Raw genomic sequence first — 144,179 nt, 5'->3', positions numbered from 1 at the left:
TTGTTTTAACGTTCCATCAAATCTTTCAACAAGACCATCAGTTTCAGGATGGTAAGGAGTGGTTCTTATTCCTTTAACTCCAAGCTGGATATATAGGCCTTTCATCAGGTGAGACATGAAGTTTGTGCCTTGGTCTGTTAATATTTCCTTAGGAATGCCTGTAATATGGATAGCCCAAGCGCTAATGTAGCATAGCAAAAACGGACGGAAAATCATTCTTAATATTGCATATTTCCAATGCTAGAACTGAAACAACGGTTTGGTAGACATCATGAAAGTGCAGTCTGAACAGGGTTCAACTTACAGACGATGCTTTCCAAGGCATATACTCAAGAAGAAAATAAGAAATGACGACAACAGCTAGCACGAAACCATGCGGTCTTCACTGGACTAGGTACTTCCGTTTTGTTTTGCCAAAATTAAAGTCCCCTCGAATCTAACTACAAACGGAACATGACAGCCATGCATGTGCAATTCTTAGAGATTTTCTGGACAACATGGTCCAATATAGGTAAGTCATCTCCCAAAACAACATCATAATATACCTGTAAATTCTTCAATACACCAACCTTAAGTGTGAAAAATTGGCCCTCAATCCCAAAAGTCATATTGGTCGTGGGATAATCCTGACTGTCACCATGAACACAAGTGATATTTACAACCTTCTCATAATTGAGCAAGTCACTGCTGACTAAACTAGCTTTAACTAGTGTTTTATTGCTGCCTGTGTCAGCCAGTGCTTTTACCACTTGCCCATTTACAGTTACAGAGGTTGGATGTCTATGTCTACAATGATTTCCTTCTTGAAATATTTCTTGCCCCGCTCTAGGTACTGAACAAAATTCTACAGGTTTGGGTTTTCGTACAGGACACTTGGAAGCCTTATGGCCAGGTTGTTGACAGTTGAAACAAATAAAGTCACCTTTTGGTTGTAACTTTATTATTATTGTAACTAACTACAAACTGTCTCCAAGCCCCAATGTCAGCATTACCCTAGTCTGCCGGTTGAATGGGTCGGTGTCCTTCGTACTTGACCTTAACAGTTGGCCCCTTCTTCCTGTAGGGCTCCCGGTGTGCTGCCATGTAGTGCTCTGCCAACTCCGCTGCTTCCTCCCCAGTCTTAGGATTGCGCTCCTTTACCCAAATGCGGACCTCAGGTTGAAGAACTCTCAAGTACTGCTCCAGAAAGACAACTTCTCCAATCTGGTCCTTGCTGCGATGGTCTGGGCGCATCCACCTCCTGTACAGTCCTTTTAGTCGGTTATAACTTTCTCTGACAGTCTCTCCCAAGGGAACGATGGTGCTGTGAAACCTCTGCCGATATGTTTCTTCAGTTACATTGTATTTGAGTAACACTGCCGCTTTAATAGCTTCATAGGACTCTGCCTGCTCTTCATCCATGCCAGCATATGCTTCTAGTGCCCTTCCAGTCAATAAGGTCACTCCTCTGGCAGCCCACTCATCATGCCTCCACCCCCAGGTTTTAGCTATTCTTTCAAACCTAACAAAATAACTTTCTGCATCCTCACCCTCTTTAAGATCTGGAATTCTGGGTTCTGATACCCTGGGAATTGCAGTTTGACTTACAGTGGAGAATGAGCATATGGTAGGTAACCCTGAGTTGGAGTTCCTTGTGCCGGAGGAAGGTTTGTCAGCCTAAACATTCGAGGGTCAGGGGTTTGGGCCTGTGGTTTTGGAGGAGGATAATGTTGACTTGTTTGTCCATCGAATGTCCGGTCTTGCTTCCTGGTGCGCATCTGATCTCTTAACTCATTGATCTGTTCAATTAACATTTCCTCTCTACATTTAGAATATTGCATACATACTCTTATCTCTTTAACAATTCCCTCATCTAGTGGATCTCTGGTCGTACTCACTGTCACGGTCTTAGGCCGAAACACTGGTTCCATGTCACGTGGCTCAGCTTCACCCTGGGCTTGGGAACTGTCTGATGCATCAGGGGAAAAAGGCAACAGCTTCTTTTCGGGGTAACTCAAGCTCCAGGCTTGCCCCAGCCTCTTCAGTGCTCTCCTGTTGAGTCTGGTTTGGCTCTGCTGCTGCACGGCTTTTTCCTCTTCCGACACTCCTCATCTTGGCTTCCTCTTTTCTCTTCAGCAAGGCGTACCAATCCCACCACTGCCACCAATTTTTATGCGGCGAAACAGCAGGCCAGGTGAAAATAAAATAAAAAGGCAATTCAGCCAGGATTCAGGAAGGAGATTTTCCAGTTTTCTTTATTTTCAGGAGTGACAGTCGACCAGTTTTGAGCAGCCCACGTGTAGCACTGCTCTCCAAGTTGTCCGGCTGCAGTGACTTCCTCATTCATCTTTTAAAGGGAGTTCACTTGAGCTTCAGGCCAATCAGGTCCAAGAAACAATTGGCCCTTCCCAGGTGGTTGCAATTACCTTATCTGAAACAATTAGTGTGCTACAAAGTGCATTAAGTACAACAGTTTTGGATGGAAAGAAATGTGCACCTTTCTTCCATCCAAAATCCACAAAGAAACAGAATTTTTAATATATGTCTTTCGTCATCATGACACTGAGGCTCGACTTCCTGACGGACCCTCCTCTCCAGCACCCCTGAATAGACCTTACCAGGGAGGCTGAGGAGTGTGATCCCTCTGTAGTTGGAACACACCCTCCGGTCCCCCTTTTTAAAAAGAGGGACCACCACCCTGGTCTGCCAATCCAGAGGCACTCTCCCCGCTGACCATGCGATGTTGCAGAGGCGTATCAAAAAGGACAGCCCCACAACATCCAGAGCCTTGAGGAACTCCGGGCGGATCTCATCCACCCCTGGGGCCTTGCCACCGAGGAGCTTTTTAACCACATCGGTGACTTCAACCACAGAGATAGGAGCGCCCACCTCAGGATCCGCAGACTCTGCTTCCTCCAAGGAAGGTGTGTTGGTGGAGTTGAGGAGGTCTTCGAAGTACTCTGCCCGCCGGTTCACAACGTCCCGAGTCGAAGTCAGCAGCGCCCCATCCCCACTGTACACAGTGTTAGTGGTGCACCGGCTTCCCCTTCCTGAGACATCGGACAGTGGACCAGAATTTCCTCGAAGCCGTCCGGAAGTCGGCTTCCATGGCCATACCGAACTCTTCCAACGCCCGGGTTTTTGCCACGGCGACCACCGAAGCTGCGTTCTGCTTAGCCAGTCGATACCCGTCAGCTGCCTCTGGGGTCCCACAGGCCATCAAGGCCCGATAGGACTCCTTCTTCAGCTTGACGGCATCCCTTACTGCTGGTGTCCACCAGTGAGTACGGGGGTTGCCGCCACAACAGGCACCAACCACCTTACGTCCACAACTCAGATTGGCCGCCTCAACAATAGAGGCACGGAACATGGTCCAATCTGACTCAATGTCCCCCGCATCCCCCGGGACATGGGAAAAGCTCTGCCGGAGGTGGGAGTTGAAACTCTTTCTGACAGGGGATTCCGCCAGACGCTCCCAACAAACCCTCACAATACGTTTGGGTCTGCCAGGACGGACCGGCATCTTCCCTCACCATCGGAGCCTACTCACCACCAGGTGGTGATCAGTTGACAGCTCCGCCCTTCTCTTCACCCGAGTGTCCAAAACATGCGGCCGCAAATCCGATGATACAACCACAAAGTCAATCATCGAACTGCGGCCTTGGGTGTCCTGGTGCCAAGTGCACATATGGACACCCTTATGTTTGAACAAGGTGTTCGTTATGGGCAATCCGTGACGAGCACAGAAGTCCAATAACAAAACACCACTTGAGTTCTGATCGGGGGGGGGCCGTTCCTCCCAATCATGCCCTTCCAGGTCTCACTGTCATTGCCCACGTGAGCATTGAAGTCCCCCAGCAGAACAAGGGAGTCCCCAGCAGGAGTACTCTCCAGCACTCCCTCCAAGGACTCCAAAAAGGGTGGGTACGCTGAGCTGCTGTTTGGTGCATATGCACAAACAACAGTCAAGACCCGTCCCCCCAACCCAAGGCGGAGGGAGGCAACCCTCTCGTCTACCGGTGTGAACCCCAATGTACAGGCACTGAGCCGGGGGGCAATGAGTATGCCCACACCTGCTCTGCGCCTCTCACCATGAGCAACTCCAGAGTGGAAGAGAGTCCAACCTCTCTCGAGAGAACTGGTACCAGAACCCAGGCTGTGTGTGGAGGCAAGTCAGACGATATCCAGTCGGAACTTCTCTGCCTCACACACCAGCTCGGGCTCCATCCCTGCCAGAGAGGTGACATTCCATGTCCCAATAGCTAGCTTCTGCAGCCGAGGATCGGACCGCCAGGGTACCTGCCTTTGGCTGCCGCCCAGCTCACATTGCACCCGACCCCTTTGGCCCCTCCCATGGGTGGTGAGCCCATGAGAAGGGGGACCCACGTTGCCTCTTCAGCTGAGCCCGGCCGGGCCCCATGGGTGTAGCCCCGGACACCAGGCGCTCGCCAACGAGCCCCACCTCCAGGCCTGACTCCAGGCGCGTCCGGGCAAGGGAAACTGAGTGCTATTTGTTTTATTCATCATCAGGGGTTCTTGAGCCGTGCTTTGTCTGGTCCGTCACCTAGGACCTGTTTGCCATGGGTGACCCTACCAGGGGCATTGGGAAACTGAGTGCTATTTGTTTTATTCATCATCAGGGGTTCTTGAGCCGTGCTTTGTCTGGTCCGCCACCTAGGACCTGTTTGCCATGGGTGACCCTACCAGGGGCATAAAGTCCCAGACAACTTAGCTCCTAGGATCATTGGGACACACAAACCCCTCCACCACGGTAAGGTGACGGCTCACGGAGAGGCTGTCTATCAACAACAGTGAAAAAATATATTTTGCCACACAACAGCTCTTTTTAGGGAATCAAAACAGAGCAATATAAAATTATAAAGTGCACATCTAAGGTAAACTAGTACTCATCCTGTAGTGGATTTAAGCCATGGTTGCATATTTCGTTTTTCACAAGTTTGCTTTGAACACAGCAGTCAGGCTATGTTGATTCTGTTAGTCCTTCTTGCGCAGAAGTTCCAAACAAGTAACAATTGCGTCAGTGGCATACATCGTACTCAACAGGCTACCTGCTCTTTATTCACCAGAGGCTCATCAATCTCGTCTCTTATTTCTCTCCCGAAACAGTGTCTTCTCTCGCTTGGTGTACCTTAGCCTTCTCCGCTACGTACAATCTCTGTACACCGCTTGTAATGGAGGCTCTCACTGGCAATCCGTAGTGGAGTCGTTAGAAGCAATGCGAATGATTTCAGCCTGAGTTGAGCTGTGGACAATGTTGACAGGCTTGCATGCAGTAGCCATACATTGAGCTCTGGCTTCAGCAAATTTGTTCTTCGTCGTGTCATCCATTTTCTTCGCTTTGAAATGATCCATAGTTGTCTGTTTTAGACGAGGGGGCGGAGTACTCACATCAGCTGTGTGCTTGGCCATTAAGTGGTATTTCAGACTCGACGTGCTATGATGATAGCTCAGTTTACGACTGCAAAACATCCAGGTAACTTTGGTCTTGTCAGTGGAACAATCTGGCAACTTTTTAAAAATAACTTTCCATTCATAAACTCTTTAAATATCCGTTTTCGGTGTCTCGCGCTGCCATGGCTGGCAAAACAGACATGGGTGTGGACTTCTGCAGTGCGCTTGTTGTTTTGTTTCCGGTTTATTTATAGAGCAACGTAAAATCCGCTGTGACGTGTGCCGCGTTAATCTCGCGAGAAAAAATTTAATCACGTTAAAATTACCGTATTTTCACGACTATAAGGCGCCATTAAAAGTCTAAATTTTTCTCCAAAATGGACAGGACGCCTTATGATGCGGAGCGTCTTGTCTATGCGCTGAGTTCCAAAACCTGACTGACAGCCGACACGCTGTTTATATAGAGAAAAGGCGGAAGTGACTGTGGACAGGCATGCGGCAAAGAAGTCGGCCAATCAGTGAAGGGTGGGCGTGTATATATACATATATGGAGAGAAAGAGAGAGAAAAGGCAGACGTGAGTGACAGGCATGCGGGGAAGAAGTCCGCCAATGAGTGAAGGGTGGGCGTGTAAGTGGACGCTAAAGGGACGCTACAAGCAGGTACCAACACCTGTATAGAGTGTGGCTATGTGCATTGTTGCAAAACAACTTCGGTTTTGGTTTCTAAGAACCCCCGAAAATAAATTCTACAAAGAGACACGCCTACGAAGCTCAGTTCAAACTTCAAGCCATCGGTTATGCTTTTGGCATGCGTGCCCATCTCACAGCAGCGGTGAAAAACCAAGTCAAGCAAATGAACTCTGAGCTTGCCGTTATTCCCGCAGGCTTGACTAAAGAACTCCAACCGCTGGACATCGGCATCAACCGGGCGTTCAAAGTAAAGTTGCGAACGGCATGGGAACAATGAATGATCGATGGCAAACACAACTTTACAAAGAGTGAGAGGCAGCGCCAGGCGAGTTACGCCACAATTTGCGAATGGATAGTGGCTGCTTGGACGAACGTGTCTGCTTGCACTGTTGTTCGAGTTTTTGGCAAAGCCGGCATCATTTCTGTGGAGCCACATGGCAATGAGAGTGACTGACAACGAGAGGGAACACGGCGTTTTTGATGGATTACCGGTACTTGCACGATTGTTCAATTCTGATACAGAAGATGAGGACTTTGATGGATTTCTGGGTGATGATTGATCGAAAAACGTGAGTACATTGTACGATGGCTAAATAAAATACAACGGAACTCAGTTTTCCGTTGCCTTTTTAAAAACGTGTTTTTAGCTTGTATCTGTATGTCTTGGCATGCTACCGTATGCTACAAGCTAACGTGTTTTTAGCATGCACGCATGCATGCCGTATGTTTAAGCTGGCGTATGTTTTACCACTTTAAATAAAATAAGCACCCTCTCTGCATTCTGAGCTAATTCATTGTAATGCCCCGAGAGACGGTTCAACAATTGAATAGCAATGTACATTTAAGTCCAGCTTCGGTCTTCCTGTGTGAAGTTTGCACGTTCTCCCCGTGCCTGTATGGGTTATCTTCGGGTACTCCAGTTTCCTAAAGTTAGTTTGTTCTAAAAACATGTGTGCCCAAACTTTTTTGACAGAAGATCTACTTTTCGATTGACCAACCTCCCGCGATCTACCCATTAGGGCACGCGCGCATGTACACACGCATGCCATGATGAGCAATAGCCTGACGCTGAGGCATGCGACGCACTTTGGCAGCCTGTTCACGATCGTAGCTCACGCGTACCGTTTTAAAATGCTTCTCTCGGCCCTCCAGATTCCCCTTCTTTGCCCGTCTCCTCCTTGAATTGTACAAAACAAACTCTGAATGAGAATAATGCTAAAAGATATAGCACAACAACTCTGATCACAAGCTGCAACTGCTGAGCGCTAACAACTTCCGGTGACGCAGTCACGCGTCACCGTAGGTTAAAGATGGCCTGTTTTATTTTATTTTCTTTTTAAATACTTTTTGTGAAAGTGAAACTGATAGAATGATTAGGGTGCAGTGTGCATTAACACAAAAATATATGACTAACATGCACAGAGACACAAATCTTTTGTTTTTTTCCCCTCTACACCCCTCGGATCGACTCGGGACCGGTTCGTGATCTACTGGTCGATCGCGATCGACATAATGGGCACCCCTGTTCTAAATTGTCCCTCGGTGTGGGTGTTAGCGTGGATGGTTGTTCGTCTATGTGTGCCCTGTGACTGGCTGGCAACCAAATCAGGGTGTCCCTCGCCTACTGATTGGCTCCAGCATGGCCGCGACCTTTGTGAGGATAAGCGGATCACAGAATGGATGGATGGATGGATGCACATTTAAGGTTGCATCTGACTGGACCATGTCTAACAAAAGCCTAGAATTTCATTTGAAAATGATTGCACGCCTTCACGATATGCACATTGCATGGGTGATGAATAATTTTTTGATATATTGTGCAGCCCTAGTCACCAATCGGACCCCGCCTGATCATCACATGTTGTCGTCAAGAGCATGGACCGAGGGCAAAAGTCTGCAGGGGAGGTGGGACAAGCAGCTGTCAATCCGTCATGGCAATATGGTTGCTGTGGAGCAAAACAAAAGAAAAAAATTTGACTCAAGACTTTTTCATGGATGGGTGGGAGAGGTTAGAATAGGCTATCTATTGTCCAAACAGAACTCGAAGTAACAAAAGTGTTAACACCTTTAAGTTTGTCAATAGCTATTGTGTAACATTTGCTTCCAGCTTTGCTATAAACAGTCGAGGAAAATGGCGCAGTTTTGGCAACGAGATGTATAGAATGTTTAAGCATGCCACAGAACACTCTTCGGTCAGTGCAGCGGACTCTGCATTCCTATTGGTCAGTGTCCAAGAAGAAATCATAAGACTAGTGTAGTAAATGTCACAAAATGCAGAAAAACAAATAAAAATTCTGACATGCCACACTTTCTGTGTCGTGGTTGTCAAAAGTTTCCGAGATGCCAGATCTTTGATTTTGTTAGACACCGTTGGGTAACATTAGATGTTCTGCCGTAAAGACAACTCAATCAGCCATGAGAGGGAATAATTGTCTGCAATGCCTCTGTGGGGTCAAAATTGAGCTAAATTCATATGTCAATTATGAGTGAGGTTTGACTAGCATATTGTTGTTCAGCATGAGCTGACATCAGTTCCAGTCCCTTTGCCATCAGTTCACGAAAGGGTTGACTCAAAATTCCATAGTGGCACTGAGCAAATGTTTGCCGATTTAGCAAATCCCTGTATGAGAGTATTACTGTATTGATTGTTGTAGCATTAGCTCTTTACATATTAGCATAACCATCGTTGATCAATATTCCACAACACTAGACAGTACTGAAGGACTTTCTGCATCATTGCACATTCAAAGTTCTCTTGCAATTACTGTGCTACTTGTCACGTTAAATAGTGCAACGATTATCGACATCATCTACACAACTGTCATTGGTGTTGTAATTCCCGCAGTTTTACTCAGCTCACCTCTCATTCGGTTTGTATGATACTGTATTTAAAGTTATTTACTTGTTTCATAACGTGCGTTGAGCATTTGACAAGTTAAGAGTGGTCAACGGCTGATGTTGCATTGGTACTGCCTGTTTTTTGTTCCCATCAGGTTCCTTCTGATTTGTCTGGTGATATAAAGTCAGTTGGAAAAAACAAACTCTCTCACACACACCTTAATCAACATTGTTTCACTTTGTGTGGAGGAAAAAAAATCCAAAAGTTGTGTTGAGTATGACAACTCTTGCATGTTTCATAATTTCCTACTGCATGTGTTGCATTCATTCATTCACTTGAAAATGTTCACCTTTTAACTAAAAAAGATATACTTATTCTGTAAAGAGTTCCTTTACTAATGTACTGACAAAACTCAGTTCTGTTCTGAAAATACAGTATACATTTGTAAGCTTGTTATATTATTAATTATCATTTTATGTTTGAGCATCATATTATTTCATGTAAAGCATTCCTAAATTATATTCTGTTGTTTAATGATTGCTTAGACATGTTTTTATATTGATAGGTTCTGATTGGCTGTTAAAGTAAGAGAAGCAGGAAGTGATTTTTGTTACAAGAGTTGTGTTCTCGAACGTGCTGCGGTGCAGATGCTTCCCCCCCCTCTTTTAATAAACTTTATTAAAGGATTCCATCTCTCCTTTTGTCATTCGTAAAGTGGAGCTATCCACTGAAGAACAACGAACCCCTCAACTTACATTGGTGGCAACGGTGTTGGTATGTTTTGTGTCTTTTTGACTATTTTTATGCAACAATTTTTTTCTTGCCAATTGTCATCTTGCTAGCCACGTGGATTTTTGCGCTCTACTGAATGGCTGCTAGTCAGTACTTTGGATGAGATTTTGAGGTTTCCTGCAGTTTGATTTTTTTCCCCCTACCTTCTTTTAGGACATTATTACCATCGTTATTCAACCTTTTTGAGCTCACGATGCCTGATACTGCGACGTCCATGAGTCTGCTGAAATGGTTCATTCTACTGCGACTGATATGGCTGCTGTGAATGTTACACCACCAGGATGCCTCAACATTGATTTACCACCAGTTTCTGAAGGTGATGGGACTGTGTCCTTTACCAGCTGGTCTCGACGCTTTGAGGTGTCTATGCAAGCCATGTACAACCAACCATCTGCTGACCTGTCATCTGTGCTGGCTTCAGTTTTACAAACAAGGTTAGCTGAGGCTGCATTTCTGTACTGGGATAGCCTTTCCCCCACAGTCAAGGAGGACTACGGGGCTGTCAAGAAGTGGCTCCAGGATGTTTTTGGTCTTGACCACTCCCTGACGTTTTTCCAAACCCATGTCAATGCTCGTCCCCGCAAGCCCGGTGAAAGTCTTGAGGTGTACAGTGCTGACATCACGCGCCTCGTTATGGAAGCCCTCATTTCCACGGCTGTGTAGCGCAGGAAGGAGAGAAGTTTCGTCGCTTCGTGGCTGTTTTGGACCCTGCCCTGCAAGAAAAGATTCACGAGATGGGAGCGGCAGACCTTGATGAAGCCCTCGTTGTTGCTGGACGCTGTGAAAGAGCACGTGCAGCACTGGACCTTCATGCTTATACCCACCTATGCAGACTATGGACCAGGTGTCAATAACATGTTCTGATGCTGCTTCTGATAAACTTCTAAAAGCAATCGAACAACTGACACTTAAACTGAGTAACCTACAGAGTGACGTCCGCCAGCTACAGGAGGAGAACACCTACCTCAGTCAGCGCTTTGACCACTGGGCCAGTCACCATTTTCCATCCGACCATCGTGATGAATGCCAAACCAGATCCTACTACTCACCTGACAGACGCTACGGTCAAACTCCAGAGTTCCATCGCGGGCACCATCCAGACTCACCTGAGGTCCGACAAAGCAGACGTGATTGGATCTCTGATGATGACCGCCACCACTGCCATTCCCCAAGTAGATGCAGCGGGAAGTCCTTTGAATGCCTTGTGCTGAACCACCTAAAGAACGTCACCGGACCCCTGCTGGACCCTCTTCAGTTTGCCTACCGGGCAAACAGGTCTGTGGAGGACGCAGTCAACATAGGCCTGCACTACATCCTCGAGCACCTCGACAGCACAGGGACCTACACAAGGATCCTGTTTGTGGATTTCAGCTCTGTGTTCAACACCATCATCCCGGAACTCCTCACCCCCAAACTTCTCCACCTCGGTGTGTCCCCTACGATCTGCCAGTGGACCCTCAGCTTCCTGACGGGACGGACACAACAGGTGAGACTGGGAGCAACAACATCATCAACACGGACCACTAGCACTGGAGCCCCACAGGGATGTGTCCTCTCTCCACTGCTCTTCTCCCTCTACACAAACGATTCTACCTCAACAAGTCCAGCTGTCAAACTCATAAAGTTCGCAGACTGCACCACGGTCATCGGTCTCATCAAAGACGGCGACGAGTCTGCGTACCGACAATAATTGGAGCAGCTGGAGCTCTGGTGCAACCGACACAACCTCGGGCTGAACACGCTCAAGACTGTAGAGATGATCGTGGACTTCAGGAAACATCCTTCTCCACAGTTGCCCCTCACACTATCCAACTGCCCTGTGTCAACCGTCAAGACCTTCAAGTTCCTGGGAATCACAGTCTCCCAGGACATGAAGTGGGAAGTCAACACCACTTCCATCCTGAAAAGGGCCCAGCAGAGGATGTACTTCCTGAGGCTGCTGAAGAAGCATGGCCTGCCACAGGAGGTGCTACGACAGTTCTACACGGCAGTCATCGAATCAATCCTATGTTCTTCCATCACGGTTTGGGGCCACCACAAAAAAGGACAAAATCCGACTTCAACGGACAGTTAGGACGGCGGAAAAAATCATTGGCACCGCCCTACCCACTCTTGAGGACTTGCACACTGCAAGAATCAAGACAAGGGCACGGAAAATCCTCCTGGATCCCCCGCACCCTGTCCACCACCTTTTCCAGCTACTCCCCTCAGGCAGGCGCTACAGATCCATGCGCACCAAATCCAGCAGACACTTAAACAGCTTCTTTCCTCTAGCCATTAACTCCCTAAACAGTCACTGACGTAGTCACTCTTCTTGTACAACAAATACTGCTACTGGTCACTCTAAAATGGTTCAATGATTTTCTGCACCAACTGTACAAACTGTCATCGTATTGTACTCTACCACTGATCACTTTAGCTCTGCTTGATACTTTGCACATTGTCTCACAGTTGTCATTGGGTGGTACCACCGCACTATGGTTCACTTACATTACGAAATGTCCTTCCACACCTATTTGTCATGTCCTTGTTTACGATGATACTTATGCAGCGTGTTATACCGGAGACAAAGTCCTTGTGTGTTCTACATACTTGGCCAATAAAGATGATTCTGATTCTGATTCTGATGTCGTTACGAGGCCCATTAATGTGAACCACAGCAAACCCAGCTATGTGTGCAGTGCCGATCTTCAGCCGGAACCACAACCAAAACCCCATCAGCCGGTTCCAAAACAGTCCAAAGGATCCTCCTCACCTACTTTCCAGCTTTCCACCAGTGGATTGGAACTGCAGGAGAAACAGGAGCAGGACCCGATCATGGCAGAGGTCATGAGGTGGAAGACCAAAGGCTTCAAACCCCCTCACTGGAGGATGAAAAACAGACCCGCTGCAGAGAAGTCACTCTGGCATGAATACACAAGGCTCACCTTTCACCAAGAGCTACTCTGTCAGAAAATCCATAACCCGAAATCCAAGTCAGCAGTCTACCAGGTTATCATACCCCAAGAGTTACAGGAAGATGTCTTCAAGCTGCTCCATGGAAATCCTGTGGCAGGGCATTTGTCAGCAGAGGTTCTGCAACGTACTCAGGTACTGTGCTTCTGGCTATTCTTGTCTCGAGATATTCGTGAGTGGAGCAAGCAATTTGTGCCATGTGATGCTTGACGCAATCCTGCTCCACATCAGAGATCACCCATGAAGACAGTGACTGCAACCTCATCATTCCAGAAGATTTGCTGTTGTGGACCAAATGTCTACAGCTCTGCCTGCAGCCCTGGGCTTAAGTTCCATTTCCTTCACACGCCCAGGCCGCCGTGAAGTTAAGCTTCCGTCTTGTTTCAAACACTTTGTTCTGTCATGATTACCAGTATATGTTCCTGATGCCTTTTTTTACCACCCCCCCCTCCCCTCCCGTGCACTGTAACCTGGATTCTACAGTTAAGTGATCAAAGTAGAAATGAGGACATTTCTCTGGTGGGAGGGGCAAGAATGTAAGCTTATGTGATATTATTATCATTTTATGTTTGAGCATCATATTATTTAATGTTAAGCATTCCTAAATTATATTCTATTGTTTAATGATTGTTTAGACATGTTTTTATATTGATAGGTTCTGATGGGCTGTTAAAGTAAAAGAAGCAGGAAGTGATTTTTGTTACGAGAGTTGTGTTCTCGAACGTGCTGCGGTGCAGACGCTTCCCCCCACCCCCTTTTAATAAACTGCATTAAAGGATTCCATCTCTCCTTTTGTCATTCGTAAAGGGGAGCTATCCACTGAAGAACGACGAACCCCTCAACCTACACATTCATACAGTGAGGAAGATTCATTGTTAAAAAAAAAGTCATAAAAACGTGAAGTTAGTGATTCTTTTATTTTATGTGATTAAAAATCCGAATCTCAATTTTGAGGCTGTTCTCTTTTTCAAATAAAATATAACACCTATAAAACTCCATGTATATGTAAAAAAAAAAAAAAAGTGTTTTTTTTTTTAATGTTTGAAAAAATCCTTTATATTATGATCACAATATGTGAGTATAAAAAGTGGTTGAAAAGGTAAACGAAATGTTGTATAATGAGTCAAAGTGTGTAGAAACCTTCACTTGTGAGATCATAAACCTCAGGAAGGATGATAAGTAAATAGGATAGTTTTCTAAAATGTACAGTATATTGATACTTTTTAAATGATGCGAAACATTAATATTCAAGATCTTTGGTGGGGCAGCCTGGAAGGAACGGTTAGCATGTCCGCCTCACAGTGCAGAGGTGCAGGGTTCGATTCCGGCTTTGGTCTTCCTGTGTGGAGTTTGCATGTTCTCCCTGTGCCTGTGTTGGTTTTCTCCAGGTACTCCAGTTTCCTCCCACATTCCATAAACATCGACAATTCATCGATGGAACGGGCAAAGAATGGGAATCTGGCGGGCCGAGAGAAGCATTTCAAAACGGTACGCGGGTGCTACGATAGTTAACAGGCTGCAAAAGTGCGTCGCATGCCCCTGCCTCAGCCTGTTGCTCATCATGGCATGCGTGTGTAAGTGTGTAAGTGTGTGCGTGTGTGCGAGACAATAAAAATATTAAGAATCACTGAGATGATTTTTGTTTTGACTGCGGCCAGTCTTATCTGCAAAAGCCACTCAAGGACTGATTGAAAATACAGTAATGTTAGGTTTATGCTAAATGAATATACATAGGCTTATGCAAAAAGAATAAATCAATGTTTGCGTCCCAGAGTTCTGAAAAGTTTTCAAAGTGAAGATGCAATTTTTTTGTTTTTTTTCTGTGTGTGTATGTGTGGCATTACAAAATGTGGCAAGATATGTCTGTAAAATGTACAAGTACTTATTAGTAAATAACGAGAGCCGAGGACACTGCAGTAGAATCACATTTGGAGCAGCAGTCTAAAACTCAACCTAAGTGCAAAAAAATGCCAACCTATATGCCAGAAAACCCTAATACTGTATTATGTTCACATTTCAAAGTCCTGATTTCACACAATTAATTTTCCATTTGCCAATTTTGCTGACAACGAACACCATTATAATATAAACCAGATTTTGCCCACAAAATAGTGAAAGGGCCATCGTTACAACGAACCATGGGAAACTCAACGCGGCCGCGACCTTGCTAAGGAACACAATGTACAATGCGGGATTCCCCTCCGTTGCTGAGCAACGCTCCTGTTTGACTCGGTTCATTGTTGTACTTCCTGTCGTAACTCACAGAGGCATGGCACCGTCCTGAGGACATGGTCTGAAAAATAATCTCACTGTCTGTGAAGGCTAAATTTGTCTCTCGCTTTCGAAAGGGAGTCTCCCAGACGTCAGCGGCACTGGCAGTTGCCTTTGGAGGGTAACATTTGCTGACTGAATGTTTTCAGAGATGAAGTAGGAATGCTACAGTTGCTTGTTTCATGACTTCGATCCATCCATCCATTTTCCGATCCACTTTATCCTCACAAGGGTGTGCTGGAGCCTATCCCAGCTTGTCTTCGGGTGCAAGGCAGGGAACACCCTGAACCGGTTGGCAGCCAATCGCAGGGCACACAGAGATGAACAACCATCCGCGCTCACATTCACACTTAGGGATAATTCAGAGTGTTCAATCAGCCTGCCATGCATGTTTTTAGAATGTGAGAGGAAACCGGAGTGCCCGGAGAAAAGCCACGCAGAGAACATGCAAACTCCACACAGGTAGGCCGGAGCTGGAATTGAACCTCGCACCTTTGCACTGTGAGATCGATGTGCTAGCCACCGGACCACCCTAGTTTCATGACTTACAAAATCTTTTTTTTTTTTTTATTCATATGCACGTAACTGTAATTGACATTGTTATACTGTATTACATGTTCATACTGCATTTTACGTCGTAGTTGGCAGCCATTTTATTGGAGATGGTTCCAACGAAATATAACATAGCATACAGATTCATTATGGCCCTCAAGGTATGTTGTAACAAGGTTCGACTGTGTGTGTGTGTGTATATATATAGATAGATAGAGAGAGAGAGAGAGAGATTTCGATAGATAGATAGATAGATAGATAGATAGATAGATAGATAGATAGATAGATAGATAGATATATATGTTAGGTATTATGCAATATTATTAAAATGGAAAACAAGGAAAAACATTTGTTTTTTGTTTTTCTTTTGCATCTACCAGGCATGTTACACATAGAGCATATTTGACAATAAAAGCGGACTTGACGTGACTTGATAAATTAATCAAAGCACATGCTTCAGCCACTGTTTTTCATTCCCTTGGAGATTGGACCTCGAAAGGAGGACACTTCCGACTACCCAACAGTCACCAATGCCACCAACCATGCGTCGGAGTAATAGTAATAACAGAATGTTAAATTCATTCTGCAATTAGAGAGGAGCATTATATATTTGTAAAAGCAGATTTTTTTCATTCAACTCTTGTATTGGATCTCATTCGATGGTGCAGGTTGTTCTAATGGTGTGATATTTGGTGAGTGTACAGTGGATGGTAAGATTTATTAATGAAGCTGGCTCAACTAATATGCATTCACTTTTGCATGTTATGAGCAAAATAACATTCTGGGCACTGATGTAAAATACAAAGCATTAAACAGTATTGAGCATCATAACCACACATTACTTTGCGCAACTTTTCATGATTTTTTACTCTCACAAAAGCAGCTTTTGTTTGCTACATGACCCAATATAAGAACGGCTTTTTTTTTAAACCCTACAAAGGAACATTTCACCAGATGAGGCTTACCTTACAGATTGCATCCAGCTACTGTTTACAGTGTGTGGTTGATGTGTGTGGTCTCTCCTTCAAACAGTGAAAGCCAGAATACATAAGAGCAGACTTCCAATATGTGAAAAGAAAACATGGAATGGACTTGCCATATTGTGCAAACACAATATTGCCTGGAATTTGTAGCGCTTCCTGCTGTACTTTCAGAATGGGAAGTCCCATGTTCAATGTAGAGCTTTTTTCCCACCATATTGTGCTTCCCTAACAGTAACAACCATGGGTGCACAGAATGTCATGGCAGAAAAAAGGTAAGAGTTAGACAAGGTAAAAAATATAGGTAATGTAAAAGTAAAAGCAAGGGTCAGCTGAAGAAAAAGAAAAGGGCCAAGACAATAAATGCAAAGGTCAAAGTAGAAGTAAGGGAGACGTAAAGAGAAAGAAAAAGGGAAGGCAAGCGATAGGTAAAGTAAGGCATTGGCAGGGTAAGTGCAGAGTAAACAGGAAAGGGAAAGCTAAAAGCAATGGTTAGATTATAGGAAAAGTGTGGGAAAGGAAAATGAGAACTAAAGCATAAGGTGAGGAGGGGGAAAGTAATGGAAATGAAATGTAAAGGGCAAAAGAAACAGAAAGTGTCAAAGCATAATCTATACCACGAAAAAAGTAATTGCCAAAAGAAAAATCTATTTACTGAGAGCAGTATTTGGACTTCATTACTTTCCATCAGTGTTGTGTCCAAGGACCGGCAACCCGAGGCCAAGGCCAAGGCCAAGGACTTGACTCCGAGGCCAAGGCCAAGGCCAAGGACTTGGAAAATTTTCCGAGGCAAGGCCAAGGCCAAGGACCAAGGACTTGCCTCCGAGGCCAAGACCAAGGACTGATTTTGAAGCTGAGGCCTAGCCGAGGACATGTATAAAACAATGCTATCATACCACTTGGGGCAGGTCTTCATCATTTGCAACACCCCTCCATCATAACCCCTTGCACTCCCTAACGGCTTGAATGAAGTGTTTTTATTCAAAGAGTAGAACAGTCAGGGTACGTGTTATTTATACTGAGAAAAACAAAAATAAAAGCATATGATATACATTTATGAATTTCTGTTTTAGTGCAGTAGTTTCTTAATATGAAGTAAATCAACACTCAACAGGCATGACATGGCACCGAAGACAAGTTGAGAAATGACTTTGCATAGAAGTCAATCACTGACTGCAGAAAAAGCGGTAATCTCTGCAGTGATAATTTTACAGTTTACCGGCAGCGAGTCCCAGGGACTCGCTGATCAGAAAAGTATGAGTGCCATTATGGATTGAGAGAGTCCCAAATTTCGAATTCTGAAATGGTCTACTTATTCAATTGCATATGATAATAACAAACAACAACATATACATACAATTATAAACAAATGCTGCAAAAATTTAAATAATTCAGGAGCAGGCCTGAGGATTTCGGAAATTCATGGTAACCGTTTTTCGGTTTCGTCGGATTACCCAATAGGAAACCACGGTAACTAATGTTGGGTTCCGTAAACGTTCATCATGGGAACCCATTTTTCTATTTTGACTGATATTCATAATCAAGAATTCTGACACTCAAAAGTATAATGTTTCAAGGGTAAATGTTTGAAAACGATGCATTAACAATGAACATTACATCAGTCGCTGTGTACTCCAGGTTTATTCCAAAAAATAAATGGATCAAAAACTGGTGTACTCATCTGGCATCATCAGAGTATTTTTTCCAATCTCACACTGCAAAGATTAATTGACTGGTAATCATTAAGACAGGTAAGTATTGATGTGGCTTGACATCCTCTTCCCAAGACGATGCATGTGTAATCTACGATCAATTTGACGAAAGAATTTAACACACGTCATCATGAGTTCTACCAACAGTTAACATTAGCATGACTACACCTTGTGACAAATGTTTTATTCATAAAGTTACCATGCTACAACCAGTAAATTATAGAATAACCAATACTGTTTCATAATATTTTTCATGACGATTAGTCTACAAATCTAATGACCAACTTGCCTCGTAATCGTGCCTCTCGTCGTGTCTCGCTCTCGTGTTCTGTGCATACATTCCAGGTGAGTTTAGTGATACGCCCTTTGGACGATTCATACGAAAAATCAGACTGGCATTCCCATTTCTTAAATGTCGTAATTAGTTGACCTTTGTGAGGTTTTTTTTTCGCCACCATCTCAAACTTTCATCCGCGCGTTTCCTCAGTTTGCGGACTAAAATAGCAACCCGCATGCGCACATAAATCTGTTGCACCCCCCCCCCCAACACTGAAAACAAAACAAAACGAAAGTAAATTAGAAGAAAGACACTCACACACCACACCACACCACAAACACACATACAGGCACAGTGAAATCGCGTTGATCACACAGTCAACTCGTGTGCGGTGACTTTTATGGTTAAATTATTTTTCGGTGCCATTAAAATGACGCCACGGAAACGACACGCTACCGGTAACGATTGTTACCGTGAAATCCTCAGGCTTGCCGTAGTTTTTTTTGTTTGTTTATTTGTTTTGACTGAGAAATTTCCTTGCGTCCCAAAAACGCACATTATTTGGAACTGTGCGTCCCATGGGAAAATTATGCATCTCGGACGCGGGATGCAGAGGTAACGAGATGGCTGAATCTCTGAACATTCTCTGGGTACGACTATTATTACCACTACCACTAATACTACATTAATTAATACCTTCAACTTCACAATAATAATAATAAATAATTAAATCAACCACGATTTTAAACTATGTATTATCAATATTCATTATTCCAAACATGAGAAAGCATTCAGCAAACATAACTGGAATCGAGCAAAAGGACTCCAAATCCCAACGGCCAAACCCGGAAGTGAAGTGCCGACATTATTGACTCCAGCTGTAACGCAAATTACTTGGTTCAAACAAACATTCTAGTGCGACTGCACAAACGTGACGACTGTGCAAAAATAACTAAATAGAAGACACCACAGTTACAGAAAGGCTTTACACCAGGGGTGCCCAAACTGTTTGGATCGAAGATCTACTTTTCGATCAACGAACCTCCCGGGATCTACCCTTACCGGCACACACACACATACACACACACGTGCGCACGCCATGATGAGAAACAGCCTGAAACTGAGGCATGCGACGCACTTTTGCAGCCTGTTAACTATCGTAGCTCACACGTACCGTTTTAAAGTGCTTCCCTGGGCCCTCCTCTGTTCCTATTCTTTGCCCGTGCCCTCGGTGAATTGTACATGAAGCAAACTCTGAATGAGAATCATGACGATAAAAGATAGAGCGCAACAGCTCTTATCACAAGCTGCAATTGCAAACTGCTGAGCGCTAACAACTTCCGGTGACGTAATCACACGCCACCGTAAATTTAAGATTTACCTGCTTTATTTTATTTTTTAAATATTTTTTAGTGAAAATGAGACTGATAAGATGATTAGGGTGCAGTGTATATTAACACAAAAAATATATTACTAACATGTACAAAGACACACAAATGGTTGTTTGTTTTTTTTCTCCTCGACACTCCTCGGATCTACTTGGGACCTGTCTTAGATCTACCGGTAGATCAGGATCGACCTAATGGGCACCCCTGCTTTACACGCTATTTAAACTGCCGATCGCGAACGGAATGAACCGTGATTGAAATTAACTGTGATGCCGCTCTTTACACGTTGTACTGACTGTCTTAAAGGGCCAGAGAAAGTCATCAATGTGGGTTTTCCTGGATGAGTTTGTTTGATTTCTTTATGATTTTTGCGGTCCTCTGGCCCACTTTATACCTGTGGACAAAGGATTTTGTTGTGTAATCCCTCGTTGTGTCCGAGGACCGGCAACCCAAGGCCAAGGCCAAGGACTTGACTCAGAGGCCAAGGCCAAGGACCAAGGACTTGACTCCGAGGCCAAGGCCAAGGCCGAGGACCAAGGACCGCCCTTCGGTCCTCAAGCCGGTCCTCGAGGCCAAAGACCGGCTCGAGGAACACATCACTGCTTTCCATACACTTTTAAAATATCGACTGTTAAACTACACACCCCATATCCTGCTGTCACGGCAAACATTTCTTTACACAGACTTTGTCCTATTGACTTGTCCGTACAGTTTATACAAACAAGTGATTTAAAAAATAAATTAAAAAACAGGAATAAAATGCCAAAATGAAGAAAGAAGAAAGTATGTGTCCTGTGTTAAATTTCAAACCCACCACTTACACATCCATATCTTACTAGGACCTCCAAAGGTGGAATATTGGCAACACATACTCGTCATATGCCTCTCCATACTCGCAGATGCCCCCAGGCTGACCAGCAGGAACAGGAACAGCCAAAGGTGAAATTTGTATCCCCATTCAGTCTTTGTGCTATTCAGAACAACATTCAGAAAGTATGACTGAATAGCAGAACAGGTAGTGTAAAATGTTGAATACACAATCAGAGTACACGGAACTTTTTGAAATAACAGTTTCATTCAAATGTTCTCACAATCAAGGACGCGGACCGAGATGGAGTCGCTCACCATACCGGGCATGTTTGTTGGCAAACCTCACCTCAAGACTATTGATGGCGCTCATATTCAGGTGGTCGCGCCCACCCCGTTGCTGACATCCACTTTGAGGGAGGGACGCTAATTGAGTATGGCGAGAATTGCTACATGAAAGTATTGCTCAAACGCAGCAAGGAACATTTATGTGGCAGAGGATAAAGAAGCATTGTCTGATGATGTCAGACAAATCCTCTGGGAGACCAAACATGCCGGGGTTGGCCCCGCCTGTGACACCTATGACCTTTTAAGGCAGCATTTCCCAACCTTCGAAATCCACATGAGCTGACAAGCCCCGTTTAAACTGTGCATTCAAGATGTAGAAGGCTACTTTCAATGGTATACAGCAGGGGTGCCCAACCTTATTTGACCGAGATCGACTTTTCAAGCAACCGACCTCCCGCGATCGACTCCGCGATCTACCGCACGTACACGCACACACACACACACACACACACACACACACACACACACACACACACACACACACACACACACACACACACACACACACACACACGCCATGATGAGCAACAGCCATAACGGCCCAGAACATGAACAAAACAGAAAAATAGATACAAGAGCTTGTAAGTTTGTAAAAGGGAATCACTGACTACCTGAGTCGAGACCTGATTTGGCGGCATGGGACGCACTTTGGCAGCGTCTTCAGTGAAACAACATCACATAGCCCACATGTATCGCTTTAAATTTTTTCTCCTGGTACTTCAGATTCCCATTCTTTGTCAGTGTCATCGGTGAATTGTACATGAAACAAACCTTGAATGAGAATAATAAAAATGAAAAACAGATTTAGCAGCAGCTCTAATCGCAAGCTGCAAGTGCAGTCTGCTGACCGCGAATAACTTCTGCTGATTCAGGTCACAGGCCCCCATAGGTTAAAGGTGACCTACTTTGTTATATTATTTTATTTTTAAATACTTTTTGATGAAAGTGAAACTGCAAGGATACTTGGGGTGCAGTGTGCACTAACACAAAATATATAATATTCATAACACACACAGAGACACATTTTCTTTAAAAAATCTATTTTCTCTGAGACCAACCCGCGATCGACTTGGGACCAGTTCGCGGGCTACCGGTCGATCGCGATCAACTGGTTGGACACCCCTGGCATATAGTTTTCAGCATTTTTGGCCACAACATTTGTCAAAGAAGAAGAATCTGTGCTTGGTGGTTGCGCCTTCTCGGCTGCACACGTGTACAAGCACTGATTTTTTTGATTGGGAGGAATGTCGGCGCCATTTGACTGTCGTTGCTGAACATTCCCGGGGCGTACTTGTGTCTTGCGCCTGAAGTAGGCAGCATTTTCACAGACCTGGTTTGTTCAGCGAAAAGGTCGGTGTTGATGGAAAGTCTGCGGCTGGATGGATGCATGGATTGAGGAGCCGACGATGAGAAGAAAGGAGCGTCAGCACATAGCGCTGATGCGTATGTGGAACTGGGAGTCACGGCTTGGAATTGAAGCGGATTTTCATGGGACAGGAGAAGAGAGCCAATCTCTCTTTTTCGTTAATGGATGCTACAGCTTCTTTTTGCTTTCAAGCTTAGCCTGTAGCAGACGTGTGCACATTGCAGCATGGCGTCTTTGATCCACTGGTGAAAAGGACACTTTGATTCGCTCCTCTCTCATTTTTAACTGCTTCAGACAACAAAGTGTATGCAGGAAAGTGGTTAAGATTGCACGACTGTCTGTGTCTCATGTGTTGTCTTGTATTATTTGATCATTTTTTGTTAACTTTTTTTTTTTGCGGACACCCGCAGCGGCTCCTCTTGTTTTATGTTGAGAGGGAAGAAATTTCATCTGTGCTGTATAACATTTGACAATAAAGTTGTATCCAATCCAATCCAATATAGTATAATACTTACTACTACGTTGCTGGTCTCAAAAAGGAATTAAATATCTGTTGAGTAATTTAAATGAAGACTGACAGCATGACCAACTGTCAACACTGAATATTATATTGTTGCACTGAATTGAGTATTTTTGCATTTTTAGGGCGACATTTTAGTGAGACACTTAGGCTTGACGTTCTTGAAAGGAAACTACTCTAAGCTCATGTTTTGTCCATCCCATTTGAGAACCACTGCCATAGATCAGTGTTTCCCAACCAAGTGTACATTTACCCCTTGGGCAGGGGTGGCCAACCAGTCAGAGACTAAGACACATTTTTTTTACTGTTACTGCAAAGAGCCACATCATACACATGGGCACACAAAAACATCACCGCATCCCTTCCACACACACACACACACAGAGACCTATGCTCAGCCACATTTATTGTAAATGCCAAATGTAAATGCCAAAAATTGACTCTTACAGTACTAAGACCACAGGCCAGTCATTTTCAACAATGAATATTGTGTGCACTGTCTCACACACACAAACTCTCAGTTCACCCAAGTCCACAAATAAAAATATAATCACGTTTTTCTCTTACTATTGTTTAGCGCCTTAGTGCAGGGACTTTTGGTATTCCTTCTCTTGAAGAAACCTCTTCAAATCTGGTTTGTATTCCTTTTTTGCCACTCAAAACAGGGCACTGTCTGCATGCGAGCGACAGTCGTTACTTACTTGGGTCAGCTTGCTACATATTTGACCGAAGATCGACTTTTGAAGCAACAAACCTCCCGCGATCAACCCGATCGCGCACGTGCAAGCATATACAGTAAATATTCCCATCTACGGACTTCTTTCAAACGGAAATTACCTCACCCGGAATAATAACTTATGCATTAAAATTTCGACTACGATATTACACTAACGATCGATTCATGACAACGGAAGTTCCAGTATCCGGAACCCAGAAGCCATACGGAAGCCCGCAGTGGGGCAAATACAAGCAAATCCCGCTCGATACTATGGAATAACTCTGTCGGCAACATCTAAGTGACTCTACAGTACTAGCATAAGTTTTACTGGAATAGCGAACAATTATTTTTTCATTCATTTACATTTACGTCCTGTTGATTGTGCCATCCAAACGAAGAAGAACAATAATGACCGTGGAAGAATGCATTCGATTAGCTGCTCAGAGTAAATTGCTTGTGGCGCGACAGACAGTTGAGAAAACTAACGTTTCCTGGAATGCTTTTCCTGTTACCATGCTAAAAGCCTTCCGCTAACAGTTAGCAGTCCAGTTAGCCGCTAACCGGAGTGCTAATTACAGAGAAGACGAGTTCCATCGTGCTAACTATGGACATTGAGGACTTTGAAGCGTCCCGTGCAGCCACGGGAGGCTTCAAAGTCCTAGTCGTAGCTTGCACACTTCCTTTCTGCTCTCTCGCAGGGTGTTTTGATGCAAACGTAGCATGGCGTGTGTCAAAGTGCCGCTTTACATTCGACCGCTTCATCTATGGTATTTTGTCATTGCAAAGTAGACACACTGCAGAACCTGTTCTCTCCACAAAGGCGAATTCTTCAGTCCATTCGTCCTGAAGTGTACCATACACGTCATCTTTTTTTTCTTTTCGCCATCTTATTGGTTGAAGGATTAGCTTTGAGCTAATGACTGAGCGGGCTGATTCAAAAGGGGGTGTTGACCTGTTTCCACAGCAACGGCCGACATAGGCCAGTATAATCCAATTAACTAAATTTTACACTCAATCTCAAGTACCTGGAGAATACAAAATACCTGTTCTATACAACATTATGAAGGTCTTGACAATCTGATGAGATCTGATACAAAATCAATCCAAAATTCTGCCTTTGCAAAAATAAGAGTGCTCAGTGGATTTACATAAAAATGGAAATGCCAGCAGTGCACGTCAGTTTGTTGAATAATAGATTTAAATGGAGCGGCATTGTGGAGAAACAGCGGCTGCACTTAAAGGTTCTCAGCTGGTGTCTATTTATCGCCATAAAGATGATGGATGGACATCTTGTTGGTTGTCAGCTTGACAGTCAAATCTGACACCCTGACATCCAACGGCAGTAAAATAAGAACACCTCATATGGATGTCAAGGTAAGGGAAACATTAGACCAATAGCATCAATTCATTTTCTACCGCTTAACCCAGCAGTGCCCAAGTCCGGTCCTCGAGAGACCCTATCCAGCTTTTTTTTAATATCTCAGTCCTCCCACACACCTGATTCAATTGTTCACCTCATTAGCAAGATTTGCAGAAGATGGATGAGATCTGACCGTACTTGTTAAAGACTCTGGATGGTGTGGGGCTGTTCTTGCCTCTACAACACTACGTTGCCATCGGGGACGGTACCTCGGGATTGGCAGATCAGGGTGGCGAACCCTCTTTTTAAGAAGGGGGACTGTAGGGGGTGTTTCAACTACACGCGCTGCAGCACATATGTTACGGCAGATTATAGACCTTCATACAACACACAGGGAGCAGTTCAGGGTGGTGTATACATATCTTCTTCCATGAAAACTATTAACGAAGACAAGAGCACGTCTGTGTAAATGTGAAGCTCTCTTCAGACTGCTAACCGACGGCTCGCAACGATCGCAACAGTTTAGCTCGCTGTGATCGATCACTTTTCTTTAGGCTGGGCGTGAAATCCTTGGTTTGTAATGATTTTCAGGAATCTGAAGAAACATTTTCTGCCCTTTTCTTTTTTAATCTTAAAATGGCATTCTTTTAACTACAACGCCTCATTGCAGTGCAGAAAGATACAATCCTGGTTGATTAATGAGTCTTTTAAATCCTTCTGACTGTGCAAACCAAAAGTGAGTTGCCATGACTGCTGTTGCTTCTTCTTTGTTTCCTTCTTCACCACAAGTATGAAAGGAATCATGGTAACTAACATTTGCTTTGCACAACAACAAGGATTTACAAGGTGCAATAATCTACGAGTATTGTGCTTTTGGCTACAATGCGAGGCGGCATTTAAGTTAAAGTGAGCCATTTTAAGATAAATAGGAAAACTTAAATGTAGTTATTCGCCGACATTTACTCTGCCGGTGTGCAGAGCGTGCACCACTGAAATTAGTTTGCAGTTGTTTACTTTTCTTGTACTGTCTGCACTCGGCAAGGTTTCTTGGGGCACCCTAAATAACTGAACAGCACATTTGAACAACATTCCAAATTTCCAAACGGTCAGAGTGCAACAGTGCACTCGGAGCATATTTCCGAACACACCTACAATTAGGGAACAGGGATTTTGGGGGTCGACGAGCTCCAGTGCTCCATTCGGAAATATATTCCAAGTGTGCACTGTTTCACACACACACACACACACACACACACACACACACACACACACACACACACACACACACACACACACACACACACACACACACACGCGCACGCACACACACATAAACCAAAGTTTAAAAAAAAACAAGCAATTAAAACGCAAGATGCATCATTTATTTTAAATCACAGTTGCTTCTGCACATTGGTTGTCTTGATGAATGTGATGCAATTAGGCTGGCATGCGGCTCGATGCATACGATTTAAATTGTAGAAGAAGAATAGGGATGGGGGGGGTGCAAAGCATTCCATAGTTGAGATAAATTCTGTTTATTGTGAGTTTTTTCTTGTTTAGACAAACTAGAATTAGCATTGTATAACATCTCAACTCTAAATTAATCTTAAGCACTGCAAACCCGTCCAGTTCCTGTCTACAGCCCGAAAACTTGAGTGCACTCTGTAAAAATTGTTATCCTAAAAAATTCGGTATTTTATGGGCAGCAGTCATCCAGTAGAATACTGTGAGTTTTGACTATGTCAGTGCACTTAGAAATTATCTATGGAGTTAACTACAGTATTTTTGGATGACTGATTACAGTATTTTACTGGATCACTGCTGCCAGTAAAATACTCTAAGTTTTGATGATCCAGTCAAATGCAGTTCATTTTAAAATGTAAAATAAATTCTTCAATAAACTAGACAAAAGTTTTAATAAAATAGAATAATAACCTAGCATTTCATATTTCATCCATTTTTATTCGGGTGGCACGTCGGCCTCACAGTGCAGAGGTGCAAAGGTTCAATTCTGGCTCCAGACTTCCTGCGTGGAGTTTGCATGTTCTCCCTGTGCCTGTGTGGGTTTTCTCCAGGTTCTCTGGTTTCCTCCCACATTCCAAAGACATGCATGGCAGGTTCATGGAACACTCTAAATTGTCGCTAGATGTGACCGTGAGTGCGAATGTTTGTTCGTCTATATGTGCCCTGTGATTGGCTGGCAACCAGTTCAGGGTGTACACTGCTGACTGCTCCAGCATGTCTGTGACCCTTGTGAGTATAAGTGGATCAGAAAACGGATGAATGGATGGGTGGGTATTTTTATTGTTATTGTTGATGGTAATAATAATTGACATATTATTTTTATCACATTATTATGATGATAATCACCACCCTTAACAATAAAAAAAAAAGACAAAATACATGTTCTTTTTCAAACTCTTGTGACATTAATAATAATGGTCGAGATTAACAGTGACTTTGGCTCTGTAAAGTGAATTAGTAACAGAGATTCAATAAACATGACGAACTCCTGTGTGTGTGTGTGTGTGTGTGTGTGTGTGTGTGTGTGTGTGTGTGTGTGTGTGTGTGCGTGCGTGCATGCATGTGTCTGTGTGTAAAATCACATAGTCCCACTAGAAATTACAAAGCTTAATAATGCACAGACATGGATTTACCGATGTTGTCTTCTTTTGCACCAAAGTGCCACTCCTCTTAATTGGTGCCCTTTCATTTCCAGTTTATCGTTCCTCTTTCTGGGTTGATAATAATGCAGTTGCTGAAAAAAGGGAAGTAAAACAACATCAACTTTCATGTGCTAAAAAAAAAATCTTGATATAAAACATCATAAACAAAACAAAACTGCCATAAAACAGTAACGTATCACGTGTTCCCTGTTCCCCTTATTTTTTTCTATTTCCCCTCCCCTGGGTCAACAATACTTCAGCAAATTTTGTCTGTTTTTCAGGGATGATCAACTGTGTCCGGCTTGAACAAAGGCACTTCTTTTTGGAGAACATTGGCGGTCACAACCTGCTCTAGGGTTTGCCACCTCTGGTGGCTGTGTGGCAGTTTGTGAGCTCTTGGTTTGTGGATGGATGTCTACACAATTTATCCTAAGAGCTATTCCACGGTCTGTGTTGATGATGTAAGTTCAGGGTGTGACTTACAGCAGTGTGAGAAATACTATGTATACCAGAGGCGAATGCTCTAAGACTGCAAGGGAAGCTCCGCTTTCCCTAAAATGTCAAAAAATAAGTGATCAAATATATGTGTGTACATACAATTGTGTGTACATGTCATTGACTAAATATGCTAACGCTCAACTTTGTTCCGAATCAGCTTCTTATTACTGGTTACGGCATTCGCAAAAGATCTGCGATCCCTAGGCTCAAAGGTGCGGATCAAACCGTCGCCAATTCCTAGTGGATCGCAGTGAAGTCCGTGAGGGAGCCTCCACGCCGAATTGACGGGACTTTCCATCACTGGAGAGTTGGTGCGAAGTGGTAATAACCTTCGGGTCAGCAAAATCCCGCGGGACCGCGTCCGGCGGTATACAAATCCACCGCAGTCCTGGCGTTAAGCGCCTAGCAAGGTGGCGGACCGGATCCCCAAGCCGACCATCCCCATGGGTTATGAAGGAATGCCCACCCTTCAAAATAAAACACCGGGCCCGGCGCACCCACGGTCCAACCTCGGGTGCTGCAGGCCCCCTGGACCACCACCGTCGGCCACCGCGCTGCCGTGGACCCTGGCCACGGGGTCGAAGTGCGGGGGCGGGGTTGCGACCCGTCCCCCTCCCTCACGCTACATAGCCCCCAGGATGGCGATTCTCCCCCCCCCCCCCCACTCCTGCCCCCTCAACCCGTTTCCCCCCTCTCCCGATCCCCTCAACCTCAAGAAGTCCGGCGGCGATGGCGCGGGGCGTCGGGGACAGGCTCAGATGAGGGCCCACGTCCCTAGCTCCACAACCACACGTCGGCGGCCGTGGCACGATGGTCGCTCCCCTTGTGAACTGGTGATGGTGCAGGGGAGAGGCAGCGACCACGGTGGCGGAGCAGGACTCTCTAGTCGCAGCGCTGCTCCCCTCAATCCGAGGAAGGGCCAATAAAAGGCGGCCTAAACACGCCCATCACCGCCATCGATCGGCTGGAGACCCGCCTCCAGCAGATTCATCCTTTATGCGGGCGAAACAAATACAAATACAAAAACCGGACTGCTTTCCTGGAAATCGGCGCTTGGAATGTACGAACCCTGATGGACAATGCAAGAGCAAAGAGACCGGAGCGCAGGACTGCCCTCATCGCCCTTGAGATTCAGAAGCTCGGCCTGGACATTGTGGCCCTCTCCGAGACCCGTCTCCCTGGTGCCGGGCAGATCGAGGAGCCTCGGCACGGGTACACCTTCTTCTGGACCGGACGAGCTGTGGAGGAGAGAAGAATTCACGGTGTAGGGTTCTGCGTTAAGTCACGTCTGGTTAGGGATCACAACATCATCCCCGTAAGAACTTCTGAGAGACTCATGTCCATCACCCTACCTCTGTGTCAATCCCAATCCCAATCCCTTGTCATCATCAGCGCCTACGCACCTACCCTGGACGCCTCGGAGGAGGCGAAGGAGTCCTTCTATGCCGCGCTGCGTGGCCTGATCCTCCGCGTCAACCCCCGGGATAAGCTCTTGGTTCTGGGGCATTTCAATGCGCGGGTGGGCCGGGACCATCAGCTTTGGGGAGGGACTCTGGGGAAGGAAGGCGTTGGCAACTGCAACGAAAAGGGAGAACTACTCCTTGGTCTCTGCGCAGAGACGGAGATGGTAATAACCAACACACTGTTTCGGATGGCCAACAAGCACAAGACCACCTGGCAACATCCAAGATCCGGCCACTGGCACCTGATCGATTACGTCCTTACCCGAATCTGCGACCGATCCGACGTCATGGTTCGAGGGCCATCCGCTCCATGGATGACGGATGGTCCGATCACAGGCTGGTAGCCTCAAGACTTAGGCTGAAGATCGCGCCTGCGAAAAGAAGGAAGAAGATCCCCAAGAGGATACGTTTCAATGTTGGGCTGCTGAGGAATCCCCAAGTCCTCGAACAGTACCAGACGTCCCTCGCGGACAAACTGGACACTCAACCTCGGACCCTTCCTGCCACTGTCCACTCAGACTGGGAGCACTTGAAAACTGCGCTCACCAAATCCGCGGAAGAGGTCCTCGGTGTCCAGAAGAGGAGAAATCCCGACTGGTTTGCCGAAAACCTGGAAGAAATTGAGCCACTGATTTCAAGAAAGAGAGAGGCTCGCATTGCATGGCAGAACTGCGTTTCCTCCAAGAGACTTGAAGAAGCCTACCGGGCGGCCAAGAGTGAAGCACAGAGAGAGATCCGGAGGATCCAAAATCAATGGTGGGTCAACTTTGCCCACCAAATGCAGAGTTTCGCTGATCGTCACGATACCAGATCCTTCTTCGAAGCAACGAGGAGGATCATCGGTCCGGCTCACAGTCCTCCAATGGCTGTGAAGGCAAAGGACGGCACCATCCTGCAGGAAAAGGAGGATACTCACCAGCGATGGAAGGAGCATTTCATGGAGCTCCTGAACCGTCCGACATGCGCAATAGACGGCTTCCTCGATCCTGTCCCCCAGCTCCCCGTGCAACACTGGATGACGGAGCTGCCGACTCTCCGGGAGATCTCCGGAGCCCTGAGGAGGATGAAGAAGAACAAAGCTGCTGGAGTCGACGACATCCCCGTAGAACTTTTACAAGCTGGGGGTGCACATCTCCTCACCCGCCTCCACACCTTCATCCTTCAATGCTGGGTCGAGGAGACGGTGCCTGGGGAACTGAAGGACTCCGTCATCGTCACGATATTCAAGAAGGGCGACAAACTCGACTGTGGAAACTATCGTGGAATTTCGCTGCTGTCAATTGCTGGAAAACTCATCTGTCGTATACTGGCCGACCGACTCACCTGTCTCGCTGAGCGGGTTCTTCCGGAGTCCCAGGCGGGCTTCCATCCAGGAAGGGGAACCGCGGACATGGTGTTCTGCGCCAGACAGCTCCTGGAGAAGTGCCGGGAGCAGCGGAGGGAGTTCCACGTCATCTTTTATGATCTGGCCAAAGCGTTTGATTCTGTGCCCCGAGCAGCACTCTGGAAAGTGCTGGAACGTCAAGGCTGCCCCCCCAAATTCATATCCCTCATCCGGATGTTTCACGACGGCATGAAGGGTTGCGTCCTGACTCAGGGCGAAATGACTCCCCCATTCCCGGTTCGGACCGGAGTCAAACAGGGCTGCACGGTGGCGCCGACGTTGTTCTGCCTCTACATCGCCGCACTCATCCACCACGTCACCCCTGTCCAGGAGCACGGAATCACTCTACGCTACCAAACTGAAGGGTCGCTCTTCAACCTCAGCCGTTTGAGGAGCAGGCGGGGGACCATGGTCACGACCGTCAGCGAACTCCAGTACGCTGATGACAATGCTGCGGTCTCCAACTCCTCCGGGGGCCTCCAGCTCATCGCGGACGGCTTCGCCGCGGCGTACAGGACCTTTGGCCTCTCCGTCAACACCAAAAAGACAAAGACCCTCCACCTGAACCATCGTCCACCCCAAATCACCATAGACGACGAACCCATCGAGCAGGTCTCGGCGTTCCCTTACCTGGGCAGCATTATCCAGAAGGACGCCGGCCTCACGGAGGACCTCACTTACCGTATCCAGGCAGCCCACACAGCCTTTGGACGCCTCGGTCGTCGGGTCTTCAGGAATCACGCCATTTCCACCAACACGAAGATCATGGTGTATAAGTCTGTCGTCCTCCCAACCCTTCTCTATGGCGCCGAATGTTGGACCCTCTATCGGAGCAGCATCAAGAGGCTCGAGAGGTTCCACCAAGGACGACTCCGATCTCTCCTCAACGTTTCCTGGGAGGAGAGAGTGACTAATAATGAGATCCTCACCCGGGCTGGCCTCACGAGTATCGAGGCCATGATCACCCTGGCCCAACTGCGGTGGGCCGGCCACGTGCAGCGGATTAGCGACGACCGTCTCCCGAAGCAGCTCCTCTACGCGGAGTTGCTGGAGGGCACCCGTCCCCGCGGTGGCCCGAAAAGACGATTCAAAGACCAGCTAAAGGGTCATCTTCAGCGGTGCCGGATTCCCCCGGCACAGTGGGCTGACCTGGCCACGGATCGGGCGGCCTGGCGTGGGGCTGTGCGGGGCGGGGTCCAGGTCCTCGAGACTCGACGCGTCGCTGCGGAGGAGGACCGGCGAGCGCGGAGGATGGAGAGGGCCCGGCAACCGCCCGGCCCCCCAACCCACTTCTGTCAATCCTGCGGGCGGGGCTTTCGGGGAAGACTGGGCCTCCACAGTCATCGGAGACACAAGCACCAGGAGCCGTCGCCTTGTCCTGGGGGCCGCATTCCTCGATAACGAGGGCCTTCACCGACCGACTGGTTACGGCGCGACTCTCATTCATTCCCGCAGCTTCACTGTGATTTAAACTGTGTGGACGCTGAGCGTCTACAGCACGGACGCTGGGCGTCTAGAGAGTTCAGTGTAGGTTGTCCCAATGCATTGAAAGGAGACGAGTCATTAGATAGGGTGGCCCGATAGTCCAGTGGTTAGCACATCGATTTCACAGTGCAGAGGTACCGGGTTCAATTCCAGCTCCGGCCTCCCTGTGTGGAGTTTGCATGTTCTCCCCGGGCCTGTGTGGGTTTTCTCCGGGTGCTCTGGTTTCCTCCCACGTTCCAAAAACATGCATGGCAGGCTGATTGAACACACAAAATTGTCCCTAGGTGTGAGTGTGAGCGCGCATGGTTGTTCGTCTCTGTGTGCCCTGCGACTGGCTGGCAACCGGTTCAGGGTCTCCCCCGCCTACTGCCCGAAGATGGCTGGGATACGCTCCAGCACCCCCCGCGACCCTAGTGATGATTAAGCGGTTCGGATGGATGGATGGAGTCATTAGATAAATGCTGGTTTTGTCCCGCCTATCGGACGCTCAGCGTCTCTGGGAGTTTATGGACAGTAGGCGTGTATCGGCTGGCCTGGACGCTGACCTTTTCTGCATGATGATTGGATGATCTGTCTGAGGCTGAATCTCTTTTTGGTTGACAGCGAAATGAGCGAATCACCGATATTTTAGTGTAGGCATCCGTGGGAGCATCTTTCAATTCTCATTCTGTTAGAAGTTGAACTGGAGACTTCTTCTAGTCATCTTAGCGACACTGTCTTTGTTGAAAACAACTAGCGATGAATTAATATTTTATTTCTGGTGTGTTTTATTATAGTTGCTGTAGTTGTAGGACACTAGTTAAGTCCCTGGACACCTTTCACCTTAGACAGCTGGCCAAAATAAAACCTCTCCTCTCACATGAACACTTTGAGACAGTAATTCATGCCTTTGTCACATCCCGGCTCGATTACTGCAATGCCCTTTACTTTGGAGTCAGCCAGTCCTCCATTAAGCGCCTTCAGCTGGTCCAGAATGCCGCTGCTCGCCTCTTGACTAGTACTCGTAAGAGGGAGCACATAACTCCTACTCTGGCGTCCCTTCACTGGCCCCCCATTCATTTTAGAGTTATTTTCAAGATCCTCTTATTTGTTTTCAAATCTCTAAATGACCTAGCGCCACCTTACCTCTCTGAGCTCATCCGCCCCTACACACCTGCCCGGCGCCTCAGGTCTGTGGACCAGACTTTATTAGAAGTACCAAGAACTAAACTGAGGCTCAGAGGGGATCGAGCCTTTTCTGTTGCTGGTCCTTCTCTCTGGAATGACCTCCCACTGAACATTCGGCAAGCCTCCTCGCTGCCCATCTTCAAAACCCTCCTCAAAACTCCCTTGTATTCTTTGGCATTCGACTCAGCATGACTTAGATTTTGTTCTTGGTTTTACTGTTTGGTGCTTTCTACCGCCTTTATTACCGATTTGTCTTACTGTTTATTGTGCATGTTAAATTGCTCCATGTACAGCACTTTGTATGCAGCGATGGCTGTTTGAAAGTGCTCTATAAATACTGTTGACTTGACTTGACTTGACTGGAAAAGACGCCTTGTTGGTATGACAGGGTCACAGATTTTCTTGAAAAGGAACGGAGAGTAGAATTCCCGTATAAATAAACGGACACATTTTATGATGTCGGCCAAAATTGAGCTTCCCCTCCTTGACAGACCAGCATCCACCACTGTTATATACAGTACATAAGGCTCCCTCCAGGTTTCGGTTGAGAAGTCCAGAAGGCCCTCAACCATAAGTGTTGATGATTCTCTTAGGCTTTGTGAGAGATGAGCACAAGACCAACACGCAGACACAATCAACTCAGAAGGGTTTTATTGCCAGGAAGTGACGAGGTAGCAGGAACAGATAGGTACTCAAAATGATCATTTCAAGGAGTACAGGAACACAGTAGCATAATGGCTTGGCAGAAGCAAGTATGGCAGGAAAGATCCCTGACGAACCGGCAACGGGTGGCTGTTCAGGCTGACTGCGAGTGGCTGAGATGAAGACTCGTAGGTGCGTAGGGAAGGCAGGTGCAACGATTAGGAATGCGCCCAGCCCACACTGAAAAAGGCAACAAAACAAAAGGGAGGGGCGACACCGTGGACAAACAAAGGATTCGAACAGATTCTCTCAATGTAGAACCAAACAAAACTGATTCTTCATTGAAAATTGTTTTTCATGTCCTTCATTTTTTCATACAACATGAAAATACATAGTACGTTGCCTTGAAAATAAGTAAATAAATTAAAATATATCAATCAAAATAAAGACTAAACATGCCTTTGTTTTCCATTACTCTAATAACATTCACCACAAAACCTGGAGCTCCTTTGAATAAGTCCCCTTTAAAAAGGCACCAAAAATTTAAATATGTTTCTCAACTCGTGGTGTGGGGCCTGAAGTCTGTATTCTGCTCATATTCAGTCATGCTGTATAACTTTCCCATGCCCACAGTGTAGCTTGGCGTCCTTGAAGCAAATCATCACCTAGAATTGGAATACTCCCTACTGTAGGACGCACAAACATTGGAATGCGCTAGTTGATACAAGCTGAGAATCAGAAGTTATGATATCACACTTTGTGTCATCCGCCCTTCTGATGGTATAAAAATGATGTGAATCCCTTCCTGCTTCGCACTCGTGACCTTCAGCCATTGTCTGTAATTCCCGGGTGCCCGGAATATTCTATTAAAAGCTTCGAAGAAAACTGTTCATCGGCTCCAGCCTATATTTGGATAACCAACATTCTCCTCGTCCGAAATTCAACAAACACGCGGGGAAGAGAAGGCTGCTCTTCCCCCAACAGGCACCTTGTTTTTGTTTTTTTCCCCTGCTGTAAAAGAATAAAGTGGAATTGTGTGTCCACTAAGCAGTGTTGCTTATTTTGTACACACAGCTCAGAGTTGGAGAGGTGAAGTGCAGTGACTAAATGCTTCAGAGACAACATGGAAAATGATTTGACAGTGACAAAAAGAAAGCCGCAGAGTCATCTAAAAAGCATGTCAATTAAGTCATTCGTTGATGTATTTATTTATTTGCTTTTCTACAATATGGAGAAGTCTACAATATTAGTTATACCAATTTTATAGACAATTGATGCTTTTTTATAAGTATTGAGAAAGAGTTGGCTGGTGCAAAATATTTTCGTCTTCCTGGGGGACAGTGGGGGAGTATAAAATAAGTGAGAATGCATAACCCTGGTTGGGAAACACTGCTGTAGATTAATGAATGGATGGATGGATGTATGGATTGAGGAGCCGACGATGAGAAGAAAGGAGCGTCAGCGCAGAGCGCCGATGCGTATGTGGAACTGGGAGTCGCGGCTTGGAATTGAAGCGGACTTACATGGGACAGGAGGAGAGAGCCAATCTCTCTTTTTCGTTAATGGATGCTACAGCTTCTTGTTGCTTTCAAGCTTAGCTTGTAGCAGACGTGTGCACATTGCAGCGTGACGTCTTTGATCCACTGGTGAAAAGGACACTTTGATTCGCTCCTCTTTCATCTATAACTGCTTCAGACAACAAAGTGTATGCAGGAAAGTGGTTAAGATTGCACGATTGTCTGTGTCTCATGTGTTGTTTTGTATTATTTTGTCATTTTTTTGTTAACTTTTCTTTTGATAGCGGCGCGGACACCCGCAGCGGCTCCTCTTGTTTTATGTTGAGAGGGAAGAAATTTCATCTGTGCTGTATGTTACATGTTACACATGCAGTACATTTGACAATAAAGTTTTATCCAATCCAATCACTTGCACCCGGCCCACATACCTCAATGAATGATGGTCCTTTAGTGGCTCACATCTGGCATCCACAATGTGGGCCACATAAGGCCCATATCTGAGCCAAATTGTACAACCATATCTGGCGCTGCTTCGGCCCTACACTGGGCCAGAACAGGTTCCTGATATCAGCCTTAATTCAACGTTAACTAAGCCACTTCTTTCATGAGCCATATTTGACCCACATTTTTTTAAAATGCCTCAAAAACGACTGTTATAAAAATATTGTAATGCCCTTCAACGTGGACAGAAGGATGCACACAGTCGCTGATGCAGCCTTTTCGATTTTAATAAACAAAAGGAGCAATAAACACACGTTCATTGGAGTTGCTGTTAGCCACAACTCACGCCCATGCGCTCTCCACTCAGACTAACTGCTGGAGCCAATATTCGCCCAACCTGGCTCATCCCTTTTCTATGACGTCACTCAAATACAAGAAACAGATATTACAATACACTTATTGTGTTAATTTGTGAACCTCACATGTAACTGCACATACACTGGAAAACTGCACTTTTCTTTATTTAACAGTGAACACAGAGTCCAAACTGGGATGCAACTTGCTCTTGAATTGCATTTTTCTATCCATCAAATTATTGTGCTCTCCATGCCCTCTTTTCTTTTCATGCTCTCACCATCCCTATCAGGAGCCAGATGTAGCCATCTTTTGATTGTGACATCGATTTCCTGGTCTGTGGCCCAAGATGTTAGGCTGTTAGGTCTGACAGCGGCTGTAAGAACTGTAAGAAAACAATGATGGACAGTGTGTTAGAAAAACAAACATTTGTACATTTCATTACCAATGAATGCTCAGTAAAAATAACCCTTGAAATTTCTTAAACTAGGTGTGACACCGTGGGGTGGAATATTTGCCACTAAAAACTAAGTGTGGATAATTTAGATTTAAATAGTTTATACCGAATTTGAATTACATAATTTGAAGTTAAGTGGCTCGGATAATGGATTGATTTGTATATTTTAATCTGAATCATATTGAATAACTGAATCTGAATTGTACAATGTGAATTTGAAAAGGATATATATTTTGTCTTTGAAACTATATTTGATCCCCACTGAAAATTGAATTCTGTTTATTTTCATATTCAGTCTTACAAATACAAAACTTTTAATTTCAACGTCAGATTTTTTTAAAAATTCAGGTAACAATTTTTCATTTAACTTTATGGTCAAGTATGAAGTATCCAGTACGCATCGCAGCAAACTGAATCAAAATTAATTTCATTGTATTTCAGTGCAGAAAGGGTTATTTTTTTGGCAGTACCTCTGATTGTACAATCACCTACTGTACATTTTCACGAAACTCATATGCACACGGAAACTGACGCAGCAGGTTCAGGCCCAGCCCGCCTGTGACGTAGCTGAGCGGTTTATTTCGCGCGCTTCAGTCTCGATTTAGATACAACAGGTGACAATTTTAGGAAAAAATACATCTAAATAACCCTTAAATTGTAACACAATATATTTTTAATATTTCCCAAAGCCACCATGAAGAAGTCATATCTGTGCTTGGAGCACATAATTTCCCCCCATTTCGGGCTAATGCTAATCGTTATTATTAGCGCTCTTCAAAATTCAGGCTAAACTCTAGACAGAATTGTCTTCGTATTATAACTGCCAGTGCACTGTCACAAAAGACAAACGTTAACCTAACCATTAAATAAATTTACTCACACCGTCTTTTCTGGATGTTTCACCTGAGTGTGCATGGGCAACTGTAGTCAACTGTGTGCTAGTGGTGTTCTTCTTGCTTCTTCTTTTTCCTTCTTCTTCTTCTTAATTGGCGGGTGGCAGCTAACATTCGCGGTGCATCACCACCTACTGTGTCGGAGTGCAGCAAAATACTTGACTGCTGTATATTAAAGTACATACAAGCAAAAAAACCCCAAAAAATACGAAAATTCAAAACTTGTACCTTCTTTCACTGACGTCAGTAGATTTCAACATAATCTTACTTGACCACGTTTAATTTGTGTGTGCGCACGAGCGAGCTTGCACAAGAATTAGTGTGTGTGTGTGCCAATGTGTGCGTGTGTGTGATGAATAGAATTCCGCATACGTCTGCGATGTAAAACAAGGCTGTGAGTAGAAAAAAAAAATCGGAAACTGCATTTGAGGGTGGCTCAATACTGGCTGTACATATACAGTGATAATGTTACAGTTTACCCCCAGCGAGTCCCAGGGACTCGCTAATCAGAAAAGTATGAGTCCCGTGATGCATTTAGAGAGTCCCAAATTTCGAATTCTGAAATGGTCTACTTATTCAATTGCATATGATAATAACACAAACAACAACATATACATACAATTATAAACAAATGCTGCAAAAATTTAAATAATTCAGTAGCAGGCCTGAGGATTTCGGAAAGTCACGGTAACCGTTTTTCGGTTCCGTCGGATTACCCGATGGGAAACCACGGTAACTAATTTTGGGTTCCGTAAGAATGGGCACCCATTTTTCTATTTTGACTGATGTTCATAATCAAGAATTTTGAAACTCAAAAGTATAATGTTTCTAGGGTAAATGTTTGGAAATTATGCATTAACGATGAACATAACATCAGTAGCTGTGTACTCTAGGTTTATTCAAAAAAATAAATGGATCAAAATATGTTGTACTCATATGGCATCATGAATACAGCATTCCACAAAATCAGAGTATTTTTCCAATCTCACATTGCAAAGATCAATTTACTGGTAATCATTAATACAAGGAGGGTATTGATGTGGCTTGACATCCTCTTCCCAAAACGATGCATGTGTAATCTACTATCCATTTGCCGAAATAATCTACCACACGTCATCATGAGTTCTACCAACAGTTAACATTAGCATGACTACACCTTGTGACGAATGTTTTATTCCTAAAGTTACCATGCTACAACCAGTAAATTATAGAATAACCAATACTGTTTCATAATATTTTTCATAGCGATTAGCCTATAGATCAGATAGACCAACTTGCCTCGTAATCGTGCCTACCGTCGCATCTCGCTCTCGTGTTCTGTGCATACACCACAGGTGAGTTTAGTGATAATCGCCCTTCGGACGATTCATATGAAAAATCAGACTGGCATTCCCATTTCTTAAATGTCGTAATTAGTAGACCTTTGTGAGTTTTTTTCGCCACCTTCACAACGTTTCATCCACGCGATTCCTCAGTTTGCAGACTAAAATAGCAACCTGCATGCGCACATAACATTATCCGTTCCGTCCCCCCCAACACTGAAAACAAAACAAAACCAAAGTAAATTAGAAGAAACACACTCACACACCACACCGCACCACAAACACAATACAGGCACAGTGAAATCGCGTTGGATTGGATTGGATAAGGTTTATCACATCACAAGCGTTGATCACACAGGAGAGATTTTGATCGCGTACAGTCAACTCGTGTGCGGTGACTTTTATGGTAAAACGATTTTTCGGTACCGTCAAAATTACGCCACGGAAACGACACGCTACTGGTAACGATCGTTACCATGAAATCCTCAGGCCTGCCATAGTTTCTTTTTTTGTTTTGACTGAGAAATTTCCTTGCATCCCAAAAACGCACATTATTTGGAACTGTGCGTCCCGTGGGAAAATGATGCGTCTAGGATGCGGGACGCAGAGGTAACGAGATGGCTGCATATATGGGCCAGAGTTGTAAATTGATTTCTGGCCCAGATACTTCACTCAACAACTAGCCTACATCTGGTTTGCCAGAGTCAAGCCAATGCCTCTTTTGGCACTACTGGGCCATGTTCGGCCCACATGCCTTATGCCAGTGCCGACGCAATGCCATCTTTGCCAGCTTCATGCCGAATCTGGGCCAAATGTCTTTGCTGACTGGGCAGTGATGTCTCTCCACTGATATTCGATAAGCACTCAGAGCACAGCTGGGATAGGCTTCAACACTGCCACGGACCTCATGAGAATAAAGCGTTCAGATGATGGATGGATGGATGGATAAAAGTGCTTAAATAAACATAGCATACCATCATTAAGAATTTACAAAACCCAATTCATGTTAATTTCAATGATTTGCAAATCCTTCCCAACCAATATTCAGTTGAATACACCACGAAGACAAGTTGGTGACAACTGATAAACATGTTTGGGGGGTTTTTTGTGTGTGTTTTTTTTTTTTTTTTTTTGGTAAATGTTCACTCATTTTGGATTTGATAAAACAAAACAAGCTGCAACAGGAGAATATTTACCACTGCTTTACATCACCTTTAGTTTTCATAACTCGATGAGCGTTTGGTAACTGAATTATTGAAGCTTTTGAGATGGAAATCATTTCTCATTCTTGCTTGATGTACTGTACAACTTCCCTCTCCGAGACCCATCTCCCTGGGTACGGCACGGGTACACCCTCTTCTGGAGCGGACGAGCTGTGGAGGAGAGAAGAATTCATGGTGTAGGGTTCTGCGTTAAGTCACGTCTGGTTAGGGATCACAACATCATCCCCGTAAGAACTTCTGAGAGACTCATGTCCATCACCCTACCTCTGTGTCAATCCCAATCCCTTGTCATCATCAGCGCCTACGCACCTACCCTGGACGCCTCGGAGGAGGCGAAGGAGTCCTTCTATGCCGCGCTGCGTGGCCTGATCCTCCGCGTCAACCCCCGGGATAAGCTCTTGGTTCTGGGGGATTTCAATGCGCGGGTGGGCCGGGACCATCAGCTTTGGGGAGGGATTCTGGGGAAGGAAGGCGTTGGCAACTGCAACGAAAATGGAGAACTACTCCTTGGTCTCTGCGCAGAGACGGAGATGGTAATAACCAACATACTGTTTCGGATGGCCAACAAGCACAAGACCACCTGGCAACATCCAAGATCGGGCCACTGGCACCTGATTGATTACGTCCTTATCCGAATCTGCGACCGATCCGACGTCATGGTCACGAGGGCCATCCGCTCCATGGATGACGGATGGTCCGATCACAGGCTGGTAGCCTCAAGACTTAGGCTGAAGATCGCGCCTGCGAAAAGAAGGAAGAAGATCCCCAAGAGGATACGTTTCAATGTTGGGCTGCTGAGGAATCCCCAAGTCCTCGAACAGTACCAGACGTCCCTCGCAGACAAACTGGACACTCAACCTCGGACCCTTCCTGCCACTGTCCACTCAGACTGGGAGCACTTGAAAACTGCGCTCACCAAATCCGCGGAAGAGGTCCTCGGTGTCCAGAAGAGGAGAAATCCCGACTGGTTTGCCGAAAACCTGGAAGAAATTGAGCCACTGATTTCAAGAAAGAGAGAGGCTCGCATTGCATGGCAGAACTGCGTTTCCTCCAAGAGACTTGAAGAAGCCTACTGGGCGGCCAAGAGTGAAGCACAGAGAGAGATCCGGAGGATCCAAAATCAATGGTGGGTCAACTTTGCTCACCAAATGCAGAGTTTCGCTGACCGTCACGATACCAGATCCTTCTTCGAAGCAACGAGGAAGATCATTGGTCTGGCTCACAGTCCTCCAATGGCTGTGAAGGCAAAGGACGGCACCATCCTGCAGGAAAAGGAGGATACTCACCAGCGATGGAAGGAGCATTTCATGGAGCTCCTGAACTGTCCGACATGCGCAATAGACGGCTTCCTCGATCCTGTCCCCCAGTTCCCCGTGCAACACTGGATGACGGAGCTGCCGACTCTCCGGGAGATCTCCGGAGCCCTGAGGAGGATGAAGAAGAACAAAGCGGCTGGAGTCGACGACATCCCCGTAGAACTTTTACAAGCTGGGGGTGCACATCTCCTCACCCGCCTCCACACCTTCATCCTTCAATGCTGGGTCGAGGAGACGGTGCCTGAGGAACTGAAGGACTCCGTCATCGTCACGATATTCAAGAAGGGCGACAAACTCGACTGTGGAAACTATCGTGGAATTTCCCTGCTGTCAACTGCTGGAAAACTCATCTGTCGTATACTGGCCGACCGACTCACCTGTCTCGCTGAGCGGGTTCTTCCGGAGTCCGACCGACCGACCGACTGTACAACTTCATTTGCCCAACAATCCAGGGTTTCTGTTGTTAGATTTTGTACATCATACATAAATCATTCAATGGGAGAAAGGGGTCCAGTCTTGTACTTACACTCTTTTTACGATGAAGTGAACAATTAGGAATAATGACTTGTCGGACCACAGCACACTTTTCCACTTTGCGTCTCTTTCAGTTGAGCTTAGGCCCAGAGAGGCCAGCGTATCAAACAGAAGCCTGGTGTTTTTTGAGCAACCCTCCCGATTTTTTATTGCCCCTGCCTTAGCTTTTTTGGAACGTGTTTCAGGCATTGTATAATCATCGTCATCGTGACCATCATCATCATCATCAGCATCGTAAGTCTGAACATCGAATATCTTGTCCTTTGTGTGTACTCAATTGAACATAGATTGAAAAGGACTTTCACATCGTAGTGTTCTATTTTTGTTACGTTTTACAGAACCTCCCAGCTTTCTTGGAATTGGGGTTTGTATGACCACATCGGAAAAGGGTGGAGTGCCCCCTCCGGGTCGGGGAGGAGATCTTGCCCCAAGTGGAGGAGTTCAAGTATCTTGGGGTCTTGTTCACGAGTGGGGGCAGGAGGGAGCGGGAGATCGACAGGCGGATCGGTGCAGCGTCTGCTGTGATGCGGACGTTGTATTGGTCTGTCGTGGTGAAGAAGGAGCTGAGCCGAAGGGCGAAGCTCTCAATTTACCGGTCGATCTACGTTCCAACCCTCATCTATGGTCACGAGCTATGGGTCGTGACCGAAAGAACGAGATCCCGGATACAAGCGGCCGAAATGAGTTTTCTCCGCAGGGTGTCCGGGCTCTCCCTTAGAGATAAGGTGAGAAGCTCGGTCATCCGGGAGGGGCTCAGAGTCGAGCCGCTTCTCCTCCACATCGAGAGGAGCCAGATGAGGTGGCTTGGGCATCTGATTCGGATGCCTCCTGAACGCCTCCCTGGTGAGGTGTTCCGGGCATGTCCCACTGGGAGGAGACCCCGAGGAAGACCCAGGACACGCTGGAGTGACTATGTCACCCAGCTGGCCTGGGAACGCCTCGGGATCCCCCGGGGAGAGCTGGAAGAAGTAGCTAGGGAGAGGGAAGTCTGGGCTTCCCTGCTAAAGCTGTTGCCCCCGCGACCCGGCCCCGGATAAGCGGTAGAAGATGGATGGATGGATGGATGGATGGATGACCACATCGTGGGGGAAAAATGTTTGTGCAAGAGAGTGAAATACATTGGATAATTCTGTTATAAAGTAAGTGATTATCACAGAAATTGCATACAACCTTCCATCCATTTTCAACACCGCTTACCCTGAACAAGATCACAGGGGCTGGAGGAGCCTATCCCAGCTGACTTCGGAGGTAGGGCGCACACTCTGAACTGGTAGCCAGCTAGTCAAAGTGAACAAGTCGACCGTTGTGAGAAATGAACAAACATCCCCACATCCACATCATCACTGTGCGGAAAATCAACCCCACGCTGACCGTACACAAGTCAGGCGAGTGTACTACTACACTATCAGCGACTATCACAGAAATTAATGACTCAATACGTTATTCGTGGTCTTGATTATTCGTTGTCATGTCAAAACAAAGCTTTTGTTTTGAAATCACACCGGAAGCTTTATTATCGTTTTGTCTCGCTTTTGGTTTCGGTTCATGTTAGCCTGACAGAAACTCTCAAACAAACGTACATGGCAGGTCAGTATAAACTTCCAAAGTTTCTTTAATTCGCGTCGCTACATCGTCGTTTTGAACCACGGGCATGTGTTTGTATGGTTAATCTCAGTATCAACGACCTTTACTCTCTTCCGGTAAATGCCTTTTTTTTTGACGAAGGGGCATTATTATTGTTCGGTTTAACTTTGTCATTTTATTATATTTTTGCCATACATACAGTAAATTACATTTTATTACATTAAATTGATGACACTGTTAAGGTATTATTCCTCTCTGTTAGTTGGATTTGAAAGAAACAAAGAATGTAGAATGTTGTTGGAGGTATTTCCTGCTCACTGTGTTTACAATCACCTTTAGTGCCCCTCGACCCCCACCACTTTTAGGGCCCCCCTCCATAGGACATGTTTAACATCAAAAGAGGAACTGTTATCTCAAGTATCTGTGTTCCTGCCATCACACCAAATGGTTGGTAGTGGTGGCCTGGTCTCACCTCACCACTCCCAACTTCTTCCAGCCACACCGGGTCATATGACATGTAAATTTCTTTGTTTCTGGGATTTACATGGAGGCACAACTCCCCGCCTCTCATTATCATATTGTCTCTATATAATCTCATGATCGTGTTTCTTCTGAGCTTCCTGACTGAAATCTGAAACCCTCAGGAGCCCGAATCGATTCGTAAACTGCAGAAAAATAAATTAAACCCTTTGAAGAACTGTTCATTGACTCCAGCCTGTATTTGGATAACCAACATCCTCATCATCCGAAATTAACGAACACGCAGAGGAAGAGAAAGGCCGCTCTTCCCCCAACAACACACAAGTCAGGGTTCTTGTACTGTGGTGGGGTGTTGAAATCAAACAATACTTTTACTCGCACCGTACTTTGGTACTGTTCCAAATGTATGCTTATTACTGTTACGTTTCCTGCTTGTTGGTGTGCAGATGTCTGCAGAATACAGTCAATGTGTTTACTCTGAAACGCAAAAAAGTAAAATGAAATCAATAAATAAAATACACGTTCTTGTTTTGTGATTTGAATGTTAAGACTTGTACTAATACTTGCCTTGAAACTCTTTGTGTGTATACAGATACTCAGTCATCCTAACCACGGTAATCGGCCAAATAAAACGAAGCAAGGCACCTGGGTTGTTCTTGTTTATTGAAGCCGTTTCACCTTGAATCCAAAAGGCCTCTTCAGGTCAAAATTTCAGGTGCGCATTCACTCTCTTCATGCCTTTGTGGGTGGGCTGTTGTTTAGTATTAACAAATATGGGGAAACAACATTCATATCAGCCTGCTATGCTGCCTGTTTTTCGTTGAATGACGAGACACAACTCTATTTTGAAGTAAAAAAAAAAAAAAGAATACATTAATTATGCCTGTTTTTGGCTCATTGATCACAGTGATTGATTGGGCATTGACCGTAAATTGCCAAAACACCATGTTATAATAATATCCTTCGTGGCTACTGTATTGTAATACTGTATTATTGTATTTTTGAAAACCAAGTGGTCAAATTGACCTTGCAGTGTCTCCTTTGTGCAGGCATGGCTGTGTTTGACAAGTGTTCAGTGCTTTTGGACCTGAAAAACTTGTCCTTTAAGGAGAGGAAGAGTCTGAAGTTGTCCGTGACAGAAAATGGAGGAAGCCTTTGTTTTGTGGTCACCAAACAAGTAAGACGATGTGCAAAAGCAACCATTGGGTGTGTGCACTTATGTGCACGGTCTTTCTTTTTAGTTTTTACATAATGGCCACAGTACAGTACTCTTTGTTTTCCATTTTCAATTTTTCAAGAATTTTGTCAGCCACATAGGCAGCAAATGTTCAATGTGTTTCATGATAAAACTTTACTGATGAACTAAAATATCGGCTAGCGAGCAAGAGTTACATCATTAAGATTTTTTTCCTGGACGTGTTTTGTGCAGCTGGTGGTTGCTAAGAAAAATTAATGGGTCAAAATTATTTGTTCTTGAAAGACTAATAAGACACTTATCTCAGATATGCTTTTTTATTCTGTTTCCGTGGTAACTTGAGGCAGAGGTTACTGCCACCTTGCTTCACACAGTATAAAAAGGTGACAGAAAAACATTCAAAGTCAGTGAGACACACACACTAAGGAATTTTAGGATGACCGTTTTGATGATAAAATGAGTTCATTTGCCATATTTTCTCCCTGTTTATTGTCCGGCTGGCTAATTTGTCTACTTGACTTAAAAAAAAAAAAAAAACTCAGCACAAGGTTTTGGCATTACCTGCTGAAATAATCAGGGACATCCTTTGAAAGACGTTGCTTGGATGGCAGTATTTTGAACTCGCTGATAACAATGTGGATGGTTCTTTTCATATTGCCCACACCGCCCCACAAAAAATTGTAAATGTCATACCACGGCATACTTAGCCACTTCACATCAGTCTAGCTCGGTCTGACGACAATTGTGGGTGGGTGTTGTTGCTTTTGCTTTGCATGGTAGAATTTTAACTTGCATTACTAGATGTAGCGAAAAACTGTTAACTGACAGTGCTTTTCTGAAGTGTTCCTGAGGGCACTTGACAATATCCTCATGACAATAGTTAGTTAGTTAGTTCCACCCGCTCCTATTTGGAACATTGGGCGACAAGTCTCCTCCATTTGTTCCAGTCATTGGCGACCCTTCTTGCTCCATGCCAGCTGACACCCATCTCACTGAGGTCTTCTTTGGCAGGCTCTCTCCACGTCTTCTTTGGCCAACCTCTCTTCCTCTTTCCACCCTCTGGCATTCAGTCCATGGCCACACTTGCCGGTCTCTCTATTGGCAGTCGGAGTACGTGGCCAATCATTTTCCTTCTCCTTTCAGAGACAATGTCTGACAGTTCAGCTACTCCTGCCCTCCTCATCACCTCCTCGTTGGTGATATGGTCTCTCCATGAGATCCTCAGGATGGATCTCAGGCAACGCCGATGAAAGACATCTAACTTGTTGGTAATATTGGCTGTCTTCATCCATGTCTCACAGGCGTAAATCGCTGTTGGGATGACCACTGACATATAGAGGCGTAGCTTGGTGGTCATAGTGATGGCTTTCGATGACCAGATGTTGCGGAGGCGTTGGAACACTCCGGCAGCTTTACCAAGTCTACTGTTGACGTCTTTCTCCACACCACCTGTATTTGAGATGTTACTCCCAAGATATGTGAAGCTGTCGATGTACTCTATGTCATGTTGGTGTAGAGTGAGTGGTTGAATGTGTTGGTGCTGTCCGATGGCCATGGCCTTGGTCTTTTCCTGGCTAATTCGTAAACCGACCTTAACTCCGTGCTCATGCAGATTGTTGGTCAACTCCTGGAGTGCGGGCTGGGTGTGACTTAACAGAGCCAAATCATCTGCAAATTCCAGGTCAGCTAGTCTGCTCCCTCCCCACTTGATACCAACTTTTGCCCCTGTGATGGACTTCCTCATCACAAAGTCAATTATGATGATGAAGAGTAGAGGTGACAGAATGCAACCCTGTCTTACACCAGTGACAATGTCAAAATCATCAGTTGTGCCACTGTTGGTTTTGACACGACAGGTTGAGTTGTGGTACAATGACCTGAAGATGTTGATGTAATTGAGGGGTACACCATACAGCTGGACGATCTGCCACAGTGAATCCCGGTGGATGCTGTCGAAGGCTTTCTTGAAATCGATATAGTTGATCATGAGTGGTATCTGAAGTTCTTGGCACTGCTTCATGATGTTTCGAAGAGTAAAGATCTGTTCGGCACAAGACCTTCCCTTCCTGAAAACATGACAATAGCACCAATTTTTAATGCAGTGCTGCCTAAGGGATCAAAGGTCACAAGCATTCATTGGTGGTTTTTAGTGTTGCCTCGAAACTGCAGAAATGTCTCAGAATGTCAGAATCGTTTGGTTCTCAAATCACTGTTTCCTTGCAATTGTACATTGAAAAACATTCTGTTCCTATTTGCTCATGCAATTGTTAACAAAGTGTTGAACCTCGCCCTATATTTGTTTCCACTTCACCCTGGAGTGCCCCACCTATTGAGAGCAAAGTTCTAATTTTGAAGCAACCAACTCCTGGGATCCACCCGTTACCGCAGGTGCACGCATGCACACACACACCCGCGCATGCCATGATGAGCAACAGCCACAATGACGCCTAACATTAACGAAACAGAAAAATAAAGTAGATACAAGAGTTTGTGAAAAGGGAATCACTGCCCACTTTAGTGGAGACCTGATGCGGAGGCATGGGACGCAGTTCTGCAGTGTGAAAAGGGAATGAATCACTGCCCACCTTAGTGGAGACCTGACGCGGAGGCATGGGACGCAGTTCTGCAGCGTGTTCAGTGCACAAACATGACTATCATAGCTCACATGTACCATTTTAAAATGCTTCTCCTGGTGCTCCAGATTCCCATTCTCTGCCAGTGCCATCAGCGAATTGCAGATGAAACAAACTTTGAATGACAAAATAATAATAATAATAATTCACAACAGCTCTGATCGCAAGCGTACAGAGCCCCTAAGGGGACATGGAAGGAAAAAAAAAAACTTTGCGAGATCTCGCAAAGTATTCCAAAGTATTGCGAGATCTCGCAAAGCATTCCAAAGTATTGCGAGATCTCGCAAAGAATGCGAGATCTCGCAAAGTATTCCAAAGAATTGCGAGATCTCGCAATCTTTATTTATTTATTTTTAATGCTCGTTGGCGTGCTTCCGGGTCATCGTACGTGCTTCCGGGTCATCGCACGTGTAACCGAAAACAGCAATTATGGAGCGTGTTCAACCGTTCGTGAGTTTAATAGAATTTTACTTTGAAATTGGCTTGAAATACAAAGCCATTAAATCTGTTCTTGATGTTAAGTACGGTTTCCAAATAAGCGAAAGACATTTGAAGGGGAGTGCTGAACCAAAGACGACTATTTCGTCGGAAAACGTTCAATGACTTGGTTGACTTCATTCGCAACCAATTGCAGCATTCCGGACAACTACACGGTTACAGGTGGATGGATGTACAGTAAGTGCAGAGAATATGGACTTCTTGTCAGGAAAGAGGACGTTCGTCTGGTCCTGAAAGAGTTGGATCCGAGAGGAGTGTCGTTAAGGCAAGCAAGACATCTGAGACGGCGAAACTACTTCTCCAAAGGGCCAAATTTTATATGGCACATGGACTCCTATGACAAACTGAAGCCATTTGGAATTTGTATCAATGGGGCTATTGATGGTTTTTCAAGGAAAATAATGTGGCTCAATGCCTACATAACAAGTAGTGACCCGAAGTTGATTGGAGGTTACTACGTCGAAGTTGTGCACCGTTTGGGGGGTTGTCCTCGAATCGTTCGAGCTGATCTTGGGACTGAAAATGGTCACGTTAAAGGCTTCCAGCGTTTCCTGGTGCCAATACCGCCAGGCAGCACTCTTGACAGTTACTTGGATGGACCCAGCACCGCCAATCAAAGAATTGAATATTGGTGGCGGTTTCTTCGCAGCCAGTGCATGGAGTTCTGGTTATCCCTCTTCACAGACCTCAGAGACAATGGCTTCTTTGATGGTGGATTTCTGGACAAAAACATCCTACAATTTTGTTGCATGGGACTTATTCAGGTGAGTTCATACATTCTGATAGACTCATTAATTAAATGTGTATTTTTGTATGTGAGAGTGAGTTGATGGGAAAGTGGACAGGAACACGAAAGAAGGAAAGAAGATAATGGTGTGTTATCACAGGGTGAAGGTGAAGGAAAAGTGGGGAGTGGTGAGATGTGGTACACATGAGAGGGGAGGAGTGAGAAAAAAAAAGCAGCTTCATGTTAAAATTTCTTGCTCATAAAAGCTGATATGACTGTGCAACTCTTATTTAATCTGTCTGTATATTATTTTCAACAGGATGAGTTGGATGGTTTGGAACAGCCATCTCATCAGGCCCTCAAAGAACATGAATGCCCCCAGTGGTCGGCCCAACGTGATGTATACGTTACCTGAACTTTATGGTACAAGGGACTTCCTCTCCCCAGTTGACAATGAAGAAGTTCAACTGTGCAAAAGCCAGTGTGTCATTCGTTTGACCATGCCTTGTGATCCGGATGTATTTGCATTGTGTGCTTTTTTAATGGCCCAGTCCGATCTAATGCCACCAAAAGATCCATTTCAGGCTGTGAACTTGTATTTACACCTCAGAGAGGCCCTCACCGCTACTCTTTAAGATAAGAAAACCTTTATTAGTCTCGCAATGGAGAAATTCCCAATTCACAGCAGCAAAGTTATGAAAGGAAGAATATAAAATATACAAAATATAGGAGCTGCTGGAAAGGCAGCCACTCTCGCGGCGCCATTTTGAAGTCAAAATAACACAACACATAGGACAGACAGCCGTGCAATCTTCACCAATTTTCTGCATACACTTTGTTGTCTGAAGCAGTTACAGATGAAAGAGGAGAGGATCATCAGGCGCCGACAGGTATGGCAGCCTCGGTCACACGCTCCCTAGTATTATCCCTGTTTTTGTCATTTTCGTTAGTTTTTGGCGACCCTGAGCGGCTTACTTACACGAGGGAAAAGTTGCCGCGCATTGGGGAGTCTACGCTCGGTCTTTTTTCACCAGCACGCGAAAACCCACAAGGTTTTTCGGAGCTAATCGCGAGCGGAGCGGCTGCGCTGTACGGGGCATGGAAACGCCGCCGGAGGAGGGGGAAGAGAGCCGGCGTGCTCGTCAAGCTCCGGCAGCGCGGATTTCGAACCCCGCTCCCATCGATCCATCTTGCTAATCTACGATCTCTGCCAAACAAGATGGATGAACTTCTTCTCCTCACAAAGACCAACAAAACCTTTGCACGTTCTGCTGCGCTCTGCTTCACTGAAACCTGGCTCAGTGACCGCCACCCGGATTCCGCGCTACATCTACCCGGCTTCCGCCTTCTCCGAGCCGACCGCGACACGGAGCTATCAGGGAAATCGAAAGGTGGCGGGATTTGCTTCTATATCAACGAAGAATGGTGCACTGATGTCACGAAGCTCGACGCACACTGCAGCCCGGACCTGGAGTCGCTGTCTTTAAACTGCAAGCCATTCTACTCGCCACGTGAGTTCACCTCCTTTTTACTAATCGGTGTTTACATTGCGCCACAAGCTAACGCTAACACGGCGATACAAACGCTAGCCGAACAAGTAAACAAACTCGAACTAAAATACCCAGAGTCACCCCTGATAATTTTGGGCGATTTTAATAGAGCACATCTTAACCGTGAACTTCCCAGATATAAGCAGCACATCGACTGTTTCACCAGAGAAGGCAACATTCTAGACCACTGCTATACAACAATCAAAAATTCATACCGATCGGTCGCCCGTGCAGCATTGGGTCTTTCTGACCACAATTTAATCCACTTAATACCTACATACAGACAGAAACTCAAATGTGCTAAACCGGTTGTTAAGACAGTGAAAAAATGGACAGATGAAGCAAAGCTAGCTCTACAAGAATGCTTAGACTGCACAGATTGGGGCGTCTTTGAAACTTCAACGGGCACACTGGATGAATACACAGACACTGTAACATCATACATCAGTTTCTGTGAGGACATTGTGTACCAACGAAGTCCTTCCGCTCCTTCAACAATAACAAGCCATGGTTTACTCCCAAACTCAGGCAACTCAGGAAAGAGAAAGAGGCCGCATTTAGAAGTGGAGATCGGGCGCTGTACAAACACGCCCGAAACCAATTGACAAAGGAAATTAACATCGCTAAGAGAAGCTATGCAGAGAGGCTGAAAAAACAGTTCTCTGCTAACGACTCTGCATCTGTATGGAATGGCCTGAAAGCAATCACTAACTATAGAATGCCATCCCCCCAAACAGTGATCAATAAGGGTCTTGCTAATGAAGTAAACATGTTTTTCTGCCGATTTGAAAAGGACACCCCCATTTCCCACACACACCCACCTCTACCAGAAACTACTCTATCTACCCCTCCACCCTCTTTTTCTCCACTACAGATCCACGAACAGGACGTGAGACGGCTCTTCAAGCAGCAGAAGATCAAGAAAGCTGCGGGGCCCGACAAAGTGTCCCCCTCCTGCCTGAAAGTCTGCGCTGACCAGCTGGCTCCGGTCTTCACACAAATCTTCAACAGATCTCTGGAGCTGTGTGAGGTCCCATCCTGCTTCAAACAGTCTACCATCATCCCAGTTCCCAAGAAATCGGCAACATCGGAACTGAACGACTATAGGCCTGTCGCCCTGACGTCTGTGGTCATGAAGTCCTTTGAACGCCTTGTGCTGAACCACCTAAAGAACGTCACCGGACCCCTGCTGGACCCTCTCCAGTTTGCCTACCGGGCAAACAGGTCTGTGGAAGACGCAGTCAACATAGGTCTGCACTACATCCTCGAGCACCTCGACAGCACAGGGACCTATGCAAGGATTCTGTTTGTGGATTTCAGCTCTGCGTTCAACACCATCATCCCGGAACTCCTCACCCCCAAACTTCTCCACCTCGGTGTGTCCCCTACGATCTGCCAGTGGATCCTCAGCTTCCTGACGGGACGGACACAACAGGTGAGACTGGGAGCAACAACATCATCAATACGCACCACCAGCACTGGAGCCCCACAGGGATGGGTCCTCTCTCCACTGCTCTTCTCTCTCTACACAAACGATTGCACCTCAACAGATCCAGCTGTCAAACTCATAAAGTTCGCAGACGACACCACGGTCATCGGTCTCATCAAAGACGGCGACGAGTCTGCGTACCGCCAACAAGTGGAGCAGCTGGAGCTCTGGTGCAGCCGACACAACCTCGGGCTGAACACGCTCAAGACTGTAGAGATGATCGTGGACTTCAGGAAACATTCTTCTCCACAGTTGCCCCTCACACTATCCAACTGCCCCGTGTCAACCGTCGAGACCTTCAAGTTCCTGGGAATCACAGTCTCCCAGGACATGAAGTGGGAAGTCAACACCATCTCCATCCTGAAAAGGGCCCGGCAGAGGATGTACTTCCTGAGGCTGCTGAGGAAGCATGGCCTGCCACAGGAGGTGCTACGACAGTTCTACACGGCAGTCATCGAATCAATCCTGTGTTCTTCCATCACGGTTTGGTTTGGGGCCGCCACAAAAAAGGACAAAATCCGACTTCAACGGACAGTTAGGACGGCGGAAAAAATCGTTGGCACCGCCCTACCCACTCTTGAGGACTTGCACACTGCAAGAATCAAGACAAGGGCACGGAAAATCCTCCTGGATCCCCCGCACCCTGCCCACCACCTTTTCCAGCTACTCCCCTCAGGCAGACGCTACAGATCCATGCGCACCAAATCCAGTAGACACTTAAACAGCTTCTTCCCTCTAGCCATTAACTCCTTAAACAGTCACTGACGTAGTCACTCTTCTTGTACTACAAATACTGCTACTGGTTACTCTAAAATGGTTCAATGATTTGTTGTTTACGATGATACTAATGCAGCGTGTTATACCGGAGACAAATTCCTTGTGTGTTCTACATACTTGGCCAATAAAGATGATTCTGATTCTGATTCTGATCAAAGTGTCCTTTCACCAGTGGATCAGAGACGTCATGCTGAAAATGTGCACACGTCGGCTACAAGCTAAGTTTTGAAAGCAAACACGAAGCTGTAGCGTCCATTGAGGAAAAGAGATTAGTTCACTTCTCCTGTCCCACGTAAATTAGAAGGATTATGTTTTCAGGGTTCAGAGACATGTAACTGTTGGTGAAAGTAGTTTTCCTTTCGAACACCAATCATATTAGAATGGTATTTATATTCTATTATTTTATATTCAAATGTAAATATAAATTACAGCCATCTATGTTTTGCTTGGTGTTTGGACCAAACTATATAATGGCTCCTCAACTGGTGTGAGAAGTAACATTTATTGAAGCCTGAATTTGACCATTGTCATTTCTTTTATCACTTCACCTTCAATGGATAATTGAAACACTTTTGATGACGAATAATATATAGCCATCATAATTAAAAGCATTTTTTGTCTGCTGTTTTTCTACCTGTATAAGGACAACATATTTGATCTACAATATAAAATGTTTGTTTGTCAAAGCATTATTGGTGTAAATAAACATTCTTTCTTGGTTGCTGACTTTATCCACAAATACTTAATCAACGTGGATGCTGAAGAGTATTCCTGCATAATTGTACATCATCCCAATTGAATTTTCACCTGCCTGTAAATGATGACTACGTAATTGTCACTCCTCACTTTCGTCAGCAGGTGGTTTCTTGTGTTTAAAAAAACTGTTAAGAATGATCTGGAACACATTTTATTCACATTGACAAATTCTTACAAACATCAATCTCAAAATTGTGAGTCTTTTCAGCAGAAACATTTTTAAGTCTTGCCATTCTCTCATCATGGTTTTGGAGCACACTTGGAGATCCACCCAGTACACCTTTTTTCTTCGATCTTATTTTGTCTCTCAATCTTTGGAAGCCTTTAACGTGACCATTTTCAGTCCCAAGATCAGCTCGAACGATTCGATGACAACCCCCCAAACGGTGCACAACTTCGACGTAGTAACCTCCAATCAACTTCGGGTCACTACTTGTTATGTAGGCATTGAGCCACATTATTTTCCTTGAAAAACCATCAATAGCCCCATTGATACAAATTCCAAATGGCTTCAGTTTGTCATAGGAGTCCATGTGCCATATAAAATTTGGCCCTTTGGAGAAGTAGTTTCGCCGTCTCAGATGTCTTGCTTGCCTTAACGACACTCCTCTCGGATCCAACTCTTTCAGGACCAGACGAACGTCCTCTTTCCTGACAAGAAGTCCATATTCTCTGCACTTACTGTACATCCATCCACCTGTAACCGTGTAGTTGTCCGGAATGCTGCAATTGGTTGCGAATGAAGTCAACCAAGTCATTGAACGTTTTCCGACGAAATAGTCGTCTTTGGTTCAGCACTCCCCTTCAAATGTCTTTCGCTTATTTGGAAACCGTACTTAACATCAAGAACAGATTTAATGGCTTTGTATTTCAAGCCAATTTCAAAGTAAAATTCTATTAAACTCACGAATGGTTGAACACGCTCCATAATTGTTGTTTTCGGTTACACGTACGATGACCCGGAAGCACGTACGATGATCCGGAAGCACGCCAACGAGCATTAAAAATAAATAAATAAAGATTGCGAGATCTCGCAATACTTTGGAATACTTTGCGAGATCTCGCAATACTTTGGAATGCTTTGTGAGATCTCGCAATACTTTGGAATCTCGCAAATTTTTTTTTTTCCTTCCATGTCCCCTTAGGGGCTCCGTACAAGCGGACCGCTAACAACCTTATTTTTATATATCCTGTATATATATTATACACGTATATGAATGTATATATACACACGTATATGTATTTGTATACACATGTGTATGTGTTATTTTTAACCAGGGTGATTGCGGCCACACTATTTGGGCGAATAAATGACTTGACTCAAAGATGGGAATACCCCCCACTCTCCTCACACACACACACATGCACACACACACACACACACACACACAGGCACGCAGACACGCACGCCATGGTGAGCAACAGCCATATTGGACCCTAACATGAATCAAACAGAAAAATAAAGTAGACATAAAAGTTTGTGAAAAGGAAACCACTGCCTACCTTAGTCAGAGACCTGACACGGAGGCAGGGACACACTTTTGTTATGTATTAAGTGCAGATACATCACTGTCATACCTCACGTGTACTGTTTTAAAATGCTTCCCATTCTTTGCCAATGTCATCAGTAAATTGCAGATGAAACAAACTTTGAATGAGAATAAAAAATAAAGCAGCTTTTTTTAAAAAAAAATTGTTTATTTTGTTGTAATCTTTTGTGAGAGCAAAATTGATAGGATGCTTCGGGTGCAGTGTACACAAACACAAAAAATATATACCATATTAACCCTTTCAGGGACAGCGGTTACTACAGTGGACAACTTATCATGTTATCAGGTTACAGGTTGTCATTATTGGTGAATGAAAGGGTTCATAACACACTCTATTTTTTTTCTTAATTTTTCCCAACACCCCTCGGGGTTGACCTCGGACCAATCCATGGACTACCGTTCGACTGTGATTGACTGTTTGGGCACCCCTGATGTACATATTAATCAATAGAAAACAAAGGCAATCAGTCCGAGAAATTGCTGGCATTTTCACGAATCCAGAGTAACACATTATTTTCAATACGTAAAGCAAAAACAGGCATTCTGACTCACATATATGCCTTATTTGCAGTGCTCCTTCGTCGTGGTCAGCAATGTGTCACAACTCAGCCCAAACAGACTGCGGAGCATCTGCAAGTTCCAGACCCCGGTGGTGGGGCTGGATTATGTGCACAGTTGTCTGCAGAAAGGCATCCTTCTTCCTGTGGATGACTACAAACTGGACATATCCTCCCTAGATGCGTCTTCTCCCGTTTTTCCTCTCTGCTCAACTGAACAAAGTGCATTCAAAGATGAAGGTAACATTTATTTCATATTTTAATCAGGTGATTTTTTTTGTTGCAGCACATTGGATCGAGTTATACACAAATCAAACTTGTTAATGAATGCGAAATCAAACTTGTTAATGAATGCTTTCCAGATCCACTATTTTTTTGTCAGTATGCTAAAATGCGATGGTGTAATTACCTTTGAAAAATTCTCTGCTCTGCTTTTAAACACGTAATTCACCGCAAAAGAAATTATTTTCCTTACATAGGTGTTTTTTTTAACCTGATTGTTGGGGGACATAAATTCGGTCAATAGCTGCTCAGCTGATTTGGATTTGGTGGTAATTGACCTTGACTACAGGAGGAGCTTCGATCAAATTCTACAAGTGAAATGGTGAAAAATGTGGAACACAACACATGCAGTCATACTTCAAACTGAAGGTCTCAAGGTTTTTGTTGAGGAGGGGGAGCTGTCAATTTGCTTTTGGCCCTCCTTGGACACAGGTTCTTTTATCTCTCTATAAGGTGGAAGAAGACCCAACACCACGTCGTCTTTTCTTCAGTTTATCACAACGCAACACGAATCGATTCAGGCTCCTGTGAGTCTCAGATTTCATCAGGAAGCCCCGAACAACCACAGTCACACGTATATATTGGCATAGTATGTTATTTATGTTAATTAGGGGTGGGCAGTCCTTCCCCTTATGTAAAAATCAGAAACAAAGAAAGTCAAGCAAAGTCCGATCTTGACATGATGACAGAGTACAGGCCATACCTGCTGGCCACAAATCTTGAGATTAGGGTTCCTCTTCGAGGGCACTCGACAGCCTTCAGGGACTTTTACAAGGTGGTGGAGGCAAGAAAACCCTCGGGGGGCTGTTAATTAACCAAGGGGAGATATGACCCAAACTTCACCCTACATTCTTTGTTTTAAGTACTTCAGCAGACGTTTAGGACAGAGACTAGTATCAATAGTACTCATAGCAAGATGAAATTCCTCAACAATGTTCTACTACTACTTCTAGCGGAATAATTCCTTAACAGTTTTCCACATGTATAACTTCGTCGAGAGGCCATTGTATGATGATGTTATAACCCCACAATATTGCTCTTTTTTTTCTTGAAAAGGAAAACGATCTTTTTGAGAGCCTTTTACTGGTCGATTTTGGTTGTGTATGGGACAAAATCAAAAAAACTATGTCGCTGCCCTGATACTTGTGGACGTACTGAATCTTTTGACACAGTGAGGCAAAATCAACTGTGCAATTTAACACAGCCATCACTTACTGACATGCAAAGGCACTTTAGCAAGCAAGTTCCACCATATTTTCATGAAACTCTGTTAATAGTGATTGTTAGGAGTTGGGTTGTGTCATTCATTAATTTAATCGATATATACATTTTTGGTGGGGGTTACATTGATCTTTTGCCCCCCCCCCCCAAATATGATCTCCTACCACCCAAACAACCCCCCACGTCCACCCCCATACCCTTGTGGCTAACATAGCTTGGTGACATCCACTCGTTACACTGATGCAGCAAACGGAGAGGACCTACATGACTAAAGAGGCAATGAGTCAGTTAGAATTGTTTTGGATTTGCGGATATAAGCAACAAAGATTGTGCTGCGAAGTATGTTTAGAAAATGTTAACTACAACGAATAGCGCAACCAAATAATTTCAGCATGTGAATCTGAGACATGTGAAAGGATGCATTACTCTGTGCACGGCACAGAAGGAAAAGCTTCCACTAAGACTTGGAGAACATGAGTGGAATCAATTTGACATTGCTTTACAAAGACAAGAAAGAACCTTGATGAAATGCAATCACTGAGTCGATTGCGCTGAACATTGTCCAAGTCAAGTTACCCCTTTGTATTTTCCACATACTGATCCACTTCAATGGTGGGTGTAGCTGGTGTGATAAACTACATACAATTTGTCCAATACAGTGAAACTCCTCTACAACGAAATCATGTTTGCAGCAAGAAATTTTTCTTTCCGAATGAAGCAGTAGAGGTCACTGTTGGATTAGACTTCGTTGTAGTGAATGTCTTTGCGAGGCTGGAGCAGAGAAAATGATTTTGTATCACGCAACAGGGTTTTTTTTTCGTCGTATGGGCGGCAGTAGAATGGGAATGGTGTTAATGCATGAAGATTTTTTCACATTAGGGGGTATTTTCGTCCATGTAGGTTTTATTCTAGAGGAGTTTCACTGTAGCGCATCCATATAAATTACACATTTATCACGGTTTTATTTATTTATTATATCTCTGTTTATTTTAATGATGAAGTCACACTGAAATATCACTCTATACACTCTACACAATACTGTTTCAAGTGTTGTAACTTTACACTAAGAGGGTCTGGAATTTCACCAACTGTTAGACCAGCCTTAAATAAACATCACAGCGCTGAATAATATAGGATTGTAACACCTCTGTATTTCTAAGTACCCTATCAGAGAGCGTTTTCAATGTATGGGTAACTTTACAATATGTTACTAGGCATGCCTAAAGCTTCATGTTGTGCACAGGCTTATTTTCCTTGTTTATCAAAATAAGGCAACCTACCAAATAGAGCAAAGGCAGCCACAGGATGGAATATAGAGTACATGTGTGTAGGTGGCGGGAAGCGGGGGGAGACTGTAAAAGATTTAGGTTTTGCTTGCACAAATCCCACCTTGATATATGCCCACGAGAGAGATAGAGAGCGCCATAAATATGAGGTGCAGACATGAGGACTAATGGAAAAAGGGTCCATGCAGCATGTGCTCTCTCCTCTGTTTACACAGTGCAGACAGATTGAATCAGAGCCAACACGCACCCAGTTCCAGCCAAGCGACTCTTGGCTCTTGTCGATCACAGCCTTCATTTGCTTGTGGCGCAGACACCAATCAAAGAGTTGTGCTCTCTCTTGGCTGATGCATGGGCCCGTTGATAAAGCGTCTGAGTCAGGCTCATTCAGCTCGACACAGACGGCTCGAGGCCATGCAAAGGTTTCTATCAGCAAACAGGAGCAACAAAAAGATTATGACTTTGCACTTAGGGTGTATGTGTGAGTGTTAGAGCCACAAGTACTGTCCATTGTAATGGATGTGGATTCTTTGTCCGAGCTGTCACAGAGCAGATGACACCTTTGACTCGTGTCAAACCGTGTGTGTGTGTGTGTGTGTGTGTGTGTGTGTGTGTGCGTATCTGTGTGTGTGACTGTTTTTGTATTTGCAGTGAGCAGAGCTGTTGTCAAGCCATCCAAAGATAAAACCTACCCTCCAGATAAGAGTGGAAGCGTACTGGGCAAGTTCAGGTGTGTATCGTGCCTGGGCGCAGCAAGGTGTTGGGGCATCAGGATAGGATGAGGTCGAGAGACCACTAACACGGCGTAATCAACCTTTGGACTCATAACGCCGCTCTCTGGTTCTCATACTTTTTCACACTATTCTTTTAAGACACCTTTGAAGCCACGACCCTTTGTGTTGAAAGCAATTGTGAAAGAGGCTGGTACTATGTTCAATCCACTTTTAAAACTCATCATATTGTGTGACACCGCTACATCTTATATGGATGCGCATTACTGACGTTTATTGCGAGTCATGACAAATGCAACCTTGGAACTGTCCTTAACATAGGTGGAAGGTTGCTGATCAAATATTAATGAGCACTGATGAATGAACTGGCCACATATTCCGGATTTACCACCATAGTGTGACAAATGGGGTACATTTGGGTGACGACATACTGTGGGAGCAGGAGGTATTCCAACCATGGGAATCCAGGAGGGACATCCCTCGGGTGCCTAACTGCTCAACATGCAAGACTAATTCCTCAAACGGATGGGTCAACCGCACCATGGAGTTCCGTTGACATGGTCTCCTGGTGTCCCACCAGTCGTCCCTGGCTGGCCAAAATATTCATACATTTATTTGACTCAATGGGATCCAGAGTCGGATTATTCTGACACGGTCTGTAGACCACCCAGGTGGAGAATGGATCCCAAAATTGCAGACTCATATAAGCTGCGTTACAAAAAAATATTTAAAGAAAAAAGAGGTACCCAAACATAAAACACAGACAGAGCAAAACCATGAAAGAATGTGGCTGTGTTCAACACACTTGTCATCACCAAAGTGCCTCTGAATAACACAAATATAATTTTTTGCTCTTCTAGCTGTTTTTTTCTGTTATTTCTTTTTGCCCTCTATCAGAAGTCTTTTTTTCTTCACACAGACTGCGATTTCAAATAGTTAATAATTCCTTTCACCTTTTCTAAGGCTCCATTTTAAGCTGAAGAATTGCATCCATAAACCCTGATGCTGCCACCAACATGCTTTTCTGTAGGTGCGGTGCTCTTTTGAAGTGTACCAGTGTTGTTTCCACTACACATATCTTTTAAATTAAAAAAGAGGGCGTGCACACTTTTGCAACCACATTCTTTTAGTTATTTATTTGACTTTCTCTCTCTGCAAAACCATCAAAATGTTTTTAGTCTATTGATGAGGCCAAATGCATTTGACAAAATAAAATTGTGATAATGAAAGGCTTTCATAGCAAAGTAATTGCCGGTGTAATTATGTCATTTCAGGATTAAATACTGCCCAAAATAAATGAAAGACTTAGGAAAATCGGTATATTCAAATGCTCATATTCAAGAAATTCCGGAATTTGGCTGGCAACCATTTCAGAGCATTTCCCAACTCTTGCCAAAAGTCAGCTGGGCTCCAGAACACCCATGACCCTAATGAGAACAAGCTTTATAGGAAATGGACTGATGAATCATCAAAGAATGACAATACAGAAGTCAACAATTAAAATTTCAATTCCTGCTCCGTTTACCATCGAGCTAATACATGCTCATGTTTATATTCTGTGCACAATTTGAGCACATATGTCAAGAAGCAAAAAGGCTGATCCGCAAGTCAATTTTAGCAAATCTTTGTAGATGCTCGGTGCTCATGCCTCATTGCCCATTTACGACAATGTGGAGATGCTCCTCAGTTCGGCGGCATGAGAACAATTTCGATCACGGTTGAAGCATTGAGGAACTGGTTACTTTGCTACGAACAGAAATGAGGGTCTTCAGTGAACCTAAAATGCATATTTTTGGAACGCGGGTGAAAGATCACACAAACACGGGGAGAACATATATATTCCAGAAAGGAAAGTCTTTTCCTTTGTGTGCAGTTAGTTAGTTAGTTAGTTAGTTCCGCCCGCTCCTATTTGGAACATTGGGCGACGAGCCTCCTCCATTTGTTCCGGTCACTGGCGACCCTTCTTGCTCCATGCCAGCTGACACCCATCTCACTGAGGTCTTCTTTGGCAGTCTGTCTCCACGTCTTCTTTGGCCTACCTCTCTTCCTCTTTCCACCCTCTGGCATCCAGTCCATGGCCACACTTGCCGGTCTCTCTCTTGGCAGCCGGAGTACGTGGCCGATTGTGCAGTACCCTAAGTAATATTCTTTTGTTTTCAAAATTAATAGAAAAAGTCATGTTTGTTACATTACATAAAGCCTCTATATATGAGAGCGCCTCTCTCTTCTCAGCTTGCACGTCACAGCCATCTGCTATAGACTACCGGGCTTATCACGCTAAAGCTCCCTCAGAATGGGCTCCTGAAATACTGAAATGAAAATACTTATCTTGGCACTTCTGCTGTGGATTTCTCCAGGATTTATACAGAACAGGATGAAGATATTCCAGCATATCCAGATGACTTCAATGTTGCCAAGTATTCCATCTTTCATAAGGTGACTGTGAGGCACCATGTCTCTGTGCCTTACTTGTCAGAGGTAATAATTTGCTATAATGTACTCGTCTATGTAGGATGACAGCGGAACCTGGTGTGTGCTGGAGCTGCAGAGCGCCAAAGGACAGAAGAGGCAGCAGTACCGCGTGATTAACTACCAGAAGGCCGTAAGTCAAATATGTCTGCTCAACGTTTAGCGAAATATTGGTTTACATTGTAATTTGTTTTTGTGCTAACAGCAGACGGTACCAAATGACATGGTGACATTCCCGTCGACCTCAGAGGAGGCTGTGGAGGTCTACCAGGCACTGACTGACATCCTGCTGGCTTCGGGTCTGCGCCCATGGGCCAGCATTCCCCCGCAGGATCAGAACCTTGGCTCGTACGCCCTTCAGCAGGTTCTCCACCCCTCCCTCACAAAAACACATAACGCGAATATTTGAGTAATTATGAAAACAGTTGCAGCCAAATAGTCTCTAGAGGGTGCCACTAAGACATAAAAGATTATTATACCATAAAACAGCTCAAGCTTCCTCTGCAGATCAGAGGTAATACTGGCAACATTATGAGGCAACATAAAAGTTATTGTGGGGGGACACATACGATGCCCCAAACAAAGCTGTCTCCATTACCTAGTCAGGTTCCTAATTGTCGTCTTGATGCACTTTGTCACTAATGTTTTGTGAAGTCCCCTAGACATAACATGGATCAAGTTTACAATAATACAATATGAACAAAATAATCATAACATGTGAGAAACATTTTCATCTGTAGAAACCCTTTTTGTTTTGAATTTTGCACAAAAGATCAGTTTATGGACGTAAGTTAATCAGTAACAAAGCAATTATTGTATCGCCAAAATTCAGTTGATGGAAAGACATGCTGCTCCTTCTATTTGTAGGTCACACTGAAAAAAGTATTTTCACAACCATACGGCACACCGTATTACAAGGCGCAGTCTCAATTACGGATGCTATTTCTGTATGTATCACATACACAAGGCGCATTGTATTATTGGACGCAGGCATGGTAAAACACATGCTAGCTTAAATAATATGGTAGCATGCCTGCGTGCTAGTGTATATTTTTAAAAAGGCAGCAGGAGTAAAACTGAGTTCTGTTGTATTTTATTGAAGCATTTAATAATGTACTCATGTTATTTTTGGATCACTCCTCAACTACGAATCCATTAAAGTCCTCATCTTCTGTATCCGAAATGAATAGCTGGGCAAGTTCTCCATCAAACATGCTGGGTTCCCTCGCGTCATGTTCCCTCGAGTCGGTGTCATTGCCGCGTGGCTCCACAGAAATTATGCCAGCTTTTTTGAAAGGTTGAACAACAGTACAAGCAGACGCGTTACTTTGGGCATCCATTCATAAATTGTGGCGTAACTCGCCCGTGCTGCCTCCCAGTCTTAGTAAAGCTGTGTTCGCCATCGCTCTCATGCTGCTCGCAGCTTGACTTTGAATGTCCTGTTTACACCGATGTCCAGCGGTTGGATTTCCTTCATCAAGCCTCCCAGAATAATGGCAAACTCCAAGTTCATTTAGCGTACTACACTTGGTTTTTCACAGCGGCTCTGAAAATGGCCGGAGATGGTGTCACAGATCATTTCCTTCTCGTCCATCCAGCCTTTTTGATTGGCCCTAACGATGACTCCGGCTGGAAACTTAACTTTAGGCAGCGTCTTGTGCAGTTTCTGTCCATTACCCTGACAACCAAGCACAACCGTTAATGACACCCGCATCCTTGTGCGTATCGCTACTGTGCTGATCCGCTTCTTTTCTACAGTGTGGTTCACTGGGATGTCGAAAGTGACCGTTACCTCATCCATGTTGGTGATGTGGTTGGGCTGGATTTGTCTGGCGGAAATGTTTTTGTTGTATTTCATAATACAAAGTATGTGTGTCCCTCATTACTTGCGGTAGCCCATGCAGGTAAACTGGGAAAGTGTGGATTGGTTGAGATTAGTCGGTAATGGAAGCAAAGTGAAGCCGGCAGAGCGCCAAAATAGAGGATTAAAATCTCCAAGAAGGCGTCTTTATTTAATGCAATGCAGAACATTACATTTTCCTGCAGTAAGAGCGGAAGATGGCTAGCTTTTCCTTGTAAAGTGCCAGATGTTGCTGCGCCGCGGTTGTCCTTGCCCTGATGGATAGATGGTGCCGTTTCATAAAACGAAAGCACCAAGAAACATGGATTAGTTGATCTTGAAGACTCTCTCGTGGCTGCTTGATCCTCATGGACCTCCGCGTAACTGATAGCTTGCAATTTAAACTATGCTTCATAAGTGTGTCTTTTCGTACGTGCCGTTTTCAGGTGTCCTTAGCCAAACTGATGCTGTTTAGCACAATGCACATTCCGACACTATATACGCTCACTGGGGGTGTGCCTGTAGAATTCTCTTTCTCTTTCCTCAGTCATGTACACCTTTCCTTTCCTCTACATAAGCAGTGTGTCAGTACAAAATCAGTCAGTCAAGCGGAGCGCTCCTCGAAGTCACACAGCATTCACAGATTTTGGAACATGGTGCATACATAATATGCCCCGCATTATTAGGTGCCCCGTTCTTTTTTACAAAATTTAAGACTTTTAAATTCGCCTTACGGTCATGAAAATACAGTCCTTGATTTTCAGTAGCACATAATTTAAATGTTTTCACATAATATTATTTGGTTTTTTTTGGAGGAAAACATGTAAAAATGACTCAACATTTTAATCACGTGCAACCAATGTGCATGTTCGAATCAGGTAAATCCAAAGGATTTTTTTTTCAAAGCAGACAATCTGCAACGCAATAAGCACCAAAATAATGTCACAATCCTGTGAAAAATGTATGTGCATTTTGTCATTTTAAAAAATGTGTACGTTAATGGGATGTCCGTAACGCAGACACACCATACGTCGATGTATAATTCCCTACAAAGGTTCCTTGGTTTCATATCTGTTGATGTTGCCAAGCAGGGTAGAGTAACAGCAAAGTCATAAATCCATCCATTTTCTGATCCGCTCTATCCTCACAAGGGTCGCAGGGGGTGCTGGAGCCTATCCCAGCCGTCTTCGGGCAGTATGTGGGGGACACCCTGAACCGGTTGCCAGCCAATCGCAGGGCACATAGAGACGAACAATCATGGGTGCCCAAACGTTTTGGACCGAATATCGACTTTTCGATCAACCAACCTCCTGCGATCGACCCGTGACCGTGCACGCAAATACATACGCACGCCATGATGAGCAACAGCCTGACACGGAGGCATGTGACGCACTTTTGCAGCCTGTTAACGATCGTAGCTCACACGTACCGTTTTAAAGTGCTTTCCTCGCCCCCTAGATTCCTATTCTTTGCCCGTGCCCTCGGTGAATTGTACACAAAACACACTCTGAATGAGAATAATGATAATGATAAAAGATATAGCGCAATAGCTCTGATCATAGCTGCAATTGCAGACTACTTAGCCCTAACAACGTCCGGTGACAGGTTAAAGATTTACCTGCTTTATTTATTTTTTTATACTTTTTGTAAAAATGAGACTGATATGATGATTTGTGTACATTAACACCAAAAATATATTACTAACATGCACAAAGACACACAAATGGTTGTTTGTTGTTTTTCTCCTCTACACCCCTCGCGATCGACTTGGGAACAGTCCGTGATCTACTGGTCGATCGCGATCAACGTAATGATTTAGAGTGTTCAATCAGCCTGCCATGCATGTTTTTGGAACGTGGGAGGAAACCGGAGTACCCAGAGAAAACCCACGTAGGCCTGGGGAAAACATGCAAACTCCACACAGGGAGGCCGGAGCTAGAATTGAACCCGATACCTCTGCACTGTGAGGTCAATGCACTAACCACTGAAGCACCGGGCCGCCAGTCTTAAATCACATCCCCAAATGTTTTCTTGTATAATTCCCCCCCCCCCCCCCCCATTTTTCCCAAAACCTGGAGGATATTTAATAGTCATAATAAATAAATATTCATTCATCTTCCGAACCGCTTCATCCTCACTAGGGTCGCTGGGGTGCTGGAGCCTATCCCAGCTGTCTTCGGGCAGTAGGCGGGGGACACCCCGAATTGGTAGCCAGCCAATCGCAGGGCACACAGAGACGAACAACCATGCACACCCTCACTCACACCTCGGGACAATTTAGAGTGATCAATCAGCCTGCCATGCATGTTTTTGGAATGTGGGAGGAAACCAGAGTACCCGGAGAAAACCCACGCAGGCCCGGGCAGAACATGCAAACTCCACACAGGGAGGCCGGAGCTGGAATTGAACCCCGTACCTCTGCACTGTGAAGTCGACGTGCTAACCACTGGACTACCGGGCCGCAATAAATAAATAAATAAATAAATGTAATAAATAAATAAATAATAGCTTTGAAGTCAAGATGGCGCCCGAGTAGGCAGCCGTCGGCAAGTGCTCTCATGAGCCTTGCTTTTTTTGTTGTTTTTGTGTTTGTTTTGTCACTTTGTGTTTGTTGTTATGTCGTGTGGACCTGATGTGGACTTTTTTCAGCATTTTTTGGCCACGACATTCATCAAGGAGGAGACTCTGTGCTTGGTGGTTGCGCCTTCTCGGCAGCATGGGTATACCAGCACTGTTTTTGACTGGGAGGAATGTCGGCGCCATTTGACTGTCGTTGCTGGACAGTGCCGGGGCGCTTGTGTCTTGCGCCTGTAATGGGCAGCATTTTTCACAGCCCTGCTTTGTTCAGCGGAGAGATAGGTGCTGTTGAACGGTCTGCGGCTGGATGGATGTAAGTCTTGAGGAGCCGACGATGAGAAGAAAGGAGCGTTAGCGCGGAGCGCCGATGCGGATTTGGAACTGGGAGTCGCGGCTTGGAGTTTGAAGCGTATTACGTGGGACAGGAGAAGTGAACTAATCTCTTTTCGTCAATGGACGCTACAGCTTTGTGTTTGCTTTCAAAACTTAGCTTGTAGCAGACGTGTGCACATTTTCAACATGACGTCTCTGATACACTGGTGAAAGGACACTTTGATCCTCTCCTTTTTCATCTATAACTGCTTCAGACAACAAAGTGTATGCAGAAAAGTGGTGAAGATTGCACGACTGTCTGTGTCCTAGGTGTTGTGTTGTGTTGTTTTTGTTATTTTGACTTCAAATTGGCGCCGCGATAGTGGCTGCCTTTCCAGCAGCTCCTATATTTTGTTGTTCTACTTCTTCCTTTCATAACTTTGCTGCTGTGAATTGGGAATTTCTCCATTGTGAGACTAATGAAGTTTTTCTTATCTTATAGTTTGACAGCTGCTCAACTGAATTGTTTTTGGTGGCAATTAATGTTATGAAGCAGATTTTCTTGGGTCAACGTTCACCAGTGGTATGATCACATATCTATTTACAGTACAACAAACCACATTTAGTCGCACAACAAATTCAAGGTCTTGTTAAAGGATTTCCAGATTCACAGTGTTGTCATGATGCCTTCAGATGTTGATGCAATGAACCAATAACTGGTTTATACTTGGAAAAGTCTACTGCTTGTTATATTACAAATCAATATAAAACAATTGAGCCAAAATGAACAATTAAGGTTTGAATGCATTAATAGACAGTTATAAGTGACTTCTGACAATTTTATATATTGGTTGTCTTACAGTTAGCTGCTGTATGTGTATGGGATTTTTAAATATGATATACTTCAACTTCAATCATTATCTGTCATAGCCGTCCATCCATCCATCCATTTTCTGATTCGCTTATCCTCACAAGGGTCGCGGGCCGTGCTGGAGCATATCCCAGCCGTCTTTGGGCAGTCGGCGGGGTACACACTGAACTGCCAGCCAATGTATCATAGAAATTCAGGGAAAACAAACTCAAGTCACCTTTCATAATGATAATGTTATTATAAAGTATCAAGGAAAACGTTCCTATCACAGATTTTTGTGGAAGGATGAGTAAACTTCACAGGAATAAATGGTCATAGCACACTTGAGTAGCATTCACACATCAATGGGCTGATGCCACTTGAGGTGCAGAGAACACCGTTTCAACTGTCACGAGGTTACGCAACAACCTGGCAAGTGGTGTCTGTCACTATTATGCTGCTGATTGACATGTGGCTTTTTCAACTGGCAGCTGCTGCTGGAGGAGAAGCTGAACACCGGAGTCTTGTCACGAGACGTGGCTGTCTTTGTGGAGCTGCTCTGGACTGAGGCCCTGGGTTGCCTCGGCAACATCCTCAAAGTTCCTGTGAGCAAACTCAGCCTCAATGACGTAAGACTTTCCTGATTGTACCATGATCAGTGTGTTGTTTTTTGCAAACCCAGAAAAGATGGTGAATATTGATTTTTCTTCACTAATATCTTCAATAAACCTAATATACAGTTATGACTTGTCAGAAAAGGTCCACCGGTGGTTTCACAAAATACAGGGATATTTGGCTTTCAGGTGAAATATATGGAAAATATAAAAAGTTCATGCGACAGTGATCATGAAAATAGGTCATATTTAAGTAAAAGGATGCTCTGGTGATTTTGTCATCTCAAACAATTCATTGAAACAAAGGTTAACAGCAATGGTGGGTACACCACAACAAAAGATTTCAATGCCTCAATAACTCATCATGTGCCTTTGAGCATCAATTACAGCTGGACAACCACTCCTGCTGTTCACAAGGCGACTTATTGTCTGCTGTGGCCTGCCATCCCACTTTTCTTGTAGGGCAGCCCTCAGGTCATTGAGGTTCTGGGGTGCTGAGTTTCGAGCCTCTACACGGCGACTCAGCTCATCACACAGGTTTTCAATAGGATTCAGGACTGGAGAAAGTGCAAGCCATTACATTTGAGGTACACCAGCCTCCAACAGCCGTGTCCTGATGATGCGACCTCAATAAGCTGGAGCGTTGCCGTCCATGAAGATGAAATTAGGCCCGTGTTGTTATCGGGGCACAATCACTGGATTAACAAATTGAATACCACCCTTTATCACTGGAGCAACCCCCTCAATCCATCCATCCATCCATCCATCCATCCATCTTCTACCGCTTATCCGGGGCCGGGTCGCAGGGGCAACAGCTTTAGCAGGGAAGCCCAGACTTCCCTCTCCCTAGCTACTTCTTCCAGCTCTCCCTGGGGGATCCCGAGGCGTTCCCAGGCCAGCTGGGTGACATAGTCTCTCCAGCGTGTCCTGGGTCTTCCTCTGGGTCTCCTCCCGGTGGGACATGCCCGGAACACCTCACCAGGGAGGCGCTCAGGAGGCATCCGAAGCAGATGCCCAAGCCACCTCATCTGGCTCCTCTCGATGTGGAGGAGAAGCGGCTCGACTCTGAGCCCCTCCCGGATGACCGAGCTTCTCACCTTATCTCTAAGGGAGAGCCCAGACACCCTGCGGAGAAAACTCATTTCGGCCGCTTGTATCCGGGATCTCGTTCTTTCGGTCACGACCCATAGCTCGTGACCATAGATGAGAGTTGGAACGTAGATCGACCGGTAAATTGAGAGCTTCGCCCTTTGGCTCAGCTCCTTCTTCACCACGACAGACCGATACAACGTCCGCATCACAGCAGACGCTGCACCGATCCGCCTGCCGATCTCTCGCTCCCTCCTGCCCTCACTCGTGAACAAGACCCCAAGATACTTAAACTCCTCCACTTGGGGCAAAATCTCCCCCCCGACCCGGAGGGGGCACTCCACCCTTTTCCGACTGAGGACCATGGTTTCAGATTTGGAGGTGCTGATTTTCATCCCAACCGCTTCACACTCGGCTGCGAAACGTTCCAATGAGAGTTGGAGAGCCCATGTTTGAAGGAGCCAACAGCACCACATCATCTGCAAAAAGCAGTGATGCAATACTGAGGCCACCAAAACGGACCCCCTCAACGCTTCGGCCGGTAAATTGAGAGCTTCGCCCTTTGGCTCAGCTCCTTCTTCACCATGACAGACCGATACAACGTCCGCATCACAGCAGACGCTGCACCGATCCGCCTGCCGATCTCTCGCTCCCTCCTGCCCTCACTCGTGAACAAGACCCCAAGATACTTAAACTCCTCCACTTGGGGCAAAATCTCCCCCCCGACCCGGAGGGGGCACTCCACCCTTTTCCGACTGAGGACCATGGTTTCAGATTTGGAGGTGCTGATTTTCATCCCAACCGCTTCACACTCGGCTGCGAAACGTTCCAATGAGAGTTGGAGAGCCCATGTTTGAAGGAGCCAACAGCACCACATCATCTGCAAAAAGCAGTGATGCAATACTGAGGCCACCAAAACGGACCCCCTCAACGCTTCGGCCGGTAAATTGAGAGCTTCGCCCTTTGGCTCAGCTCCTTCTTCACCACGACAGACCGATACAACGTCCGCATCACAGCAGACGCTGCACCGATCCGCCTGCCGATCTCTCGCTCCCTCCTGCCCTCACTCGTGAACAAGACCCCAAGATACTTAAACTCCTCCACTTGGGGCAAAATCTCCCCCCCGACCCGGAGGGGGCACTCCACCCTTTTCCGACTGAGGACCATGGTTTCAGATTTGGAGGTGCTGATTTTCATCCCAACCGCTTCACACTCGGCTGCGAAACGTTCCAATGAGAGTTGGAGAGCCCATGTTTGAAGGAGCCACCAGCACCACATCATCTGCAAAAAGCAGTGATGCAATACTGAGGCCACCAAAACGGACCCCCTCAACGCTTCGGCTGCGCCTAGAAATTCTGTCCATAAAGGTTATGAACAAAATCTGCGACAAAGGGCAGCCTTGGCGGAGTCCTACCCTCACTGGAAACGATTCCGACTTACTGCCGGCAATGCGAACTAAACTCTGACATCGGTGGTATAGTGACCGAACAGCCCGTATCAGGGGGTTCGGTACCCCATACCCACGAAGCACCCCCCACAGAACTCCCCGAGGGACACGGTCAAACGCCTTCTCCAAGTCCACAAAACACATGTAGACTGGTTGGGCGAATTCCCACATACCCTCGAGGACCCTGCTAAGGGTGTAGAGCTGGTCCACTGTTCCACGGCCGGGACGAAAACCATCATTGCATCATTGGGACACACAAACCCCTCCACCACGGTAATGTGACGGCTCACGGAGAGGCCCCCTCAATCCCTCACATTTTACTGAATTTTGACTGATTTGCAAGGCCCACAGAAATTTCTATTCTACGGCTATATAAACATGCGCCCTTTAATTAATTAATTAATTATGGCTTAGTCCGTTTGTAAACATGGAAGACAATGGGCTCTATTTTCGTTCTGAATGCAAGTCTAGCGCAAAACACAGTCTAACTGTGCACACTTTCCTTTCTTGTGGTGTTTTGCTACACATTGTGCCAGTAGAATTGGGCGTAAAAGGGTGTTTGCACCTTTATGTGCCATTTTTTTCCGACCAATTGTCATGGCATCCCTCATTTGCATTCAAATCAGGGCAGTCGCAGGGGCGCAATGCCCGACTCCGTGCTTGACGTTGTGGAAACACAAATGGACTCTTTGGGATTCGTGCATGACATTGCAATATCTTCCCTTGCTGATGGGCAATAGGAGGCTGACTTTCACCCCTGATCGTGCGTCTGAATTTTAACCAACAAAAGTGACGGGGGTGCTTTGAAAATGCCTTTTGGATAATTATTATTATAATATTGTAGTGACTGCTATATACATAATTCACCACCAACTGCAAACGTGTGAATGCAATGTTTCATATGCTTGTCAGAGAGTTCACGATCATTTGGTAACAGGGTAGAAATAATTGGAGTCCCTTTAAGGACCGCCATGTTAGTCTGCTTGTTTCCATTTTGGCGGGTCTCGTTTTGCGCGGGGAGTTTTTTTTTGGTGTGCTAATAAAAAAAAAACGACACACTCTCTCGGAGTGCGAACGTGAGAAATTGTCGCTTTCTTCGAGTTTCTACAATCTCCACACTGGTGACCCTCGACGTTTTTTGCTGGACAATTCCAGACCGCAAAGATGTTCGTGAACGCTGTTTTGCTCAAGCTCCCCGAGTTTTGGGAATCATCTGCGTCTGCTTGGTTCGCTCAGACCGAGGCCCAGTTCGCCCTACGCGACATCACTGCGGATACTACGAAATACTACTACGTTGTTTCCGCGCTGGGCAGTTCGACGGCGTCCAGGGTCGTGAGTTTCCTCAAGTCTCCTCCGACAGAAGGACGATATGATGTGCTGAAGGCTCACTTATTGAAAACCTTTGAACTTTCTGGGGGACGGCAAGCCCTCCGAGTTAATGGATCGTATGCTCGAGCTGCTTGGCGAGCACAAACCGGATTTTCTTTATCTTCACCTTTTTCTGCGGCAGTTACCCACCCAGGTGAGGGCAGCTTTAGCTAACACTGCTATCACTGAATGTAGAGAACTCGCTGCGGAGGCTGATAAATTTTTCCTGGCCGGCCAGCAACACTGTGCAGCGGCTCTCCTCCCCGTGACTGCCGCTGGTGCCTCCGCTGATTACGCACTCGTCGCGGTGGCTGTGCCTCACCCGCGGCCGGCTACTGGTTTATGTTTTTACCACGCCAAGTTTGGACCGAAGGCGAAGAGGTGCCGCTCGCCGTGATCGTTCGACGGGCCGGGAAACGCCGCGGCCGGCGCTCATTTGTGGCCATGAGCGTCGGTAACGTTGGCAGGCTGCTTTTCATCTGCGACTATCTCTGGACGGCGTTTCCTCTGCGACACAGGGGCACAGCGCAGCATTTTGCCCACATCGCAGATCGACATGGTAGCTGACAGCCACGGCCCTCCTTTGGCACCTGCAAATGGGAGCCTCATTCGCACCTACGGCATGAGGTTCGTGGAACTGTGCTTCGGTGGGCAGCGATTTAGTTGGGACTTTGTTACAGCGCGTGTCGATGTACCTCTTTTGGGGGCGGATTTTTTGTGCGCTCATGGACTTTTAGTGGACGTGAAAAATCAACGTTTAATAGACGCTGCCACTTTCTGTTCTTACGCGTGCACACTCGGACCGGCTGACGTCATCCGCCTCTCCAGCATACGCCCCCTCACAGACGCCTGCTTGCCGAATTCCCTGCACTCACACAACCCACCTTCACTTCAGCGACTGCCAGGCATGGGGTGGAACACCACATTGCCACCACGGGCCCACCAGTCTACACCCGCGCCCGGCGCCTGGACCCGGCCAAGCTGGCTGTGGCTAAGACAGAGTTCGACAACATGGAGCGCCTGGGGATTGTCAGCCGCTCTAACAGCCCTTGGGCCTCTCCTCTCCACATGGTCCCTAAACCCGGTGGCGGCTGCCGCCCTTTTGGAGATTATCGACGGCTCAACAACGCTGCAACGCTCGACAGCTACCCTGTGCCGCACATCCAGGATTTGTCAGCTCACCGAGCCGGCAAGGTGATTTTCTCCAAGGTCGACCTCGTTAGGGGCTACCATCAGGTGGCCGTTCACCCCCCTGACATCCCTAAAACGGCAGTGATCACACCTTTTGAATTATTTGAGTTTCTGCGCATGCCGTTTGGACTTAAGAACGCTGCTCAGACCTTCCAACGTCTGATGGACTCGGTGCTGCGGGACCTTCCCTTTGTTTTCGTGTACCTTGACGACATCCTGGTAGCAAGTTCTTCCACGGCAGACCACATGGCACACCTCCGAACCCTTTTTCAACGGCTCAATCAACACGGACTTATCATCAACCCAGCGAAGTGCCAGTTTGGCCTCTCCACCATAGACTTCTTGGGGCACAAGGTCACGGAGGCAGGCGCAGTTCCTCTCCCGTCCAAGGTAGAAGCCGTCACAGCTTTGCCACGCCCAGTCACCGTGAAGTCCCTGCAGGAATTTATTGGAATGGTGAACTTCTATCATCATTTCATCTCGGGAGCGGCTCGCACTATGCGGCCTCTTTATGAGGCCCTTAAAGGCAAGAAGCCCAAGCACACTGTTGACTGGACTGAAAGCAGGGTCAGGGCTTTTATGGACACTAAAGCAGCTTTGGCACGAGCTACGATGCTGGCACATCCCTCCTCTTCTGCCCCTGTGGCACTGACCACGGATGCTTCGGACTACGCGGTGGGGGCGGTGTTTGAACAGTGGGTGAACGGTACCTGGCAGCCTCTCGCTTTTTTCAGTAGGCAGTTACGCCTCCCTGAGCGGAAGTACAGTACTTTTGACCGTGAACTGCTTGGGATGTACCTCGCCATCCGCCATTTTCGACACATGCTGGAAGGCCGCCGGTTTACAGTTTACGTCGACCACAAACCTTTGACCTTTGCCATGTCCAAGGCCACAGAACCATGGTCCGCCCGACAGCAACGCCAGCTGACCTATGTCTCCGAGTTTACTACAGACATTCAACACGTGGCGAGGAAAGACAACTGTGTTGCTGACTGCCTCTCCAGAGCCATGGCTGGAGCGGTCCACCTGGGTCTCGACTATTGCAGTATGGCGAAGGACCAGGCTACCGACACCACAGTGCAGCAGTGCCGGTCGTCCACTACAGGTTTGCAGCTGAGGGACAGGGTCTTTGGCAGCTCCGGCACCACTTTGCTCTGTGACGTCTCCACAGGCACCCCTCGGCCTGTGGTTCCCTTGAGCTGGCGACGCCCGGTTTTCGATACTGTCCGTGGACTCTCTCACCCTCTGACCCTTTCCCCGTGCCTCCCCCGTCTCCAGTTTCTACTGTTCCTCCGCGCCCGCCCCCTGGGTATGCGCTTCCTCACTCCCCCGTCCTGCGTAGCCGTTACGGCCGCCGGATTCGCCCCCCACGACTTGAACTTTAGAGTGTCTATTTTTGTTGGGTTGAATTCTGGGGGGACGTGTCTAGTGACTGCTATATACATAATTCACCACCAACTGCAAACGTGTGAATGCAATGTTTCATATGCTTGTCAGAGAGTTCACGATCATTTGGTAACGGGGTAGAAATAATTGCAGTCCCTTTAAGGACCGCCATGTTAGTCTGCTTGTTTCCATGGAAACTGACTTTCGGCGGGTCTCATTTTGCGCGGGGAGTTTTTTTTGGTGTGCTAATTAAAAAAACAACACACTCTCTCAACGTGCGAAGTGAGAAATTGTCGCTTTCTTCGAGTTTCTACAATTTCCACAATATGTTCATTGAATTGATTTTTACAATGATTCAGAAGGATTGTTCCATGCTGGTGTCATATATATATATATATATATATATATATATATATATATATATATATATATATCATACCCCCCAAATTTGCTGCTGCAGACTGTAAATTTCCCCAGTGTGGGACAATTAAAGGATATCTTATATTTAGGAATTGAATCTGGTGACATTCACCATACCAAAGCGGCGAATGGCAGACGCCCACTGAGTCGTCGCGCGTGTACCAAATTCACAAACATGTTGTACTAGTCCATTGCCCCGGCACGAAAATGACGATGCACCCTTTTTTATGACGAGCGCAGACTACTTTCTGTGACCAAATTTTCAGATGAGTCAGGGGCAAGGCAACTCTGTGCCCTGGAAAATCTAGAGAGGTGCAACACGACCCCAAACATGGTAGACTGCAGTGGTTCCCAACCTGTTTTTAAATGATGTACCCCCTCTGAAATATGTTTTTCAGCCAAGCTCACCCAAACCAGTGCAAAGCATTGTTGGATGAACATAAAATTTTAGAACCACTGGACTAGACTTGCACTGGCACAAAAATGAAGTTACGCCCGATTATACGGCAAACGCACAGGTGCCAGTCTGCCAAAACAGCGCTCAATATATTTGCCCCTGAACCTGACATAGATGTTTTCTAAAACATCTGATATTCTTTCGTCTTCAATGAACTGAGTGTGCAAGGTTTCATTTTGCTTAATTTTGTTTTCAAAAATCAAACGCTACACAGAAAGGCCAAGTCCACATTGAGTCAAACAGATTCTACATTCACTGTCCTTGTGTTCCATCCTGTCTGTGTTATTAGGTGAGCAGAGCTGAGGGATTGTTGATTCAAGCGCAAAGGAAACTGAAGGAAGTCAACAGTGCCGCAGCGTTCTCTCTTCTGTTTGAAGTCTACGCCCTGCTGCCACACAAATATATCAGTCAAGGTTGCAGTCCCAAGGTTATCTCGGAAAAACTGGACCTCTGTCGGGTAAGACAAAATGCACATGATCACCTTGTGTTATACAAACAAATAAGTACACAACAATTATAAGACTAGGAAGTGGAGTTTTCCTCAGTGTATTCCAGGCCACAATTCACACTGCTGCAACAGATAACCACCCATTGTAATTAATATTGCCGGCTTGTAACAAACCACAGCCCAAAAGGGTTTTGTTTTGCCTCCTCAATTTGATTGTGCTTTCTTCTGCTACTGAAGCCTGTCGAAACTACTTTGATGAACTCACAAAAATACCCTCAAGCATGTTCTTTTTCTGCTTTTGAACATTTGAAACCCTGACAGCCTTCAACAACAAAGAATATACCCATTTATATGTTTTTATTTAGCTGCCTTCATCTCAATTCATGTATAATTGGTTCACTTTTTCTAATTGTCACATGTTAGATCCTTACAGGTCAAATTTATAGACTGTGCAAGAAGAAAAAAAGACTACGCTCACCAATAGCATTAAATAAGATAAGATAAGATATCCTTTGCTTGTCCCACACTGGGGAAATTTACAGTGCATTACAAAATGCCCTTTAATATTGTTTCACTTCCATTCCTACAACTCTGAAGTGAAATGTATTTTAAACACAAAGGAGCAATTATGGAAGTGATAAAGCCATCCATCCATCCATTATCTGATCCATTGATCATAATTTGGATACTTAGCTAAGAATAACAGTCTGTGTCTTTTCATTTTCAGCCATATAATCGGTATTTGTTTGTCTGACATGAGGTTGAGATCCAGTGCTTTGAAAAAGCGTTCACACGCCTTGAACTTTTTCACATTTTGCCATGTTTCTTACCTGTCAATGTGGTGTACATTTATATTCAGTCCCCCTGCAACAATACTTTGTACAGCGACGTTATGCTGCAGTGACCACTGCACATCTTTTGGAGCAGGTCTCTATCAACTTTGCCCATCTAAACATTGACATTTTTGCCCATTCTTCTTGACAAAAAAAAAAGATGAAGCTCAGCCAGATCGGATGGAGAACATCTGTGAAGAGCAGTTTTCAAGTCTTGCCACAAATGCTTTAGGCGTGGACTTTGACTGGGTCATTCGATGTACAGTATGTTCAGGGTCACTAACACTGCATGTACTCAAATCTGTGATTCATCAATATCTTTGCACGTGTATATGTTAGTATTCTGAAATATGAAACCTTTTCAGATGAATCAACTTTTGAATAAGCATCAAACACACATCTTTTACCCAAGATACACAAACGTATTGAAACTAAGAGTCATTAATAAAACCAATCATAATTATTTTAACAATAATACCAGTAACTTCAATCATGAATTTTGGAATGAGTTGACCAATGTCTTTAATAACAGCAAAGTGCACTTCTCATCACGTCATGCCTTTCAAGTGTGTATATGTGCATATGTACCGTACTATACGTGTGTGTTTTCAAGAGAAGAATGCATGGGCATCCTTCGGTTCCATCTCCGGAAAACCCATCGAACCGCTGACATTTCCTGACTAATTCAAGACTTCCAAGTGTTCAGATTGATCAAGTACATATGCACGCTACAAATTCTGTATCTTACAACACTTCTAGAAATTTACAGTCCACCGTGAAGAAGATTAAAGACACATACAGTACAATGTCACTGAGGTCACCAGCGCTAATGTCAATTGAGTTTTATCAACTTAGAAAAAACGTTTTTGCTCCGCTATATTTATGATCTATTTTAACAACTTGTGTGTTCATTCTCAGCACTTTATTTATTTGTCCATCCATGTTTGGTGTGCAGCATTCTCTAATATAACATTGGGATTGGTTAACAATTATTGATGTTGTTATTATTTGTCATCAGTTTCTACGTTGAGCAAGCTTTTCGATGATGCTGATCTTTTCGGATCAAGAGGAAGAAACCTATAAAAATTTTGGGGCCGACTCTCGCGCATTGGCTAAGATCTGTCCAGCTGGGGCCCTTTTTTAGGGAAAACGGGGTGGGGTTTATGCAAATTAGAGCTATGTGAGCAAGAGCTGTCATTTAACATGAATTCTGATTAATTTAGATGCACACGGTGGTGCAAAGAAAATGGGCCGGTCATGAATCCAACGATGATTTTGCATGTGTTCCACTTGTGCACAAAGTAAGACTACTTCCACACATTTGATTGGGGGACATTGGTTTGCTGGAAGATTAATCTCCTTCCCAGTCTGAAATGTTTTGTAGCCTCGATCAGGTCTTCTTGCAGGATTGCCCTGTGTATATCTCCATCCATCTTCCCATCAACTCTGACAAGTTTCCTTCCCTGTGCCTGCTGAAGTAAATCATCCCCACAGCATGATTTTTACCACCACCTTGTTTCAGAGTGTGGATGAGGTGCTCAGGGTAATGAGCAGTGTTAGTTAGTCTCATGTGACCAAAGCACCCTCTGCCACATTTCTGCAGTGTCCCCTACATATTTTTTTTGTGCCCATCGTTCATCAGAGTCTTTCCTCAAGCCACTCTTCCTTCCATAAACGTCATATTTGTGGAGCGCACAACTTATCGTTGTCCCATGGACACATTCTCCCAACTGGACTGTGGATTTCTGCAGCTTCTCGAGTGACCATAGGCCTCTTGGCTGCTTCTCTCACAAGTGTTCCCCTCGGTCGCTCTCTCAGTTCCGGTGCACGTACGGTCTGTGTCTTGGTAGTTTTGCAGTTGTGCCATACTTTTACCATTTTTGGATGATGTTCAGAGCAGGGAATATTTATGATACGAACCACTGATACCTTCACAGAACAGGTGTATCTATCTTGAGGTTAAATTACACATAGGTGGACTTTTATTTCTTTATTTTGGTGTTAACGTGTTTCAGAAAACACATGGCTGTGTAAAAATGCAAACCATTTTTTGGGTTTTTCATTCCGTTTCACAATTGCTCAACTTTGTGTTGGTCAATAACATATAATCTCTATAAAACACCTTCAAGGTGGTGATTGTATGCTCGCAGAATGTGAATAAGACCAAGGAGTATGAATACTTTTTCAAGGCACTGTACGCCTCTTATACCTAGCTTGAAACTGAAAACTGGGAACGAGTCATGTTTGTTTGCACTGCGTAATCGATAAATATCAACGAGTGTAAATATTTTGCAGTCTTGTTAGATGTGACAAAATGAGGAGGGAGGAATGTGGGGTCCATGTAGCCAAGTTCAAAGGAGGCTGAGCGTCCCCAAACGTGACATGTGGACCCAACTCTCCTCCTGCAGGGGTGAGTCCCGTAAATGAATGAGAGCGAGGCAGCACTCCTCATTGTATGCCAGTATAGCATTAATAAGATTTATGGAGGTCCAGTCACTACACACTGTTGTTCTAATTGAAACCAGAATGACTGAGATGGTGTTGTTTTTGGCAGTTAAATCATGCACGCATTCACCAAAAACATTTGTTGAAGGACTGAGGATCTTCCTTTGTTTCATTTTTTCACGTCTAATGACTCAGAAAATCATCTACCGCATATGCACCAAAAAATGCACTTGTCTCTCCGCCACACACACGGCTCTCATCAAGACTGTTAAGAGATTCACTGCTCCTCCTTGTCTAGCTTATTCGAGACATCCTGAACGTGAGTGAGATGACTCTGAGAAGCCCCGCCCCTTCCTGCGTTGGCAAGTTTCGCGCCCTGAGGTGCAGCATTGAAACGGTCAAGCCTGGCTCCTGCGAATATCGCACTGTGTCATCTCTGGTCAAAGACAGGTGAGAAAGTTCTATCGATTCCATTCTATCAAAGCACCACAAGAAAATCATGCAAAACAACTCAAGATAAAAGCTAAAGTAACATCCAGATCGCACAGCAAATGTCAACCACCGCATAACCTGACGATGAAGGAAGGAGAATATCAGCGAACACCATTGTAATTGTGTGCTTAATTATTGCTACCAACAGTAACAGTACAGTGAGTTTCTCTTAATGAGGGTAACGATATATGATGTTAAGAAGTTGCAAATGGCCAGAGGTGGGCGATTTACAAAATTTTGCCAGTCCTTCATTCGTCATTCGTCAGCAGGATGGGCACCCGTCCATCATCATCAGTACGTCATTTTTTTCAAGCTGAAGCAAACTCTCATCTTCAGTCGATCCGCCCTTCATGTTATTGTAACCTCGGTTCCATCATCGCTTGTGTCACTATTATGATGTACCGGTAGTTCTTTTTTTTTTTACAGCATACGGTGTACAAACGGTCATTGAGTTTTCTGTTCTGATTCGCAAATGGTGAACCTCTTCTCAAATCAAATCAAAGACAGCATGTTTTTACAAGAATCGTCTCGCCCATAAGAAAAAAACCCGCCTCAACATAAAAACATAAAAAGACACCTGAAGACGCATCGGCAGAGCACCGCAAGGATGGTGAGCCACGTTTAGGGGTTTTGAAATACACGTGAGTTATTGTTCATATTTATTTTATGTGTAAATCCGCATACATTGATCTTCTATCCATCCATCCATTTTCTGATCCGCTTATACCCACAAGAGTCATGGGGCGTGCTGGAACCTATCTCAGCCTTCTTCGTGCAGGAGGCAGGGGACACCTTGACCTGGTTGCCAGCCAACCGCAGGTCACACATAGACATACAACCATGTGTGGTCATACTTACACCAAGGGAAATTTTAGAATGTTCCATTAACCTGCTATGCATGTTTTTTTGGAATATGGGGGGAAAACCTGGAGAAAGGCCATGCAGGCACGCTTAGAACATGCAAACTCCACACAGGAAGCCCGGAGCCGGAATCAAACCCTGTACCTCTGCACTGTGAGGCCGACACACTAACCAGTCGACCGGGCCGCCCTAGATTGATCATTAAAAATAAAATTGTTCCATGTAAAATTCTGCCATTTTCAACACTGCTTATCCTGAACATGATTGCAGGTGATGCAGGAGCCATCCCAGCTGATTTCGGGCGAAAGGCAGAATGCACCCTGAACTGGTTGTCAGTCAGTCGCAGGGCACGTTATTTGTAAAAGCTATCATCTCTTTCTCTCTCTCTCTCTCTCTCTCTCTCTCTCTCTCTCTCTCTCTCTCTCTCTCTCCCTCATATCTGAACAGTTAGACATATCTCACATTTTGAAATTATAAAGTGTATCATTGAATAAATCGGAGCACCACCAGGAAACTGCTGAATCTCTGTCCAGTGCTGTGCCGTGATTGGCCAGTCTGTTAGTTGGTGTTGCTCAGCAAAAGATCTGTTGTGCAAAGCGTGCAGTCGTCCATCCCATCTTATTGTGGATAGCCATTCATGGTTGCACATTTCTTTAACACACAACATTTTAAGCTTTTCTGAGAAACACAATCGATGACTAGCGCAAGGATTTGGAGCCACGCTCTGCAGTTTCATCTCCACAGGGGCCTTTTCAGCCACAGCTCCTGTGGGTCTGCTTCAGGCTTGATTGATCCCAGCAGGCTGATAAAAGCTTACTTTTGATTCATAAGAGCTACCTGTAAAGTAAATGCCTACCTTATTTGCCTTTTTTCAGATCTGTGCAGATCAATCAGGTGTTACGTGTCAGCAGAGCCGTGGAGCTTCAGACCTTTAAAGGCAAACTCGGCAACATCAAGTCCCTCCTCCACTCCTCCAGCGCCCGCAACTTTGTTGGAATTCTGTCCCGGTGAGTTTCAGCATGACAAACACATACATGGCAGTACACACACAACACACAGATGCCAAATTGTGCATCTTAGATGATTCACTGCATGGTAAGCTCCTTACTCTGACTTTAATACAATCCATTCTATGGACCTTTAAAAGCCACAACCTGGGAGCAGTGAAGAAAGGTAATGATACTGTTTACCCTTTCACGTGCCCTGTAACCTTATAACATGATAAGCTGTCGACTGTAGTGACCATTGTCCCTGAAAGGGTTAAAAAGAGACAATGTTTTGGGCTGTCCCTCTAAAGATCTGCTGTTTGCTTGTGTAATATACTGTAATTTCGTGCTTAAAAAATACATTTTGTGGGGGGAAACGTCCATTATTTGCTCATTTTCACCGATGACATTTTCTACAAACCAACAATCGATATGTTTGACCTTCACTGTCCTATTAGTGGTTTGCTGCTACCTTGTGTTGGAGTGGAACATCATGGGATTGAACGAACAGATGCTGGCAGTCTTGGAAATGGCATATACTTCAGCGATCGCATGCGGTCAGTAAGCATTAAGAAAATTCCTTTAAATGTTGTTCTTCAGCCCTGGACTGCTGTGCATTGTTTCATCATTTCACCTTCACAAACCATCGTCATACGCATGTCCTCCTCCACCCTTCATATAGCACCTGCCTAAAGTACACTAAGCCCAGCGTCTCGGATGGCTCTCGGCTGCTGCTGGTGTGTGACGTGGCCCTGGGGCGCTGCCTGGAGCTTCACCAGAGAGATCCCACTCTGGCTCAGGCCCCTGAGGGACACAACAGTGTACACGGCATCCGCCGCACAGCCATGGTTAACTCAGAGTTTGAGGTAGGGCTGCAATTTTGTCTGTGTGATTAAATAGTTTAGTTTGCCTGATGGCGTTACTCATTAATGCTGTTCCAGTATTTTTATTGTACAGGCAGATTTGTGTGTTAACAGCTCGTTGCATTGCATCTCATTAGATTTACAGTCATATGATGAATGAATTATCGATTTGGCTGCACAGTGGAACGTCCAAAACAGAACACAATCAGCCCTGTGATGCTTGTTTATCTCGAAGTTGTTCAAATTTCAACACATCATTTGAATAACAATAGGTAAACAATGTTAAGCAAATGTATTTGTTCCTGTCATTGTCATAAAAACGTTATAAAACAAGCTATGTTTTGAGTAGTAGACCTACCAGTGATAAAAGCATAATAGTAACCACTGTCTTGTGTATCTAAAATAAAGAATGGAGGGTGAACGAAATGGTGGTATTTTATAGATTTTAATGAGCTACAGTGGTGTGGGTGTAGCTAAAATAATAAGTGCATTTCCATTAGGATCCGCGTGGTAAATTTCATTTGTGTCCTTCAAATATTGCTTATATTGTTCTGTGCAACCATATTTTACTGAGCAGCGAGACAGCATTTTCCTCTGTTCCTTTTCTACTCTGCCGAGCATCACATTTTTTCCTTTTTGGGCTATGTGGGCTCTGTTTTCGTAGACGGTGCGCATGTACTCGGCGTAAAAACTGGTGCATCTTGATTTTCGTGCAGGTGCAAACCTCCTTTAGCGTGTTTGGGAATTTAGCCATGCTGGGCATTCCAGCTGACCGAGGGCCTGCTTTCAGCTGCTGTAATGTATTTTTGCTTTTGTTTTTTGTGGCGCAGGAGGCGTAATGTGATATTAGTGGGTTTGTTCGAAGTGCAGGGAGACAGATTCTGAGCTCAACGGATATAGATAGTTTTTTTTTAACCCCCGTGTAGTATTCTTTAATGGCCAATATTGTTTCAATTATTGTTTAATGGCCAATCGAAGCAGCTTTTCTCATTGAAATGCGGCATGCAAGAGGGTCACTGATATGATGGCAGAAGAAGAAATTGATTTGCTCATGTCTGACGGGAGGTCAAGGATGCAAAGCACCAAGCAGACCTCCACATGCAGATGATATAAAGTTGGCTTGAGAGATCACAAATGTGCGTCAAATCCAGGCTCCAGGTTCTGGCCATCCTATGTGGAGGTTGCATGTTCTCCCCATTGTTGCGTGACTTTTCTCCCCATTCTCTGTTTTCCTCCCACATTCTAAAAACATTTCCTTCTCGGTTAAATGTAGACTCTAAATTGCCCTTAGGTGTGAATGTTACTTTGTCTGTGTGCCCTCGATAGACTAGCGACCAAATCAGGGTGTATCCCGCCTCTCGCCCATAGTCAACTGGTATAGGCTCCAGCTCGTTCACTGGCTTAGTAAGGATAAGCAACACAGGAAATGGATGGATAGATATTAATTTCCTCAATAATTAACGTAGCTGAACTGATATGGTTGCGGTAAGTCAAGGGGAACTATGTCGTTCTGTGTTGTCACAATGACATCTCGATCTAATTCCATTTAGAGTGAAGGTTTATGGTTCAAATATGGCTAAAGCCATTTTTTTTCCATTCCATGCTCCAGGGTGATGAGTACGTGGTGTACAGTCCGGATCAGGTCAAGCTGAAATATGTTGTCCAGTTCAGCATTGATGGAGACCAACTGAAGCCTTTCAACCCAGCGATAGACACGTCGGCTGAGTCTTGTCTGCCCCCTGCTGATCCAGGTGAGCACTGCGCAGCACTTGCTTATGTTTTGCGATGTAGTCACTTAGATTTTATTTATTTTTTTCATTTGAGGAGTCATTCGTAGGTCACCCTTAAGTGTCTTCTCTTTAAAAACATATATCATGAGCTCTCATTTCCACAAGATGCTATTCGTTGCTGTTTCTATTCAAGCTGCTAACGCTGTAAAAGAAATAAATAAAAATACAAAAGTGGTTTCACGCTGCAGAACCTCAGGGGCCACGTTCACAAAGGTTGCTATTGTAGCATTGCTCCTAATTGGCAGTAAAAGTTCCTTCGCCAAGAGTTTTCTCTCAGGATCAGTTGGCAAAGAAGCTGAGCACAAGTTTTTACTACAGTAACAACTCCCAAACTGATAGAAGACTTAATGGACCATCCTACCATCCCCACGGCAAGCGTGCATGTCATCGAGCTGCATTGGAAAGTATTTATCATAACAAAGGAGTGCAATGGATGAGAACAACTCCTTCTGTAGGCCAGTTTGATCTTTGCACAGAAAATAGAGGTCTTATTTAAATATGCTGGCATTGCCTGTAACACTCAGGAGGGGAGATCATGACATTGTGTGTGTGTGTGTGTGTGTGTGTGTGTGTGTGTGTGTGCGTGTGCGTGTGCGTGTGCGTGATTTTCGAAGTGTTACTTCCTGATGATGATGCAGGTATTGGAAGCATAAACAACCCATTGAACGACATGACTTCAGGACTGCTGGACAGCTCAGGGCAGCAGCTCCCCCTGCTGGGTGTACACGTGAAGGGCAAGTTGATGGATTTGCTCTCTCATGTAAGAGCATTTTCACACTAAGTGACGTTATTTATACAGTATGTCTTCAGGTTGCAGCATCCTGGAAGACAGACATTTATTTTATGCTTTTTGTAGGTCATCATCTTCCAAAGGTACACTAATCAGAGCTACGTGCCCATTGAAGCGAAGTATGTCTTCCCTTTGGACGAATATGCAGCAGTGTGTGGCTTTGAAGCCTTCATTAATGGGAAGCATGTGGTGGGACAGGTAAATTATCTTAAAATGTACTTTTAGCTAAAGAAACCATAACAAGCGAAGGCTGGCTTTAGATGTTGTTTTCAAGTGATCAAAATTCCATGTTGTTCCCTCAAGGAGCCCAGTTAAATTTATTTTGAAAATGTACTGGCTTAAATTTCCAGAAAAGGCTGCAGGATGAAGTAGTGATTAACATGTCACACGGTCAGAAGATGTGCCGTGTGTCGGTTTAGAGATTGCATATCGTGTTGGTTTTCTGCAGAAACCAATTTTTCTCCCACATTCCAAAAATGTGCACATGACGTTAATTAAATACTTGAAATTGTTCAGAGGTGTCAATGGTTGTGTGTCTAAATCAGTGGTTCTTAACATTGTTAGAGGTACTGAACCCAACCAGTTCATATGCACGTTCACTGAACTCTTCATTAGTGAAAAATACAAATATGATTTTTTACAAATTCCAGACATTAAAAAGCACATTTATTAAAAACAGAAAAAAAGTCAATAAAATTAGATGGGAAAAGTGTAGTTTCTTTTAAATTGTTTGACATACTATCATGACAGTCACACGGTGACTACTGAGCGAACTAAATTTCCCGCAGCACTGATTAGACAAGCAATGTCATTTGATCATCTGCAGCCAGCGATGGTCAGGCGGCGTGTCATAACTAATTGACATCTTGGGTCGGTGTGTCTTAACCTCCATGGCAGAGGCTCCGTCGAAGCCCTGAGACCAATTCACCAAACCCCTAGTGTTCGATCGAACCCAGGTTCAGAACCACTGGTCTATATGTTGCATGTGATTGAATGTATCAGTGAAGTCAGCTGGGATTGACTGCAGTTCCCTACCACCCAAATGTGGATCAGTAGCATAGAAACTGGACTGATGGATGGGCCTGAAAAAACGTCATATGTCATGTTTTGCTTTTTCTTAAGCCCACATGCTTAACTGTCATACATGTGCAAGAAAAGGTTGACCATTGACAAAACAACAAAACAGACGTACTGTTACTTTGATAACATCTAATGACACATACAGTGCCGTGAAAAAGTATTTGCCCCTTCCTGATTTTTATATTTATCCCACACTAACATTTCATTTCATAAAACCAATTTTAATATCACACAGAGGCAACCCAACGAAATACAAAATGTAGTTTCTGAATGCCAATTTAATTTATTAAGGCACAAAAAAAAATCCAAACCTTTCTGACCCTCTGTGAAAAAGTAATTGCCCACTGAACCTAATAATGGGTTGTGCCACGCTTGGCAGCAATAACTGAAATGAAGCGTTTGGAATAATTGGCGCTGAGTCATTCACGTCGCTCTGGAGGAATTGTGTCTCACTCTTTGCAGAATTGTTTCAACTCTGCCATGTTGTAGGGTTTTGTAGCATCTCACGCCGCAGCATCTCAATTGGACTTTGACTTGGCCACTCCCCCGTTATTATTATTTTTTTTTCAGAGGTGGACTTGCTGGTGTGTTTCAGATCATTGTACTGTTGCATGATCCAAGAGCGCTTGCTGATTCTCAGATGTTCTCCTTCCAGATTTTCTGGCAGACAGCAGAATTCATTGTCCCATCAATCACAGCAAGTTGTCCTGGTCTGGAGGCAGCAAAGCATCCACAGACCATTACACTGCCACCACCATGTTTCACTGTTGGCATAATGTTCTTTTTATCAGACATCTGCACCTCTTACAAAAAGTTCAGTTTTTGACCCGTCAGTCCACAGAATGTTTTTGCAAAAGTCTTGAGGATCATCAATATGTCTTTTTGCCACTGTTTTTTTTGTGTTCTTTTTGGACAGCAGTGGTTTTCGCCTGGTAACTCTCCCATGGATGTCATTTTTGGCCAGTGCCTTTCTTATGAAAGAGTCGTGAACACTGATCTGAAGTTGTTAGGCCAGTGAGGTCTGGAATTCTTTGGGTGTTGTTCTAGGTTCTTTTGCAAGCTTCTGGATGAGTCGTCGTCATACTGTTGCAGTAATTTTAGCTGGTTGACCACTCCTGGGAAAGTTTGAGACAGATCCCAGTTTTCTCCATTCGTGGATAATGACTCAGACAGTGATTTGCTGAAACCCCAGTCTCTTGGAAATGGCTTTGTAGTCTTTTCCAGACTTTTCCAGATTTCAATAACTTTTTTTCTAATTTCTTCTTGAATTTCTTCGGCTCGTGGCATGATGCGTTGGTTTCTTGAGAGCTTGTAGCCGACTTAGTCCCCCAGATTCTGTTTCTGTGATTTCTTGATTCAACAAATGTGGTGCTTGGATGTGAAATTGAACTCAGCTTTCCCAAACTGTTGTTGGTCACAGTTACTTTATAATTTAATAATTACTTTTTCACAGAGAGACAGGTAGTTTTGGATTTTTTTTTTGTGCCTTAATAAATGAAATTGGCACTTGGGTACTCTGTGTGATATTAAAATTGGTTTGATGAACTGAAACCTTTGTATATGATAAACATGCAAATAACACAGAAATCAGGAAGAGGGCAAATACTATTTTATAGCACTGTATGGTAAAACCAGAGTTTTTTTCGCTCATATTTCACCTAACTTTTGGTGTATATTTTTCCTCTCTGCTCTCGTTGGTCTCCTCAAAACCGCATGTTGAGGCTGATCCTTCTTTTGAAATGTGTGACTGAATACCCCCTCCCACCCAAAAAAATAAAATAGATAAAACAGCAGCACAGAGTTAATCCTCAACTAAACTCTTGAGTGGCGTACTGCTGTTTTGTGTGATAGTCTATCTTTTGAAAAAGTATGACAAAAAGGTCACCAAAAGCCCAAATAAGAGCAAAACACACACAACACACATTTGACATATTTTTGATGAACATTTTATCGATTTAAGACTTTAAACTATGAACAGAACAGAATGGTGAGTCAAATCAATCAGATATAGGCAATAATCTGGAATTGAAGCCTTGTTGACACAGTAGCTTGTCAAAGCAGCCTTGTTGTCTGATGATTTCAACACTAATTAACATGCATGTCCTTGACTGTCAGGTGAAGAAGAAAGAACAAGCTCGTAAGCAGTACAAACGGGCAATAGAGAAGGGCCATGGAGCCTACCTCATGGACCAGGATGCCCCAGTAAGCAATCCACACATGCACATACACCCGTCCACACTCACACACATCCACACTCACAAATAGGCAATAAACTTGGTATCACCTCTAATGTGGCCTCTACACCATTCCTTGCAGGACATTTTCACCATCAGCGTGGGCAACCTGCCACCTGGTGCCAGCGTGCTCATTAAAGTGACCTTTGTGTCCGAGCTCATCATCAAGGACGGGAGTGTTTTCTTCACCCTGCCTAGTAGTGTTGCACCGTGGCAGGAAAGTGCAGTGCTCAACCAGACTACACAGGTAACACAGGCCTGGCTTGAATTAAAATAGAAAATTGTGCATTTTTTAAAAAAAAAATTTTCGGCTCAATAAAGTGGAAAGAAAGCCAGATTTAGTCTAACTCAGATGTATTTGTGTTTTCAATAGGTGACCGTGGACAAAGTGTGTGTAACAGATGACGCAGCAAGGTTTGCATGAAAGTAGATGTTGTAGAAGACAGCAAAAAAAAACAAAAAAAAACCAAAAAGATAAATTCTTCTTTGACGAACGTCGTGGCCAAAAATGCTGAAAACAGTGCACATCAGGTCCACACGACGTAACAACAAAACGATGTGACAAAACAAAAGACAAAAACAACAAAAAATGCAAGGCTCTTGAAGAGCACTTGCCGACAGCTATCTACTCGGGCGCCATCTTGGGGGGGGGGGGGATTAAAAAATTGCAGACTGCTGATAGCTAACAACTTCCGATGATGCAGGTCACACATCACTGTAGGTTAAAGGTGACCTGCTTTTTAATTTTATTTTATTTTATTTAATACTTTTTGTGAAAGTGGCGGCACGGTAGTCCAGTGATGAGCACGTCGACTTCACAGTGCAGAGGTACCGGGTTCAATTCCAGCTCCGGCCTCCCTGTGTGGAGTTTGCATGTTCTCCCCGGGCCTGCGTGGGTTTTCTCCGGGTGCTCTGGTTTCCTCCCACGTTCCAAAAACATGCATGGCAGACTGATTGAACACACGAAAAAAATTCTCCCTAGGTGTGAGTGTGAGCGCGCATGGTTGTTCGTCTCTGTATGCCCTGCGATTGGCTGGCAACCAGTTCAGGGTGTCCCCCGCCCACTGCGCGAAGACGGCTGGGATAGGCTCCAGCACCCTCCGCGACCCTAGTGAGGATTAAGCGGTTCGGAAAATGGATGGATGGATGGACTTTTTGTGAAAGTGAGACTGATGGAGATGATCAGGGTGCAGTGTGCACTAACACAAAAATATATCATATTCATAACACGCACACTGACACACAAATGGGCTTTTTTTTGGTTTGTTTAGTTTTTTTCCATTCAACACCCCTCGCGACCGACTTGGGACTCGCGACCGACTTGCTACCGGTCAATCGCGATTGACGTATTGGGCACCCCTGGTCGATGGGTTTCTTACAGCATTGCCACATGCTAGCAGCAGCACTGTACATTCTGGTCTCCAGCGTGTACTTGGAGTGACTTTTCTGGCTGTAAGAGTGACTAAATATGCCATGTATTAATTAAATATTTTAGACCCTTAACATCAGCACGTGCAGTCCCATTGTGATAATACACGTTTATTGGCATTCGAAAGACAAATGGCAACATCTCTTGTGTAAGTGTACGTGCCAACTGCCTAAGTCAACAACGAATGTATGCGTGATTACTGGAGGCTTGCGATGCGTTGCAATGTGTTGAAAAAGAAAATCACCGGAAAGTGTGAAATCTTGCTGACCCCAGGGACTAAAATAACCCCTGACCGGCTCTCCATTTCAAATTGGTAAAACCTCCCATTTCCCTTTGCCACAGTCCTGTACACTTAGTCGAAGACGACGGTTTCTCAAGCCGGTAACGGCAAAGGACACACCAGGTACTCACTGCCTTAATGCTTGAGTGCCAGTAACAGTTTGGCTTTCTCTATTAAACAACCTTTAGGAGAAATAAGAAATCAATCTGATCACGCTGTTTTTTAACTCTGAAATTGTCATTCTAATGTGGATGTTTACTGTGGTTCTCTCTGTTTGCCCTTGGTAGCTAAACCTAAAATCATATTGTAATGCACTGGCTAATTCCATTTATTTTGTTAAAGTCTAAATTCAGTGGGCGGCATGGTAGTCCAGTGGTTAGCACGTCGACTTCAAAGTGCAGAGGTTCAATTCCAGCTCCGGCCTCCCTGTGTGCCTGTGTGGAGTTTGCATGTTCTCCCCGGCCCTGCGTGGGTTTTCTCCGGGTACTCCGGTTTCCTCCCACATTCCAAAAACATGCATGGCAGGCTGATTGATCACTCTAAATTGTCTCTATGTGTGAGTCAGGGTGTGCATGGTTGTTCGTCTCTGTGTGCCCTGCGATTGGATGGCAACCAATTCGGGGTGTCCCCGGCCTACTGCCCGAAGACAGATGGGATAGGCTCCAGCTCCCCCGCGATCCTAGTGAGGATAAAGCGGTTTGGAAGATGAATGAATGAATGAATAAATTCAGTGGTGAAACCAAATTTAGAAGGGCCTAAATCAAAGATGGTGAACTCTGGTGTTTGAATTTTTAGAATTGCAAACATTCATGCCAACCGTTAAGCTATTTGTCATGGAATTCAATTCATCCATCCATCCATCCATTTTCAGATCCGCTTTATCCTCACAAGGGTTGCGGTGGGTGCTGAAGCCTTTCCCAGCTGTCTCCGGGCAGTAGGCAGGGGACACCCTGGACTGGTTGCCAGCCAATCGCAGGGCACACATAGCTGAACAACCATCCGTGCTCACAACCACACCCAGGGACATGTTTTTGGAATGTGGGAGGAAACCGGAGTACCCGGAGAAAACCCACGCAGGCACAGGGAGAACATGCAAACCCTGCACCGCTGTACCGTGAGGCCAATTCGCTCACCAGTCAACCACCGGGCCTCCCGGAATTCAATTCATTTAACCATATACCTTCCATTACATCATAAGACATGGTGCCTTTACATAACAAGTGATCTTTTCCACCACACAGTTCTTTTTCTCTTTTGTCATGTCTCCTCTCCACCTGACAAAAGCACAGTCCATAAAGTATTTTTTATTTTTTCTGCTCTTCACGTGCCGAGAACGTCCAGCATGGGGATGCACCAGTGCCTCACATGCCCCACCTGACCTCACGTCCCTGAGTAATAGGGAGCTATACATAGTAGTGATTTGTTGTTCATGACATCCTTGGTTTTCCATTTTGTTTTTAACATTATCTGTATGTGGCTTTTAAATGAAGCTTACTTGCTTCAGGGCAATGCTGTGAATGTCCTTGAGTGGCCCAACCAGAGCCCAGAATTGAATCTGATCAAATAACTCCCAATAGATCTGAAAATGGCTTTGCAGTGATGCTCCCCATCCAACCTAATGGAGCTTGAGAGGTGCTGCCAGGAGGAATGGGCGTTAATTGCCCACTGATAGGTGTGCCAGATTTGTGTAATTACTGCCAAAGGTGCATCAAAGTGTTGAGCAAAGACTGCGAATCCTTACACAGATATGTCTCAGTTTTTTAAATTTTTAATAACTTTGAAAATCCCCTCCTCCCACCGAAAACGTTTTTCATGTTGTCATTATAGGGTATTGTGTGTATAATTATGAGGAAAAAAATGACATAACAAAATGTGGAAAAGTGAAATGCTACCATGTTTCAGTCCTATGTAGTACTTTGATTCTTCGTTGTGCTATGCGATCTGGAAATCGCTGTCTTTCTCAAGTTTCCGATTGGCTATTAAATAGCAGCTGTTTTGGCATGTGACGGTGGTGCATCAGAAAGAAATGTGGCTTGTATATTGTGCACTTATTATGTAAGTGTGCTAACAAATTCATTGGTCCCCTTCAGAGAGTTCAGCCTGGACATGTCCATTGAGATGCCGTATGACATCACCAACCTGCAATGCATTACGCACAAAGTCAAGATGAAGGTTGGTCCCATGTTAGTCCCTTCATGCCTTTTCTTGGATTGGAACAAACTCCTTTTCATGTATTTTTAATCTGCAGCTTCATTAAAAATGTACAGTTTTTGTTTTATACCTTTCAGGACAGTTTTCATATTTTTATATTTCCTATAAAACCGTGTGATCTGCAGTGTTTCAAGAGCTCACACAGATGCCTTTCAACATCACATACCGTCAAAATGCTGTGACAGCAGTGATCATTTTGCTCTCTGTGATCACGTTATTAATACATTAAATGTATTGTGAATGTTATCCCACAGAGGACCGACTGCAAGGCAGTTGTGAGTGTGCTGCCTGGGCAGGTCATGACTCCAGAAGGATTCCAGCTGTCAGTCACTCTGTCGGAGATACATCTACCCAGGATGTGGGTGGAAGAACACCCTGACAAGGACAGCCAGGTCTGACAGTTTGGTGTCTATCTGTCAGCCTTCATCTGCTGCTTCACTCCAGGAATTCTTTTTTTTTTAATAACCTAATTGTCAATCCTGCAGGCCTGCATGTTAGTTTTCTACCCTAACTTTGACATCAAACCCACTTCTGGATCCAATGAAGTTGTCATTTTGCTGGACACGTCTGAGTCCATGCATGGAGAGCCTTTACTCTGGGCCCAGAGGATTGCCCGGCACGCCATCAAAACCCTAAAGGGCGACCTTAAAATCAACATCATCTTGTTTGGCACAGGTCAGTACCAATTTGTGTGTGTGTGTGTGCGCGCGCGTGTGCGTGCGCGTGCATGCGTGCGTGTGAAAGAGAGAGACTAGACTTAGTTATTGCCATTAAGCAGAGGCAGGCATCGTCAGTCCGCTAAGTCCATCCGAATCGTCGTGACAGCCAAACGGCGTTCAGAATGAATTCACCAGTAATGCATCACACATCTGTGCCACATTCCTGACACGTAGCCAAATACAGAAAAAATAAAACAGTGCTGTGTACCATTCCGTCCCACAGACATCCCATTTTGTTTTAATTTCACCAATCACCACTCTGTGTACGCGTGTCTGTTGTTTTTATTTTCATGTTTTTTATGTATTTGGCTGCGTGTCGTGGAAGTTACGTTCTCATCACCGATTTGTTGTTGCTAACACAGAAGCAGTGTACCTTTTAAAAATGGCATGCACTGTATCAAAGTGACCCCAAATAATGTAACATAAATCAAGATGAATGCTATCGTAGCTTGCAGATAAGACAGCAAAAAACAACAATAGCCTGGAAAATGATATAGATCACGGACGTCAACTTCAAGGGCAAAATCTGGCCCGCCACATCATTTTGTGTGGCCCACAAAAGCAGTTCAAACATGTCATCTTCCATGATGCTTCCCAAAATCCGAACCAAAATTACAAATTCTCTTCTGGAATAAAGAACAAAGATATTCCTTTTTCTTGTCACCAAACCCCTCATTACAGTAACTTAAATAGTTAAATAAACGATTATTCTTGACTTCTATACATGCTTTCACAGTGAGAACGGTCCTACAATGTGGCCCTGGGCAGAAATGTGTTTGACACTCCTGAGGTAGACAGAGTAGTGATTCCCAATGTGTGTGCCACGGGAATGTCTCAAACCTCACTTGTTTGGACAAAAGAATTATTCATTTACACACAAAATGTGTGTGTGTGTGTGTGTGTGTGTGTATATATATATATATTTCATTCATTCATTCATCTTCCGAACCACTTCATCCTCACTAGGGTCGCGGGGGTGCTGGAGCCTATCCCAGCTGTCTTCGGGCAGTAGGCGGGGGACACCCCGAATTGGTAGCCAGCCAATCACAGGGCGCACAGAGACGAACAACCATGCACGCCCTGACTCACACCTAGGGACAATTTAGAGTGATCAATCAGCCTGCCATGCATGTTTTTGGAATGGGGGAGGAAACCGGAGAAAACCCACGCAGGCCCGGGGAGAACATGCAAATTCCACACAGGGAGGCTGAAATTGAACCCGATACCTCTGCACTGTGAAGTCGACGTATATACTGTGTGTGTGTGTGTGTGTGTGTGTGTGTGTGTGTGTGTGTGTGTGTGTGTGTGTGTGTGTGTGTGTGTGTGTGTGTGTGTGTGTGTGTGTGTGTGTGTATAAAAAAGGGCAGAGGAAAGCCGTTGTAGTGGATGTAGCGGTCCCAAGTGATGGAAACATCAGAAAGAAGGAACACGAGAAACTCGAGAAATACCAAGGGCTCAGAGAGGAGCTGGAGAGAGCCTGGAACGTAAAAGTGACAGTCGTGCCTGTGGTGGTCGGAGCACTTGGGGCAGTGACCCCCAAACTAGATGAGTGGTTGCAACAGATCCCGGGAACAACATCGGACATCTCAGTCCAGAAATGTGCAGTGCTGGGAACAGCAAGGATACTGCACAGAACCCTCAAGCTTCCTGGCCTCTGGTAGAGGACCCGAGCTGAATGAGGGACGGACACCACCCGAGGGGGGGGTGAGACGAGGAATTTTATATATATATATATATATATATATATAGAGAGAGAGAGAGAGAGAGAGAGAGAGAGAGAGAGAGAGAGAGAGAGAGAGCGCCAACAGACCTCATTGCTGAACCCTGTTAGCTTTGCTGGCTAAGGTCGCTAGCGCTGACTAGTTAAAAAGTCTCCTGTCAGGAGCATAATGTTAGAATTTTTGATCAACAACAAAACAACAGAGCACCATGGTGACATAGCATGTCTGCCCGACAGTTCCGATGTCCTGGTATTGAATCCCAGCTCTGAGCATCCAATTCGATGGGTTGAATAAACCCAAACCGTAGTTGGAATATTAGTATGAATGGCTCTTTTTCCATACATCATGTGACTTGGAGCTTGTGACCAGTCCAGGGTGTAGCTCTTGCCCAAAGTTAGCTTGCTGTGATAGGCTCTAGCTCACCAAGACTCTTATGAGGACAAGGCACATCGAAAATGGTTGCATGGACACGGCAACAGCATCTCATTATGTAACAGATACAGTAAAACTGGGTAAATGTTGTATCTTGGAGCAGACAAACTTTGCCTTTTCATTTTCATCGTCAATTGACTATGCAGAGAGCCACATGACTTTATCAATAGGGAAGAGCGAAAATATATCTAAAACTTGAAAAAAAACCTAAATGCATACAATATTGTGGGATTGAAACTTAGCAAATGTCAAACCTTTGTCAAAAGCTCTTCTGTGATTGCCGAAAGACCGAGATCGATAAAAATAAATACAACTCAAAATTGGACTGCAATTTTTATGAACTATACAAGTCGTATCTTTTGATGATGGACGACAAACATTGATGGTCTGCACAATACGTAATTCATTCTTCTATTTATTATTGTCGACTCAGTCCTGGACAGCTCTAACTTAATTGATTTTCAGCTTAATAGCACCGTAATAAACTCTCAAAATCATGCCATATTAAATGCATAAATCACAATGAGACACGATAACAAACCTCAAATTGGGAGAACAAGGGTCTCCATTCTTCTGTTTGTGGCTGATGGTAAGAAAGCTCATTTTGTCTGAAAGGAAACTGAGGAGAGCAGGAAAACCGGTGGCTACAGCAAAGTGTAAACTCTGCAGGATGTGTACTGTTAAGCATGTGTGTACTGTAATTTTTGTAATTTTTAGCCATGTATGCTCAAATGCTGTAAAAACATGGCAATGACTTATATAATTTTTTTATGTTTTATTCGTTTTTTTTTTGTTGTATTGTCAGATTACACACAAGCGTTCCTGACAGCACAGCCTCTTCACAAAGCTCGACAAGCTGCTGAGAACTTCATACAGGTCAGTCCTGATGACGTATGATTACCGGACTTTCATGTTACTAGGACCAAAGCGTTACACTCAAAAAGTACACTTGTACACTGTACATTGGGACTCCTTAATGCCTCTTATGAAGCAAAGTAAATTAACAAGCCATAAAAAGTGAAAAATGTACAGTACTGTGTGCTCTCTCTTGTTCTCTTTCCAATCAGTCCATCTCACCAGTGGGGGGCAGCACCGAGCTTTGGCGGCCTCTCCAAGCTCTTGCACTTCTGCCTCCGTCCAATGGCATTCGCAATCTTTTTCTGCTGTCCGACGGCCACGTCCAGAACATCAGTGTCACTTTGCAGCTGCTCAGGGACAATGTTGAACACAGCCGCCTCTTCACTTGTGGCATCAGGTCAGTCAAATGTCAAGGGGGTCACAGGTTACATTAAAACCACAGGATTTCTTTACAACTGGTTTATTGCTAAAATACAGGGAGCACTTTGGATGAGGGCTGCACAGTTTCTCATTTTTGTTTGTTTGTTTGTTAGTTTTTTTATCGAATTCACGATTCCAGACAATGCACTCTTGTGATTGTCAGCTTTTTTACTTTTTGCAGTGCCCCTGACTGACCCAGGTGTATAGGGCAGCATAATTCAGTAGTCGAGTGGCCACCTCCCAACCTGAAGGTTCATTCCTCAACAGTTGTGACAGTGTCAAAATGTCTTTGAGCAAGACACTGAACCATAATTTACGACCAGTGGACCAGGCAGCGCTTTAGATGGCAGCAGCCTCCCATTGGTGTAGGAATGTGTGCGTGAATGAATGAAAGTAAGGCTTTATAAAGTGCTTTGGGCACCATGTGGTGTAGATAAAGCTCTATATAAGTGCACTCCATTTACAATATCAACTCTTATATGAACTACTATAAACGCCATCTCCTTCCTCTTCTGCCAAGCGAACCAGTTAGAAGTGGCGTGCTAAAAAACCAATCAGCTCTGAGCTGCTGCTCGTGAACTGGGGGGAATTCTTGACACCGCTCCGTGGCATATTTATGGGTGCAAGCTTTCTAGCTACTGCAGATCCTCTCCCTTAAGTAGCTACTTCTGGCCTCCGTGGCGGCAGATTGAAAGGCAGGGTACATGCTGAACTGGTGGCCATTCACTCACATAGCATAGCAACCTTTCGTCAATAATAATTGAATATGAAAGAAAAAAGAAAGATCAATAACACATTGAAAACTGCTGTTGAATCAAGACTAAAGAGATTATATTTATGGGTTGTCTTTTTTAATGGGTTATCAATTGTTTGTTTGTTAGCTCTACAGCCAATCGGCACATGCTGAGAGTCCTTGCTCAGGCAGGGTGCGGAGCATATGAATTTTTTGATGCTAAACACAAGCACAAGTGGGCAGAGAAGGTGAGGAAATAAAAGTGACACTCACATTCATATTTTTGGGTGATTTGCGTGAAACATTCAGGTGCAAACTAACTTAGGACGTGTCCTGTCTCTGTCACAGGTGGAGTGTCAGTTGAGGCGCATGGCATCGCCCGGCTGCAGTTCTGTGTCAGTGAAATGGCAACAGTTTAACCCATCAGATCCCACTCCCGTGCAAGCCCCCAAGCAACTCCATGCGCTCTTCAACGATTGCCACACGCTTGTCTATGGCTTCGTGCCACATTGCACACAGGCATGACATTGTTCACTTATTAAATTCAATTGAAATTAATTGAATCTTCATAATTAGCCAACTATGTTAAAACAGACAATTTATCTCAAGTAGTTGGAGCCACACTCCTATTACAGCAGACAGGCCACTTTAACTTACCGTATTTTCCGCACTACAAGGTGCTCTGGAGTCGAAGGCGCAACTTCAATGAATGGCCTATTTTAAAACTGTTTTCATATATAGCATGCACTGCATTATAAGGCATGTAAATTAGAAGCTACAATAGTGACTGCGGTTGCATTATGGATCCACTAGATGGAGCGACACTAAAGGGAAGGGAATACAGTGCAATACAGCTTTATTTATTTAGAACTTTCACAACCACTGCAGCTGTAACAAGGCACTTTACAGAACATTTAAAATACTACATCCAAGAAATTTGAATATTGATCCTCATGTTGCTCCCTCATATAGCATAAAGCATGACATGAAGTCCATAAAAATACAGAGTTTATTCCTGAGCATAAATACAAATGGCATTACAAAATAATAAATGAATGAAAGAGGTTATGAAGACAATTTATTCAACAAAGAAGGCGCACAAACCTCGTGAGCTCACATCCACAAGGGGCTAAATATCCTTAGAAATCTTACTTGTCTCCTTCGTCCTTCGTTTAGTCATTAGTTAACTCTGCTTTTGGTGTAATCTTCGTTTCATAATGGCTACGCAGAGCTCACAAAGTAGTTGTCTGTCTGAGTGTGTGTTGGCAGCTGCACGTCAATTAGTGTCGGGCAGAACCCTTTTCGGATACAATTGGTTCCTGCTAATAATCACCACTAGGTGGCATAGGAACACTAACAGGGAAACAACTCTTTGGGGAATATACAGTATAAAGAGACTGTAGTGTCATGTAGTGTAACGCCATATATAAGGCATATCGGATTATAAGGCGCACTATCGGCTTTTGAGAAAATTGAATGCTTTTAGGTGCACCATATAGTGCGGAAAATGCGGCAATATAAAGTAAGCCCACTGGCTGCCTTTTTGTAGCCCCTGAACTGTTATGATCTTTTCCGAGATCACACGAGATTGGGCATTCTCAGGGTAGTAGTATGGCCATAAGCCATACTGCATATCGCAATGTACCATCGACCAACCCATTGATTGTGTACGTGAGGTTGTTGGCACATGAGGTGGCCCCAAATAGTAGAATGCATTTTTAATAGGTCAGCACGTCTATACCGGGATGTGTCTTCATGCCAGTGATGCACAGACAGCCTCTGACTTAGTCATTGAGTTCACTGCTGCAAGGGCATTATATTTTTGTTTTTTACTTCCACTGACACAGCCAGCCGTAAAAGCCAATATGATACAAAAATGGAGTGTTTGCTGCTGAAAGAAAAATGTACAGTGTACGTCCCTAGACTTTATAAGTTGTAGATGAAGGAGCAACAGGTCTGTAGTCATTGCAGGCTTCTTGAGATTTCAGTAATGTTCGAGGATTTGACGCACAATGTGACTTCACACATTTCCAGGAGTAGAAGGAGAAGGTCTGAGTGAAGATTAGAGCCAGCTGATCCGTGCAGACTTTTAGCCAGGAGGGAGAGACACCAACCGGGACAGGAGTTTTCTTTATCTTTTGTCCCTTGAGAAGCTGACTCACTTCCCTTATCGCATTATCGCATTGTTACTTGTACACAACAAATTGATGCATTACTAGTTTTTAAATCAGTCAACTATAATGGTTTGATCTATTATTGTTCAAGTGAGTGCAAACAGAGTAACAAAACCTTTGCAAAATCTCAATGTTATTTATTACACATGATAATTTGACATTTCGGCACAGATTTTAGCAAGGATTGTGGAAGTTGACGCACATGATTTGCACTCGCGATCTGGCCCACGGGCCTTGATTTTGACACCTCTAAATTAACCACTGATAAAACTTAAAACAAGAAACAGTCAATAGTTTAAGAGTCGATCAAGTATAAAAACAGCTATCATTTCCTCTAGTTGAGGCTCCTCCTTTTTTAGGACTAAGTGTCCCAAGTAGGCTTAAAAAATTCAAAGAAAAATACATTTAAATGTCATTAACCATCAAATGTTAAAAAAAAAAAACAGTTGACCACTCTCAGTACAACATTTGATTGCTGAGATTACTGATCTGAGTTTGCCGTTTGTCTGTTGCAGGCTACCCTGCTTGGAAACCTGAGCGGCCAGGAACTAAATACCATGGTGTCCACGAGTGAACTGCAGAAGACGAGGGGCACGGTATAAGGATGCAACACTCTGCCAAGTGACGTGTTATTTTCATGATGAATGATGTGGTTGATCATAGTGCTGTAATGTGTATGTGTGCAGTTTCTTCACAAGCTGACAGCGAGAGCTCTCATTAGAGACTACGAAGACGGAAGCTTTGATTCCAACGAAGCTGAACATGAGGTGCCTCACAAATGTACAGACTCAAATTCCAATGAAATTTGGATGTTTAACGACAACAACCTTATTTTTGCAAATATTCTCTCATTTTGAATCTCATGCCTTCAACACATTCCAAAAAAATCTGTGACAGCGGCATGTATACCACTGTGTTACATCACCTTTTCCTCAACACTCAATAAGCTTTTGGGAACTAAGGCCACTCATTTTTGATGCTTTGCAGGTGGAATTCTTTACCATTCTTGCTTGACATACAGCTTTGGTTGTTCAACATTGCACGGTCTCAGTTGCTATATTTTGTGCTTCATAATTTGTGACACGTTTTCAGTGGGAGACAGATCTGGATTGATGTTGTGACGCATGCAAAATGCAGGTTGCCATTGTTTCTCTGAAATGAGCATGGATGTCCCCAAAGAAGATTAGCTCTGTCTTTATCTCCTCCCTCTGGCAGCTCTCAATTTCGGTCAGAGCTCTTTCCACTTCTGTTGCACAGATTCAGAGAAATCTTGATGAATGTAAATCTTAGCACCCAAAGGAGCTTTTTCTCGGTCTTCCAACCTTCTGGTCCTGACCAATTCTCTGAACATGCTCACTGTTCGTATTTCTGCCACATAGGCCCATGTATTTTGAAAACATGCACTTTTTTTCACTCCAGTTCTCCTCTTTCTCATCGGAAATTCCGTTTATTGAATTATTTTTCTCCTGCTCTGGTTCTCAATGTAATCCAGTTTGGTGAACATTCTAGCCAACTCCTGCTTGGAATTCATGATGGAAATTTTTATCTCGATCTCAGAACATTACATCTTATTTTTTAAGTCAATTCTGTGCTCGTTTTCAGCTCATGTACACCTCTTATTCGCTCTGTCCATGATCAGCTGAATGAAAAGTTTAACGTTGTCCCGCAATCGCATGTCCTTGTAGAACTCTGTGCTGCTCCATTAACTGTAAGAGAACACTCATTGTGACCGCGGCATTATCCTCAAAAGGAGTTGTTTGACTTTTTTAGAAGGCATGTGTCAGCTCAGTCAGGCAATCAGACCCTTAAGACAAACTTTAAATCACAAGAGAGACTAGGAGTCCAGCAGAGTTGTTTTTTCTCCTAAGGAGAACTTGAACATGAGTCTCAAAACAGCTCTGAAAACCCTTCACTCGTCTCTCCACTTTATTGTCTTCGGGAGTGGCCGAACACACAAACATCCAAAGGGGTGGGGAAACACGCACAATGTATTCCTAGGTAATTGGAGGGGTCATGCTGACGGTTGGCGGTTTGCGATAGCAGCTGTGGACCCATCACGGGCGTGCCATTTTTTATACACAATTACTCTTACAGCATGGTTTATTTTATCAGGATGTACCAGGAGTTGAAAGTTGAAAATGATCACAGTTCTTGGCGCTGATGTTTGGTGATCCGATAGCCTACCATCGGCTAGCTGCCTTTAATTCCCGAAGCTATTCAGGGCTCCGGTGGCTAGCCCGGCGAATTAGCTGTTCCTACTTTCGGTCGACAATCGGGGCTTGTTTGGTGGTGATGGTCTGTGTGCTTGTTATTAAAAAGGGATATTTTTGTCTAAGTATAGACTGCACCCTCTCGGCAACCTATCAGTTTCACTTTCACACAAAAGTATTAAAAAAATAAAATAAATCAAATTAAATAAGCAGCTGACCTTTAACTTATGGTGGGGCGCGACCTGCATCACCAGAAGTTGTTTGCGGTCTGTAACTGCAGCTTGTAATTACAATCAGTGCTATTGCGATTTTATATATACTGTAGATATAGATAGATATAGATATATAGATAGATATAGATAGATGGATATAGAATTCCAACACATAACTGCAGGGTGTAAGATACTGGCAGGGAAAGCCGAGATGGAACGTCATTACCAGGTGGCTGGCATCGTCTACCGAAACATCTGTACGGAGTATGGACTGGAAACTCCAAGGCCAAAATGGGAAGCACCTCCAAAAGTGGTGGAACATGACCGAGCGAACCAACCAGATATCGTGATCATAGATAAAGGGCAGAGGAAAGTCGTAGTGGGTGTAGCGGTCCCAAGTGACGGAAACATCAGAAAGAAGGAACATGAGAAACTGGAGAAATACCAAGTGTTTAGAGAGAGCCTGGAGAGAGCCTGGAACATAAAGGTGACCGTGTGTGTGTGTGTGTGTGTGTGTGTGTGTGTGTGTGTGTGTGTGTGTGTGTGTGTGTGTGTGTGTGTGTGTGTGTGTGTGTGTGTGTGTGTGTGTGTGTGTGTGTGTGTGTGTGTGTTAAAAAAAAATCCTCGTCTCACCCCTCGGGTCATAGGTGTCAGACTCAGGTCCTGGAGGGCCGCTGTCCTGCATGTTTTCCAAGTCTCCCTGTTGCAACACACCTGATTCAAATGATCAGATCATCAGCAAGCTCTGCGGAAGCCTGATATTGAACCTGTTCATTTGAATCAGGTGTGTTGCAGCAGGGAGACTTGGAAAACATGCAGGACAGCGGCGCTCCAGGATCTGAGTTTGACACCTATGCCTCGGGTGGTGTCCGTCCCTCATTCAGCTCGGGTCCTCTACCAGAGGCCAGGAAGCTTGAGGGTTCTGCGCAGTATCCTTGCTGTTCCCAGCACTGCACATTTCTGGACTGAGATGTCCGATGTTGTTCCCGGGATCTATTGCAACCACTCATCTAGTTTGGGGGTCACGAGTGTGTGTATATATATATATATATATATATATATATATATATATATATATAGCGGCTGGATAGCTCAGTTGGTAAGGCATCGGTTTGGCATACGGGAGACGGTGGTTCGAATCCCGCTTGGGGCACAAAATGAGCACATAACACCATCCAGTGTGGGTCCTTGGGCAAGATCCTTCACGCTAATGTCTACCTCATACAAAGATGAGAGACAATAAAATGAATGACATGCCGGCTCAGACGTCGCCCAGCCAAACAAGGTCTGCGTCAGGTGCTGGGGAACCAGAGCACCTTGATGAAAAATGGGCTACTGGAACAAAGCGGAGATGGGCGAGATGCGATAACATGGCTCTGTTGGAATGCTACTACTCAAGCAACCCTAGTCAGAGGGGTTACATACAAAGAATGTGGGCTAAATGGTCACTTCGAAACCCACAGTCACGGTTGACCACGACACAACTAGTAGCTCAGTGTTCCAACATCCACAAACGGCAACTGCTGTCACAACTTGAGATTGATGAGGTACAACGCAGGTTCCATGGTGAAGGGCCCCAGGCTGCCAGATCAGAGGAGGAGGTCATACCAGAGATTGGGAGGCAAGCCCCAATGAATGCAGATGATGAGATTGGGAGGCCAGCCCCAATTAATGAAATGCTGAGCGAGGCAGCAACTGACCTGAAAGCCAAGATCATGGCGAGAATGAAAGCTGGGCAACCTAGAAACCGATTACAACGGCTATGTGAAGTACCACCTGAAAGTCTCAAAGTGTGAATGCAGCACTGAGGGTGATCCCTACCGTAACGATCACGGAAACCAATGAGCTGATATACGCTTCAGCATCAGTGATCCTTGAGATGCTTGGCTATAAGAGCAACCATGGAAGCCATGAGATACGTTAGCCACCATGGAAAAGACGGTTGGAGGCTAAGATCAAGGCGGCTCGGAAAGATGTGAGTCAATTGACGGAGGCCCAGAGAGGTGTGATGAAAAGGCCAATACCCGAGAGGTACATCCAGATGACCATACCTGAAGCACTCGAAACTGCCAAACAAAGGCTCCAAGCCTTGTCCAGCCGCCTAAAGCGGTACACGAAAGAGAATGAGGCCAGACGAATAAACAGGCTGTTCGCAACACGACCTGCGAAAGTGTACGCTCAGTGGCAGGGTCCTAACAACAGACCCACCAAGACTGGAAACTGAAAGGTACTGGAAAGGCATATGGGAGAAGGAGGTTGCACATAACAGCAGTGCACAATGGCTGGTGACCCTGAGAGAGGAGCACAGCAACCTCCCTGAACAGAACCCAGTTACCATAACAGTGGCAGACATACAGGAAAGAGTCTCAGATATGAAGAACTGGACAGCACCAGGTCCGGACATGGTCCACACCTACTGGCTAAAGAAACTCACAGCACTCCATGAGCGCCTAGCAGCACAAATGAACCAGCTGCTGAGGGATGGGACTCACCCAGGATGGCTAACCGAAGGGCGAACGATCCTGATCATGAAGGATCCTTCAAAGGGTGCAGTCCCATCCAACTATCGGCCAATAACCTGTCCCTCCACAACATGGAAGCTCATGTCAGGCATCATTGCGGCTAAGATAAGTGGACACATGGATCAATACATGAGCGAAGCACAGAAGGGCCAGAGGAGCCAAACATCAGCTCCTGGTTGACAGAACAGTCGCACAAGACTGCAGGTCCCGACGTACCAACCTGTGCACAGCCTGGATTGATTACAAGAAAGCCTATGACTCGATGCCACATACATGGATCACTGAATGCTTGGAGTTGTATAAGGTGAACAGGACCCTAAGAGCCTTCATTGCGAACTCGATGAGGATGTGGAAAACCACACTTGAAGCCAATGGCACTGCTGTTCTGCATAGGACTGAACCCCCTAAGCCAAGTAATCACCAAGACAGGCTATGGATACCGCCTCAGAAATGGAGCTACAATCAGTCACCTCCTCTACATGGATGACATAAAGCTGTATGCTAAGAGTGAAAGGAACATAGACTCCCTGATCCACACAACCAGGATCTCCAGGAGCGACATCGGGATGTCATTAGGGCTTGAGAAATGTAGTCGGATGGTGACTAAGAGAGGAAAGGTAGTCCGCACTGAAGGGGTCTCACTCCCTGAAGGAACAATAGCAGACATTGAGGACAGCTACAAGTACCTCGGTATACCACAAGCCAATGGCAACCTCGAACTGGCAACAAGGAAAGCGGCTACGGCCAAATACCTCCAGCGAGTGAGGCAAGTCCTAAGAAGCCAGCTCAATGGCAAGAATAAGACCCGGGCAATAAACAGCTATGCCCTGGCAGTGATCAGATACCCTGCAGGAATAATAAGGTGGCCAAAGGAAGAGATTCAGACCACGGACGTTAAGACCCGAAAGCTCCTAACCATGCATGGAGGGTTCCATCCCAAATCCAGCACCTTGAGACTGTACGCAAGCCGAAAGGAAGGAGGCCGGGGACTAGTGAGTGTGAGAGCCACTGTCCAGGATGAAACATCCAAGCTCCACGAATACATCAAGGAGAAGGCTCCAACGGATGACGTACTCAGAGAATGTCTCAGACAATGGGGAACAGAAGATGAGGCGCTGGAAGAGGGACCATCATGGGAGGACAAGCCCCTACACGGGATGTACCACCGGACCATAACTGAAGTGGCCGATCTCAAGAAGTCCTATCAGTGGCTAGAGAGGGCTGGCCTGAAGGACAGCACAGAGGCACTCATCCTGGCTGCTCAGGAGCAGGCCCTGAGCACCAGAGCCATTGAGGCCCAGATATACCACACCAGACAAGATCCAAGGTGTAGGTTGTGCAAAGAGGCACCTGAGACGATCCAACAGATAACTGCAGGGTGTAAGATGCTGGCAGGGAAAGCCTACATGGAACGCCATAACCAGGTGGCTGGCATAGTCTACCGAAACATCTGTGCGGAGTATGGACTGGAAACCCCACGGTCAAAATGGGAAACACCTCCAAAGGTGGTGGAGAATGACAGAGCGAAGATCCTGTGGGACTTCCAGATCCAGACTGACAATAACTTTTTCAAGACCGACCGACCGCGAGGGAGCCAGCGACGACCGACCGTGAGGGAGCCAGTGATGACCGCGAGGAAGCCAGCGACGACTGCAGGGAAGCCAGCGACCACCGCGAGGGAGCCAGCGACGACCGCAAGGGAGCCAGAGACGACCGAGAGGAAACCAGCGACGACTGCAGGGGAGCCAGTGACCGCGAGGGAGCCGGGAGACAGCGAGCCTGAGGGAGCCGGGAGACAACCAGCCAGCGTGCGTGAGAGAGCCGGGAGGCAGCCAGCCAGCGAGCGTGAGGGAGTCGCGACGACCGCAAGGGAGCCAGCGACCACGAGGCACCCAGGAGACGTCCAGCCAGCAACTGCGAGGGAGCCAGTGATGACGGCGAGAGAGCGAGCGACGACAGCGAGGGAACCAACGACGACCGCGAGGGAGCCAGCGACGACCACGTGGGAGCGGGAAATTCACATCCCAAAAACATGGACTTCCAACCCTTTGAAGACATTGACTATAAGCCATTCGATCCCGAGAACAATTTGGACCCAGACAATAACTTCTTCCAGAACAAACAAAGGGTAACAAACTCTGACTATTACCTGGATGAACAATTCAACACTAATATAAAATTGGAAAATGCACTTTCAGTAATACACTTAAACAGTAGAAGTCTCTATAAAAACTTCACAAAAATCAAAGAATACCTGACTAAATTCAATAAATTTAAAATAATTGCCATATCAGAAACTTGGCTTGATGAAGATAAAACAACTGAAATGGAAATAGAAGGTTATGAAATGTTTGCAACTAATAGGGAAAACAAAAAACGAGGGGGGGTTGCAATATATGTAGACAAAGCACTTAAATGCAGTAAAATCGAGAGATTGACAAACACAATAGAAAACCTAATGGAATGTCTAACCATTGAAATACATAATAAAAGGGCATCAAATATCATCATAAGTTGCATCTATAGGACACCAGGATCATGTATTGACACATTCAATTTAAAACTAACAGATATGCTCAGTTACAACAACGATAAGAAAACACGAATAATATGTGGTGACTTTAACATTGACTTATTAAACCCAAATGGACACAAAAAAACCAACCGACTTCATAAATACTATGTACAGCAACAGCTTTTTCCCAGTAATCCTGAAACCTAGCAGAATAACAGTTGACACGGCCACATTAATAGATAACATATTTATAAATAAGACTGATCATAAAATGGAAAGTGGACTTCTCATTAATGACATAAGTGACCACCTACCTGTTTTTGCAGTTTTTCATAATTATTTTGATAGAAAAGCTAAGTCAACAACTCACATAACGGAAATAAGACTAAGAACCCAACGCTCCACCGATGCCTTTAAGCAAGACCTAGAAAAACAAAACTGGACCGAGGTCTACTCAAACGAAGACCCAAATACAGCGTTTGAAGTATTTCAGTCTACCATAATCACCTTATATGATAAACATTTTCCATTAACTAAAGTCTCCAAAAAGTATAAAGACCCAAGTAAGCCATGGATAACGAAAGGCATAGAAAACGCCTGTAAAAAGAAAAACAATTTATATAAATTGTTTTTAAAATTGAGAACTGAAGAAGAAAAAAAACATAAGACCTATAAAAATAAACTAGTAAATATTATAAGAACCAGTAAAAGAGATCATTATCATGCACTATTAGAGCAGAATAAAAGTAACACACAAGAAATATGGAAGATACTTAACCAAGTAATCAGAAATAGTCCTAAAAAAATGGATTATCCAGAGTATTTTATCAAAGGCAAAAATACTATTTTGGAAAAAACTGCAGAAATAGCAACTGAATTTAATGAGTATTTTGTCAACATCGGCAGTAACCTAGCAAAACAAATTCCTGATCCAACAAACTTGTTTGAAATAGATAGATATGTAGAAAAAAACTCCTCCACGATGTTCCTTACTGCTGTAAAACAAGAAGAAGTATCAAATATTATAAAAACTTCTAAAAATAAAAAGTCAACTGATTGCTTTAATATTGATATGACAATAATAAAGCAGATTATAGAATATGTAGTGCGACCTTTCACGCACATATGCAACCTGTCATTCAAAGCTGGTATCTTTCCATCAAAAATGAAAATTGCTAAAGTTATTCCAATCTATAAAAGTGGAGAAAGACATCGGTTTACAAATTATAGACCAATATCACTACTACCACAATTTTCAAAAATATTAGAAAAACTATTTTCTCGCAGACTTGATAGCTTTATACAAAAGCATGCGCTGTTAAGTGAGAATCAATATGGCTTCAGGGAAAAACGGACCACCTCAATGGCAGTTATGGAGTTTGTGGAAGCAATAGCCACTAATATAGACAACAAAGAATTTACTGTTGGGGTTTTCCTAGATCTAAAAAAAGCTTTTGACACAATAGATCACAGTATATTATTGAAAAAACTAGAAAGATATGGCATTAGAGGTGTAGCTTATAAATGGATAAAAAGTTATTTAGAAAACAGATATCAGTACGTGCAACTCAACAATAAAAAAACGAATCAACTGAAAATCACTCACGGAGTTCCTCAGGGGTCAGTGCTTGGTCCAAAACTATTCATCTTATATATAAATGATATCTGCAAGGTCTCAAAACAATTTAAATGTGTCCTATTTGCTGATGATACAACTTTCTACTGTTCTGGAATAAATCTGAAACAGCCCCTGACAACCGTAGAAAACGAATTAAACAAATTAAAAAACTGGTTTGACAGAAATAAATTGTCACTTAACCTGAAAAAATCGAAGTTAATTGTTTTTGGCACAAGACCAATCAAACACCAAGCTAAAATTATGGTAAACTCAATTGAGATAGAAAGAGCGTATGAAACCAACTTTCTCGGATTAGTAATAGACTCAAAACTATGTTGGAAGCCACATATCGATAACGTAAAAAGAAAAATAGCCAAAACCGTAGGGATCCTCTACAAAACCAAGGAAGTGCTAAATAAGAGATCTTTGTACACATTATACACTTCATTATTATTACCATATATGACCTACTGTGTGGAAATATGGGGAAATGCCTGCAAAACAATTCTCAACCTACAAAAAAAAGCAATTCGAATTATTAATAGATCAAAATATACGGAACCTACAAATCCACTATTTATCAAATTAAATACGATGAAATTTTATGACCTGGTTGACTTAAAAATTGCCCAATTAATGTACAAAGCACACAATAACCTGCTCTGCCAAAACATCCAGAAGTTTTTCAAAATTCGAGAAAGCAGCTATGATTTAAGAGGTACCAACTTATTCAAAAAACTCAAAACAAGAACAAACATCAAGCAAAGAAGTGTATCTATCAAAGGTGTTAATCTGTGGAATAATCTCGAAACGGACCTGAAAATGAGTAAATCGCTTGCTGAGTTCAAAAACAAATTCAAAAAAATAGTACAAACAACCTACATCAATCAGAGTTAAAATGATAAATTCAAAACATTAAATATAATGATAAATCAGAACTAAGTTGATAAATAGAGAAAGGTATATAAATATCCATTATGAATACAAGAGAAAATTGACACAAGAGTGTCAGGGTGTGGAAGTATATAATCCCGATACAAACCAAAAGTTGTAAAAATATCACGGTTAAGGGTAAAGTATGAGCCTTAATGGAGACTTCTTTCTTCTTACTTTTTTCTTTTCTGATTGATATAAAAATGATTTATTAGATATAAACACATAACGGGGTAGGACTAGATAAGTTTTTTACTTCTTCCTACTCCCTTGAACATAATAACTGTTGAATGAAGATTGATTTCTTTCTTTTTACTTTTTTTTAATCTACCTTATTTTCTGTCAAATTATTACTGTATATATGTTTTATGTTCAATAAACAAACAAACAAACAAACAAGATGGTAATGGCGAACCAACCAGATATCGTGATCATGGATAAAGGGCAGAGGAAAGCCGTTGTAGTGGATGTAGCGGTCCCAAGTGATGGAAACATCAGAAAGAAGGAACACGAGAAACTCGAGAAATACCAAGGGCTCAGAGAGGAGCTGGAGAGAGCCTGGAAGGTAAAGGTGACAGTCGTGCCCGTGGTGGTCGGAGCACTCGGGGCAGTGACCCCCAAACTAGATGAGTGGTTGCAACAGATCCCGGGGAAAACATCGGACATCTCAGTCCAGAAGTGAGACAAGGAATTTATATATATATATATATATATATATATATATATACAGTATACACACACACACACACACAGAGTATATATCTTTTTATTGTTTTATTTATTATTGTATTACTCTCAATCAAAGTTTGTTTCATCTACATTTCGCCAATGGCTCTGACAAAGAATGGGAATCTGGAGCACCAGCAGAATCATTTTAAAGCGATACACATGAGCTACGATAGTGATGCTCATGCAGTTAACACGCTGCAAAAGTGCATCCTTTGTGTCCGTGTCAGATCTCTACTAAGGTAGGCAGTGACTTCCTTTTCACAAACTGCGTGCATTTACGCGAGTGTGCCTGCGGGTATGTGTGCACGTGCGGTAGGTGTCGATCGCGGGAGATTGGCTGCTTGAAAAGTAGATCTTTGGTCAAAAAAGGCTGGCCACCCCTGGTATTAAGGGCCCCTACTTCCATGAGGTGTGTTGGCATGTCACAAGATCAAGTGGCCGCAATGGCTATTTTTCACCACTCAAAATACATTCACACACAAACGACAGCACAAATCTCAGTCAATATCTCAGCGGTATGTCTGCAATATTGTAAGCAATGGAGACCAAGTGTGTCTAGTTGTATTGGACTTAACTGCAGCATTTGATACAGTGGAACACAGTATTCTGCTGACTCGTTTGCAGCACTTGGTGGGCATTGGCGGTAGTGCTCTTGAGTGGTTTAGGTCCTATTTAGCTGACAGAACCTTTTGTGTCAGCCTTGGCTGCTCTGAGTCACACACTGCTCCCCTGTCATGTGGTGTTCCACAGGGCTCAATTCTGGGGCCTCTGCTGTTCTCGCTGTATCTGCTCCCATTGGGTTCCATCCTAAGGAAACATGGTATTCCCTTCCACTGCTATGCAGATGACTGCCAGATCTATGTCCCACTGAGCAAAAAAGACGCCTTCTCATTAAGGCCACTCCTGTCCTGCCTGGAAGAAATCAAAACCTGGATGGCACAAAATGTCTTGAAATTCAATAAAAAGAAGACAGAGGTGATACTATTTGGTCCCAGTGGCCCTTGTACATCCCATCCTGTAGACTTGGGCCCCCTGTCTCCTTATCTTAAGTCAATAGTCTCAAACTTGGGCCTTAAACTGGACACTGATTTTAAACTTGATCGGCAAATTGGTGCCGTTGTTCAATCCAGCTTCTTTCACCTTAGACAGCTGGCCAAAATAAAACTTCTCCTCTCTCATGAACACTTTGAGACAGTAATTCATGCCTTTGTCACATCCCGGCTCGATTACTGCAATGCCCTTTACTTTGGAGTCCGCCAGTCCTCCATTAAGCGCCTTCAGCTGGTCCAGAATGCCGCTGCTCGCCTCTTGACTAGTACTCGTAAGAGGGAGCACATAACTCCTACTCTGGCATCCCTTCACTGGCTCCCCATACATTTTAGAGTTATTTTCAAGGCCCTCTTATTTGTTTTCAAATCTCAGAATAACCTAGCGCCACCTTACCTCTCTGAGCTCATCCGCCCCTACACACCTGCCCGGCGCCTCAGGTCTGCGGACCAGACATTATTAGAATTACCAATAACTAAACTGAGGCTCAGAGGGGATCGAGCCTTTTATGTTGCTGGTCCCTCTCTCTGGAATGACCTCCCACTGAACATTCGGCAAGCCTCCTCGCTGCCCATCTTCAAAACCCTCCTCAAAACTCACTTGTATTCTTTGGCATTCGACTCAGCATGACTTAGATTTGTTCTTGGTTTTACTGTTTGGTGCTTCCTACCGTCTTTATTACCGATTTGTTTTACTGTTTATTGTATATGTTAAATTGCTCCATGTACAGCACTTTGTATGCAGCGATGGCTGTTTGAAAGTGCTCTATAAATACAGTTGACTTGACTTGACAATGATTGTAAAGGGAAGAAAATATTCTCTCTCAAAGTGGGTCAGTGATTGAACATTCTCTCTCTCTCGTCTATCCCGTAACCCCAGAGGGTCGTTGGGGCACCACAGACGATCTGTTGACCAGCTCTCTCCATCCTTCTTTGTCTTCGGCAGCTCTCATTGCCTCATTGAGTTTCAAGTGAGTCCATTCAATGATGTTATCTTCCCATCTTTTCTTTTGCCTCCCTCTTCTTCTGCCACCTTGTACAATGCCTTGCAGGATGGTCTTTGCAAGGCCTGAGGATCTGATGACGTGTCTGTACCACCTCAGTTTCTGCTTAATGACAGTGGATAGGAGGTCATCATGTGGGCCGATGGCTTGTCTGATCTTTTAACGGGACTTCCTCATTTGTGACATGTTGGGTGTAGGAGATACCCAAAAGTCTTCTGTGGCATCTCATCTCCATAGTCTGTATTCTCCTCTGCAGCTCTGCTGTAAGGGTCCGTGTTTCACAAACATAGAGAAAGATCGAGGTGACAAGTGAGCGCAGCAGTCTCACTTTTGATGCCAGACTGATGTTATTATCTTTCCATATGGGCCTGAGTTTTGCCAGGGCTGCAGTCATTTGAGCAATTCTGGCAAGGACTTCCTGCTTTGATCCTTCATCGGACACAATTGCTCCGAGGTACTTGAAGCTTGACACACAGTTTAGTGCCTGTCCATTAACTTCAATGTCAGAGAGAATGCCATTGTTGTTTGTGGTCATGATTTTTGTTTTGTCGGCATGGATCTCCATACCATAAGCTCTGGAGGTGTTGTCAAGCCTTTGAACTAGGCTAGCAAGTTTGTTTTCTTCTCCAGAAAGCAAGGCAATGTCGTCAGCAAAACGAAGGTTTGTAATTGGTCTACCTCCTAGGTCCGCCAAGGCATCCGCCATAACACGCTCAAGAAAGATGTTAAAGAGTATGGGAGAGAGAAGACATCCTTGGCGCACTCCAATTGTTGTCTTGAACCAGTCACCGATGGCTCCGTTGTAGAGAACTGCACTGGTAGCTTCGCTGTACAGATGTTGTATGACTCTGACAAGGTTACGGCTGATGTTGTATTTTCTCATGGTTGAACATTAGACCATACATTCTGAGAACCACCCATATCGCTCTGCATGGTTTCAACTTCTTTTTTTTATGTATTTGTAGATGTAGCGACAACCTGCTAGAACTGGCAATAGTTTTCTGAAGTTTTCTTGAGCTCACGTGGCAATGTCCATGACATACTCATGCCAGTTTTTAATGCGGTGCCTCCTGAGGAATCGCAGGCTTTCAGTGTTGGTTTCCGGCCTTGCTGCTTACGTGCAGAGATTTTTCCAGATTGTCTTTAATTTTTCCATGATATTATGGACGACTATATTCCTTACAGCTGTACCTTGATTAGCGTTGTCCTTAAACTGTTGGACTATTTGCATACACAGTTGTTCACAAAGTGGTGAACCTCGCCCTATCCTTGCTTGTGACCAACTGAGCCTTTTGGGAATGCTCCTTTTATACGCAATCATGACACACACCTTTTTACAATGAATCTGTTCACATGTGTATTGTTCCATACATGTGTCTTTTTGAGCTGTCCTCACCTCTCCCAGTCTTTTGTTGCCCCTGTCTCTGCCATTTTTTTAGAACAAGTTTCAGGGATCAAATTCAAAAGAGAATATTTGGGGGCAGGGGTTGAGGGTTATTTTTTAACATAAGAAACTAAATGTGGCAATATTTTTAAGATAAAAATTAGAGGAATTGGACTTCTGAGATGTATTTTCCAATGTACTGTATGAATTCCAACTGATGAATACTACTGAAATAAATGAACTTCTCTGTGATATTCAAGTTTATTGAGATGTACGTTTAAAATACAACTATGATAATGTTGAAATACTGTAATCCCTTGAAGACACCTGGCAGGCAGTCACTGGGAAGTGAAACTGTGCCATTTATTGTCATTCGAAGTTAATCATTCTAATCTGTCAGAAAGAAATAAAAAACACATTTCTAAAATGAACTGAGCATTAAATGGAGTAAATCTCCAGTGAAGCAGACATATAAGACATATTTTTAATAACAAGTGACAAGCACGTGGCAGCTAGCCTGTCACTCAGTTTGGTGGAAGTCATATAAATGACACCACTCATAGAATATCAATCAAAGTTTATTGACAAAAAGCTGACACCAGTGAATGCCCTGTCAAACCAAAGAAAATTATGAAATGGAAACCGCCCAAAAATAAAACCAGTAATGGACAAAACATGACTTAACAGAGTCAACACATCTGCTCAGTCAATCACATGAGCACGAGTGATTGTTTCTCCAACTCATCATTGCATTGAAAGACTGGCATACACTGGTTTTACTTGTCCACTGCACACACGATTGACAAGTTTCATCCACTCATTTGGTGGCTCGGTTATGAGGTACTACTTCCACAAGCGAAATTACAGAGAATTACTTTGAATTTTGAGGACTCACTTTGCTCTTGCCTCTGGGCTGACTGAAAACTAGTGGCTCCTCAAAATTCCCTTGCTTTGCTGTACTCTGCATTTGCCCCATCGTTGGGGGGCAGGGTGAGAGGTGGTTCGTATGAGACAAAACGGGTTTATCTCAATAGAAAAATAGGGTTGAAAAAGTGTGTTACACTGTGATTGGTTGGGAACCAGTTCCTGGTGTACCCCGCTTACTGCCCAAAGACGGCTGGGATCAGCTCCAGCACGCCCGCGACCCTCGTTGGGATAAGAACAGTTCAGATAATGGATGGAGGTGTGCTGTAATTATTGGTCTTTGGTGTATTTGAATGAAAGTACCTCTCAGACATATACAGTATCAACAAACCTGGCAACAGTCTAAACTGTTTTAAATTGTATGCCTGTGCCCTCAGGGGAAGAAAACCCAGTTGAAGTCCTTCATCATTGACTTGAGCAAAGAATTCTCCATCCTGTCTCAGTTCACCAGCTTTGTGGCCATTGAAGAAAGGGTTTGTTTGTTTTTTCTTGTCACTTTGACTGATTCATCTGTCGGTCCCCACTCAAATATGTCATGACAAAAGTCTTTTTGAACTTTCAGCAACCGGATCAAGCAGATGAGGGATTCACGGACATCCCCAAGTTGTTGGCGGAAGAAGATGTGGACATTCTTCCCTACCTCAACTGGATATCTCCTCAAACTGTAGAAGATAAGGAGGAGGACATGGAGATTGTTGATGATTTTTTCGAATTTCTGGGCAGTGTATGTCACCTGTCGCGTCATCTTGGTTGCTCATGTTACTTCTGGTCGTCTTTCTAAGCTGCTTGTGTCTATTGTCTGTCATGCAGGCTCAAAGTTATGGCTCAGACTCCAGTGAGACGTCCCAATATTCGCCCACGGTTCGTCTCTCTGCCCTCATTTCTTTACTTGTTAGGCACGTCTGTGCAGTACAATAACTCTTCATTGTTTTGTTTTATTTTTTTGTTTTTGTTTTCTTTAGAGTCCGAGTCTAGCTTCCTCACCTACATTTGAGGAAATGCCCATGTCCAAGAGTGTCACCACAAGGCCGTACAAATTGAAGGGTGCTGAAGAGCGATTTAAAATGACGGATGCTGAAGCTGGGCGTGTGTTTCAATCGCGCAGCGAATCAATCGATGCGGGCCGTCCATCAAAAAGCATCCATACTTTGGGCTCATCACTCCCTCCACCTCCACCGCCACTCCCTGTTGGTCATCCTCCGTTTGTTGCTTATTCACTTCCACGTTTTGACCAATCATCTTTTGCCCCGCCCCCTCCACCCCCACCTTGCAGCCCATCATTTCTTCCCCCTCCACCACCATCTGTTGACCGTCTATCATATATTCCTCTTCCACCGCCAGTTCGGCCTGTCGGCATATCAGTCGACAGTCCTACACCTTGGGGTCTGGTTTTACGCGAAATTCGCGTCAGCTCACCTTCTAAATGTCAACCCACCGGTGTTCTTGGGGACCGCATTCTCAATATTTCCCGTAACCAGAGTTTACAGGGCATAGTACCTGCCAGACCAGCACAGCTGTCGATGGCGAGTTTGGCCGACTCAGACTCGACTGGGATGCAGGCGACAATTTATCGCTTGCTTGGTCGAGCTGCATCCAAAGACGACGCTTATAGTGGCCCGCCACTCAGACAACAACTGACAGCGTTTTCTTCAGGCCACCCTAGTGGAGGTATTTCTGATTCCCTACCCAAACAGGGAATTGCAGGGACAAAATTCTGGCCCTGTGACGCACTGCCTGCGGTGGGTTTTTCATTTGGGGGCCAAGCTAAAAGCAAGGCTGCACTTGATAAGGTGCAACGGAAAGTCAGTTTTGGAAACAGAGCTCTCAACTTTGATTCAGCAATGCCAAGATCTCAAGTAGTTCAACAGACCTCCGGGTAAGTTTCTAAACATGACAACTCTTGTGATTCAGTCGTTTAAAAAGTCATTCAATTGTTTATACCACAATCTTTGTGATTTTGGACCATAATCTTTGTGATTGTTTTTGTTACGTGTGTGGGTGCGCGTGCGTGCGTGCATGCGTGCGTAAATGTAAGGTTTAACTTTGAAGTGAACAGTTTTTAAGCAGTTGCCCACTGTAGTTTGCAATGCTGTTTACATATTTTCAATATATTAAAAATGTAAGCACATTAATTCAACAACATTGGTGTTGGTAGTGTTTGTATGTTCATCACATAGTATATTAATTACCAGACATCATTTATTTCAGGACCACATTTGGCAGAAGCCCTTTTTGCAAGACCATGTCAGTGGGTGGCATTGATCACGTTACATTTAATTTGGATTGGCAAAGAATCTTCCAGATGCAGATTTCGGTAAGTCATAAAATGACAATGTGTTCAAGATGTTTTTTTTTTTTTTTTAACTGGCCATTTTCGCTCAACACCTATTGGTCATTTCATTAGGTACCTCAGCAAAATGAAATGAGCACCAAAACATTTGAAGACACACACCCTGTGAAATTTGTGTTGCAGGAGGGCTACTGGGAGTTCAGCACAGAACTGGGCAAGTACGTCAATGTGGATCTCGACATCTTTGCCGCGTTCCTCGAAAGTAAAGGCATCCTCTCCCTCGGTGAGATCCATTTCCTGTTGGACTGAACATTATGTTACCAATATTGTTTTTACATTGTTGATTGCAATGTTTTAAATAATAATCCTCAAGAAGGATGTTTAGGACTTTATCTACCTCTGGAATTAGGCATTTTCTTCTGAAATTTATACAGAGAAATTGATCTGAAACATTAACTATTAGGCCAATTATGACCCTTCAAACATCGGCCAAAATAATCGGCCAAATGGCTGATGTTTGTCATTTACAGCAGTTGTACTCAAGTAACCCTGGTTTATGTATTTCATGTAAATTTATGATGTGGGTTTGAATCAAGTCTTTTTGTGGGGGGTTTTCATGTTCTCCCTGTGCCTGCATGGGTTTTGTGTTCGTACTCCGGTTTCCGGTTGGGGAGGGGGGATATACTGTATATATTGGAAAATGTCAATATAACGCTGAAACATATTAATTGCATTTCCATTCATTTCAATGGGAAAATGTACCTTGATTTACCAACATTACGAATTACAAATGGGGACACTGTCCCACTCAAGTTACTAAGTACCACTGTAATGGAATAAAAACATCGTGCAACAAAAATCAAACAACATAAATGTGTTAATTATAACACACATTCAACGACTGGTAACACAAACACATACATATGAAAAGGATGAACGCCCTTAGAAGTTCATTAATTAAATCAAGTTAACTCAAGTACAACTTTATTGTCAAATGTGCCGTACAGCACAGATGAAATTTCTTCCCTCTCAAGACAACATAAAACAAGAGGAGCCGCTACAGGTGTCCGCGCTGCCATCAAAAGAAAAGTTAACATAAAATGACAAAATAATACAAGACAACACATTAGACACAGACAATCGTGCAACCTTAACCACTTTCCTGCATACACTTTGTTATCTGAAGCAGTTTTAGATGAAAGAGGAGCGAATCAAAGTGTTCTTTTCACCAGTGGATCAAAGACGTCATACCGCAATGTGCACACATCTGCTACAAGCTAAGCTTGAAAGCCACAAGAAGCATCCATTAACGTAAAAGAGAGATTGGCTCTCTTCTCCTGTCCCATGTAAATCCGCTTCAATTCCAAGCCGTGACTCCCAGTTCCACATACGCATCGGCGCTCTGCGCTGACGCTCCTTTCTTCTTATCGTCGGCTCCTCAAGCCATGCATCCATCCAGCCGCACTGAACAAAGCGGGGCTGTGAAAATGCTGCCTATTTCAGGCACAAGACACAAGCGCCCTGGGGCTGTCCAGCAGCGACAGTCAAATGGCGCCGACATTCCTCCCAATCCAAATCAGTGCTGGTACACGCGTGCCGCCGAGAAGGCCCAACCACCAAGCACAGATTTCTTTGACGAATGTCGTGGCCAAAAATGCTGAAAACAGTCCACATCAGGTCCACACAATGTAACAACACCACCATGTGATAAAACAAAAGACAAAAACAACAAAAAAACGCAATGCTCTTGAAGAGCACTTGCCGACAGCTGCCTATTCGGGCGCCATCTTGGGAAAAAAATGGGGGTGGGGGGTATTTTATGCACTATATATGTTTCAATTAATCAGCCAATTCATCTGTAATCTGTATTTTTCTCTGCCAAAAATCGGGAGCAGGCTCAAAAAATCCATATCCTATTAAAATGGTATGGTAAATAGTAGGCTAACTTACGCAGAAGACATCAACATTTTTTGATTGGTGGTTTAGGTACAGTGGTGATCCATAATGTTTAGTGAGACTTCAAAAATGATATTATCTCCCTTTTTGTGACCTCATGCTTTTGTTTTTTCCACTTGTTGTGCGTGTGTAGGTGCAAAGGCCCGTACTGACATTCTGAGGCTTCTGGCAACTCTTCTGGTCCTGCAGCTGATGCGCTTGGAGAAGCTCCCAGAAGGCGTATTGCTGCGCACGCTCTTCTGTCTGGAGGATACTGACAGGTGACACTCAATTCAATTCAATTCAATTTCAATTCAATTGTATTTATAGAACACTTTCGAACAGAAATCACTGCATACAAAGTGCTGTACATGGAGCAATTTAACATATACAATAAACAGTAAAACAAATCGGTAACAAAGACGGTAGAAAGCACCGAACAGTAAAACCAAGAACAAATCTAAGTCATGCTGAATCGAATGCCAAAGAATACAAGTGAGTTTTGAGGAGGGATTTGAAGATGGGCAGCGAGGAGGCTTGCCAAATGGTCAGTGGGAGGTCATTCCAGAGAGAGGGACCAGCAACAGAAAAGGCTCGATCCCCTCTGAGCCTCAGTTTAGTTCTTGGTACTTCTAATAATGTCTGGTAGGCAGACCTGAGGCAGCGGGCAGGTGTGTAGAGGCGGATGAGCTCAGAGAGGTAAGGTGGCGCGAGGTCATTTAGAGATTTGAAAACAAATAAGAGTATCTTGAAAATAACTCTAAAATGTATGGGGAGCCAATGAAGGGATGCCAGAGTAGGAGTTATGTGCTCCCTCTTACGAGTACCAGTCAAGAGGCGGGCAGTGGCATTCTGGACCAGCTGAAGGCGCTTAATGGAGGACTGGCTGACTCCAAAGTAAAGGGAATTGCAGAATCCTTTGAAGGCAGCTTTTTATTTTCCCCCGTCTGCACCTCCGAACGAACGAACAAGAACACACCTCCTTCCCGGAAACACAAAACACTTCCTGGTTTTCTTAACCAATCAGATAATATCAACATAAACTTGTTTAAGCAATTATTAAACGGAATATAACCTAGGTAACTGTAACACAAAAGAATATAATGCTCAAATATAAAATGAAAATAATTCATAATTTAACATAAGCTTACATTCTTCCCCCTCCCACCAGAGAAATGTCCTCATTTCTACTTTGATCACTTAATCTAGAATCCAGGTTACAACAAATTAACAACATTGCACAGGGGGGTAATAAATAAATAAATAAATAAATAAATAAAGGGGCATCAGGAACATACAATCATTTCAGAACAAAGTCTTTGAAACAAGACGGAAGCTTAACATCATGGCGGCCTGGGCGTGTAAAGGAACTGGAACTCAAGCCCAGGGCTGCAGGCAGAGCTGTCGACATTTGGTCCACAACAGCAGATCTTCTGGAATGATGAGGTTGCAGACACTGTCTTCATGGGTGCTCTCTGACGTGGAGCAGGATTGCGTCGAGCATCGCATGGCACAAACTTCTTGCACCACTCACGAATATCTCGAGACATGAATGGCCAGTAGCACAGTACCTGAGTGTGCTGCAGAAGCTTCTCTGCTGACAAATGGCCTGCCACAGGATTACCATGGAGCAGCTTGAAGACATCTTCCTGTAACTCTTGGGGTATGATAATCTGGTAGACAGCTGACTTGGATTTCGGGTTATGGATTTTCCGACAGAGTAGCTCTTGGTGAAAGGTGAGCCTTCTGTATTCATGCCAGAGTGACTCCCACCGTGATCATCACATATTAAAAGTTCGGATTTTCAATTGGAACATTCCCTCAATTCAATGAACAGGCGGGACATTTCCACACGGGTGCTTCACTTCATTTGCAAACTGGTATCATCAGACACTGCGCGTGGTCATGTGACTCAGTGAAACTTAAGTAGAAATGAACACAATATCAGTTCTAAGATCAGGACAAAATGAAATGAAGTATTCGTCTTTCGGACAAAAGAGATGTTGTTTAACATTCAAGCTGTTTCTTTCTGTAGCTTCGATTTATTTATTTATTCATGCGTGAGATTCAAGACCTACTCTACGTGCGTCCATTGCGTTTCTGGTATGGGGCTGAAAGATTTTTATAAAACAATCAAATTGCGATTTTTTTTTCCCCCTCAAAATTGCGATTGAATTTTCAGTAATTCTTCCAAGGTGCTTTATTTTTGTATTTTTCAACAAACAAGCAATTAATATTTATCAGACGATAAAGGCATGGAGCATGAAGCATTAATATGAAAGGCAGTTTGTCGACTACAATTACAGGTCTAAACCTACTAAATACTTTCATGTGTAGTCGAGGAAGCTTTCACCACGACATTGTTATTTTGCCACTCGTAAACATATTGTGTAAACAAATTTTAAAACTTCCTCCTTATCACCTTATGAAACATGATACGTAAAGGTGGACTGCACTTCTTCATCACTCAAATTATCACAGAGCAATAAATAAATAAATCATAAATGTACAAGGCCCTATGGTGCACCTAATTTGGGTGTGCGGGCGCCCGAATTTCACAATGCCACAACTGAGAAAAGCCAGAGGTTGCACTTGTGCCATCTGCCTGCCAAGCTACCATCGCTCAAAGGACATGCATATTATGTTTTCAGCCAATCATAGATTGTCTAGGGTGAGACCCTCTGATTGGCCGCAGTCCAGATATTACAGTAATCCCTCGTTTATCGCGGTTAATGGGGACCAAAACCACCCGCGATAAACGAAAATCCGCGAAGTAGCGACCAATAAACATATACATAAAATTAAAAAAAATGCCCCACGTGGGCCTTTGCGCTTGAGCAGAGCGCACTAACACACACACACACACACACACACACACACACACACACACACACAGGCCAGCGATCCCACTGCGTGCTGCAGACGTGTTTTGATTAGTCAATTAAGGATGATTAGACAATTAAGGATGGAAGAGACCTGCTTTTGTTTTTATAAGCCTCCTCTCTCTCTCTCTCTCTCTCTCTCTTTCTCTCTCTCAGCCACACACACACACAGACACGCGCAAGCATGGGCACACACTCGCAGCATCGTAAACAACACTTAGACACTGATCAAAGATCAAAGAGTAACCCACGTAATAAGACAGAAAGAAGATGCAAAGCCAATCAACATGGCTTTACATCTTCTCAGCACCCCCTCACCCCACATGTACTCTATATGTTGCTCTATGTGACTCACTGTTGTTTTGCTGACTTTCACTGCTTCTCGCGGACTTTTTGCGGACTTCAAAAAAAAATATTTTTATTTTTATGAATATGTTTGAAAAAATCTGCGATGCACCGAAGCCGCGATAAACGAACCGCGAAATAGCGAGGGATCACTGTATTGTACTTTTTTTAGATTTTTAAACTTTATTAAGCACTTAAAATGGCTGGCTCTCTCAAGCAGCTAAACACTTGGAGTTGCTGCTCTCTTACGAGCCATGTAGCAAACAGCACAAGCACAAACGGGCAAACAAACAGCGTGGTGAAATAAAAACCCATCCATCCATCCATCCATCCATCTTCTACCGCGGTCGCGGGGGCAACAGCTTTAGCAGGGAAGCCCAGACTTGCCTCTCCCTAGCTACTTCTTCCAGCTCTCCCCGGGGGATCCCAAGGCGTTCCCAGGCCAGCTGGGTGACATAGTCTCTCCAGCGTGTCCTGGGTCTTCCTCTGGGTCTCCTCCCAGTGGGACATGCCCGGAACACCTCACCAGGGAGGCGTTCAGGAGGCATCCGAATCAGATGCCCAAGCCACCTCATCTGGCTCCTCTCGATGTGGAGAAGCGGCTCGACTCTGAGCCCCTCCCGGATGACCGAGCTTCTCACCTTATCTCTAAGGGAGAGCCTGGACACCCTGCGGAGAAAACTTTTCGGCCGCTTGTATCCGGGATCTCGTTCTTTCGGTCACGACCCATAGCTCGTGACCATAGATGAGGGTTGGAACGTAGATCGACCGGTAAATTGAGAGCTTCGCCCTTTGGCTCAGCTCCTTCTTCACCACGACAGACCGATACAACGTCCGCATCACAGCAGACGCTGCACCGATCCGCCTGTCGATCTCTCGCTCCCTCCTGCCCTCACTCGTGAACAAGACCCCAAGATACTTAAACTCCTCCACTTGGGGCAAGATCTCCCCCCCGACCCGGAGGGGGCACTCCACCCTTTTCCGACTGAGGACCATGGTTTCAGATTTGGAGGTGCTGATTTTCAGCGAAACGCTCCAGTGAGAGTTGGAGAGCCCTGTTTGAAGGAGCCAACAGCACCACATCTGCAAAAAGCAGGGATGCAATACTGAGGCCACCAAAACGGACCCCCTCAACGCTTCGGCTGCGCCTAGAAATTCTGTCCATAAAGGTTATGAACAGAATCGGCGACAAAGGGCAGCCTTGGCGGAGTCCTACCCTCACTGGAAACGATTCCGACTTACTGCCGGCAATGCGAACCAAACTCGTGACATCGGTGGTATAGTGACCGAACAGCCCGTATCAGGGGGTTCGGTACCCCATACCCACGAAGCACCCCCCACAGAACTCCCCGAGGGACACGGTCAAACGCCTTCTCCAAGTCCACAAAACACATGTAGACTGGTTGGGCGAATTCCCACATACCCTCGAGGACCCTGCGAAGGGTGGAGAGCTGGTCCACAGTTCCACGGCCGGGACGAAAACCACACTGCTCCTCCTCAATCTGAGGCTCGACTTCCTGACGGACCCTCCTCTCCAGCACCCCTGAATAGACCTTACCAGGGAGGCTGAGGAGTGTGATCCCTCTGTAGTTGGAACACACCGGTCCCCCTTTTTAAAAAGAGGGACTATGTTGACCATGCGATGTTGCAGAGGCATGTCAACCAGGACAGCCCCACAACATCCAGAGCCTTGAGGAACTCCGGGCGGATCTCATCCACCCCTGGGGCCTTGCCACCGAGGAGCTTTTTAACATCGGTGACTTCAACCACAGAGATAGGAGAGCCCACCTCAGGGTCCTCAGACTCTGCTTCCTCCAAGGAAGACGTGTTGGTGGAGTTGAGGAGGTCTTCGAAGTACTCTGCCCACCGGTTCACAACGTCCCGAGTCGAAGTCAGCAGTGCCCCATCCCCACTGTACACAGTGTTAGTGGTGCACTGCTTCCCCCTCCTTCGATGTCGGATGGTGGACCAGATTTTCCTCGAAGCCGTCCGGAAGTCGGCTTCCATGGCCTCACCGAACTCTTCCCACGCTCGGGTTTTTGCCTCGGCGACCACCGAAGCTGCGTTCCGCTTGGCCAGTCGATACCCGTCAGCTGCCTCTGGGGTCCCACAGGCCATAAAGGCTCGATAGGACTCCTTCTTCAGCTTGACGGCATCCCTTACTGCTGGTGTCCACCAGCGAGTACGAGGGTTGCCGCCACGACAGGCACCAACCACCTGACGGCCACAACTCAGATTGGCCGCCTCAACAATAGAGGCACGGAACATGGTCCACTCGGACTCAATGTCCCCCGTCTCCCCCGGAACATGGGAAAAGCTCTGTCGGAGGTGGGAGTTGAAACTCCTTCTGACAGGGGATTCCGCCAGACGCTCCCAACAAACCCTCACAATACATTTGGGTCTGCCAGGACGGACCGGCATCTTCCCCCACCATCGGAGCCTACTCACCACCAGGTGGTGATCAGTTGACAGCTCCGCCCCTCTCTTCACCCGAGTGTCCAAAACATGCGGCCGCAAATCCGATGATACAACCACAAGGTCGATCATCGAACTACGGCCTAGGGTGTCCTGGTGCCAAGTGCACATATGGACACCCTTATGTTTGAACAAGGTGTTCGTTATGGACAGTCCGTGACGAGCACAGAAGTCCAATAACAAAACACCACTCGAGTTCTGATCGGGGGGGCCGTTCCTCCCAATCACGCCCCTCCAGGTCTCACTGTCATTGCCCACGTGAGCATTGAAGTCCCCCAGTAGAACAAGAGAGTCCCCAGCAGGAGTACTCTCCAGCACACCCTCTAAGGACTCCAAAAAGGGTGGGTATGTTGAGCTGCTGTTTGGTGCATATGCACAAACAACAGTCAGGACCCGTCCCCCCACCCGAAGGCGGAGGGAGGCAACCCTCTCGTCTACCGGTGTGAACCCCAATGTACAGGCACTGAGCCGGGGGGCAATGAGCATGCCCACACCTGCTCTGTGCCTCTCACCGTGAGCAACTCCAGAGTGGAAGAGAGTCCAAGAACCCAGGCTGTGTGTGGAGGCAAGTCCGACTATATCCAGTCGGAACTTCTCTGCCTCACACACCAGCTCGGGCTCCTTCCCTGCCAGAGAGGTGACATTCCATGTCCCAAGAGCTAGCTTCTGCAGCCGAGGATCGGACCGCCAGGGTCCCCGCCTTTGGCTGCCGCCTAGCTCGCATTGCACCCGACCCCTTTGACCCCTCCCACGGGTGGTGAGACCATGAGAAGGAAATAAAAACCATGCGGGGCAATATCATTGCAGTCTGTGGGACTCAACACATGCGGCTTCCAATAGCGACCAAAAAGGAGCAACAAGGAAGCATCTGTGTGGATCGGTGGTTGTTTTGACATGATTCACCAAATCGTAATCATATTGCCTTTTTGGCAGTGAAGAAGCTTCAAGTCATGCTAAATGATGAACTAACCTGGAGCGCACTTACAAAGCGCTTGATCTACACCATGTCATGCTGAAAGTGCTTTACAGAGTACAACGTGGAGTACAGGATGTCATTTTCTCCAATTGTCTTTTTTGGTCAATGTTTGGTGCAAACCAGGCCAGCCCGCTGGTGGAAGGTGAGGAAGGCGGTCAGCTGGGTCCGCTGGGCAGACCGCCAGTACCCTTGCATCTGCAGCCGGCTTGAGTTCGGTTTTACGTGGGAGTCGGCCACCCGCCAACTGCTGGGCTACGACAGCTTCCCTGAATTCTCGCCTCTCGCCGGCCTGGAGCTGAGGATTACGTCGGCCGCTCCTGCCTCCGTGGTCGTCCACTGATCACAGCATATTAAAACACACTTTTTAAAAGTATTTCGCACCTATTCTCAAGTTTGCTTGCTTCAAGCTGTTTGTCACCCCTGGCTGAGGTTTACTGTAAAAATGATATGTAGAATCAAAGAGAATTACACAGTATATTTAAACACCGAAATGTTCAACAGATAGGACACATAATTTCCTCTACCATAATATTTTTCCTATTTTATTATCTGCCGTGAGGTTTTGCTGGTTGGATGTGTGATGTTCGTTTTCCTATAATTTCCTTGCACAAAATATTATGAGGCTGCAATGATATTTAATGGAGCAATAGGTTGGTAAAAATTTTGATTTTGTACCGAAAATGGACAATTTAAAGATTATCAAGAATTATTAGGGGATCGTTTGAGGATTAATGCTGATTTCACTGCTTTTATTGTTCATCACGTTTGGATATTCATGATTTATCTCTCTCTTTAGAGATAGTTAATTAGGACCAATACACACTAATGTTGAAGAATAATCAATAAAACAAAAACCTTGACTCGCTCGTGGTTGCATGACACCCTGTACTATTAAATGTGGGCAAAAGACAAGCCTTTTTCTTTGTGATAATTGTTTTAGAAGTTGCCTAATTGAGACAACAGCACTTTTTCTCTACAATGGATCATACTGCAAATATTCACATTTTGTTTTCAATTGACTGAAGAGGAATCCTTATTTTGTGTTTCATTCTATCGTGGTGCAATGTAGCTTTTTGCGCCGTGAAGGTTAGTTTCACCACACTTCCTATTTTACAGACATCAGGGTTGCGGTTGCTTCGCTTTATAGTTCTAACACAAAACACAGACAAATACCGCTTCCTCTACAACCTTTTTTGCAACTCGGACCGGTTTAATGTCAGACAATATTTTCAGTGACCGGCCTTTAAGGCCGGATAAATACAACAAAATAATATGATATGACCTGCAAGAAAACGGTGGTATTTTCTTAAGATAATAATAAACACGAATCATAACACGAGGAATGTCCGATCTGGCCGCAACACTCTCTGGTCGCGATGGTAACGGCTTAAGCGTGCCTTCAAAATAAGATACACCGCAAATACAAAGTGCATGAAAAATACGATTCACTAACGCGGCATGTTATGCAGAGTGGGCTTGGTGCGTGGGGATCTCCCGTTGAGATAAATCCATAGTTTAAGTAGGACTAATACTGTCTATTAAATTTAGCCTTCTTTTTCGTCGTAGGCTCCTCTTCTGTCTCCTGCCTGGGCCTTTGCCCCTTCCCAAAGAAACTTTCCAAAGACGTTTGGTTTTTACTCATTTTGCTCGCTCCCGGGTTTCAGTTTAGCATTAACCTATCACGTGACCGAAAAGCGTGCCTTGACCCGCGTCAAGAGTAACATACTGTAGACGGATGTAACAGAGAATACAGTATTTTTTCTAAGTAAAACATCTTTCAGATTCCGAAATAAATAAAAGGGAAGTAATGTAATTTCTTTTATTCTTTCTGTGACCAAATGACCCACGGACCGGTACCGGTCCACGGCCCAAGGGTTGGGGACCACGGCTCTACAACAGTGATTCTCAAAGTGTGGAATGTGTACCACTAGTGGTACTCAAAAGAATCACTGTATTAAATGTTCAAACTATACCTCATGTTGCAGTGGCTTTAACTTTTTTTTAATCCAGTAGTGTATATTTGGTAAATGCATTTCAGTTGTATTTAACTTTTCACAACAATACATTTGCTCTTAACCATTTAAAAATCGACTCGAAGCAGGATCGTTACCAGGCTCCTGCACAGCTTCCTGATGAGCAGATCATTTGAACCAGGTGCGTTGGAGGAGGAGGACATCCAAAAACAGGCTGAATAAGGAAGGGCTCCTGAGGGCCGGACTTGACCCCCTTCATATGTTGAAATGGTCAGTCAAGTGTGACAACTTACGTGAAGTGCTAGTTAGCAGCAAGGTTTAATTGAGAAACCGCGGCAGCGCGATCTAGCTTACACCGCTGCAGTCAGGCCAGCCTCCACATGCTAAATTGAATTCAAGCAAGCCGCCACAGTGATTGTTAATTATGGTAATCAGCCTCCAGCGAGTGGTGTTGGCTGCCTTCAAATTTAAAGATATCCAAGTAATGCATGCACATCAGTGGTTTGAATTTAAAATCAGGTTCGAAAATAACTTGTTTGTGCTTGTTCCCGGCCAATACTGAACCATATTTTGAAAGCAAAGCATTGTTAACGTCTTCCAAGGTTCACGGCAAAACACTCATGTACATTTAGAACAAAAGCACACACTGTATGACATGCCGAAATACAAAGAGCTCTCCCCCCCCGCCCCTTCATTGCCACACATGTGAACAGTGGTGCGTTCAGGTAACCCAAGGACGAATGGTGGCGCTCGGCAAGACATGAGAATCGCCTTTCCTTGACATGGTTGCCTGAGCTCTTCAACATTAATGGGCCCGTGGTCTGTCTTACTTCCGACAGGATTCGCCCATCGAGATCACAAACACGATTGACCTTTTAAAAATGTTCGACCAGACAATCTAATTCATTCGTCAAATTGGGGTCGATGAAACAATCATCTGCCCCAGAGTCCACCAGAACTCAAATAGGGAGACCCTGAGCTTATCAAAAATGTCTCCCTCCAGTTCCAGCCTCTGTGCAAGATCCAGACTCAGCTTTACCATAATTCCAGCGGTCAGTGCTGGTGTTGGTGACTGACTCATAGTTGCCCACATGAGTGGATGGGCGTCACAGCCATGGAGGTTGATTATGAGATTGCAGACAAGGTAGGCAATCTGTCGCTTATTATCACATTGCCTTTCGTATTTTGGCCGCAGAAAGTGGTTTTGATGACTGCTTATCACGCACAATAGGTGTCTTCTGCCGTGACTTAAGCTCCTCCCTGAAAGACGAACTTGCAGTCCACGACGACACCACAACCTTGGAAGAGCTCATTGGTCTAGCCAAAAGAATGGACAACTATCTGAGGGAGAGAAATCGGGAACGCGGAGTGGAGCAGTTCTGTGTCTGATCAGAGCTCCGCCATGTTGATCAGACACCTGCTACCCACGAGACTACGCAACTCCCCCCCCCCCCCCCCCGAGCGCCACCTCATTCGTGGGGACTGCAGCATCTTTTGAACAACCTATGCAGCTCGTCGAGAGGAGCCAGATGAGGTGGCTTGAACATCTGATTAAGATACCTCCTAGACCAGGGGTGTCCAAAGTCGTGCAGCATCTTTTGAAGAACCTATGCAGCTCGTCGAGAGGAGCCAGATGAGGTGGCTTGAGCATCTGATTAAGATACCTCCTAGACCAGGGGTGTCCAAAGTCGGTCCTCAAGGGCCGCTGTCCTGCCTGTTTTCCAGCTCTCCCAGGAGCAACACACCTGATTCAAATAATCAGGATCATTCTAATGCTACTTCAGAGCTGGCTGATGAGCTGAACACCTGAATCAGGTGTATTGCAGCAGAGAGAGATGGAAAACAGGCAGGACAGTGGCCCTCCAGGCCCGGGGGTGGACATGCCTGTCCTAGACGCTTCCCTGGACACTTCCCTGAACGCTTCCCTGGTGAAGTGTTCAGGGCATTTCCCACTGGCAGGAGACCCCGGGGATGACCCAGGACACTCTGGAGAGACTATGTCTCCCAGCTGGGCTGGAAATGCCTTGTGATCCCCTGGAAGAAGTAGCTGGGAAGAGGGAAGTCTGGGCTTCCCAGCTTAAAACAAAAAAAAAAAAAAAGAAACAATGCAGCAGGATTCCTTGTTATGTGATATATCGACCGTGAATAAAAAAAATAAACAAAGTGCAATTTAATACATCTTCTTTACCTTTAAACACAGAGCGTGAATGACAAACTGGCTTATGTCCATATCATTAAATATGATTTCAGTATGGCGTTGTGTTGTTACTCCTGGTGTGTATTGGGAATAAAAACTGATAAGACAAGCCGAAATGCTGAAAAGACAACTCAAACCAGCCATCACGTCATCATGCAGGCCTACTATATTATGTTAATATGTTTGCAGCATGGTGCATACACCAAATAAACATCACCTGAAGCAGAACATTTTATTTTGAACATTGGGGGTGAATGGTTGTCCTTCTCTGTGTTCCATGCGACTGATTGGCAACCAGTTCCAGGGGTGTAGTCCACCTTTCATCCGAAGTCAGCTGGGATAGGCTTCAGCACCCCGCCACCCTCCTTCCCCTCGTGACCTTGTGCAGGATAGGTTGTGTTGAAAAAGAATGGATGAATGGAATTTATGATGGAGTCATCTGAGGACCACAGAGTGTGAGAGAGTAATTTCACGAGAGGGTAGTGTGGGCTCATGTGAAGTCCCAGTCCACCATAAAAGGTCTCACCCGGTATGCTAGAGGGTAAAAAAAATTGATAAGTGTCGAAACTCCATACAGCCGTGTACCGGCCCACTGAATATTGTCCCAAGGTGTGATTGCTAGTATGAATCCTGTTAGACAGCAGGTTTTGCAAAAAGTAACGAAACAATGAATATTTGCAACTGTTAAAATGTTCTTTTGAAAACACATTTCCATGGACAAAAGTCCATTTGAGAAGGTCAAATTAAGTTCATCTGTCAAGTTTAAAGTGCATTTTTTTTCTTTTCTTTTTTTCTAGCCAAAGTACATTTGTTAAGGTTCCGGACCAGTCCAGAACAGGACTGGATCCCACAAACTCAGACCAAGAGAAGATCAAATACAAAAATGGTTTCTTTATCACACAAAGTCACAAGACCGACAAAGTACAACATAAAAACACTGGTAACAAATTAACCAGGATAAGAAACAGCAAGGGAAATCAATAATGCAAAGTCACTTGTCACAAAAAGACAAGGAAAAGCCAATCAACAAGAAAAATCAAAACCACCCGAGGATAACACTACAAACAACAACAAGGGAAACACGGAACAAACAAGAAAATACAAACCCAAAATATCCAAAATATTTTGCTTTGCTTCACTAGTACTGTATGTATAATTTAAAAGCATTGAATTGATAAACAAAATGTGATATGCACCCTGATAGAGAAATCTATGAGCAAAATTGTATCATGTTTAAAGTTTTATTTAATTTGGGCACGTTTAAACGTTTGGGTGCGTATCCAGCGCCCCCCAATGCATGTGCGCACCCCCAATGCATGTGCGCACCCCCAATGCATGTGCGCAAAGGCGCCGGCGTTCTGGGCGGAGGGCTTTTGAGGTCCACAATTATCACGTCAATGCAAGAGGGCGAACAGAGGGAAGAAGGATAGACTCGGTTACAAAGGGGGAATGAACAATTCGGGAACAAAGCATTGTTGAACAAGAAAAGACGATTTGAGAACACCCGTTGCGCCCAGGCGACATTTGTCGCCTGCAAAGTCTGCAACTTGTTGATTCATTGTCGACCAGACAAAGGCGTCAACGTACCGGTGGTTCAAAGCTTCAACCAAGGTAACCAATCACTACCGAGGGGCCGGACTGGGAGCGAGGTATGCAAATATCGGGGGCAGTCTTTTTCTTGTATTTTGCATATGTGACAATAAAAATTCAAACTGGCAGAGAGGGAACTCTGAGCGTGATCATCGGGGCAACTACCGTCATTCGCCCTCAGAGATACCTCCCGCCGATATTGAAGACAGTTTTGTAACATGGTACAGTATATTGTAATAAACTAGGTAATGGATGGGGGTTTTTTTGTCACGTGTTGCCATGGGGTGGAGGGGGCGGTTGGTCACTTTTCCTTTCTAATCACACCACACTGTAAATACAACTAAAATTGTGTTCATGTCTTCCTCTGTGTGACTGTTGTTGGTGAATATGGAGCAGACCGGTTTTCATAGACTTATGGAGAGCTGCTCAGAACAGGTATGGCTGGACCACTGTAACATGAGATGATTTTTAACATTTTTAAGGGCCTTGGATAGATGTCAGACACATTAAAAGTTGAGAAATGCCTTTGATAATATGAATGTCATTTGAAAATGTAGTTATCCCCAAACCACCTCATCTGGTTCCAAAGGAAAGCACGACTACAATGTGGCCCACGACAAAAATTAGTTTGACACTCCTGCTCTAAATTCTCTCTTGGTGTGAGAGTGTGAGCGCAGATGCTTGTTCGTACTCTTCTTGCTTGGCTCTCGACGAAGGCGGACGCTTTTGCTTTCTGCTAAGTTATATCACGTTTCAAGTTTTATTTAATTTGGGCATGTCTAGACATTTGGCTGCGTATTCCGAGCCCCCAAATGCCTGTGCGCAAAGGTGTCGGCCGTTTGGGCGGAGGGCTTTTTGAAATCCACAGTAATCATGTTAAAGCAAGGGGGCGAACAGATGAAAGAAGGCTAGACTTGGTCACGAAGTGGGAGTAAACAATTTAGGAACGAAGTGTTGTAGAACATCAAAAGACGGTTTGCTTGCTTCTTCGTTGTAGATTGACTGGAAGGTGTCAACGTATCTGTGGTTCAAAGCTTAAACCAAGTTAATCAAATCACCACCGAGGGGCCTGACTGGGGGTGTGGTATGCAAATATCAGGGGCAGTGTTTTTCTTGTATTTTGCATATGTAAACAATAAAGGTCCGACAGGAGGACAAGGAACTCTAAATGTGATCACGGAGCAATTGGCCGTCGTTCGCTCTGAGAGATCTGCTTCCGCCCATCAGAAATATAATCTTCTCTGTGTGTCGAGTCATTTGTTTAACTTTGTCCAGGTAAAAACTCTGACAGTCAGAAACCGTAAAAGTGACATACAAGAGTGTGTTATTTTCACTCAGGAGTTGAAGTTGATTTATTGGTACTGTACTTCAAATCGGTTTTGTGTTTTTAATAAAGAAAAATAGCTCTGTATAATGAAAAAAAAAATAGCCAGTAGAGAAATAAACTGATTTTACTCCAGTATTCATCTGTCGTTTACAGGAAGGGACGTGGCTTAGTGAGTGACATCAGGAGGTGGCCTGGCCAAATTCTGCTATGGGCAATTGTGGGACAAGGAACAGTTCGCCTCAGGCGCATATCTAGCCAGGACCACCCCTGGAGTCAGGTTGGCCAGTTAGTCTGTACGTGAGCATCTTGGTGTGAGTTGTTGCCTACAGCAGCGCATTTTGAATTGCGTGTTCGACTGTAACTTTCAATGGGGGGGGGGGGGGGGGGGCATGATGTTGGAAAAACACGCAATATGGGTGTTGAATATGGCAATATTAATTTGATGTCGTGATATGTAACTTGTACTTAAAGAAATTAAATTTTTATTAGCTAATTTATTACATTTTAGTAATGCACCAAAATTATCACGGATTCTGTGTTTATATATATATATATAAATCACAGTGCAGAGGTGCAAGGTTTGATTCTGGCTCCAGCCTTCCTGTGTGAAGTTAGCATGTTCCTGCGAGGGTTTTTTCCAGGTACTCTGTGTGTAATTGTGAGTGCGGATGGCTGTTCAACTATGTGTGCCGTGATATTGCCTGCTAACCAGTTCCGGTGTGTCCCAAATCATTATCCGTACATCATCACTCACCGGCCATGAGGTTGTAGAGTTGGCAGTAATTGTTGCTGGTTGAGTCGGACGACTTTGTGATGGCAGCTGCCTGTGATGGAATGACACTTTAAATTGGGAATCACCTGAGTTCTTCCGACAGTAAAAGTTTCAAAGGTGTTTCATAAAGGTTAAACAGGGGAAAGAAAAGGTTCATAACATTTAATTATTTAAAATGTCATAATTCATGTTATTCCATGCAAAAATCAAGGTTATTGTGTTTTGAATAATTTCCATCCAATCGTCATTTGTTTACCTGTATTTTATTCTGAAAACGTAGTCAGTAATCACATTATGGGTAGCAGGTGTCGTGTTCAGTCAGTCGAGATGAAATTGCGAACGAATCAATTAGCATATGAAAAGCTCACGAAAATGCTTGGTTGACCATTGTTACACTGAGAGCTGCAACTATGCCTGTTGTTTGGCACTAGGAAATTTGTGGTGCATTTATTTGCTTCGCAAAAGGATGGATGTTTAAATTTAAAACTGGATGTTTTAAATTTGTTCATTTTAGTTTCACTCAAAATTTTCATCGAGCTGATGTCACAGTTGTTCACTGTAAGTTGTCAAGACGACCGTAAGAAAAGAACAAGACGCTCAGTTTTCTGGGTCATGAAGTTTCAGTTTGGCTTGCTGTTGACCTGCGTTAACATACAGAGTGTATCCCGCATGTAGTGATGAATGTAAAATCTGACAAGATGGTTTTTGAACATTTCACACCAAGTACCAAAAAAAGTTATTACCTCCCTAAATATCAGCAAAGTCATCAACATTTAAATGCAGTGACGTAATAAGCCTAAGACTCATCAAAAATGGGGCAGAGGTTTTATTTTGACAAGGTTTATATCCATGCTTAATGTGTAGTATTCCTGTTAAAATTTGACCCGTTTCAGTAGAACTCTTTCTGTACGTCCCATCTTGAATGCAACTGTTCATGATATGTTTTCATATGAGTGGAAAGCATCTGTGTTTTGTTATTTTGAACTTATCACTTCATGGCAAAGAGACAAATAGTGGAGAAGAAATGTGATTTAACATTAAAGGGCATCACGGATAAATCATGTTTTGCCAGTAACTTTTGCCACCCATTAAGTTGCTTACCTACACACGAAATCTAAAACTAAATGAATCAGTTCATGCTTCTTTGCGTGTGTCTGTACTGTATTCTTTTCTGTAGCAAAAATTTAACAAATACTAATGGGTAAAGTATTGTCAAGCAATCAAACGCTCTGCCTGAAATTAATATTTTTGTTGTCAGCATTCAGGGGCTAAAAGAGGCCATTTAATTTATGTGATGCTTTTTCAAATAATTGTCTAATTAGTCGCTAATCGTATTTCTTTCCTACCAAGTAACTGCCACGTTTAAAATATGACTTTGTACAACACTAAAAAGTATTTCTCTAGATGAAAACCATTTTGCATGCATTTTTAATTCAATGATTATTTTGCATACCATAAGAGAAAGCTCGCATACCCCTAACGGTACTTGAACAGCGCTTTGAAAACAGACGCTGCCAAGTGTTAGAAGTGACCGAAAGAAAACGTGGTGACACCCACCTTCACACAGCAGAATTCGGGTGCAGATGGGGGATTGAACTCAAAGAAGAGCTCACTGATGGAGTGGGTCCTGGGCGACGTGTGCCTGATTTGAAGGAATGAGGCCGAGTCCTTCACCAACTACCAAAATAACAAAACAGACATTAAGCCCAACTCCAAATGGGAGTCTAAGCAACTTAACAAAACAGTGACAACAGGAGTCATTTTGGCAACAAATTTGAATCCTAAACTGAAATTCTGACATTTGGTGGGTTGATGGGATCAAAGCACACAGCACTAGATTTTTACGATGTGTAAAGCAGGTTTGTTTGTTTTTTTTTACCTCATACATGCACTCCTCCTGGCTGTCCGCACAGGTCTTTGTGCTCCAGGCCTTCACCTGCTGCCTCACAGCTTCCACTTGTTCGTAACAGGCTTGCTTGAAGAGCCTTCATGGACCTATATGAAAGAAAAGAAGTCTGAACCTGGTGTGCATGTATGGTTTAAAACAGGGGTGGGCAAACTTTTTGGCTCGGGGGCCGCATTGACTTTTAAAATTTGACAGAAGGGCCAGGTCAGCACGAGCTATGGTACATTAAAAAAAAACTGCATTTGTTGACAGTCCATATCAAACATCAACAGAACAAAAGCATGAAAGTACAGTATTAATATACTTTTTTTAAATAACAAAAGTGTTGTTGATGACCTATTTTAGCCTGTGCATCGCTGCAGATGGGTTGTGATCAGACCAGTAGAAGTAGAGCGATACAGAGGTACTAGGTGGTCGAAAAGATTGCCCCGCCCCCCCCCCGTGTTCTGCAACTTCAAGTCAATGCGCCACCTGGCGGTGAAATGCCTGTCATTACAAGTCCAATTGAAATGAATGCAATCATTCACATCAAACCTTAATTGTGGACGATTAAAAATACCAATGGGCCGGATTCGGCCCGCGGGCCGTAGTTTGCCCACCAATGGAAAATTACCATATGACTCTGCATCACAAAGCGGGCTACCAGCAATGTAAAAAAACAGGTCAAAGAGCCAACATGAGGTTACTTGGAAGTGACATGCACTTATATTTAGGATTTATTTTAAGAACACTTATCTGAGTCACAACAAATAAATCTACATAAACAAATACATTGTGGATATTTTCAAGAATTCTTGAATGAGAAAAAAAGGCTTGGCTATTGTCCGATAGTTAACTAAATGAATGTATTTTGAAAATAATATACAGTGAAAAATGTATACGTTTATTTTTGAAATCTGTGGGATTTATGTCATGGGATCAAGTTAATTTTTATTTTTAGTTTCGTTTTACTCTGCTGCACTGAAAAGCTTCATCTGTAGCCTATGTCAACATTATCTTTGCCACTTGAACAGTTGAGGAAAAAAACAAGAAATATTTTTTTAAAAAGAGTATACAAAAAATAATATCCCGTATTTTCCGCACAATAGGGCGCACCAAAAAGTCTTCCATTTTCTTAAAAGCTCACTGTAGAGAAGGGGGAGCTGTCAATTTGCTTTTGGCCCTCCTTGGACACAGGTTCTTTTATCTCTCTATAAGGTGGAAGAAGACCCAACACCACGTCGTCTTTTCTTCAGTTTATCACAACGCAACACGAATCGATTCGGGCTCCTGTGAGTCTCAGATTTCATCAGGAAGCCCCGAACAACCACAGGCACACGTATATATTGGCATAGTATGTTAATTATGTTAATTCGGGGCGGGCAGTCCTTCCCCTTATGTAAAAATCAGAAGCAAAGAAAGTCAAGCAAAGTTCGATCTTGGCATTTTCAGAAAGCACAGACCACATCTGCTGTGCACAAATCTCGAGATAAGAGTTCCTCCTCAAGGGAAATTGACAGCCTTCAGGAACTTTCCTGAGGTGGGGGATGCAAAAGAAGACACTTGGAGGCTGTTAATCACTCAAGGGGAAATAGGATCTAAACTTCACACTACATTCTTTGTTTTAAGTACTTCAGCAGATGTTCAGGACAGAGACTAATATCAATAGTTCTCATAGCAAGGTGAAATTCCTCAACAATGTTCTACTACTACTTCTAGGGGAATAATTCCTTAACACTCACCGAGCAAATTAAAAGCCGGTGCGTCTTTTGTATGGTCATTACGGTAATATGTCGACCCCAAGATGGCTCCTTCCTGGAGACATGCTACCAACGTTATAACTTGCTGTTGGTTCAGTGAACTGTGTCGCTGCTTTATTAAATAAGTTTGTGTTGCAGCTCCGAAAAAAAGGAGAGCTGTGGTGTTGGTCTTTTAAAACAGTCTCAACAAATAAGATAAGATATCCTTTATTAGTCTCACACTGGGAAAATCTACAGTCTACAGAACAAGATTGTGGGTAGAAAGAAGAAAAACAAAGTGTATGCATTCACAAATTCACAAAAGGAAGGAAAGTGCACACCAGTACAAATGGCACTTCAAACTTTGTACCCAATCCTTCAGGATCGACATGCTCTTCGTTTTGGCCAAGGAGTCCAGTTTCTTGCACATACCTGTATATTTAATATGATATGAAAACCCGTGAAGTGACGTGCATGATACATGACATAATGCCAAAACTAGCGTTTTTATAAACATTGAAATACACTCATCTTTAGCAATGTGCCAACAATCATAATGGATGACTTGGGTCCAATCCCCCCCTTGATCCATTTCCCCACCTGGCGCTGGCGATGCCTGTCAGTGACAACAACTTTTGCATTGAAGCCTTCCAACTCCGAACGGCATCTTTTCAGGCCCTCCAGTTCCATTCCATAGCTTCCCCCAGTCTCGTTACTCTAAAGGATAAGTTTAATACGCGTCATGAGACTAAAATAATTCTCATGTAATTATGCCACATATAATCAACAAAGCAGTTCACTGCCTATGGGCTAGTCGCAGTTTTCCAAGAGGAAGTGTCATGTTCATTCGTCAACAAAGCAGCGCTGCCAACCTATTGAAATGTACTTCCAGAACAATTTGTCTGACTGCCATTATTACTCATCGCTGATATGAATAGCATCGATCGGGGTTTGCCTCGAGCCGAAAACTAACGTCGCTATCGCTAGCTTCTCCTGTTCAACGTTGCTAGCTTCTCGAGTTAGCTTTCAGCTAACGCCGCTACCTTCTACTGTTCATTCCACAAGAGTTGGCAGCTATGCTTTGACAAAATCATCAGCTCGTTTGCCTCGAGCCAAAAACTAACGTTGCTAGCTTCTGTTCAACATTGCTAGCTTCTCGAGTTAGCTTTCGGCTAACGTCCCTACCTTCTACTGTTCATTCCACAAGAGTTGGCAGCTATGCTACTTTTCATTCCATAAGAGTTGGCAGCTATGCTTTGACAAAATCATAATCCTCTATCCAAAAATCACACTTACTTTTTTGCAAATCCTTGATCATAAGCAGACCGGTTGAGAAACCAGTCATCTTTGAAGTGGAGATGGCAGAGAACACTCGTCAATGATGGGGTGAAATTCATTCGCTTCGTGCGAATAAAAGATGTCCATTTAAGTGCCCTGCTATCCTGGCACAACTTTTCTGTCGATTGCGAACAACACATCGCCACACACCGCCGTGGGATCTTACCAACAAGCAATGCAACAATGCTGTTCAATGGAAGGACTTCCCTCGCATATCTCCATGTGACGTCATTTCCGAAGATTGCCGAAGAAAAGCATTTTCGTTGTCAAGGGCGTTGCTACGGGTTAAACAAAGAATCTGGAAGGGTTGCGTTCAAAAAACTAACGGAAATATGCTTATAATTGTTCAGCCATTGATATTACTCAAAAACATGGTTGGCCAACTTTACTTCACACTTGGCCTTTAAATCCACTATAGGCTGAGTACTAGTTTAGATGTGCACTTTATAATGTTATATTGCTCTGTTTTGATTCCATAAAAAGAGCTATTAAAGCAGCCGTTGTGTGACAAAATATTTTTTTCACTGTTGTTGATGGACAGTAATATTGTGTGAGAGATTATGTGTAAAGAACTGTTCCAAGTGAAAAATGTTCATGTAAAATTGAAAATCGAAATTGTTGTTTCAGAAAATATTTGCATTTTGCACATAGAAAACTGATTCATGATTCCATGTTGATGAGAGCATTAAAATGGGGAAAATAGGACAAAAAAATATAAAAGAAAATTCAGAAACTATAAAAAATGCGTGAGTAATCACGATTAATTTTTAGCTCATTTGAGTTAATTATGACAGTTGCGTTTTTAATTAGATTAAATATTTTAATCGTTTACAGCTCTAATATATATATATATATATATATATATATATATATATATATATATATATATATATATATATATATATATATATATATATATATATAGGGCGGTCCGGTAGTCCAGTGGTTAGCACGTCGACTTCACAGTGCAGAGGTACCGGGTTCAATTCCAGCTCCGGCCTCCCTGTGTGGAGTTTGCATGTTCTCCCCGGGCCTGCGTGGGTTTTCTCCGGGTACTCCGGTTTCCTCCCACATTCCAAAAACATGCATGGCAGGCTGATTGAACTCTCTAAAATTGTCCCTAGGTGTGAATGTGAGCGTGGATGGTTGTTTGTCTATGTGTGCCCTGCGATTGGCTGGCAACCGATTCAGGGTGTCCCCCGCCTACTGCCCGAAGACAGCTGGGATAGGCTCCAGCACCCCCCGCGACCCTAGTGAGGATTAAGCGGTTCGGAAAATGGATGGATGGATATATATATATAAATGTGTGTGTATGTGTATATATGTGTGTGTAGATGTTCATTCATTCATTCATTTTCCGATGATGAACGCTTATCCTCACTAGGGTTGCGGGGGATGCTGGAGCCTATCCCAGCTGTCTTAGGGCAGTAGGCAGGAGACACCCTAAATTGGTTGGCAGCCAATTGCAGGGCACACACAGACGAACAACCATCCACGCTCACACTCACACCTAGGGACAATTTTGTGTGTTCAATCAGCCTGCTGTGCATGCTCTTGGAATGTGGGAGGAAACCAGAGTACTCGGAGAAAACCCACGCAGGCCCAGGAAGAACATGCAAACTCCACACAGGGAGGCCGGAGCTGCAATCAAACCTCAACACTGTGAGGTCAACGTGTCTACGCGCTAACCACTCGACCACCGGGCAGCCAGAGATCTAAATTACCATTTTAACCATAATCCGTTCCAGAAGGCTGTTCGAGAAGCGATTTGTTCAAAATCCGAAACTATTTTATTTGTCCATGATTATGATCTAATACACTATGCAGAAATAACATATAAACAGTCAGATTTGCGTATATCACAACAACCATGTCCGCTCACAATGAACGCTACACGAGGAAGCGTCATGTCCTCGTGTCCGGAAGGCCAGAGGAGTCGAGTGCCGTATTCGGGTTTGCTCAGTTTGGTCGAAAACCGTTTTTCGGTCGTAATCCGAGGCGTAAAAATTTTTCTGGTCGAAATTCTATGTGGTCGATAACAGAGACGTTCGTAAACCGAGGTTTGACTGTATTATTAGATTGTCATGGGCTACGTCTACAAAGAATAATTTGCATCAGGACGGTGATTCAAGCAGAAAATCCGAAGAGGACTGTGAAGGGACCAGGCGCAGTCGCGAACAGTGGCTACTGTTAACCCTGAAGCTCCCACTCGCAGCATCATATAGCTACAAAGCCTGTGATAAATTAGAACTCGATTCCCCCCCGCCCCCCCAAAAAAACTTTTTTTGATGATGAAGAACACAATACACAATGGGTGGTTGATTGCCATGTGATGAAAGTTTTCGATTCTCAACCAACAGTGTTCTCTTTACATGTGATCATGAAAACAAAGCACAGAAGCATGGCAATTGCTGAAGCATGCACACCCATCACATGCTGTTATCAATATAATGTCTGATGGTTTAATTTCAGCTGTTCTCCTTCATGCTTTTCCTCACTTTAATTTTATTGTTAATTGTGTTTCAATGGGGTTTTTTTTTTCATTCAGAGCAGAGTGGGTCAAGATACCCCCCTTAAGCTCAGTGTCGGACTGTACATTCATTTGAATAGGAAATTTCATTAACTATTAATTATTATTATAGAACCTGTACAATTTCTTAACACATATGCCTACGATGCTCCTGTGTTGTAATGGCAGTCTTGATGGTGATAATTTTGAGCCAATTTTTTTTTTAGGGGGGGGTGGTACTTGGTGTGACATGTATGACAACCACTGATCTAACACACAATTCCAAATTTTAAAGGCGGGTGAAAGAAAGCACCGTGACATCCAACTTCACGTGAGTGTCTAGAAGGGGGGGGGGGGGGGGCGCGAAGATGAGCTCGTTGGTCGAGCGGGTGCTGGGAGAAGTGTGGCTGATTTGAAGGTAAAAGGCAGAGCTCTTGACCAACAGACAAAAAGACAAATAAACAAATAATCGAGATGGTGTTTCACCATCACTCGTCGACCACGGCCGATCTATCCTAAGCATCGCCATCTGAAATGAGAGGTTTAAATGTTATGACGAGGCAGTGGGTGTGCTACTGTACATAGATCTGTAGATGGCAGTATAGTTTTAAATATAGTCGGAGGGTCATTCAATAAATATGGTGAATTTATCGGCATCTTCTAATACAGATAGATAGAAGCTTCCTTTTCTTTCCCTCAACGTCGTCTCCCAGCACTGTCCCACAATCGCTCGCAACACTTTTGACTTCATAAAAAGTGTGTGACAGTGCTTGGAGACTACGTTGAAAAAAATTAAGCTTCTATCTGTATTTGAATCAGTGAAGCACCCTCGTATTTGAAAACAATCCGTTTCATTGATGAAACCCCAATTTTTAACAATGTTTTCATTGATCTGTTTTATCCAAATTACGCATTCTTAATTGAAAACCGTAAAATGCTGTGTTTTTTGGTGTTTTAACAGGGACATATAAAGTGAACTTCTTTAATACAAACTGTTGAGTCTCTGGAGTGCCTGCACACCAGTCACGTGTCCAATTAAACGGCATCCATCCCTTTTCTATAGTGTTTGTCCGATCGTGTCATGGGGAGCTCGAGCATATGCCAGTTGTCACTGGGTAAAAAGTTTCTAGCCAATGGCAGGGCACAAACGTAAACCTTGTAGTCTTTTGTTCGAGGCCATTTCCGCAAAAAATATGTGCACAAGCACGACGTTCTAAAATACACCACAGTTTGGTGAGTTTTCATAGCTCAGCCTAAGATTTGGAGCTAGGCTGGGTTAAGATCCAACATTTTCAGGTGTCAATCAGAACACAGGAAAGTGCTATCATACCAATTTGACGAATTTGGATGAGATGGAAATCCCACAATTAGAGTGGTTTTAACCACAATGTGACAAGTGGATTTTAAATGTGCTGTCATCTTTTTCTTCATGAAACTCTTTCAGGTACAACTATGGGGTATAGTATTGTATATTATGAAAAAGAACTGTCACCTAGAACAGTGTTTTTCAAACCCTGTTTGGTGTGCCACTGGATATTGTCAGGTGTGCCATGGGAAATGTTGTATGCCTGTGTGGTCTATCACCTGGCAGAGGAATCGTGTAGCATACTTCCTTACTGGCAGGTAGCAGCAGCAGCAGCTAGCTAATTGCCTTATGCTTCGAGACAAGCGAAGTTTCCGGCGTGAGGGAATACAACGAAAGCTATCTTTCGTTTAGATTTACTTTTATCGGAGATGCAACGGCACCGACTCCGTTGTGCTTGGTATGTGGTGAAACAGCGCTATTGTCCCAAGTAAGCTTAAACTCCATCTCCAAACAAAACACCCTTCACTTCGAAACAACAATGTGGAGTATTTTGTTCGCCTGCGTAAATATATGGAGAAACAAGCAGCGTGCATGAGAAAAACCACAAAGATGAATGAGAGAGCCTTGAAAGCAAGTTACCTTGTTGCTGAACATGTGGCTAAATCAAAAGAGTGGCAGCAATTAATACTTCCCGGCTGCAAAGGCATTGTAAATGAAATGTTCGGACCCGAAGCGGCCAAAGAAATAGCCTGACTGCTGTAAAAACTAAAAACATTGAAAGAAGGAGAGCTGTGGGTGAAGAGCTTTGTGTGTCTTTCATCGATTGCTGCCAGGATATCAGATCTGTGTTCATCCAAACCATTTATCACACTGAGTGAGAATAAATATGAAAGATTATAAAATATTGGATTGATGTTGATCTGATTCCTATTCAAGGTGTGATAACATAGTGTTATTTTTCAATGTTTAATAAAACGCTTATAAATAACAATATAACACTTAATTGTTAAAATAAGCTTTTTTCACATTTTCAGCTGGTGGTGTGCCAAGGGATTTTTTTCAATGAAAGAAATGTGCCTTGGCTACGAGGAAGTGTGAGTTGCTACGCATTGCAGAGCGGAAAGAAGGAGCAGCAACAGCAAAGTCAACATTTCTCTCGTGTGAAGCTTTCCTACATTTGAAAGTAAAGAACAGAGCGAAACATGGTGGCAGCGCGTGTGTAGAAATTGGCGACGTGAAGAGGGGGTTGGACGAAACGCTAGCTCGTTAGCACGGAAGCTAACCGCGGACGTTAGCACGGAAGCTAATTGCGAAAAGTCGCTACGCAGCTGGAACCCACCACCAGAGACCAACCAGCCGAACGCCAGCGAGCGTGAGGGAGCCGGCAACCCCACTTGCCACGTTAGAAACACCCAGCAGCAAGCCCACTGGACACGTCACAAACTAGCATACAACTGGCTAGCAACGAGACCCGACAAAATGCCACCCAAACAGAAGCAAGACACAAAGCAGGATGAGGATTTCCTGACCCTCACTCAAGTAAACGAATTACTCCAGCAACAAAAAGAGCTTTTTACGGCGCTCTTGCAACAACAACAGGAAAACTTCAAAGGATTTGTCAAGATGATAATAGACTCAACAAACTCACGACTTGACACTTTTACCAGGGAAGTCCAAGAAATAAAAACCAGCATCAACTTTACCCAAAAAGAGGTAGACGACATTAAAAAAAATCTAATCTGTCAAACTGGCCATTCCAAAGACATGCAAACAGAATTCTACAAAATATGTGACGGCATGCTTGTATTAACAGACAAGATGGACTACTTGGAAGGACAGTCAAGAAGAAACAACTTGGTAATTGATGGAATTGAGGAAAAACCGGGAGAAACGTGGACTGAAACAGAGGAAAAAGTTCAAAAAATCCTCAAGGAGAAGCTGCTGATACAGGGGCAAATTGAGGTGGAGAGAGCTCACCGCACAGGAAGACAAGAACCTGGAAGACCTCGTCCGAGGCCAGTTGTGGTGAAATTTCTCAAATACAAGGACAGATCAAGGATCCTACAAAAAGCAAAATACTTA

The 144,179-nt window shown here is 44.4% G+C and overlaps 3 protein-coding genes and 2 pseudogenes across 14 annotated transcripts; 3 read left to right on the top strand and 2 right to left on the bottom strand.

Moving 5' to 3' along the window:
• Positions 1–34,296: 34,296 nt before the first annotated feature.
• Positions 34,297–43,786, bottom strand: LOC147197846 (uncharacterized). 9 transcript variants are annotated; one of them, XM_086124551.1, is made up of 10 exons: positions 43,527–43,786; positions 42,173–42,252; positions 41,990–42,103; positions 41,625–41,903; positions 41,396–41,459; positions 41,029–41,220; positions 40,793–40,937; positions 37,945–40,629; positions 36,865–36,969; positions 34,297–34,512 (listed from the first exon to the last, which is right to left on the bottom strand). In XM_086124551.1, the coding sequence occupies exons 3-6, from the start codon at positions 42,005–42,007 to the stop codon at positions 41,180–41,182; spliced, it is 402 nt and encodes a 133-aa protein (XP_085980677.1). In that variant the 5' UTR covers positions 42,008–42,103; positions 42,173–42,252; positions 43,527–43,786; the 3' UTR covers positions 34,297–34,512; positions 36,865–36,969; positions 37,945–40,629; positions 40,793–40,937; positions 41,029–41,179. The 9 variants fall into 9 exon arrangements, with proteins under 9 accessions (XP_085980677.1, XP_085980678.1, XP_085980676.1 ...); XM_086124553.1 differs by lacking the exon at positions 34,297–34,512 and having other exon boundaries at positions 36,521–36,969; positions 37,945–38,068; positions 40,469–40,629; XM_086124549.1 differs by lacking the exon at positions 34,297–34,512 and having other exon boundaries at positions 36,523–36,969; positions 37,945–38,065; positions 40,469–40,629.
• Positions 43,787–43,846: 60 nt separating this feature from the next.
• parp4 (poly (ADP-ribose) polymerase family, member 4) lies at positions 43,847–126,373 on the top strand. Of its 3 annotated transcripts, none has more exons than XM_086123969.1 (37): positions 43,847–43,916; positions 44,986–45,108; positions 45,443–45,570; positions 56,140–56,365; positions 59,563–59,641; positions 62,000–62,078; positions 62,155–62,244; positions 62,320–62,475; positions 68,182–68,319; positions 75,952–76,119; positions 79,687–79,838; positions 81,617–81,748; positions 82,186–82,284; positions 82,410–82,593; positions 84,200–84,341; positions 84,995–85,140; positions 85,237–85,368; positions 88,366–88,452; positions 88,567–88,731; positions 88,858–88,898; positions 92,284–92,365; positions 92,659–92,796; positions 92,890–93,079; positions 96,082–96,152; positions 96,344–96,531; positions 97,436–97,535; positions 97,636–97,806; positions 99,977–100,057; positions 100,148–100,228; positions 114,936–115,031; positions 115,121–115,282; positions 115,369–115,419; positions 115,521–116,434; positions 116,767–116,872; positions 117,032–117,131; positions 118,938–119,064; positions 125,585–126,373. In XM_086123969.1, exons 3-37 carry the CDS (start codon positions 45,445–45,447, stop codon positions 125,799–125,801), a joined length of 5,217 nt encoding a protein of 1,738 aa, XP_085980095.1. In that variant the 5' UTR covers positions 43,847–43,916; positions 44,986–45,108; positions 45,443–45,444; the 3' UTR covers positions 125,802–126,373. The 3 variants fall into 3 exon arrangements, 2 of the variants coding, with proteins under 2 accessions (XP_085980095.1, XP_085980094.1); XM_086123968.1 differs by having other exon boundaries at positions 62,317–62,475; XR_015102293.1 differs by lacking the exons at positions 115,121–115,282; positions 115,369–115,419; positions 115,521–116,434; ... (2 more) ...; positions 118,938–119,064; positions 125,585–126,373 and adding an exon at positions 112,127–112,217 and having other exon boundaries at positions 62,317–62,475.
• LOC147197845 (uncharacterized) lies at positions 45,580–53,993 on the top strand (annotated as a pseudogene). The gene is made up of 3 exons (XR_015102294.1): positions 45,580–49,483; positions 49,766–50,957; positions 51,871–53,993. The product of XR_015102294.1 is annotated as an uncharacterized LOC147197845 (transcript).
• On the bottom strand, positions 54,154–54,966 carry LOC147197844 (uncharacterized; annotated as a pseudogene).
• Positions 102,673–107,625, top strand: LOC147197843 (uncharacterized). Its single transcript, XM_086123971.1, has one exon. The coding sequence runs from the start codon at positions 104,777–104,779 to the stop codon at positions 106,535–106,537; it is 1,761 nt and encodes a 586-aa protein (XP_085980097.1). The 5' UTR covers positions 102,673–104,776; the 3' UTR covers positions 106,538–107,625.
• Positions 126,374–144,179: the final 17,806 nt, after the last annotated feature.

Source organism: Hippocampus guttulatus, chromosome 11, assembly GCF_054856545.1.
Source record: "Hippocampus guttulatus isolate MCC_2025c chromosome 11, RoL_Hgut_1.0, whole genome shotgun sequence".
Taxonomy (NCBI): domain Eukaryota; kingdom Metazoa; phylum Chordata; class Actinopteri; order Syngnathiformes; family Syngnathidae; genus Hippocampus; species Hippocampus guttulatus.
This window is presented reverse-complemented; position numbering and strand designations above follow the sequence as displayed.

Excerpts from the sequence above, each read along its gene's own strand:
- LOC147197846 (XM_086124551.1), bottom strand. Across the intron at positions 41,460-41,624 it reads TCAGCGAAACTCTGCATTTG|GTTTTCGGCAAACCAGTCGG; the intron begins GTGAGCAAAGTT and ends AATTTCTTCCAG. Across the intron at positions 41,221-41,395 it reads GGACCTCTTCCGCGGATTTG|GCGCGATCTTCAGCCTAAGT; the intron begins GTGAGCGCAGTT and ends TTCTTTTCGCAG.
- parp4 (XM_086123968.1), top strand. The coding sequence starts at position 45,445 with ATGGCTGTGTTTGACAAGTGTTCAGTGCTTTTGGACCTGAAAAACTTG. Across the intron at positions 68,320-75,951 it reads GCAAACTCAGCCTCAATGAC|GTGAGCAGAGCTGAGGGATT; the intron begins GTAAGACTTTCC and ends CTGTGTTATTAG. Across the intron at positions 79,839-81,616 it reads TCATCTCTGGTCAAAGACAG|ATCTGTGCAGATCAATCAGG; the intron begins GTGAGAAAGTTC and ends GCCTTTTTTCAG.
- LOC147197843 (XM_086123971.1), top strand. The coding sequence starts at position 104,777 with ATGGCACTGCTGTTCTGCATAGGACTGAACCCCCTAAGCCAAGTAATC.